The sequence below is a fragment of the Hyaena hyaena genome, unplaced genomic scaffold, assembly GCF_003009895.1.
Source record: "Hyaena hyaena isolate Hyena2069 unplaced genomic scaffold, ASM300989v1 scaffold_168, whole genome shotgun sequence".
In the NCBI taxonomy this organism is placed as follows: Eukaryota; Metazoa; Chordata; class Mammalia; order Carnivora; family Hyaenidae; genus Hyaena; species Hyaena hyaena.
The window spans coordinates 2,560,755-2,681,999 of record NW_024080800.1 but is presented as its reverse complement, the minus strand read 5'-3'; the positions used below and the strand labels follow the sequence as shown (position 1 = coordinate 2,681,999).

General features: G+C 44.9%; 2 protein-coding genes and 1 non-coding gene across 3 annotated transcripts in view; 2 read left to right on the top strand and 1 right to left on the bottom strand.

Moving 5' to 3' along the window:
• Window positions 1-3,238, top strand: part of LOC120237012 (methylcytosine dioxygenase TET3-like) — a 19,746-nt gene extending 16,508 nt beyond the window's left edge. Inside the window, exon 4 of the mRNA XM_039240139.1 lies at window positions 3,221-3,238. Within this exon, the coding sequence (XP_039096070.1) occupies window positions 3,221-3,238 (18 nt within the window). The remainder of the gene's footprint in view (window positions 1-3,220) is intronic.
• A 21,542-nt stretch (window positions 3,239-24,780) lies between these two features.
• Window positions 24,781-24,883, bottom strand: LOC120237040. Its single transcript, XR_005529834.1, has one exon. It is a non-coding gene; the product is annotated as a U6 spliceosomal RNA (small nuclear RNA).
• An 11,525-nt stretch (window positions 24,884-36,408) lies between these two features.
• On the top strand, window positions 36,409-90,009 carry TET3 (tet methylcytosine dioxygenase 3). Its single transcript, XM_039240111.1, has 9 exons — window positions 36,409-38,538; window positions 58,033-58,123; window positions 64,537-64,630; window positions 71,077-71,285; window positions 73,278-73,428; window positions 76,094-76,183; window positions 76,694-76,831; window positions 81,285-81,621; window positions 82,209-90,009. Exons 1-9 carry the CDS (start codon window positions 36,450-36,452, stop codon window positions 83,984-83,986), a joined length of 4,977 nt encoding a protein of 1,658 aa, XP_039096042.1. The 5' UTR covers window positions 36,409-36,449; the 3' UTR covers window positions 83,987-90,009.
• The last annotated feature ends 31,236 nt before the right edge of the window (window positions 90,010-121,245 follow it).

Sequence of the window (121,245 nt, the reverse complement as noted above, 5' to 3'; positions counted from 1 at the left end):
GGGGGGGGGGGGGGTGTCAGGGGGAGGGGGGATTGTGTTCCTGTGTCTGAAGCTGATAGGGTGTCATTAGTCATGCTGCTGTCACCATGGAGATGGCTGGAGAGGAGAGGAGGTGGTGGGGGTGAGGATATTTTGGGTAGGGTGGGGGCTGATGCAACATCATGACTGGGAATCCAGCGGGCGGCTGTTACTCTGTGCAGATTGGTGTCTGGGGGACTGGGAAGGGAATGTTACCAGGTGCGTGGGAAGCAGAGAAGGGGGCACTGAGCTTCTCCATGTGATCACCTGAGGGCCAGGACTGGGGTATTTGGGACCGGGACGAATCTGGTGGGGTATCAGCCATTACTAGGGAGTATAGCTGTTCCTCTCAGATTGGCAAGGACCGGGATCAGTGGGTTTCCTTGGGCTTTGCCCCTCTTTTCAGAGCCAGGGACCCGCTGAGTGTTTGGGATTACTCAGCAGTATCCTCTGCTGGCCCAGGGTGGAGGAAACTGAGCGGGAGGCAGCTTCATGTGGCTGCCTCTCAAGTCCAGAGCAGAGAGGCTGGGGAAGGAGTGTTGGGCAGGGGCAGGATGGAGGGGACTTCTCCTGGGAAGGAGGGAGCCCGTCCCTGCCCCTGGCTCAGCCCTACTTTCTCCCTTGGCTTGTGGAGCCTGTGGGGAGCTGGGGGAATCAGCTTGCTTGGGTAGCAGGTAGGCGAGCTGCTCAAGTCCCTGGACGCTTTTAGACTTTGGTCCCTGGAAATCCTCCTCCTCCTTCCTGGGAAAGCTGTGGGAAGCTCTGTGGAGGTGCTGGAAGTGGCACCCTGCCGCCTCACTGCCTGGGTGGGGACACTGGCAGGGAGGGGTGCTGCTTCCCCACGTGGGATAGGGGCTCCTCGGTGAGGCTGCCAGGTGGATCAGGAGCCAAGGTGGTTCCCTGGCCTCCTCCCAAGGAACTTGAGGCAAGGAAGTGCTTAGAGGAGGGCATACCGTTTGCTTCTAAAGCCCATTCTGGGGGAAGAAGAAGAGCCAGGTGGTATTAGCTCCCCTGGGGAGCTGGGCATGTCTCAGTGAGGCTGAGAGTAGTGGGCGGCCCCTGAGGCAAGCCGAGGGTGGTTGATACTGGCGGTGCTGTGGGTGGGGAGGAGAGAGCTGTGAGCTCACTCGCTCTCTTCTCCGGAGCAGAACCCCCGGTTCCACCTCCACTTCCTTCCCTGGCCTCCCACTGCTGATGGGGGGAGCTGTAATCACCATCACCGTGTGTGCTGTTGAGGGCTGTGGGCACGGAGATCACGGAGTGCACCTGTTCTGCCCCCCACCCTGGGGAAAACAGGACAAGGGGATGAGGACAGATGGACTCAGGGCGGGGGCAGGTCCCTCCTTCCTCTGTGTCTCCGGCCTTGTCAGCCAGAGCTTCCCTCTCTGCTGGGAGGAAGGACTGCTGGCAGGTTTGTTTACTCCCCAAAGCACCCCCCCCCCCCCCCCCGTCCGCCTAGTGATGGCTTCTCTTCAGCTCTTTCCAAGTGTGCTCTCCATTTCTCCCTGCCTGCGCTCTGCTGGCCCTGCAGCGCTGCTGGAAGCTCCCAGCCGAATCCCTCAACTTTTGGTGTTGTGGGCACGCGGCAGAGGCTGCTTGAAAAAGCAGAGAAAGCCTTTCAAACACGTCTTTCTCCTTCCCTCTTCTCTGAGCAGGGCCTGAGCTGGCTTCGTTTTCAAAAGTTCTGAGATTGTGTCTGTGCTTGTTTTTATTGTTGAGTTGTCTGAGAATCGTAGCCTCCTCTTGTCCTGGCTTGGGCATTGCCAGAAGACACTCAGATCTGACCCACACCCCTCCCCCCCAGCCCCTTTCCTGGTGCCACCTTTCCCCCACATGGAGTTTTCTTAGGTGGCCAGCTGGGTGTGGTCCCACATACTCAGATGAGGCAGTTTTATCAGATCCTCGTCCCTCAGCAGGTCGTGCCGTCGGAAGATGTGTCTGGTGCATGAGTTCATTCTGAGATCAGCCCAAGACTCTGGGACATGGGACAAGGGGGTGTCACATGTTAGAATCTGTATTCCCACAGCATGGGTGCAAGATGGGTAAATCTCATGGGTGAATGGTATGCAGCAGGCGGTGGGAGTATGCTCATCTGCTGTGTGCTGAATCCTGCCAGAGAGTTTCAGGAATATCCGTGATGTAGGGTGTGCGTAATGCCTAGCACTGGTACAGAATTGAGCTTGATAAATGCAGTTTGTCACTTAAGTGGCTAGTGTGTTATGTGTCTACCCATGCTATCCCAAGGAACATGTCATAGCACACACTGTTGCCACCACCTCCTTCTTGGCAGCCTGGACAGGAGTGAGTGCCCAGTGCCGAGAGCTCCAGGCCACCCTGCTTTCGGGCTCCCACGCTGCTCCCACGCTCTGCCCCATGGGAATCCTCAACTGGCTGAGGATGTCTGGAAACTATTTTGGGACTGTGCCTGGGATCTCTGCCTTCTGTCTCTCCTTTGGACCACTGCAGAAATCCCCCTTTGTTGAGGATCTGTGATCCACACACCATGGGTGACTCGTACTAGTTCTTTCTTGTCTGCTCTTCCTATTCTCCAGCCACTTGTGGGCATCTAGCAGAAACTCTTTTTTGTCTGAGGTAAGTGTACAAGCAGTAGTGAACTTGGGAAGATACAGAAGTAGGGGAGCACAGAAAGCGAACGGAGCAGGGAAGACTTGAGAGCAGAGTTTGAGCATGGAGGGAGAGAGGGCTTCCCCCACGCATGATAAGGACTGCAGTTAGAGTCTTGGAGCCCCACCTCCTTAGTGACCCCAACCACTTTTACATGTCCTGTGGGCGGGGGTGGGGTGAAGGGGTGGATGGGGGTGGGAGACAGTGCAGGGTAGATATGTGAGTGAGCGGGAGGGAGAGCCTTGCTGCCTACAGGGGTGGAGAGCTGCGCAGGGATCACAGTGAGGGCTGCAGTGGCCCTCTTACTGGGCTTGCTGAGGAGGGGCCTGGGCTCCGGGCTCGCTTCAGCTGCTAGAACGGTCTTTGTGGTCCTGCCAAGTCCCCTCCCAGGCTATAGCAAGGGGTTTGGCTAGCTGGAGGTTGGGGGCAGGGAGCATGGGGAGGGGCTTTGGTTTGGCTCAGCTTCCGGGTCTCCCGGTTCTCTCTTTCCCACCCTGACCTCTTTTGGGCTTTTGGCCTCATTTCCTCTCACACTCGAGCATCTGGCAGTCAGCTGAGGACTCCCCCTTGTTCCCAGCATGCGTGCAGCTTCTGAGAAGGAGGTGGCTTCCTTGGGGGTTAGTTTAGGAAGCCTTTGGACAAATAGGGGACTGGGATGGCTCAGAGGGTGAGAATCTATTGATTATCATGCTATCCAGGAAGGGCTATGACCCCACTCACTCTTATCACCCTTTTCTCTTCTCTTTGTCAAAGTTTGTGAGCATTTACCATGTTCTAGGTGCAATACTAGATCCTGAAAAAAAAAGAAATCACTATTTGATCTTCACAATACCACTGTAAGCAAGAGACATTGATTAAATTGCCAAAAATCATAACTCAGGGAGGAAACCTGCTGGTTTTGTGTGGTTTTTGTTTTGTTTTGTTTTTATGTAGGGAAGGCTTTTGATCTTTGTGTTTGGGCTGTAAACTTGCACGTGGTCGACCAAACCCTTCACCCCTAGCTGTGCCTAGCTCCTAGCTCTTTATGTTTGCTTTCATCACTGGCTCAGTGGACCTCAAGGGACTGTGCAGGAAGAAATCACATGCCAGCCTTGCTTTCAGTAAGTTAGTGTTTCCGGGATCTGGTGCTTACAGATTATTAAGGTAGTGGGGTCAGGAATTGAAGAGCTGGGAAGAAAGCTCTGTTTTGAAAGGAAAGTGTTGGTTATAGATGTGTTGGGTTTGAGATTTAGGTAAAGCAGAATTGAAATACTGTGTCTGCACATTCTGCCTTGAACCCTGAATTCCTCCCACTCAGTGGGAGTATGTGGGTCCTGCAGCCTTTCCTGCATTGGGGTTCCCATGGAGACCACCGGCTGCGAAGGGGAAGCTGAGAAGTGCAGTTGTCTGGTTTCTTCTCTCTGTTCCCGATGCTGCTCCAGTGCCTGGGTGCTGTCATTCAGCTTGGGGACATTTAGTGTCCTTGGACTTCAGTTTTCTTTACAAAATGAAGGGGTTACCTAAAGTTAGTTTTTCTCAAACTTAATGTGGTGCAAAGTGCCAGTTTTCTTTTTTTCTTAATACCCAAAATGTTGCAAACAGAAACACAGTCCTACTTTGCACAGGAGTTTGCAGCTTGCTCCAGGCACAGCTCACCTTGGGAGTTTGGCACCGCTCAGACTGGTCTGTGAGCCACTGGATGGGTGTGTCTGTTGGACATGCTCTAGCGTGTTGCGGCAGGTTCACATCGCTGTGGTGCCTTTAGGAGTTGTGGTGGACTGGTGGTAAATAGTTTACAGGCCATACCCTGAACTCCCTGCGCTACTTCTCAGCTTTGCTTCTGAAAGAGCAGAGTCTCTGTTTCGACCCCCTCACCCCACTCTTTTCTGGACATGACTTCCCCTCTATTCTGTACTGTCCATCTGGAGGATTCTTGGAAGAGAAAATAACTTGCTGTCCCAGAGATTCTTCCCAAGCACTTCGAAAGATTTACTTGCCTTTCAGCTTCTGTAGATAAGGATGCTTCCTGTTTGCCCTTTCTTTTCTGCAAGTCTCCGATTCTGATGGAGAAGTGTCAGAACCTGTGGAGCTTCCTGAAGGGACAAGCGTGCGTGCGTGTGTGTGTGTGTGTACTCCATGCCTTGGAGGAAGAGAACAGTTAAGGGGAGGTCAGGTCTCCTGTAGATGCCAGAGCTGACTCGTGCCCTGTGAGACAGTAAATAAAGCTCCGTCGCTTTTGAGCTTTTTCCATGTGGTGGCTCCCAGTCATCCAGAAGTGGAGCCCTTTTCATCTGAGGGATGATCACAAACTCTGCCCTGATTCCTGTAAGGACAGACATCCCAGTATTTTTGATTGCAAGAGTTTGGACCTCCTACTTTATCCCATCTTCCCCCTACATGCTCCTCCAAATTTGTTGTACTTCTCTGCTGAGGTTATTTGGCCTCTTCACTTAGGATGCTAAAGGCTAGAAAAAAAAAATCAATTTCCTACTGCCCTGGCTGCCTCATCCTAGAGGAGAGTGGGGGCAGGGGCTAAGGTATAGGGAACACTGTCTTGCCACAAAAATATTCCTTAAGAGATAAACATCCAAGGACAGTAAGATTAGGGTCTGAGCAAATCCTGGTTACCTCTGTGGCCTGGAACTCTTATGCCCTTGGTGCTTAAGTAATTGGATTTCTCAACCCCGCCTCCAAGCATTTTTCACATGTAATCCTAACCTCATGGGCTTTGCCAGGGGAACAAAGACATTGAAAGGGTTTGCAACTTGTCCCTGACAGTGAGCTCCTAAACTCCCTGCCCTGTTGACTGAGTTTTCCTGCTTTGCATCTTCTTCAGCAGGCACCCACGTCCCCTCCCCCTCAAAGTTCTCCTCCCCCAGAGTCTGCTCTTTTAGCCTGCGGGCCTTGGTTCCCAGCCCTGCTAGACAGATGGAGCTTACAGAAGGCGCTATTTCTGCCCATCCCCTGTCCTATACCTTAGGAAGTTTCCATCCCCGAATCCTACTGGTTTCTCTGCATAAAGTGGAAGAACTAGGGAGGCTAGTGACTCTGGGAGAGGCAGAGACCCTGGAATGGTGCTGGGCTGAGAGTTTTGTGTGCATCCCCAGACAGACTTTCTCTGCTCCACCTTCTTCCTTGAATGTGGGCCAAATCATTTCTCTGCTGATTTGAGCAAGTTCAGGCTGGGGAGTGCCCTCTGACCACCAGGCTCTGCTGGACCCAGAGAGGAGAGACCACCTTCCCAAGTGAAATCTTTGTTGCCCTCCACCCTGAGGTCTCATGGGCACACAGAGATGGATTTTCAGTGGGGGAGTGGGGGAGGCTGTGCCCCAGAGATGCCCATTCTGTTCTTCCTGGTGCAGTACGGATGTACTGTCTCTTCCCCTTCTGTGTTCTCCATCCAAGAGCATTGTTCATGGCTTCAGCCCATCTCCACTCTTGCTCTTTTTGCTTTGAGCTCAGCCCTAAGATCTAGACTGAGCAGAGCGGGTCTTTGAGGGGGCTACTTGGTGGGGTATGGGCCAGGGACTCCTTGTGTCTTAGTTGTCTAGGAGCTTATAAAATGCTGTAGGTCTGCTGGGCCAAGATAGCTGTCTGCTAGGGTCAGACCTGTGTGTTCGTCTCACACATTTAGGTAAAGTGGATGAAACTTGAGGGTGATATGGGGACCCCAGAGATTAGTGTCGGAAACTCTAGGCAGGTTGGCCCTATGGCGTCCCCTCCTCATTGGCCTTGCCACTTGTCCCTGAGCCAGGTCCTATGTGATGGTTGAGCTATATGCTGACCTCTGCCCTGTGGCCTTTCTTCTCATTGTTATTTTTCCTCGGTTTCCTGTTTTCCAGCTGTGGGTTCCCAATGGTGTTATTTGGACCCTGAGTAGTAGTTAGGGCTTAGCTCTGGGGTTGTGTGGTTGGAGTGGTACATGTCTTGGGGCTGTATTGGCAAGTGGTCCAGAGCACTCTGAACACTCGGCTAGGGGCCAGAACCCAGGGTTCTGTGTCCAACCCTTGGGAAGCTCCTCCCCCACCCTTCTAGAAGCTGCCTCCTTCATTTGGGGGCATCGTTCCCCACTGGTCTCTGTCTGAGGTCTGGGGGAGTGGGACCTGGAGGAGGACCTGGGAGGGTGCTGGGGCACTTCAGCCCTAAACACGTGCTCCCACTCCCCGCATAGCCTCCACCAGGACAAACAGGCCATGCTAAACTTGCTGAGACAGTGTCCGGTGGCCAGTGCCTCTGGTTCAGCTAGTTTAGTGGTTCTCAGTACTACTGCATATTAGAATCATCTGGGGAACTTAAAAAAAAGGAAATATCAATGACTGAGCCCCAGCCTCTGAGAGTCTGCTGTGATTAGTGTAGAGTAGAGCCCAGACACCAGCATTTTCCAAGACTCCTCAGGTGATTCAAATGTGTACCCAGGGGTGAAAGCCACTACCCTCCCCTGTTTGGCTTTTCTTGTGTCTTCCATACTGCCTCGGAATTTTTTCTTGTTTGTTGTTAATTTTAGTAGTAATCAATAGAGTCTGGAGAAATTAAGACAACGAGACATGTCAGACAAAATACTGGATTGAATGTTCTGTTCCATGAAACTGATCCATGAGTTCATATTTATTAAAACCAGAATTTAAGAGACTCCGTGGCAGATGACCGAGTATTCTCCTCTCAGGTTTTAATTTGTTTTTTTTTTTTTAAGTTTTTATTGATGTATAGCATACACACAAAAGGGTACACACTGTATGCAGCTTGGTGAATTTTCACAAGGTCAACACACCTGTGTAACCAGCATCTGGCTCAAGAAAGGAGTACTTTCACCCCATTCCCACCATCTAGAATTCCTGTGTCACTGCTCAAAGTCAGGTCAGCATATGAATGGTACAGTACTGTGCGCTGGCCTTGGGCCTGCAGGGCTTCAGCTCGTCCTCTGCCAGGAGCACCGTTACATGCCTGTGTGGGTGCTCCTGAAACGGAGCGGGTTTCCTGGTGACAGGACCCAGGGAGAGGAAGCCTGCAAGCCCCTCCCCTGTGTTCCTCGCTCCCCTATCACCTTTCGTTCCTTTTCGACCTTTGCTTCTAGGCTTGCCAGTCCTTAATCTTGGCTAAATCCAAAAATCTGTTACCATTGCTTGGCCTTTTATTCTCTTTTTTTATTTTACAGGGAACACATATTCTTTGGGGAAATTAGAAAATAAAAATAGACATGGGACACCTGGGTGGTTCAGTTGGTTAAGCGATTCTTGATTTCAGCTCAGATCATAATCTCCTTGGGCATGGGATCAAGCCCTGCCTCAGGCTCTGCACGGAGCGTGGAGCCTGCTTGGGATTCTCTCCCACTCTCTCTCTCTGTCCCTCCCCAACTCATGGGCACGTGTGTGCACGTGTGTTCTCTTTCAAAATAAACATTAAATAGACAGGAGAGGAGTTTTCCCATAATTTCATAACCCAGTTAACCACTGTTAACTAGTATTCCTCCAGATTTTGTGCATATGTTTGACCCTTGAACAAGATGGGTTTGAACTGTGTGGGTCCACTTACACGTGCATTTCCCCCCCAATACAGCATGGTACTGTAAATGTGTTTTCCTTATGATTCTCTTTTTTTTAATGTTTGTTTTTGAGAGGGCGCGTGTGAGTGGGGGAGGGGCAGCGAGAGGGGGACAGAGGATCCCAAGTGCTGTCAGCACAGAGCCCAATGTGAGACTCAAACTCATGAACCATGAAATCATGACCTGAGCCAAATTCAGAAGCTTAACTGACTGAGCCACCAGTGGCCCCTCCTTACGATTTTCTTAATAACGCTTTCTTCAGCTTTATTATAAGCATATGGTATATCACATATATAACATATAAACTATGTGGTAATCAACTGTTTACATTATGGGTAAGGCTTCCTGTCCACAGTAGGCTATTAGTTCACTTTTGGGGGAGTCAGAGGCTGTATGCAGATTTAACTACATGGGGGTCAGTGCCCCCAACCTCACATTGTTCAAGAGTGAACTACTTGTTTTGTGTTGTTTGTAAAAATGGAATCCTGCTGCATTATAGCCCACTTTACCCTACTGCAGTGACTAGCTGTGATGCTGTCGAGTGTTTATCATGTGTGTAGTGCATGGGGCAAAGTTGTCATAGTTCTTGGGACAACTCGGAGGCTGGTGGTAGTAGCCCCACCTTTCAGATAAGAAAACTGAGATTCAGGCCAGTAGTGTGACCCAGGACTGATGTTTTCCGAGGGGGGTGGAGCTGGAATTGAGGTCAGGGATGTCTGACTTCAGAGCTGATCCCATTGTCAGTAGACTACTGCCTTTCTCCTAAGCCTGTTCTTCCATATTAAATTCATTTGGCAAATATTTAGTGGAGCAGAGACCCTTGTGATCCTTAGTGATTTTTTCCCCTTTTCACTCTAATGTGAAGGTCTGTAGTACGTTACCCATAAGGCATGGTGGCACTGATTGTTGGAGGTCTTTATGTCATGTTAGGGAACTCTCTCTCATTCCATTTTATTAAGTTTTCCCCTGTTTGTAGTGGATGTTTCATTTTGTCACATCTATTGAACATGGTTTGAAGGTGAACTATTTCTTTGCCTGTTAATAGGATGAATTGTGTTAACGCATTTCTTAATATTGCACTATCTTTACACTCCTTGAATAGTCCATTCTTGGTAATGGGGTATTTATTTTTAGCATGCTGTTTGACTTGATTTATCAGTCAAACAGTTTTGGATTTGTTTTTGTGAATGAGCTTGACCTATAATTTACCTTTTGTGCTTTCATTGTCAGATGGTGTTAGAGTAATAGCAATGTCATATAATGGATTTTGAAACTTTTTCTTTGTGCTCTAGAACCATTTAAATAATACAGTTTAATCTCATTCCTTAAGGATTTGATGAAACCATCTGAGCCTGGTACCTTTCTAGAAGGGTGGGTCTTTGCAGATTTCCGACCCCCACCCCCTGCCATGGCTATTGTTATAAAACGTTCACTTTGTGTTTTCCATGAAAGTGAATTATTATCAAGTTTAATAGCATAATGTATATGCAGTTGTTGCTTATCAGTTCCCCCAGTGTGATTTTTTTTTTTGCTTTCTTAATTTCTAACATATTTTTTTCTCTTTTTCTTTCTTAGCTTTGTAAGAGTTGTATGTAATTTAAAAGCACTAGATCTGTCAGTTATGCTTTCTGGTTTTCTAAAGGATGACTTTCTGCTTTGGTCTTTATTGTCTTCTTTTCTTTAGGTTTATTTGGTATGTGCTTTTTCTAGATTCTCCTTTGGATCTGTAAGACACTCTATTTCATCTACCTTTTTTTTTTTTTTTTTTATCACAGACACATTTAAAAATGACTTTTTCTCTAAGTTCTGGCCTCTTCTGTAGGTTTTGATATTTCATGTCTGCTAGGGGAGATGGTGATGGCACCCCCAGTGTAAGAAAATCAAGTCCTGATGCAGCCTGGCTCCCTTTCCTTCCAACAAGGGAGAATCACTATATGTGAAACAATGGCAGGGCCAATCAAGTAATGCACTTGATCACTTTCAGGGTCTTTGTCTCCAAACCCCTGGGCACCTAGGAATAATAGTTTACCAGCTTAGCAGCCAGACCTGTAGAAAAAAAATTTTTTTAACCTAAGCAAAATCAGTTTGAATTTATTGCCTGGGACCAGGCCCATATAGAAGTTTTAGTAGTATTTAGAAAAACCTCTTGCATTAGCTTCTGAGGAAATGAAGCTGGAAGCTAAGGACAGTGAAGGGGTAGGGGGTGAAGGAAGATAGAAATTTGACCTGAACTCATGGCCTAGCTGAGCTGGTCTAGGCTGCATGTTCAAGTCTTGCTCTGTGCCTCCTTCATGCACTTCTGGAAGATATGGCCAAGTTAGTGTCCCGAGGCTGTGAAGAAGGCACTAGGTTGGAGAGAACAGTGGGGTATGAGAGAGGGATTCATAGTGCCAGGAAAAACAGCATCTCTTGATGACACTCTCCAGTGCTCCACGGCAACTCCATTTTTATACCCCTGCCCCCCCCATTACCCCTCTAGCTCAGGGTGTAGGGCAACAGTGATCCCAACCGGGAAGGCATCTCCCCTCTCCATGCTCAGCAGGGTCTGCTGTGGTGGGGAGCCCTCTGTACCTCAGCCTGAACTTGTTGAAGCTGGCAGAGAAATGATCTGGCCCAGGGACCACAGTCAAGGGAGATGGTACAACACCTCGGAGGGTAGATTTCCTTACCCTTTATCTTGACTCCATTGAGAACAATAAAGGCCAGGGAATAGAGAAGAGATGGGGTTCTACCTAGAAACCAGTAGTTGTTATTATTATTTTTTTTCCAAATGGAAAATAAACTTTTAATACATGCCCATTTAATGAACTCAAATAATATAAAAGTATATAAATTAGAAACTGAAAACTGCTTTTTCTTTTCCATCCTATTATAATCTCTATTAACAATTACATATCTTTCTAGACTCTAAAATGAGTACCTGAGCTTACTACTTAACCATGGAAGGATGTCCTTCCAGGTCAGTATGTCTAGTTTAGCCTTTTAAAAGGCTGTGGAGTCTTTCATTTTACATGTTTGTCGTAATTAAATTGATCTTGATGGACGTGTACAGTTCCATTTGTTTGCAATTATAAATGATGTAATTTACATATTTGTACATATTTTTTTGGTTAGTTGTTCAATATTTATTTTGGTATATGATTTAAGATAGGGATTGAATTTTTCTCAAATAGAAAGCCTATTATCTCCAGTCCATTCATTGAATATTTATAGTTTCCCAAATGGTTTATAATTCTACCTTAAGCATTTTATAAATACTCACATATTCATGGGCATTCTATAGCCTCTCTTCAGTTCCATTGAAGTATTTGTCTGATTCTATGTCAGTATTTTATTGTTTTAATTACTGCAGTTTTTATATAACAGTTGGGTTAAAAAACCCAAAACTCATTTTTTCCACTTTTTTTTTTGGCTTTTCTCTTGTATTTCCTTTTCCAAATAAGCTTATAAACAATGTGTCAAGTTCTGTGAAAAATGTGATTTTTCAGTTGGAATCACATGGAATTTATAGATTATTTGGGGGGAGAATGGAGAGCTTTACAATGAATCTTTGTATCTAGGAAATGGGAAATATATCTTTCCATCTATTCTAAGTCTTTTTGTGTGTCCACCCGAGTTTTAAAGTTTTGGCTCTTACACATTTCTCATTAGATTCATTTTTAGGATGTTGTAGTCTTGTTATTGCTGTACTGAATGAGACTTTTTCTATTACACTCTTTAAAATTTTTTTTTATTTAGTTAAGTAATCTCTACTCCCAGCATGGGGCTTGTACTCCCATCCCCCAGATCAAGAGTCACATGCCCCTCCGACTGAGCCAGCCAAGTGCCCCTGTGTTAACACTTTGTAACCTATACATGCAGGTATAGTGGAAATGCTCTGGTTTTTGTCTCCTGCTCTGTGATGCGGTCCCTAACACTCCCACTCCCTGTGCAGCAGCACCCCTTCAGTCCCCATGCATGAAGTCAGTACCTCTGCAACAGCGCTTTAGTGGCTGGTATGAGTTTCTGCGGTGAGGTGCTCCTCTGTTTCATTTCCCAGTATCTGGCGCAAAGCCTGACATGCAGTAAATCCTTTTAATGAATGCTGTAGAATCACATTGATGAGAGAGGCAATGAGCTTCACCTCCTCAAAGTGTGACAACCTAGGCCAGTCTGAGGAGCAGAATCTAAAGCAGCCCTGGCTACAAGCCTAGAGGCTGTGAGCTGGATAACAGAGCTGGGGCACCTGCCGTATCCCCATGGCAAAAAGAAGGTCCTGGGCTGTTTTCCCACAGACAGACATTAGGGAGGAGCCTTGTGAATCCACACCTTATAATTATCTTGAGACCAACAGCCCACTTGTCATTAACTTTCATTAGTACTAACTAGTAGGGAGACTTGCCTCCTCGGTTCCCAGACACCTGAAGGTAGCATGAAACACAGACTTACCTGAAGCTGCTCTTTGGGGATGGAGATTCATGTAGGCTGGAAGCAGAGCTTATAAAGACCACTGGTGAAATTGGCTCCAGTTCGGTGTGCCTGGTCTCCTTTCTTGAGGTACCTGCCATCTTTGTTCTACTGTTCTCCAGGGTCTAAGACTTCCACCAAGTGTCTTCTAGGTAAAGCCTATCAGTGTGCTAATCTTCCCCACCGTGTTTGCATTTTAAGCTTCTACTTGTAATTGGGGAACGAGAGGCACTAGGTTTTTTTTTTTAATGTTTATTTTTGAGAGAGAGAGCACACGCAAGTGTGCATGAGAGTGGAGGAGGGGCGGAGAGTGAGAGGGAGCGAAAGAATCTCAAGCAGGCTCTGCGCTGTCAGTGTAGCTCCCATGTGGGGCTTGATCGCCCAGAGTGTGAGATCATGACCTGAGCCAAAAACCAAGAGTCGGACAGTTAGCTGACAGAGCCACCCAGGTGCCCCTAGAGAGGCACTAGTTCTTGATGGAACTAGTCCTTCCCCCCCATGCCACTTGACCCAAATGAGCTGGTTCCTGATTTCTGCTGCCCCAAGAGCAAGCATGGAGATGGAGCTGTTTGCCTGTTTGCCTGCCGAGGAAGGCTGTGTCTACCGGGACCTATGAATCCCTTCCTGGAGGCACCTGGCTACAGACTGGGAGGCATGGGAATCCTTGCTCTGTCAGATTCCTGCCTCTTGCCCTGCCTAAAAAGAAGGCGGGGGGAGGGCTCAACTTGGCTTATGCGTGTAAAAGAAACACCAGTTAGAGGTGGGTTGTGAACTGCTTCCCAATCTCTGTAACATCGTAGCGCATCTGGTTCGGTGTGTCACCAGGCTGTGTTTGACTGCAGCAGCGGCAAACGGTCCTCATTTAGCCGGTGGTCTGCGCTCAGTCTCCTCTTTCATGTTCAGGTGGCATCGCTGATAGCAGTGCTTTCTCTGCCTCCTTTGCTTTCACTACCTCCTTTGCTAGAGTCCCCTGGGAAGCAGTGGAACCAAGGGATACCTAAGAGGTCAAGGAGGGGGAGGGGATGTACTTCCCTGAACCCCTCCCCCACCCGTGCCTTACTCCCTCTCCTGCCCACCTGGGGCAGGGGAGCAGCCTCAGGGCTGAAGGAGGTCACCACCGTGGGCCCCACCAATGCCATGCCAGGTCCTCGGGTCCCTGGTGGCAGCCACGCTGTGTCCCTGCCAGCTCTGGGGGAGCCGCCTTTTAGGGGTGCTGAGCAGAAACTCTGACAGATGGACCGCCGTGAACCCATGGAGCTGTTCCACATGCCTCCTCCTGGAGCAGAGCGCCTTCTGGCAAGGAGGCTGCGACACAGGGCTGCTCAGGGCTTCAGCTCCCCTGTTGGAGAAAGCCTTTTCCTGTCCCTCCCTGCCCACTTGTTGCCCTCTTTAAAGAGCAGAAGCACTGACTGGTCAAGCCTGCATGTGCATGTGGCAAGGGGGTGGGGTGGAGAGAGACCCCTGTCCCCTGACAACCCATAAGACCCTCACTCGGTTCAGCCAATTTCTAAACTAGTTGAGACTTTCCCCCTTTTTTGCACTTAGCCTCGCCTAGGGTTGTTGGCAGGGCAGGAAGTTTCTCAAAAGGTAGTTGGGGGACCACCCGTGTCTCTATCCCCTCTATGGACATACAGGGTTGATCTCTAAGGGTAGGGACTGGGGGTCTGCACCTGCAGCAAGCTTACTACAGGTGATTCCTAGGCCCACTGGAGTTTGAGAACTGCCAGGGTGTGGAGTAATGTAAAAGGGCTCTGTTTATTTGGAGTTCCAGGTCTTGATGATTGAGAGGACGTGCCTTTGAGACTGTGATTTGTGAAGAGGCCAAATATTCTGCAAGGGCTTGTGAAAATGCAAGAGAGACTAAGTGTAAAAGCTGTTAAATATCAGAATAAGTTTAGACTCTAGGAAACAGGTAAAACGTTTTTGTTGTAGTCTGTTATGAAGAATGCAGATTCATTGCAGAAAAACTAGGAATTTCAGATAAACAAATGGAGAAAATAAAACATCTATAATTTTACCACTTAGACCTCCTATTAATATTTTGATCTTTCCAGAACAATCATATATACATTTTTTTAAATTTTAAATGTCTTTATTGATTTCCCCCTGATTATCAACAAAATAATACATGTTTATTATAAAACCTTTATTTTTTAATTGGTATACACATTGACATAACATTTGAAGTCTCTTATTGCTGTGTTTAGTGGGATCAGCACTTCTATGTGAATATATATTGATTTCCTTTGCCCATTTTTTGTGTTTTGTTATGGGTTAGAATTTCATCTAGTAGTGGTATTAAGTCTTTATCAGACCTTGATAAATATTACACATTTCTTTTAATTTTTTAATGTTTTATTTTGCCACACTTTTTTGTACATGGTTATGTGATCAATCTAGTTCCAGTCATTTATCAGTTTGTTTATTTATTGGTTGTGCTACCCAGAACAGGCACTGTTTTTTGCAAATTTTAAAAGGAATTGAAGGAGATTGGGGGATGGATATAGGACAGACCAGTGCTTCTCACATTTTAACGTTCATCCAGATCACCCGGGAATCTCTTTACAATGCATTTTCTAATGCAGCAGATCTGGGGTGGGGCCTGAGAGTCTGCATTTCTTTCTTCTTTTTTTTTTAATGTTTATTTTGAGAGAGAGAGAGAGTGCACAGGGTGGGAGGGAGCAGAGAGAGGGAGAGATTCTGCATTTCTTTCTATCTTTTTTATTTTTATTTTTTTTTAATTTTTTAATGTTTTATTTATTTCTAGGAGAGAGAGAGAGACAGCGTGAGCAGGGGAGGGTCAGAGAGAGAGGGAGTGACAGACTCCGAAACAGGCTCCAGGCTCTGAGCTGGCAGTCAGCACAGAGCCCGACGCGGGGCTCAAACCCATGAACCACGAGATCATGACCTAAGCGAAAGTCGGACGCTTAACCAACTAAGCCACCCAGGCACCCCAATTTCTATCTTTCTTTTTTAAATGTTTATTTTGAGAGAGAGAGTGTGTGCATGGTGGGGGACAGAGGAGAGTCTGTATTTCTAACAAGCTTTCAGGTGGTGCTAATGCTGCTGTTTGTTGGACCACGCTCTAAGTAGCAAGGGCCCAGAAGTTTCTAATCCTGGCTGATCATAGAGGTGCTTGAGCATTTTGGAACACAGAATTTTCTGGGCCTTACCCCAGAAATGTCAGGCTGTGGGACTGAGTCCCAGGTTGGCCACGTGTGGCTCAGTGACTTAGAGACAATGCTTTAGCCTCTCTGAGCCGTTTGGATTCCTTGTCTGTGAGACAGAGAGAGTGCTTACTGCATAGGGATCTGGGAGGATTAAATGAAAGAATAAAAGAGATCACCATTTTTATGAGCTAGAAAAATAATGTAATATACAACTACTGGGCCTGGTGCCCTTTTTGGGGGAGGCAGTTCTTTGATACATTTCTACTTGTCCAGTGATTGATATTTTCAATATTTCTACCTCTTCTTAGAAAATTATTCTTTCATTAATATTTTCAAAGTTTTTAGTAATGCATTTCATGTCTTATTTGCTGATAATAGTTACATTCCTTTTCACATTTCTAACAGTTTATATACTTAAAAAAAATTTTTTTTGATGTTATTTTTGAGAGAGACAGACAGACAGACAGACAGACCTGGTGGGGAAGGGTCAGAAAGAGAGAAGGAGACACAAAATCCCAAGCAGGCTCCAGGCTCTGTGCTGTCAGCACAGAGCCCAACGCACGGCTTGAACCCATGGACTATGAGATCATGACCTAAGCCAAAGTCGGACACTTAACCAACTGAGCCCCCAGGCAACTCAGCCCTGTTTATTTATATTTTTATTTTTCAAATGATCAGCCTTGCCAGAAGCTTGTTTATTTTAATGGCCTTCTGGAGAGCCATCTTTTAGATTCCATTTATAAATACCGCTACGTTTTGTTTTCTGATCAACTATTTGTCTACTGATTCCTTTTTCCTATATTTTTATTTATTTTTTAAAGTTTTATGTAAGTAATCTCTACACCCCATGTGAGGCTCGATCCCCCTACCCCGACATCAAAAATCACATGTTCCTCTGAGCCAGCCAGGTACCCCTTTCCTACATTTTTAAAGTTTTTATTTTCTAGCTTCGTTGGATGGAGCCTAAATTTATTTCCTTCATATTTAACAAAAGCTATTTATAGAAGCAGTTTTAGAAGGATATAGAAGAATTTTCCCTGTTAATAGCTATTGTTTTCATTTACCTTAATCTTCTCATCTGTAATTGTGACTTTTTTCCACAGAAACCACTTTTTCTATACCCAAGTCAGTTTACATACTAATGATATTAAATGTACATACTTACCATGACACATACAGGTAACATAAATAGTAAATCAATGTAACCGTGATTTTTATTTCTTCCCTCTCCCCCCCCGACCCTAGATTTATTTAGGAGACTGACTTAGGATTTCCAGATGTTGTGTTATTTTGGTAAGAAAGGGCTGAGGGCTGTTCTGCGTATCTGTCCAGGCTGTGTTCTGGTGGAGTTTGTGCACTTGTGTTGCTGCAGCTTCTGGTTAGCCTGTGGGCTGTGCATGAGAGGAACGGTCTGTGCCCTGTGCATGTGGAGGGAAGGGATCTTGGGAGGAGAGCAGGGTGGTCTGTTTTCTGAAGCTTTCCTCTTCTCCTGACAGCCTCCCAGACGTTGTCCATGTGGCCCCTTTCTTAACTGCCTTGTGCTCTGAGGTTCTTGACCAGTATCTGGGGTGGTGTCTGGGGCTTATTGTCCCTTGCTGGTTGGAAGATCTGGATGCTGGGTGGAAGGAGGACTTGAGTCAGAGACTCTAGTTCTAGAGCCTTCCTGCTGCTGAGCAGCTGACCTCTTCCTGTTTCCTCTTCCTTGTCTGTAAAATGTGGAGAATGTTACCTTTTTACAGAAACTAGAAGAGTCTTAGCAATCATCTAGTAACAGAATTCTTTTTAAAACTATTTTAATTTTGGCACACTTTCAAAAAGTTGCAAGGATCGTACAAAGAATTCTCTGCACTCAGATTTCCAAATGTTAACATTTTACTACATTTCTTTTGTTTTCTTTTTCTCTGTAATTTTTATTTGAACCATTTGAAAGTAAGTAGCAGACATGATGCCTTTCACTTCTAACTACTTGAGTGTGGATTTTCTTTTTTTAATGTTTGTTTGTTTGTTTTTGAGAGCAAGAGCACACATGCAGGCAGGGGAAGGGCAGAGAGACAGGGAGATGGAGAATCCCAAGCAGGCTTTGTGCCCTCAGTGCAGAGCCCAGTTCGGGGCTTGAACTCACAAACCATTAGATAATGACCTGAGCCGAGATCAGGAATCTGATGCTTAACCAACTAAGCTACCAGGTACCCCTTCTTTCTTTCTTTCTTTTTTCTTAAAGATTTTATTTTTTTAAGTAATCTCTACACCCAACATGGGGCTTGAATTTACAACCCCAAGATCAACAGTCACATGTTCTACCTACTGATCCAGCCAGGTGCCCCAAATGTGAATTTTCTAAGATCACATAAATAACTACAGTGCCATGATCAAACTCAGGAAATTAACAGAGGTACACTACTGCTACAGACCTGATCTACAGACTTTATGAACACTGACATCATTAACATTCATAAATGAATCTACAGGCTTTATTCAAATTTTCCCTATTGTCACAACCTTTTGTAGGAAGAAAAAAAATTCCAGGTCACATATATTCAGCGTGCTCAGGTTTCTTAGTCTCCCTTAATCCAGAGCAGATCCTCAGATTTTCCTGATATTTGTAAGGAATTTTTTAAAAGCAGACGAGCAATTTGAGGCCCAGAGAGATAAAAATGACTTGTCCAGGGCTTATATAGGATAGTCTTAGAAAAGCTGGAGCTGGTCTCTGCTGAAGTGCTGTCCTGCTCACGTGCCCCCAGCTCCAGGCCCCTGTCATCAGCCACCTGCCTTCCCCTGCCTTTGCCCTTGCCCCTCTGTCTTTGCAGTGCCAGGCCATAGCACCCCACCCCCACCCCTTTCCTGGCTGATTTGCTTTGGCTAGAGATCAAGGCCACAGCTGGGAGACAGAGGGACTTTAAAACTGGTCTAGCCTTTCCCTTGAGAACGAGCTGAGGAACAAGGATCGTGGCCTTGGGTGGGGCACAGCCACTGCTTTCTGAGGAGTGACACCCTCAGGTTGGGGATGTGATTTTTAATCTCCCTCCCCTGGCAGTTTTGGGGTGAGTGGCTAGGACTTGTTCATCTCCAGCTGAAGTGGGAGCTTGGGATATATCTCCAAGCTGGGCCTGAGCACCTAAGTCACCTCGCCTGCCCCAAGTCACCTCGTGGAGGTTCTGGAGCGGTCGTTCACATGACAGGGAGCGCTTGGCAGGTAGCTGACTTCAGGTATCTGGCAGTGGCAGTACCTTCTTGTATCATGGATGTCAACAACGTGACTCATTTCTCAACAAAACGGTTTGCATTACACTTTTTAAGGGCATGCTAATTGCTTAATATATGTTCTTTGTCTTCCTTGCTTTTATTTTACTCAACCTCTAGCAGACCCCCTTCCCCAATTTTTCTTCTTCTCATTCTTGTTCTCCTCCTTCAGTAAGGACCTTTCATGACTGTTACCTATGACTGCTCAGCTGATCAGTGGAGTTTGTGTCAGTGGCTCTTGGTTTGGGGAGCTCTTGCCTATGCATCTCCAGAGCCCATCTCTTTCTTTCTTAGCACACAGCTCGTGGCCACATCAGCCTGCTTTCCGCTCCTCGTAGGAGGTACCATGCCCCTGCTGTCCTGAGGAGCTCATCCCTTCTAAGTGTGGTGGAGGAGTGGAAGGTGGTCTTCCCCTCCCGACCGCCAGCACTCACCCGGAGTTAAGACCTCTCTTGTTTTCATTTTCACTGTGACCCCATGGGGAAATAAAGGAGGAGTCAGATCCTTGTGAAGGAGTTACAAAGAAGAGTTTCTAATAAGGTTCCTGAGATTCCTCTGTCCCTTACCCTTCACCTTTGGAGTGGGCTCACCAGCTCAGCCCTCTTCTCTTGAGCACATGTTGTTTCTGGTTTTGTCCTGAAGCTTCTTATGGAAATGGAGATGTAGGTCTTCTCGAAAGGATTTTTTTTTAAATTACAGTTTTATTGCGATATAATTCACATATCACGTAAGGTATACAATTCAGTAGTTTTTAGTAAATTCAGAGTTGTGCAACCGTCACTACTCTTTCAGAACATTTCCATCACCTCAGAAAGAAACTACTCAGTAGCATTTACCTCATCCTTGTTCCCCCGATCCCCTCAGCCTCAGGCAACCACTAGGCTTTTTGTCTCTATGGATTTGCCTAACGGACATTTCATGTCAGTGCAGTCATACAGTATATGGCCTTTTGTGTCTGACTTCTTTCACTTAATATAATATTTTCAAGGTTGTACAGTGTACCAGGACATCATCCCTTTTTATGGCTGCATAATACTCCTCCCCAAAGGCAGATCAGAGACATAACTTGTAAACTGTCACTGGAAGGGATGCAACGCTTGTACTAATGTGAGTAAAATCCCACGTGTTGTCAGGGCTGTTACCTACAGCCTTTGGAACTGGTAGAGTCCACCCATTCAGATGACCAGAGCCCTGACTTGTTCCAACTGTCCATTCCTGTCCTCGGAGGAATCACGACCCCAAATAGAGGTAGGCAGAGAAGGAAAGAAACTACCCTAGTAGTCAGTCTGTGCCATGGGAACATAACAGAAACATAAGAGAACCTTGGCATTCACTTGAGGGGCTGTATGTATGCTCTGTGTGTGTGCTGTGTATGTACGCAGTGTGTGCGCCACAGATGTGCCAGGGAAGGCAGTGTAGCTGTCTGCAGTGAAACTCTTGAAGAAGAGTTAACACTATGCGAAAATACCTATGATACAATAAGGGAAGAAGTGAGCATTTTAAAGCTCCTAATATATTCATTGATCCCAATTTTATAAACAAAGTGCATGTTGCATAGGGAAAAAAAGGCACCAGACGTAAACCAAAGTCATCTCTGGGAAATGGGAGCTCCTTAGTTTTTACTTCTTTATTTTCCACTTTGCAGGGACAGAACCTCCTATTGCTCTGCCTCCCCCAGGATCTTCTATTGAACCTCTTCTTTACCTTTCTTATCATTCTATTCTTAGGACCTCTCTTTATTTTAGATCATCCACCAGAGTTTTCCTTGGCTCTATAATGAGTTTTAGTGTGCCTGTGATATTTTAACACAAAGGGCAGCTTAACTCAGAGATAAACTCATAATTAATATCAGTTTTCAATGCTTTCATCACCTACTCAGAGCCACAGAGCACATACCATAGATTTATGCTGCCATACACATTTTAGAGGTAGTGGTACGGGTCTGTCCTAAAGGAACTTTCCTTGTAATGAGATCTAAGACAAAGCCAAACATCTAAAAAGTCTTTCTTCATGAGGCAGGGACAGCTCATTCACTGCTGTGTCCCCAGTGCCTAAAAGTAGCATTCATGTTGTAAGTACTCAATCCACATTTGTTGGAGGGATATGTGAAAATGTGTATGTGTGCATGTATGAAAGTTGTGACTGTTATGATGTGCTGATAGCTTCAGTAGGTGAAATTTTATTCTATGGGGCCACTCTAGCTGTTTCCGCTTTTTTTAAAAAGACTGTCTTCCCTCTTTTGTCATTTGCATGGTTTTATATAGTTGTAGTCATAGCCTTCATACAGTATGGTATTCTGCTATTTTTACTGCCCATTTTAGCAAAACATATTTCCTTGATGTTCATACTTTATGGTTTTTGATGACTGTATAATATTCCATTGAGTTGTATTATAAGGTACCAAACTGTTCCCCCTCATCCAAAGTTTTCCATTTTCACTAATGTGTAGAAAACACTTTGAAGTGCAAATTTTTAAACCTGAATTCCTAGGAGCAAGATGGCAGGATCTTTATTGCCTTTGATACATGCATCTGCCTTACCTACCTACCTACTTATTTGCTTATTTTTACCACTTAAACCAAAAAGAAGTAGTCAATTATGCACACTGTCCTGGGAGTTGGGGGCCATGGGTTCAAGGTTTGGAGAGTTGAGTGTGACTCTGACTGCCTGTGCTGGGGTGAAGGTGGAGGTGGGCTGGTGCAGCTGTTCTGTGAGAGCTAAGTGAGGAGCACACGGAAAGCAGGCGCATCTGAAACACTGGAGTGGAGCAGCTGTGGCAGGACTGGGGTCTGCTTGCATACGGAGACATAAAGGGGAGGGCGAGGGCGTCAGAGGTAATGGAGCTGGGATGCCAGCAGAAGACGTTTCACGTGAATTCTTAAAAAGGAATGTTCAGAGAAGGAGTTGCTGGGAAACAGGGGACAGATGCCTAGTTAGGTTTTAAATGTGTGGGGCTTAAGCTGCCTCCAGGTGGAAATGTGTCTTGTAGCTGGAGAGCAGGCTGGGAGCTTGGGGAACAGCCCAGGAAAAAGGAAGCCTTAGGGTTATTGTAGGCTGAGCAGTGGAGCCTTGGATGGAGGGGAGGTTTCCAGGAGAGCAGAGGGTGAGGGTTTCAGAGGGTGGAGAGCAGGTCTGTTGAAAGGGGTAAAGGGGGAAATGGAGAATGGAGGCCCAGGATCCAGCAGCATCTTAGAAACTGGGAGGGAGGTGAGTGGGGGTGGGGTCCGCAGGAAAGTCCGAGGGATGAGGACTCCCCTGGCCTTCCTCATCATCCCTGACCCTCAGAGAGCAGGTCATGGATGATGGGGAAGGGCCAAAGTTTCTGAGACCTTTCCTCCAACACTGCAAACAGAACTTCCAGGTGAACATATACAAGAACCCAAATTACTGGCATCTTTCAGTTATCTGGGCTAACAGACCAGTAGTGCCTGTGGATAATGAGCTTTATACTGAGATGTGTTGTGTGATTTTTTTTTCCCCAGGGATTTAGGATAAATAGAATTATCCTAATTTCCTGTCACCAGGCTTTTCCAAATGGCAGCACCCCCTTCCCTTTCCATTGCCTAGCCCACTGTGGGAAGTCAGTCTTATGACTGATGGCTGGAGGCTCCTCGGCAAAAATTACTTTTCCTACAGATTTTTGGGTGGTGGCTTAAAGAGTCTTTTTTTTTTTTTTAATGAAAAAAAAAATGTAAGACCTCTTCATTGCTTGAGAAAGGAAGGGATAGGGGCAAACTCACTTGACCGGGGTCCGAGGGAGGCTGAAATCCATGGATTGCGAGACTCTCCAGCACATACAGGAGTTCATTCTCCAAAAGATGAGAAGCTTGGCAACTGGGAGGCCATGGCAGGCACACTCCCCTCCACTGTTAGATTGGGTTTTGCCACTCACCAGTGTTGAGCTTTCGAGTATGTTCCTCAACTGTACCTCATTTATTTGCTCATCCAGTAAAATGGATGTTGGGTTGTTGGAAGACTTGAAAAGGTTACATTTGAACATGAAAGTACTTGCTTATTCCAGGGTTTCTCATGAGGGATTCAAAACTGTTGGCTGCTCTCATCGTCAGCGTTGTCCTTTGATACACCTGAGGGGCCAGTAGGTTTTGTGGGCTTTAGGGAAAGTGCATGGGGCACGGGGCTGTTGGTTAGGGTTGGTGCTCAGCCGACTGTGGCTGTGGCGGGTTTGCTTGCTCATTTCCGCCCGTTGAGACTTGAGGGTGGGATGTGGGTGGTGAGAACCTGGTATGGGCAGTCGGGTGGGTGGAGCTGTGGGAGTGCCTGGCCTCGCTGGGGGTTGATGGGGGCTCATATGGACGTGCACTGCGTGGCTCGGCCGATGGCTCCAGCGGCTGCTGGAGGGGCGCGTGCGTGCGTGTGCGTGTGTGCATGCGTGTGTGTGTGTGTGTGTGTGTGTGTGTGTGTCTTACAGTCTGGCCAAGGAGCCGCCTCTGCGTCCTGACCTGGTTCTCGTGTGCTGGCGGCTTCGGAGGCAGCTGCTGCGCCTTTCGCCAGGCCTCAGATGTGGTCGGCTCGATTTCCTCCCCGCTGGCCCCTGGCCGGGCCGCCACCGGCTGCTCGAGGCAGGGGCTTCCGTCCGGAGAGCTGGCCGCGTTGGCCACAGATCAGGGGGCGGCGCCCGGACTTGGCTCCCCGCCCCCACCCAGCACGCATCCCGCCAGCTGCCGGGGTCGTTCCCGCGGAGGATGGCGCTGCTGGGGGGGGGGAGGGGGAAGCGGCTTCTCACGGGTGCTGGGTGGTGGGGCTTTACCTTGGACTTCGGATGAGAGCACAGTGAGCTACGGAGAAGTTTTAATGGGCAGGGAACTTCAGGCTCAGCACCCCACCTCACCCAGACCCAATTTTCCCCTTCCAGAGTGCACTCTGCCTTGTAGGATTTTTCCTACTTTGTCCCTTCGCCCTCCCTGCGTCCCTCCCTCCTTCTCTCTCTCACTCACTGTGTGTGTGTGTGTGTGTGTGTGTGTGTGTGTGTGTTGGGGAGATGGGTAACACAAACAACTTTGTAGCAACAAATAGCAAGAAGAAACTTCATCCACAAATTCCTCTTCCCGAAGCCCTCTTCCAGTCTTTGTGCATAGTGTGTGTGAAGTTTCAGGTGTGTTGTACCTACTCTATTCTTAGACTTTACCCCAAATAAAATATCTGATGCTTCAAATGAATTCTGGAGACTATGAACAAGAAAATATTCCCATTCTATACCACCACTCCATGAGCATTGTTAACATTTCTGCGTATTTTCCCTCGGTGTTTTGTGTGTGTGTGCACAAGTGTGCGTCGTGGACAGAACTGAATTCTTAAATTGGGCAATATTTTGAATCTTTCATTTTTCCACTTCAAATAGTGTATAAACACTTCCCCTAAAAACCCTCAGAAAGCATCTATGAGTACAAGTACATTCTTGTTTCTTTTTTCATTTAAGACATATCCCTGTGTTTTTAAAAAATCTTTTTTTGTGTGTGTTTGCTTATTTATTTTGAGAGAAAAAGTGCAAACGTGAGCTGGGGAGGAGCAGAGAGAGAGGGAGAAAGAGAATCCCAAGCAGGCTCTGCGCTGATAGCATAGCCCGCAACAAACGCTAGGCTGCTTGGACATCCTGGCACTGGGACTCAGGAACCCTGAGATCGTGACCTGAGCTGAAAGCAAGAACCGGTTCCTTAACCTACTGAGCCACCAAGGCACCCTAAATGTCCTATTTTTAAATATATAATTTTAGGCAGTTATACATGTACTGATGAAATAGTATGTATTGTCATTTTTCTTATATGTTATTTGGGTGTCATCCCTGGGCAGGGGCCATGTTTATCTTCTCTGTATCCAATTTTAGTATATGTGCTGCCAAACTGAGCACTCATGTATTATTTGAAATGTATACTTGACCTAGTGTTTTATGTACGTTAAACAGATAAAGCATGATAATGCACACATGTGAAGTACTTACCCAAGATAAAAACTAGAACATTGCTAACATCACTGAAACTACCTGGGTGTTTCCCCTATACTCCTTCTTTAGCTCCAGAGGTTACCACTCCCTTGAATTTTGTGTTTATCATTCTCTTGCTTAAAAAAAAGAAAAGTTTTAATTACATACATTTAATTAAATTTTCTACAATACATATAATTTTATTTTTTTGATTGAGCTTTGTAGAATTGGTAGTCTATCTATAGTGTTTTGAGACTGACTTTTTAAATTCTTGAACCTAGTATAGTTTCTGAGATTTGCTTGTGTTCCCATGGTTCATTTGTTTGCACTGCTATATAATATTCGATTGTCCCTCTGTGGTTGGTGGGCACTTAGAATTATTTCCACAGTTGGGTTTTTATGAGTAATGCTGCAGTGAGCATTTGTGTACATATCCGATGCATGTGTGCAGTTTCTCTAGGAGTGGAATTGCAAGACGATGGGGCATATGTATGTTTGACATTCAGAGAAACACAACAAACCTTTCTAAAATGGTTCTTCTGGGGCGCCTGGGTGGCTTAGTCGGTTAAGCATCCGACTTTCGCTTGGGTCATGATCTCGCGGTTCGTGGGTTCGAGCCCCGCGTCGGGCTCTGTGCTGCCAGCCCGGAGCCTGGAGCCTGTTTCCGAGTCTGTGGCTCCCTCTCTCTCTGACCCTCCCCTGCTCACGCTGTCTCTCTCTCTCTCCTAGAAATAAATAAAACATTTAAAAAAATAAATAAATAAATAAAATAAAATGGTTCTTCTGTTTTGCCCTCTACTAGTGGTGTATGAGATAAAAAAAATTCCTACTAAACCCACCAGCACTTGGTAAAGTACCCTTTCATGGTGCTTATTACATACCTGGTACTATTAAAGGTATTCTTCAGCTGTTAATTTTTTTTAGTCATGACAACCTTGTGAGGTTAGGTACCATCAGTAACCCCTGGTATACAGCCGAGGAAACAAAGGCACAGAGAAGTTCACTTTTTTTTTTTTTAAATGTTTTATTTATTTCTAGGAGAGAGAGAGAGACAGCATGAGCAGGGGAGGGTCAGAGAGAGAGGGAGACACAGACTCTGAAACAGGCTCCAGGCTCTGAGCTGGCCTTCAGCACAGAGCCCGACGCGGGGCTCGAACCCACAAACCGCGAGGTCACGACCTAAGCGAAAGTCGGACGCTTAACCGACTAAGCCACCCAGGCGCCCCCAGAGAAGTTCACTTTTAACCCCAGATTTACAGATAAAGAAATGAAACACAGGTTAACTAACTTGTGCAAGTTCACATAACTAGTAACTGGTGAGGGCAAAATATGAACTAAACAGTCTTTTTTCCTTCATTTTGAGATCTTGTTCATTTTATTAAAAGGAAGTTAGAATAAGCTAGATTCCGATTAACCAAGTTTGTACTTTAAGTGATATCTTAGCATCTTGCTGTACCTAACTTGCTGTAAACTAAAGAAGTATGTTAATACATACATGCAGTAACACTTAAGGTGAAAGAATGCATATTTATATATATTATATTCCAAGGAGAGGTTACCATGTGGAAGAAAAGGCCTGAGACAAGTATTCATAAAAGAAATAACATATTCTGTGGACATTGTATCAGTACTTATTTCAAAAATAGCCAGTAAAGGGTGTCTGGGTGGTTCATTCTGTTAAGCGTCTGTCCCACCTCGGCCCAGGTCATGATCTCGTGGTTCATGAGTTCGAGCCCCACATCGGCTGTCTCGCTTGCGCGCTCTCTCTCTCGCTCGCTCGCTCTCTCTCAAAAATAAACACTAGAAAAAACCTACTTAAAAGACAAAATATTTTTTTAAAAAAATACCCAATGAGACTAGGAACGAATGGACATTGATGATTTTTCTTTAGTGTATACCAGCAGAATTAAGCTAAACTAAATGCTATATAGTGACTATAAAATGGAGTCTCATGGTGGTCTTATTTTGTATTTCTCTGATTTGTTTATTCCCCATTTTCTTTTTGTGAAAAAGAACTAACATAATACTTTAAAACTATTCCCCTATTGTGACATTTTAGGTATTTGTAATTTTTTTTTTTTACTGTTAATGCTTCAGGGGAAATCTTTGGCACATGTAACTTTTTTTATTTCTTTGTCTTATTTTGTTCACATTTCCTGAAGTGAGATTAGGAATACTTAGTGGTTAAAAATTGCTGTACTCTTCTGGATTGCTCTGTGATCTTGGGAAACTTTAGCCACCTCACTAAAGTTCTTTAGTGTTCAGGGTCCTCATCTGTGGAGGTACATCCCTATCTTGTAGAAGTTTATGATGATTGGAGGAAATAAATGAGTGGGCAGTGATTAGCATGATACTCAGCCTGTCTAAAAGTGTTCCAGCAGAGTTTTGCAGACTTTTTCTAGTTCCTCTTCCTTTCTTCCCTAAAACCACATTGATTACTGTTGGGTCAAAGGGCATGAACAGTGACGAGCCCTGTGCTTCTGCCAGATCTGGTGAACCCAGGGAATTAGAGCTGAGGTCATCAGGTCTAATTCAGCTTTTTCCCCAACCATCATCCCAGCCATTGAGAGATCTGCTGCATCTGTATCCAATTTGTAGTGGGGGAAAAAATTAGATTTTAAAGTGTTTTATTGATATGTTCATACTAACCACAAGAGCCACTACCTCCCCCCGCCCCTCCCCCCGCCGCCACCTCACAGAGCAACAACCTTTGCTAATACATGACAGTCTCCAGAAGTTAGACGTAACCCCCCGAGATGTGCTGTTTGCAGAGAGAGCTTGGTGTGGGGAGTGCGGACAGGGGACTGGTGAGGTGTATCCACACCCACACCCGCAGGTAGGCGGATGTGCACACCTCCTGACATGGCTCCCCTAGAAGTCTCTCTCCCCACTCACAGATTTGTTTCATCAGTAAATCCCGGGGAGAGGAGAATCCTCTTAAGAGATGAATAATTGATCACCTCTAGACAGAACGTGCCATAAATACAGCCCCTGTGTTATGAGAGGGCTGGGGGAGGGGAGGAAGGGCTTGGCTGCCGACCTCTAGGACGAGGGGGAAAGGGTGGAGCTGGGAAGGCCAACCCCCTGAACAGCTGCTGGAAGGCAGGGAGCTGAGCTGCTGGCTGAGGCGGGAAAGCTGGGTGGGATCTACTGGCCAGCTGGGTGGGGAGGAGCCACCGCTATCTTGGAATCCCACAAGAATTGTTCTTGGAGTTCCCACTGTAGAGGATGCACCCCAGCCCGGTCCCGCCTCCCAGCCACTGGCCTTTGTTAACAGCAGACTTCTTCGTCCTGGCTGAATACACCTTCCCAGGCACGTTTCTTCTTACATGGTGTGTGAGTGCTGAGAGTCAGCAGAATGGCCCTCCGGACTCTGTGCCTCTTCTGCCTCCTCCTTTCCTAGAGGCCCTGAGATGGTGTGGTCAACGGAGACTTTGATCTCTCAAGATAGTAGTCTTTATCTTCCCTCCTTCCTTCTGTTTCCCTTTGATATGGGATTGCCGATTTGGTTTCAGTGTATTGATACTCTGAGAGCCAGGAAAGACTTGGAAAAATGTAGTATTTTTCTGCCGCTCTCTCTGTGTAATAGACAAAATGAAATGCTTGGGGGTGGAGTTCCACACCTCTCTGGACCCCCTCAGGTGGGGAGGGTGGGCTGTTGTGGTTGCATACCTGCAGATGTCTGGGGGACCAGCTTTGGGAAATTGGGAGCAGAGGAAGAAGTTGACTGTAAAGGGGAGAGGTGGGAGGGACCTCGGGGGTCCTGACCAGGTGCAGGGTATGGGGACCAGTCCCAATAGAGGTCCCTAGACCGCTGAAGGGAGACCTGGAGTCTCCTCAGGGTTAGAATCGTGCCGGGTTGGCAATTCTGGATGCACTTGTTGAGTCTTCATGAGGTGGGGTGAGGGACTAAATCTCTTCTTGGATCTGAGAAGGGCATTTACTCTCTCTTCTAGTAGCAAGCCCCTGTTGCCCCCCTGTTGAGGAAAGGGCACCCCCAGCTTGCACAAGGCTGAGCCTGGGATGGGTCAGAGCCTTGCTGGTCACACTGTGAGGCAGGGAATGGACAGGATAGGGTGGGGTATATGGATCCCAGTAAGGCCAAGGCAGGTTTTGTACCTGGAAAGAGGCCATAAGAAGGGGCCCACTTTTGCTGGGCCTTTCTATGGAGGGCAGGGTTGGGCCAAGCTGTTCCAAGATCAGTTGTTCAGGTTCCTAAGGCATCTATGGCAAAGGTATTCCTGATGGCACTGGCAGCCTCACAGACCTGTCTGTAGAGTGTGTGCGTCATTGACAGGTGCCTAGTAGAGGAGCAACCATCGGCTCTGCCCAGAAACTTCTCTCTCAAAGTGCAGAGGTGAAGAGGCTGCTGGCAGCCAGTTCCTGGGAGGAAGAAGCAGCAGATGTTCTTGAACATATACTGAGGATTCTCTGCCAGGTTCTGAAGGTGTGATAGAAGCTTGAGTACTGGAGCTTAGAGTGTACTTGGTCATAGTCACAGGAAGAGATCACAGAAGGTGGCCGTGCATGGTGATTGTGGGACCTGGGTAAGACCCTGTGGTGGGCGGGACTGGTAAAGGAGGACTAGATCAGGAGGCGCTTGATTCCATTTCTTGTCTTAGCCCTTACATTTAATCATTTGTTTCCATCACCGTGGTTCATCCTCCTCTCCCTACTGTTGCCTTAGTTCAGGCCCTTGTCATGGTGGCAGTAGTCTCCTATCATGTAGGCCACTGGCCTTGTAGCCTGCAGTCTGACTTCTACAGGGACATTTGATTGCCCCTCCTAAAAGGTAAATCAGCTCTGTTTTGTTTGTGCTGCAAGCCACACACCTGTCCTCACCACACGGTTGTGCTCTACAGCTTAACTTTTCCTGGGGCCTGCAGGCCTTCTCAGTATCTGTGCTTTTCATATGCTCCTCCCACCTCCTGGAATTCCTTCTCCTCCCCCTTCTCCAAAATACCTGCCTATCCCTCAGGTTACTTTGAAGTGAGATTTTTTTTTTTTTTTAAATGTAATCTCTATGCGCAACATGGGGCTCAAAACCCACAACCTCTGGATCAAGAGTCACTTGCTCTACCAAGACAGACAGCCAGGTCCCCCCAACGTGAGACCTTTCCTGACACATATGTCCACCTGCTCAGATAGAAGTGACCCCCACCCTGTATAGACTGCTTTCATGGCACTCATATGCTTTAGGGCATTTTTTTATGGTCTGTCTCTTTTCACTTCTAAATGTTTTTTTTTTTTTTTTTTAATTTTTAAATGTTTTATTTATTCTGAGAGGGCATGAGCAGGGGAGGGTCAGAGAGAGAAGACACAGAATCCAAAGTAGGCTCCAGGCTCTGAGCTAGCTGTCAGCACAGAGCCTGTCATGGGGCCCAAACCCACAACCATGAGATCATGACCTGAGCTGAAGTCGGACACCCAACCGACTGAGCCACCCAGGCACCCCCACTTATAAATGTCTTAATGTTTCTGAAATATAGTCTGGTTTTTATGCCACCCCAAAATTTAGTGGCATAAAGCAGTCATTTTATTATGCTCATGGAGCCTCTGGATTCAGAAGTCAGGGAGGATATGGCATGGGAAGCTTGGCTCTGGTCCTTGATGTTTTAGGGCCTCAGCTGGGGAGGTTCAAAAGCTGGAGGTAACTCGACCCCTGGGCTCGAATCCTTGAAGGATTCCTTCACTCACACATTTGGCAGGTGATGCAACTACTGGCTGGGACTTCTGCTCAGACTGTCAGCTCAGACACCTGTATGTAGCCTTTGCATGTGGCCTGGGCTTCCTCACAGCTTAGTGGCTGGGCCCTGACAGTGTGCTGGAAGTCTCCAGGGAAGGTGATGTATCTTTAGCAACAGAGATGGTGGCTGGGGTGTGGGCACATAGAGTTGCTTAAAGGGGCCACTGGTAGGTTGACCATTAAAAAGTGTGCACACACACCAAGGATCAAATTAGGGAGAGAGGAATGGGGTGAGAGGGGATAGAACAGAGAGGTGTTCTTGCTTAGAATTGTTTGGGTCTGGTGACTAGGTGCATTGGAAGAACATCACATTGGGGTTGGGAACATTGGCGAGTATAAGCACACTGACAAGAATAGGAAATTAGAAAAGGGGCTATTGTAGGTGGGGAGAGGAGTTCAAGTTGAGACAAGTTGAGACAAGTAGACTCTCACTGGGCTTGTAACACGTCCCAGAGATTGGAGCTAGCTAGAGGTAAGCTGAGAGGTCTAGACCAAAAGCAGACATTGGGGGTGGGGCGCCTGGGTGGCTCAGTCGGTTGGGCAGCTCAGGTCATGGTCTCATGGTTCGTGGGTTCAAACCCCGCTTCGGGCTCTGTGCTGACAGCTAGCTCAGAGCCTGGAGCCTGTTTCAGATTCCTTGTCTCCCACTCTCTCTGGCCCTCCCCTTCTCCCCTTCTCACACTCTCTCTCTCTCTCAGAAAAAAGAAAAAAATAAAAAAACATCCTTGAAGTGGTGCTTGCTGGAGCCCAGAGAAGAGCAAGGATTGAGGGAGACAGCTTGGAGGGGTTTAGAGCTGGGGCGTTTCTGAACTGAGATTTTGAAAGGGCCTCAACTAGTATCCACCCTCCAGCATTGTCCCATTGTCCTGCTTCTCTGCCAGTAATCACCTGATAACTGTTATGTTCCTTTTTCAAGTCTCCATTGATAAGGACTTGCTGCCTCCTGGTTGTTAGGGGGACAAGATTCAGTGTATTAGCATCTCTAAGTTTTTTTTTTTAATTTTCTTAATGTTTTTATTTATTTACTTATGTTTAAAACTTCCTTTTAAGCCCAAGTTCACTTCTCTAAAGCTTTACCCATTTTCTAATTCCATCCCTTAAAGTCACTCAAAACAGTCTGTTGACAGACTTCAGATGTTTAAAGACTTCAGTGAGTTTTATCTTCTTTAGAACCCAAAGGGAGCTGTTCCTCTATGATTTTGAACTGCCTTGCTTGCTCTGCTCTGTGCCTCCTCTGGCGGCCCCAAGGGACACCCTGGTTCAGGCAGGGACTGGCTGGACACAGTGGCGCCATCAGTACCTGTGCTGTGGGTCCTGTTCCAGTCAGGTCATGGCTGTGTGTGTGTCCAGCTATGGCTTGCAACCTGCTAGTGGACTATAAAATCAACTTACATGGTTGCAACCTGCAAGAAAGAAAGAGGGAGGGATTTGTGTGTCTAGTAAGGGAAAATATTCTCTTGCCAACTTATCATATACGTATATAAGCATATAACGGATCATGTTGTAAGATGTATTTCTTGCTGTGGATTGTAGTAAAGAAGTTGGAAAAAATCCTGAGTTATAAGACCTTTTGAAACTGCCAAATCATGGGGCACCTGGGTGGCTCAGCCAGTTAAGTGGCCAACCTCGGCTCAGATCATGATCTTGCAGTTCATGAGTTCAGGCCCTTTGTTGGGCTCTGTGCTGACAGCTCAAGAGCCTGGAGCCTGCTTCAGATTCTGTCTGTCTCTCTACCCCCTGCTTGTGCTCTGTCTCACTCTCTCTCTCAAAAATAAGCACTAAAAAAAAAAAAAAATTGAAGTTGCCAAGTCATTATATTGCGCGTATCATCAGCGAGTCTTTCACCTCTCCTGATTCCAAAGACAGTGTTATGTGCACTACTGCCGTCTTTGATTTTCACATACATGATTTGGGGCCTAAGGATAAGAAAGACCCTGTTTACCCTGTTAGATTTTTTTTTTCTTTCCAGCCTGTTGACCTTTTGACACCAGGTCCTGTCAGTCAACATGGCTCTATCCCTCTTATTTTCAACATCAGCCTATTTAATAAGCATTCCTTCTCTATCATTCTTGATAAATATGTTGAACAGGACAGTTCTGAGGACAGAGCCCTGCGGCAGACCACTAATGACCTTCCCCCTCCAACTGATAGACCACTTGAGTTTGAGCATGGTCATCCCGCCTGTGGTGAGCCAGCCTGTGTGGCCCTGTAATTAATTCTCTGGCCTGCAAAGGGATCATGGCAGACCCTAGGAAACTTCAGCATCTATTGCCCAAGTTGCAAGTGCAGATGCCCAGAGGGGCTTGGCAAGTAACACAAACGAATGAAGCGATCATTAATTCAGGCAATTAATAAGTAACCTGTGACCCCTGGCCTTGGTTTCAAGAAAGCAGATGGTGAGTGTGGGGGTGGCCTGGAGCCTATTGCTCATCTGCCGGGTGGAAGTGTGGACCTTCAAGATAATCTGGGTTTCATGTAAAATTGGACTTTTTTTTTAAGTGTTAGCAAGACAAACAAACAAAAAAACTGTATAGGCCAAACAAAACAGATCTGCAGCTGATTTGGCCTACAGCCCTTAAACTGCCTTGCTTGCTTGAGTTTGTGATCTGCGAGGCAGGGTCTCCCCATCCCCTGGCCCAATGACCATATGACACAAAAACAAATTCATTGAATGTTGATGGGTTGATGGCCTTTGTTGAACCTGGCTCTTTGTGGTTCGTTCCCTCAGTTGCCCATTCAGGAATCTTACTGGGGCAGCTCTCGCTCAGTGGACTAAAGTTAGAATGATCCCTGCCCTTTGCCTGCCTGAAGGCACCTTCTCCTGGTGGTGCATTTCTTCCGGGATCAGCAGGTGTTGAGGAATGGATTAGTGGGATCCGCTGGTGGAGAAACTGGAGTTTAGAGTTTCTCAAAATCTTCCCACCCATCCTGGCTTTACTTTCCCTCCTTTTTGTGTCCACTCTGCCCTTTCTTTTTTTGGTCTGAAGAGCATTTTCTTTCCCAGGAAATTGAGAGGCACAAGTGCCAGCCTAGCCCTTCCTTGTTCTTATTCACAAACCAAAAATAACTTTTTAAATCCTTTTAGTTGTCTTGACCATTTTGGGGAAGCCTCAGCTCACACAGCATTAGTCTTCCTGACACTGTTTTTGTAAATTCATGCTACTCCCTCATGTTTCTTCTGGGTTATGCATGCTCCTTCTGTCTTTTACACAGAAGCATGCAAAAATTGGCTGCTTCAGACTTTGTAGCCTTTGCTGTCATGTTAGTTTAGGTTTCTGAGAAGGAGGGAAGGGACCACTGGGTGATCAACTACATTCCTAGGGGAAAGGTTTCTTTCCTAGTTCCACATTTAGAGAGATGGTCAGGAAAAGGCAGCATAGTCCATGGCCAGTGGGGGGATGGGAAGCCTTTCCCAGGGCTGTAAGGGTGTTACTACAGCAGTTGTGGGCAGGAGGTGCAGAAGTGGTTATGATTTGGACTTTGTCTTGAAGGAGCTACCATATGGTGGAGGAGGCAGCTGCTTGAATAATGGTAGAAGTGTATTAAAAGCGCAAATAGAGGCATCTACAAGGTGCCGTGAGAGCCCAGGGGAAGGAGCTATATAGGTATGTCTGCCAACCAGGTCGGGGAGGAGGTGACATTGAGCTGGTGCTTGAAGGATAAGTCAGAGTGGCCCCACAGAGGCTGGGCAGGGCATTCCTGGCAATGAGAACTGCACGTGCAAATCTCAGAAAAGTCTGTTGGAAAAGCATGAGAGTCCTTGGTGACCAGAGTTGGGGCAATGACAAGGATGGGGTGAGCCTGTGCTCACCTCCCACGGGGGTGATCCCAAATCCCACCTTCTCATCACTGCTTTGGAGCCCAGGATGGCCACTTCTGACAGTCTGAGGACTAGTATCTTTTTAACACTCTGTTTAATACACTTTATTTTACTGTTTATAGAAAGGTTGCAAGAAAAGTACCTGGGACTCCCACATACTAAAACTGTTCACATTTCACTTTGTCATTTTCTGTATGTGTGTATATTTTTTAAATGCATATAATACTTTTCTGAACCACTTGAGATGGTTAGAGATACTCTGTTCCTTTACCCTGAATACTTCAGCGTGTGTATGTGCACGCGTGCGCACATCCTAAGGACAAAGACATTCTTTTACATAATCAGAGTAAAATAATCCAAGTCAAGAAGACTGACACAGTGTGATCTTATCCACGTCTGTATTCAAACTGCATCAAATGTCCCAATGGTGTACCTTCAAGCTGTTTTCCCCAGTCCAAGATCTAACCCACGAGCATGCATTTCATGGTCTTGTGTCTTCAGTAAGCTAAAGACGTTTGCAGAGATGTTTGTCTTTCTTGCCTTTGAAATTTTTGAAGAAGATAATCCAGGTGCTATCTTGCATGCCCTCCAGTTTGGATTTATCTGATGTTTCCTCATAATTAGATTCAGGTTGTACATTTTGGCTGGAATTCTGTGTGAGTGATGTTATAACCTTCTCAGTGTATCATATCAAGAATCTCATGACGTTGGTTGCAATATTGGTAATGATAACTTCAATCGTTTGCTTAAGGTGGTGTCTGCCAGATTTCTCTTTACTATTATAACTCAGTGATTTTTGAGGAGATACTTTGAGACCATGTATATAACCTGTGCCCCATCAGGCTTTCACCTGCTAATTGTAGCATCCACTGAGAACTTTCCAAATCCATCATTCCTCCTATTTTTTTTTGTTGGCATTCTGTTGTAAGGAAGAGCTTTCCTTACTGGAGGGATGAATTCTGCACAGTGAATTTGCATCTTTGTATTAGTTTTAAGTTGCTGGGCAGGGCCACCTGGCTCCTTCCTTTTTATGCCCTCCCCCTCCTTGTACTTAGCTGGATATCAAGTACAGTGGTGGTTCTTGGGCTTGGGAAGAGGCCTGGATCTTCATCCAAATAGCAACTTGCTTGTTACTGGCATGACCATCTCAGCAGGGGGGCTAAGCGCGCACAGTGTCCAATCATCAGTGTTTCCCTCTGGCCTGGCTGGGGCTGGGAGTGGGAATGTCATCTTGTCGCCAGCTCTCGGAGCTCAGCCAGGACTTAAGTGAGGACAGTAACCAGCAGAGGAAAAAAAAAAAAAAAAACTGTGGGTTCCTTCCCACTGAAAAGCTCTGGCTGACCCCTTGTCCAGACTGCATTTGTTTATCAGAGCTGTTTGCTCCCTCTCTGTACACACATGCACACACGCTGCACACTTATGGCATATTGCTAGTTGATGTGCTTGGTCAACTTTCTCTTGACAGAGACCAAAATCCACATGGTCCTGGTATCACTTTGGTTATTGAGAGTTAAAGATCTTCTTCGGGACTCCTTAAGAAACACTTGGTTTCTGGGGAGCCTTGTCAGTATGATTGATCTTAGGCTGTAAAAGGACCTGAGCAACATTTAGAATTCTGGATTAGGACCTTTTAAAGACCTACCTTTCATTTTTGTTGGCGCAGCTAGCTGGGAAAGGAGACCTGAAGATGAAGAAGAGTTCAGGTTCAAGCTGTATCAGAGACAGAATGTGCAAGAAAGGCAGGGTTTGGGTGTGCGTCTGAATGCTGTGAAGCAGGACAGTGCTTTTCTAATAGTGTGGCTCATCTTTTTCCTTTTCTCTCTCTCTCTCTCTCTCTCTCTCTTTCTCTCTCTCTCTCTCTCTCTCTCTCTCTCTTTCTTCAGACAGGCTCAGAGCTCAGCCCAGTTGATGGACCTGTTCCAGGTCAGATGGACTCAGGGCCAGTGTACCATGGGGACTCACGGCAGCTAAGCGCCTCAGGGGCGCCAGTCAATGGTGCTAGAGAACCTGCCGGCCCCAGTCTGCTGGGGACTGGGGGTCCTTGGCGAGTAGACCAGAAGCCCGACTGGGACCCTGCCCCGGGCTCAGCTCACACTGCTCGCCTGGAAGATGCCCACGATCTGGTGGCCTTTTCGGCTGTGGCCGAAGCTGTGTCCTCTTACGGGGCCCTCAGCACCCGGCTCTATGAAACCTTCAACCGTGAGATGAGTCGCGAGGCTGGGAACAACAACAGGGGACCCCGGTCAGGGCCCGAGGGCTGCTCCGCTGGCAGCGAAGATCTGGACACGCTACAGACAGCCCTGGCCCTCGCTCGGCATGGCATGAAGCCACCCAACTGCAACTGCGATGGCCCGGAATGCCCTGACTACCTCGAGTGGCTGGAGGGGAAAATCAAGTCTGTGGTCGTGGAGGGAGGGGAAGAGCGGCCCAGGCTCCCAGGGACTCTACCTTCTGGTGAGGCTGGCCTCCCAGCACCCAGCACCAGGCCACTCCTCAGCTCTGAGGTCCCCCAGATACCTCCCCCAGAGGGCCTGCCCCTGTCCCAGAGCGCCCTGAGCATCGCCAAGGAAAAGAACATCAGCCTGCAGACGGCCATCGCCATTGAGGCCCTCACACAGCTCTCCTCTGCCCTCCCTCAGCCTTCCCACTCCACCTCCCAGGCTTCTTGCCCCCTCCCTGAGGCCTTGTCCCCTCCTGCCCCTTTCCGGTCTCCCCAGTCCTACCTCCGGGCCCCCTCGTGGCCTGTGGTCCCCGCTGAAGAGCACGCATCCTTTGCTCCTGATAGCCCTGCCTTCCCTCCGACAACTCCTAGAACAGAGTTTCCTGAAGCCTGGGGCACTGACACCCCACCAGCAACTCCCCGGAGCTCTTGGCCCATGCCCCGCCCAAGCCCTGACCCCATGGCTGAACTGGAGCAGTTGTTGGGCAGTGCCAGTGATTACATCCAGTCAGTATTCAAGCGGCCTGAGGCCCTGCCCACCAAGCCCAAGGTCAAGGTGGAGGTGCCCTCTTCCTCCCCAGCCCCGTCCCCATCCCCCGTGCTCCAGAGGGAGGCTCCCACAGCACCTGCAGAGCCTGACACCCACCAGAAGGCCCAGACCGCCCTGCAGCAGCACCTTCACCATAAGCGCACTCTTTTCCTGGACCAGGCCCACGATGCCTCCTTCCCCCCTCCCTCAGAGCCTCCTGCTCCGGGCTGGTGGGCCCCACCAAGCTCACCTGCCCCACGGCCTCCAGATAGACCACCCAAGGAGAAGAAGAAGAAGCCCCTGGCACCAGCTGGAGGTCCCGTGGGAACTGAGAAAGCCACCCCTGGGATCAAGCCCAGTGTTCGGAAGCCCATTCAGATCAAGAAGTCCAGGCCACGGGAAGCACAGCCTCTCTTCCCGCCTCTGCGGCAAATCGTCCTGGAAGGGCTGAGGTCCCCAGCCTCTGAGGATGCGCAGGCACATCCACCTGCCCCTATCCCCGCTTCACAGGGCTCTGCTGTCCCCCTGCCCCCAGAACCTTCTCTTGCGCTATTTGCACCTAGTCCCTCCGGGGACAGCCTGCTGCCCCCTACTCAGGAAATGAGACCCCCTAGCCCGATGGTGACCCTGCAGCCAGGCTCCGCCGGCCCTCTTCCCCCTGCCGATGACAAGCTGGAAGAGCTCATCCGGCAGTTTGAAGCTGAATTTGGGGATAGCTTTGGGCTTCCTGGCCCCCCGTCTGTGCCCATTCAGGACCCCGAGAACCAGCCAACATGTCTCCCAGCCCCCGAGAGTCCTTTTTCTACCCGTTCCCCCAAGCAAATCAAGATAGAATCTTCGGGGGCTGTGACTGTGCTCTCAACCACCTGCTTCCATTCAGAGGAGGGAGGCCAGGAGGCCACACCCACCAAGGCCGAGAACCCACTTACACCCACCCTCAGTGGCTTCCTGGAGTCGCCTCTTAAGTACCTGGACACACCCACCAAGAGTCTGCTGGACACACCTGCAAAGAGAGCCCAGGCTGAGTTCCCCACGTGCGATTGTGTTGGTAAGTCCACCTGGGTATCAGGGAAAGAAGCCTGGTGGGCCTGGGTTTCTGGACTCGTTCTGTTGTCTGGCAAACATTGTGTGCCAGTCATCCTGCTGGAGGCTCATAAGCTAGAAAAGAGCTCATAAGCTAGCCGGAAAGACACTGAAAGAAACAGATAATGATGGGGCATGTCAATGGAGGTGGGCATGGGTGCTTTGTCGCACAGATGGAGGCAAAGGCATCACAGAGGCCTTCCTATGGGAGGTGGCGGTGCTTGTGTGTTGAGGCCTGAGCTTGGTGGCTATGAGGGGGTGGGGCTTTATTTGGACTGCTCTTGGTGTAGGGGGAGCAGAAGGAGAGGAGTACATGTGGGTATGAACAAAGGTGGCCTGAGATGCAGCCACGGGCCAGATCTTATACAACATAATGACCTGAGGTCAGGAGTCTGACTTGATCTCAGAGGTAATACCTTCTGAGGGTTTTAGAGCAAGTAGTGACTTGTCACCTTGTGCTTCTGAAAGACTCTTCTGGCTTGTGGTGAGGAGGAAAGCCTGCCTGGTGGGGAACCTATAAGAAAGGTGTCATGAGCCAAATAAGAAATAACAATGGCCAGATTGAGAGAGTGGGTGGGTGAAGGGCCTCTCAGGAGGAGGGCATGTGGGGAAAGGATGGCCTAGGTCTCTACCTTGGTGATGCTGGTCCCCAGAAAACCTATTTGGAGGAGGGGTGATGAGTTTGGCCAGGCAGAAAGCCTAGAGCTGAGCTGTGGGTTTGGACGTAGTTTGCATCAGGTAGTAGCCGAGGCTGTATGGGTAAGAGCACTGAGGAATTGGTCCATTTCTGAGCCTTGCCTTCCAGTAAAACCACAGCCAAGGCTGTGAGGACCGCTCCTGGGGACTTCTGTCCTGGAAGTCAGTGATGCATCAAGAAGCCCCAGGTCCATGCTAGGCTGTGGCTCTTTGCTGTTTATGAAGTGTTCTATGAAAGATGTGTTTCAGATATTGCTCAAAAAGCACATTAATGGTGGTGAGGAGCATGTTGAAATTCTTGTGATCTCATGATACACAAAACAAGTATTACAAAAAGTCTGTGTTCTCTACTTATTAAAATCAATTAGTATTAGGTCAACTGTGTCTTTAGTTGGGATGTGATTAGCTGGGGTCACACAATTATGTGATTAGTTGTCAGTAAGGAGGAGCTGGGCTGTTCTGCCCACTCTAGCTACGCCAGACTCCTGTACTCCAGACAAGGAGCTTGGGGAACAAGGAAAAGTTGGCCGCCGTGTTTCTATCTGGGAGTGAACAGAAGTAGAGGGTCCTGCCAAACGCTCACAGGCATGTTTTGGGATCATGGTTCCCATCAAGGACTAACCCTGTTCGTTCTTGGATCTTAGTAATGAGATGCCTTTGGGGGCCTCCTTATTTCTCAGCATTTTAGTGAGGCTTATTCTGATCATAGGAATTGGGCCCTTCCCTTTGTCCTTTTCTTTCTTTGCCTTGGTGTGTGTCTGTCCCATCTGCCTGATACTTAGTACATTGTTAGGTATTTCTTCCCCTTCAGAGTAAGACATAACCTTACATAATGTTTAGGCCATAGTTGGTCCTTATTAAATATTAAATATATTAAATATTTTAAGGGGCTCCTGGGTGGCTCTGTTAAGGGGCTGTCTTCAGCCTAGGTCATGATCTTGCCATTCTGAGTTCGAGCCCCATGTCTGGTGCTGACAGCTCAGAGCCTGGAACTTGTTTTGGATTCTGTGTCTCCCTCTAGCTCTCTGCCCCTCCTCCTCTCTGTGTCTCTCTCTCTCTTTCATCTCTCTCTTTCTCTCTCTTTCAAAAATAAACATTAAATATATATATATGTATATTTTAATTGTTGGGGCACCTGGTTGGGTTATTTGGTTAAGCATATGACTATGACTCACATCATAATCTCATGGTTGGTGAGTTCAAGCCCCACATCAGGCTCTATGCTGACAGCTCAGAGCATGGAGCCTGCTTCAGATTCTGTGTCCCCACCCCCTGCCCCTTCCCAGCTTCTTCATGCTCGCACTCTCTCTCTCTTCTTCTCTCTCAAAAATAAATGAAAAAAACATTACAAAAATAATAAATGTTTTAATTGTTGAATTCAATTATATGGATATGATGTTTGATCAGTTTTTTTGTGTTTTTTTGAGAGAGAGAGGGCACAAGTGAGCTAAGGGCAGAGAGAGAGACTCCCATGAAGGGTAGAGGAGAGAGAGAGAGAGAGAGAGAGAGAGAGAGGCGGGTCTCAAACTCACCTGATGCGGGACTCGAACTCACCAACCATGAGATCATGACCTGAGCTGAAGTCAGATGGTTAACTGACTGAACCACCCAGGCACCCCTGATCAAAATAGATTTTTAAATTTGAACTCTAATTCCGTCACTTCCTCATGCATAAAATGAAAAGATAATAGCATCCCCTCACCAGGGCAGTTGGAAGGTTTAAATTAGTTAAAATGTAGAAATCACTTAGAACTGTGTCTGGCACATAGTAAACACTAGAAGAGTGTTAGCTGTCACCAATCCTGTTGAGTGCAGTAAGGCAAGAGAAAGAAGTCAAAGCATACATATTACGAAGGAAGAAAAGTATTGGCTGTTACTTTATTCATCAGTCATGTATTGATTACCAGTTCTGTACTAACTACCGTTAAGAAGAAAAATTAGGAGGCATGGCTCCTCTCTGAAGGATTCTGTGGTCTGCTTGAAGAAACAACAGAAACAATAAGATATTCAGTCACCCATTCAACAGCTGTTGGCCAAGTGCCTGTGTAGTCATATGGATGTGGCTAAACTGTAAAAGCCAAGAGCCCTCTGAAACCCCAGGCTTGGTTGTCATTATGGAGGGTTCTGTTTTCTTTTGGAAACTTGTTCCAAGCCGGGTTTTGAAACCTGTAGTAATCACCGATGGGGAGAGGGGAGACGGTGGCCACTGAAGCCCCCTGTTGGGGGCAGCAGAGCAGGCTGACAGGCTGTAAGGCCGGCAGTGCAGGGATGGACCTGAACCCTCAGGGTTCCACGTTCCACCAGAGAGGATAAGTCTCAGCTTGAAGCTGGTGAGCAGAGGAGCAGGCAGGAGAGCGTCAGCATCACGGAAACCCCAGGCAGCTGCTGGACTCTCCGCCTGGAAGGTGGGGCTGTGGGCAAGAGATAAGGGGAGTGGAGAGTCCTACCACCAGTCATTTATTGTTCCCCATTTGTGTTTTATCTGTGTCTTCTCCTAAACAGAGAATTAGAACCAAACTTACCTCATGGTGGTGGTAAATGTTAAATTCTGGGGAAGTGCTTAGTCGGAAACAACCCACAGACCTAAGCAGTACATAAATGATCATCTCATCTACATAAGAAAAGGGGGGGGAGGGGGCGGCAGCTGGGTGGCTTAGTCGTTTGAGCGTTTGACTTCAGCTCAGGTCATGATCTCATGGTTCATGGGTTTGGGCCCCGCATTGGGCTCTGTGCTAACAGCTCAGAGCCTGCAGCCTGCTTCAGATTTTGTGTCTCCCACTCTCTGCCTCTCCCCTACTCACACTCTGTCTCTCTCAAAAATGAATAAAAACATTTGGGGGAAAAAAAGGAAAAATAAAAAGAATAGAAGGAAATACATCAATAGTGGTTGTCTCTGTGGTCAGACAGTGGGTGACTTTTCCTTTCTATGTTTCCTGAACCTTCTATAATGAAATGTGTATTTTATGATCAAGAAGTGTTTTGAAAGTGTATCCTAGAAGTATCTTGGAAGATATATTAGTGAAGGATAATAACTTTGTGGCAGAAAACTGGTTAGGAAGCTACTGATAATAATAATAATAATAATAATAATAATGGGAATAGTAATAATATTTATGAAACACTTGCTCTAGTCCAGGGACCATGCCAAGTACTTTACAGGTAGTCATTTTATCCTTATAACACCTATATGAGGGGGATGCTATCAGTAGTTCCATCTTAACGATGAAGGAAACAAACTCTGATTCAGTAATTTACCCAGGTCCACATCTAACACATGGTAAAAGTGAGATTTGAACCTAGGCAGTTAGACTCTTATATTGTTTGAGAAAAGAGTCCTAAGTAAAATCGTGGTATTAGGTGTGAAGAGGGGCAAATAAGAAGGGATTCACTTGGAAACAGTTTCTTGAGGTGCTGGGGTTCGTGTTCGGGAAAGCCATCTTGTTTTCCAGAACCATCTGGAGACCTTACTTCTGGACAGTTGCTTCCATCAGCTAATATGGCAGAATTGTCTCTGTGAACTCGAGCTCAGGACAAGGGATAGAAATAAAGGCTGCTCACTCTGGGGTTAATATCAGATGGGAACCGTCTCATATTCCAGAAACTCATCCCCTCCACAGTGGTAGGTAGAGAGGTGCAGATGGCAGGCCAGAATAAGGAAGAATTTTCCATGGGAAGTGACACTGAAATTTGGAGATGCCATCATGCCCTAACAACAAACAACTTTATAAAAGCACAAAAAGATTTTTTTTACAAATAGTTTATTGTCAAATTAGTTTCCATATAACACCCAGTGCTCATGTCCATCTCCCTCCTCCCCCCTCACACCTATCTGTCCTCAGTATGTTCTCAGCATTCAAGATTCTCTCATGGTTTGTCTCTCTCCCTCTCCCCCACCATTTCCCCCTCTCTTCTCCCCCATGGTCCTCCGTTAAGTTCCTCCTAATCCTCCTATACGTGCAAACATATGATATTTGTCCTTCTCTGCCTGACTTATTTCACTCAGCATAACACCCTCAAGGTCCATCCATGTTGCTACACATGGCCAGATTTCATTGTTTCTCATTGCCATGTAGTATTCCCTGGTATAGCTAAACCACATCTTCCTGATCCATTCGTCCATGGATGGACACTTAGGCTCTTTCCATGTTTTGGCTATTGTGGAGAGTGCTGCTATGAACATTGGGGTACATGTGCTCCTATGCATCAGCATTCCTATATCCCTTGGGTAAATTCCTAGCAGTGCTATTGCTGGGTCCTAGGGGAGTTCTAGTGTTAATTTTTTGAGGAACCTCCACACTGTTTTCCAGAGAGGCTGCACTAGTTTACATTCCCACCAACAGTGTAGGAGGGTTCCCGTTTCTCCACATCCTCGCCAGCATCGAGAGTTCTCTGATTTGCTCATTTTAGCCACTCTGACTGGCATGAGGTAGTATTTCAGTGTGGTTTTGATTTGTATTTCCCTGATGAGGAGCGATGCTGAGCATCGTTTCATGTGTCTGTTGGCCATCTGGATGTCCTCTTTGGAGAAGTGTCTGTTCATATCTTCTGCCCATTTCTTCACTGAGTTGTTTGTTTTTTGGGTGTGGAGTTTGGTGAGTTCCTTATAGATTAAAAGCACAAAAAGATTTTATAGCACAGCAAAAGAAACTTAATATTCAATACGGTGGTTTTTGCCAAATAGGCAATTGTTGCCAATATAGGCTTTACTGGATAGCCAAAAACCTAAACACCAAGAGCACTGTTTTTCCCTTGTATACACACCAACACACCATGAGTTTCTGAAGGTATGGATGGCATTCATATGGACCTATTCTCCAAATCTTGAAATACTAGAATTAAAGGCACCCCTTGAAGCTTCAAAGAAATACATTTAGAAGATATGAAAGGAAATGCCTTCCCCCAGAAGGTAGTATGGTATGTACAGGTTTGGGGAGTCTTAGGACAGGTTGAAGTTCTATATTGAATTATTGGAGGAAGAGAGTATTGATATATTTCTAATATTTTGGACGCACGTTTGAGATCCCCTTAACCATCCTATAATACAACTGCCAGAGACAAGATATGAGCTGCAATAACTAGGCCCTCTATGTATTTTATCTATGCTTAGAAATGGAGAGATTTACAAGAGCCAGTTTAGGACCAGGAATGAGTTCAGATGACTTTTTAGTGGGAAAGCATCCTTCGAGATCATCTGCTCATCCTTTCATAGTTAAGGAAATAGGCTTATGTTAACTTTTGAATCTTGCCCTGGTTTCTCTGAGTAGCATCCCACAGGCAGCTGGAGACATTAAACTGTAGGAAAAACAGATTAGGAGTTAGATTGTAGGAGTCGCCTTCATTGAAATGCTGTATTTTTATCCAGTTGGTCATCCTGCCCTAAAGAAGTAGCCAAAGGCCAATACAAGAAAAAGCCTCTCCTTTTGCCTAGAGCATGGTCAAAGTCTAGGCACAGGAAGGATGTTGTCCAGAAAACGTGGTTGGTAGCAGTGTCCACCGGGTAGCTTTAGTATAGACCATAGTTCTGAATGCGGGGCACAGAGAATTCCCTCTGTTCATGGGAAGTAATGGAAAGTCTACTCCCTATAGTTTTTATGAGAAGGTATCCCTGCCCCTCTGCCTCTCATTCAGTTTGAGATGAAGAGGAACTTCATGTGTTTTAAGTATTTTTTTTAGACAGTGGAATATTTGGATCCCTGCTTAAAGGTGGAGAATATGACTTTGGGTAGGAGAGTATCAGAAAGAAGTTCCTGGAGGAGGTGATGTTTGACTGAGTTTTAAAGGATAAGTGGAAGTTTAATGGATTAATAGGAGGAAGGTGGAGTGTTCCAGGCAAAGGGACCTGAAAATTATGGAGATGAAAAATACTTGAAAAACCACATGAAGATGTAGAGATGAGAAGACATGGGGAAATACAAGTAGTTCTGGTGTGACTGGTATATTGGATGAAAGATTGGGAGTGGCCGGCGCGGGAGGGGGGAGGTGTTCAGGGGAAAAGGAGATGATACCAAAAGCAGAAAAACCAGTTTGCAAGCTCAGGCGTGGTTCAGGCAAGAAAGAATCAGTGCCTGAACTCAGAGAATGACATTGAGTAGAGGGACAAAGAGGAGTGGATGGATAAGAGTAAGATTAGGAAAAAGAACTAACAGCTGGACATAAGAGTAAGGAAGAAAAAGGGCACCTGGGTGGCTCAGTCATTTGAGTGCCCAACTCTTGGTTTCAGCTCAGGTTGTGATCTCACAGTTTGTGGGTTCGAGGCCCACATCAGGCTGTGAGCTGATAGCACAGAGCCTGCTTGGGATTCAGTCTCTTCCTCTCTCTCTGCCCCTCCCCTGCTCATCCTCTCCCTCTCTCTCAAAATAAATAAACATTAAAAAAATAAAATCGTACCTGTTTAAAAAAAAAAAAAGAGAAAGAAAGAAAGAGTAGGGAAGAAGAAAGAGTCACAGGTAACTCCTGAAGTTTCTGGGTAGATGGTGGTGCCATTCACCAAGAATCAAAATACTGGGAAGGAAGGAAATTTGACATCCAGACATCCAGGTATATGTGGCCTGAAGGTGTGCATCCATGTGGTTCTGTGACTTGGAGATTCTAGAGCAAACTAATGGTAGTAGAAGTTTTCATTCTGATCATTTCACCAGGTTAAATGTATAGACTGAGAGGAGGTGTGCAAAGGGAGGATACTAGCATTTAGAGGGTCTCAAATAGGGGGCTGTGAAGGAGGTATGGAAGAGAGGTGGAAAGAAATTGAGGAGAGGGAAGGTTAAAGGACCAGCACATAGTTTGGGAAGTTGGGAGGTCTAAGAACCCAGGATTTAATACTGAATTCTTCTTTGTCTTCCATGATGTGTTGTTATATGTGCACTAGTCTCATCAGTTAAATCCAAGGTTCCTTAGGATCAGGGACTGAATTTCTAGAACATTCAGACTAGTGCTGAGCATTGTGGTAAGTGCTCTTCGTATTTTTTGGTTAACTGGTCAACCTTATTCTACTTCTATATTTAAATTCTGCAAAGATGTCAGATGGGTTTAGGTATGATCTCCTTCCCTTTAATTTTTGTCATTAGTGAGTGTACCCATGTTATAAAGGTATTTGTATCTATGACCAGCAGGCCTGGCATGCTGCCTACAGGCAGTGTGACCTGTGATTTTAGTTTAAAAAAAAAACAAAAAACCTCATCTAGCCCACCTAATACAGGGTACAGCCCAACCATCTACCTGCCCACTGTGAGGATTTCTGATTGCTAGGAAGCAATGAGCTAGTAGTTGGCTATTGACTGTCATGGAAATAAAATCTAATTAGTTATATAAGCTTAAGCTGTTCAGCTTGAAGTACACTGAAATTGATATAGGAAACTGAGGCATTTGTATAGGATTGTTTGGAAAAAGAAGACCAGTACATGAAATCTTTGTGTGATCTTGACACCTGTGCACTAATTATACCAGTTATCAGTCGTCTCTCTCAATGTCATAAAGGGAAGAAATGCCTGGGCCTGTGCTTCATGTCTATCCCTAGCCATCACATCTCCTGGGAAAGTGTGAGTGCCTTAGTCTCTGTATAGAGAGGGGTGGGGGAAGATGGGAGAGGTTCATTTAGAAATTAAGCATCCTTCTTTCTGTTAGGCAGTCATGAGTAATTTCTTGTGTTTAGTATCTCTTGTGGATAGCAGAAAGGATACATTTCATTCTCTCCCTAGCCTAGTGCAGAAGTAGAACAGAGGATGTTTTTCTATCTTAATGAGCATAAAATTAAGTGCATAGGGCGAAGAAGAGCACCTAGAGCCACATAACCAGCATTTGCTCAAAAATTGGATTTTCTTCTCTTGAGCTCTGCCCTGGAGCTTCCTACCATGTATTTTAGGGAAATTTTTCACTTCTTTCTGCTCCAGCTGCTCAAAACGAAACATAAAACAGATTTCTCTTTAAGGAGAGTTGAGCCTTTTCCCTGCTCTACCTCTGTAGAGGAGGAAGACGACCCTACTACACTGGGGACTAAAAGGAGAATCTGTGACTTAACAGCAAGGTAGCAAAATAACCCTTTCCTGAAACCTGGTGAAAGGAACAACAACAAAAACAAAAGAGGAAATTCACCAACTGAAGTTTGGAAATAGCCCCAATCTTAAACCATGAATTCCAGGAGCTGTCTGCTAGTTTAAGATCCTTTGAATTAAAATAAAAGATGCTATGGTGTATACAACCCCCAGTGTTGGGAGAAACAAAAGTGGAGTCTCAGAGGCATAGGGGCACATGGACCCCAATGTTCATAGCAGCACTCTCCACAATAGCTAAAACCTGGAAAGAGCCTAAGTGTCCATCAACAGATGAATGGATCAAGAAGATGTGGTTTATCTATACCATGGAATACTACGTGGCAATGAGAAACAATGAAATCTGGCCATGTGTAGCAACATGGATGGACCTTGAGGGTATTATGCTGAGCGAAATAAGTCAGGCAGAGAAGGACAAATATCATATGTTTGCACATATAGGAGGATTAGGAGGAACTTGACGGAGGAACAAGGGGGAGAAGAAGGGCGGAAATGGTGGGGGAAAGGGAGAGAGGCAAACCATGAGAGACTCTTGAATGCTGACAAAAACTGAGGACTGATGGATGTGGGGGGGAGGGGGGGACGGGCATGGAGGAGGACACTTGTGGGGATGAGCACTGAGTGTTATGTGGAAACTAATTTGACAATAAACTATTTGTAAAAAAAAAAAAAAAAAAGTGGAGTCTCAGAGGGACCCTGAAGCTTGGAGAGATGGGCTGGAGACCACCCGTCTAGAAGGCATTCTCTCTGGAAAGTGGGGGATGCAAACAGGCCCCTTTTCCCTTCCTATCCCAGCTTCTGATGGGGATGAGGTATGGGGTGAGGACAGTTGGCCAGAGAGACTGGGAACCATATCCTAGGAGCCAGCTTTGTAGCCGAGGGCCAGCAGCACCAAACAAAGGCCATTGTGCACAGAGAACTATTTGCTGAACCACCAAACAAAAATCCTGCAGTCTGTGGGGCTTTATTTTAACTTGATGTCTTATCTGAGTGACCAGCTCACTCCCATATGAGGAAATGAACCAAAATCCTAGCATCAGGACAGAGCATAACCCAGCCCTTAACACACACACACACACGTGCATTTTTAGAGGTGTTGGTCCCAACGAGAGAGTGCCTAGAGATGAATTTTCCTAGTTGCAACAGTCCACAGCCAGCCCTAATTCTTCCCTTCCTCCTTCAGGCTGTTGAACTTTTGAACTAATAATTGAAACCTCTTACACCATCCAGTTCTCTGGCTTAAAGTCTAAGGGAAGAATTTGAACAGTGTCCAATAAGGAGATTCTACCCATTCTATTTTGGGGCAAATGAGTAGACCAGTGAATTTCAACTAGGGGGTGTTTTTGCCGCTCTTCTCCCCAGGGGACATTTGGCAACGCACAAAGACAGGTTCGGTTGTCGCAGTAGGTATGGTACTACTGGCATCTAGTGGGTAGAGGCCAGGGATGCTGCTGAATATTCTACATTGATATGCAGGACATCACAGCACGGGCTTATCTAGTCCAAACTGTAGTGCCAAAGGGGAGAAACCCTGGAGGTGAACTTTTCCATGGAAAGATGAATTAATAAGGAACCAACGTGCAAACCCATTCAGATTCTATGGGAAAAGGAGAGGGATTACTATAACATTTAGAAGGAAAACTTATATTAGAAAAAACAAAAATTTGAAGAACTGACATATACTGTCAAGGAAGTTGAAAAAAATGTTCCCACTGAAACAGGAGGTGAAAGGTGAGGTGCTAGAATAGAGTTACAAAGAAGCCACAAGAGGTATGGATCAAATTCCAGAAGCATGCCTTTGCACAAAGCCGCACAGCTGCACTAGAAGCTGGAAAAAAACGGAATCAGAGTTACAGGAAAAGCAAATCAGTGAGGAAGAGAGACGTGGAGGTCACTCCAAAACAGGAAAAGAAAACAGGACTGATCGTAGAGTGGGGAGGTCAGGGGTATGGGAGAGCGACAAGGGGAGGGATCCTATACACAGATTCACTCTGTCAGGAATGCTGGCAAACAGTCACTGGTGAAGAGCCTAGAACAAACTGAACAAAGGCAAGAGTCAAAGAATAGAAAACTTTTCTGAAATGAAAGAAAGACTAAAAATAAATAACGATCCTGAGGAACTTCTGAATTTTAAGAATGAAAAATTGCCTACAAAGAAATTAACCGAAAAATTAAGTTAGTCACACATACTGTTTTCTTAAACTTAAAAACATACGTTTAAAAACATTCTTTTAATTGAAACACGTATAAACCTTAAGTGCACAACTCAGTAAGTGTTACAAAAGGCACATACTTGTGTAACCACATCTAGGTCAAGAAACAGGTTTTCCAGCCCCTCAGCAGCCCCACCCCCAGTCACCTGCACCTGACTCTCGAAAGCACACTGTGGCTTGCAGACCAAATCTGGCTCTTATCTGTGAGCTAAAAATGGCTTTTATGTTTTTAAATGGTCCAAAGAGTATCAAAAGAAGAAGAATATTTCTGACTCACAGAAATTATAGGAAGTCTGAATTTCAGTGTCCATAAGCTTTGATGGCACATAGCCATGCTCATTTGTTTATGTATTATCTACGGCTGCTTTTTCACTCCATCAGCAAAGATGAGCACTGGCCACAGGGACTACGTGCGCCACAGGGACTACGTGCGCCACAGTGACTACATGGCAAAGCCTTAAATGTTTGCCATCTGTCCCTTAACATAAAAAGTCTGACAACCCCTCTCCTAAGGTGGTAACTGCTCTTCTAACTTCTAAAACCACATTGCTGTTTGTCTGTTCTTGAAGTTCCTATGTATCTACCATAAACACATGTGCATGGATTGCTTTATATTCTGACTTTTTTGTTCATTATTGTGCTTGTGAGGTTCATCTGTGTGTGCGTAGAGGTACCTATAGTCTGCTTATTCTCACTGCTGCATACTACTCAGTTTTATAAATAGGCTACAGTTTATCTATCTGACCACTGAGGACGGTTTGGATTGTTTCCAATTTGGCTGTGATTGTGAATCATGCTGATACAAGATATTCTTCTGTAGGTCTCCCGGAACGTATGCATATACATTTATGTATTTCTGTTGGCTGTATACCTAATGACACTGAAATTGTGTATGTTCAGCTCTAGTTGGTACTATTTGTTTTCCAAAGTGGTTGTGACAGTTTAAACTCCTACCACTGGTGCTCCACATCCTCACCAGCAAACAGTATTAAGTCTTCCTGCCACTATGGTAGGTGTGGCAGGCGTACCTCATTGTGGCTTTAATGTGCATTTCCCTGATGACTAATGAGTTTAAGCACCTGTTCATACCTGTTCAAGCCATTTGCCTGTTTCTCTGTTGTGTTTCTCTTTTTCTTACTGATTGGTGGGGGTTCTTTATGCTGGATATCATTTTTTGTTGTATATGTGCATTGCAGTTCTCGGAATATTAAGATAAACGTTTGACCCAGGAATTCTATACCCAGTTAAGTTGCCCTTCACAGGTAAAGCTTCACTGAAACATTTCCAAATATGCAAGAACTCACATTTTTTAGAGATGAGTCTGATGAGTAACAGATTGGGAAAGTTCTGTGTTACGAAGGGGTGGGTAGTGAACACTAAATGTATTCAAATGTGACATCTAAATTTAAAGAAGTGTGATAATTTTTCACTAAAACAAAGGTGATATATTTACTTTTACTTAAAATTATTTTATATTAAGTATCTATTTTATAACCAAGAGGAAGAAATATGTTCACAAGGATACCAACAAAAAGGAGGAGACAAAATGTAGGAGGAGATGGGAGAAATTGTAAGGGTGCTAACTTCTTTCTCTGCAAAAGTACATTTAGCGTCACTAAAGACATACTGTAGAGTTTCCTAAATTACCAGGGGTATGGGGTGGGTTGTAAAAGAAAAATATAAAACAAAAGATAGGAAAGAAAGAAAACCAAGGACACAAGCATGGAAAACATAAAATGACAGAAGACCATACATAGGTTACAACACTAAATGTAAATAGGGTAAACTCACATATTGAATTTAAGATTAGAGGATTAAAGCGGCACCTGGGTGGCTTAGTCGGTTAAGCGACTGACCTCAGCTCAGGTCATAATCTCATGGTTGGTGAGTTCAAGCCCCACATTGGGCTCTGTGCAGACAGCACAGAGCCTGGAGCCTCCTTCAGGTTCTGTGTCTCCCTCTCTCTATCTCTCCCCTGCTTATTCTCTGTCTCTCTCTCCCTCAAAAATAAATGAATATTTTTTAAAAACAAGATTAGAGCATTAAACACAACAAAAAGGATAATCTTATTTTGCTACCAAAAAAAAAAAAAAAAAAAAAACCCAGAAGCATGTATTGGTCACTGATTCAGAGTATATACTGAAATCCGTAGAACATTACACCAACCTGGCAAAGTATTGTCACCTGTCCAGCACCATAACTGAGGATAAGCCCATTGCTACACAGAAGATATGTAGAGATGGATCTATTTATCTACGTATGTATATAATGAGATGTATTTTCTCATTTATATAAATGTATGTAATGAAACATATAGCCTTATGGATATATAAACATATATGTTAGGATAATTATGTTTGTAAACGTATACTAGTTTTATAGCTAAGCATACTTGTTTTTAAAAATTTAGTTTGTTGCTAGGAATTTACCCAAGGGATACAGAAATGCTGATGCATAGGAGCACATGTACCCCAATGTTCATAGCAGCACTCTCCACAATAGCTAAAACATGGAAAGAGCCTAAGTGTCCATCAACAGATGAATGGATCAAGAAGATGTGGTTTATCTATACCATGGAATACTACATGGCAGTGAGAAACAATGAAATCTGGCCATGTGTAGCAACATGGATAGACCTTGAGGGTGTTATGCTGAGCGAAATAAGTCAGGCAGAGAAGGACAAATATCATATGTTTGCACGTATAGGAGGCTTAGGAGGACCTTGACGGAGGAACAAGGGGGAGAAGAAGGGCGGAAATGGTGGGGGAAAGGGAGAGAGGCAAACCATGAGAGACTCTTGAATGCTGACAAAAACTGAGGACTGATGGATGTGGGGGGGAGGGGGGGATGGGCATGGAGGAGGGCACTTGTGGGGATGAGCACTGGTGTTATGTGGAAACTAATTTGATAATAAACTATTTGTAAAAAAAATTAATTAATTTAAAAAATTAAAAAATAAATTCAAAAAATTTAGTTTGTTTCCATAGAATATCTTCTCTCTGATACAGACATATAATCAAGGAAAGGGATCTGTTTATCTCTATATTTAAGTCTATCCGTACATATATCTTACATGTTTTTTACATATGTAAAATCAGGAAAAGGGATATAACTTAAAGAAAATGCTTCAGAAGGACTCCTTGGGCTGCCTTATGAACCCTAAAAGGGAAAGGTGATTTTGCTTTTGTTTGGTACTTGGAGCAATGTCTGCCTTTTGTGTTCTAGTGGCCTTCCCAGAGAAACCTGACCATCCAGTCTCCAGGTTGGCTTGGTTTGGGATCTTTATCTTTTTTCTAGCTGCTGGGTGGAGTTGCCAAGATTTAGTTTGTATCTTCTCCTTGAAAATCTCCTCTCTCTGCCTTTAGCTGTATAAGTTTTGAGCTTTTCTGATTTGGGGCAGAAGGTAGTCACTAAAATATACATCATGTTCTAGTTCCAGTGGAAGATCCTGCAGTCAGTCCATTACTTTGATTTTTTTCCAGACAATAGAAACTGGACTAGAGCCCAGAAGTTCTGGCATATTCTTATGTTCTACTTTTTATATACCATGTAGTCTCCTAGCGCCTATAAAGAGTTTTCAGACCACTACCTCCAACACCCACATTCTTACATTTTCTTTCCCTCCCCTTCTCTGGCATCCCCCACACCCCCACGCTCCATATGTTCCTTTCTGTAATCTTCTCTGTTTTATGGTTCAAAATAGTGTATATTCGGAGCAAGTCATTTTTAATCCTTTACTTGAAAATATTCATTCATTCATGAAACATTTAAAGCATTGATAGGTTGAGAACAGTTCTAGGTGACTACATCTCATCTAATCCTTAACAACTCTATAATGTAGGAACATTATTTTAACTGCTTTTAAGGCTCATAAGGGTTGTGTAACTTGACCACAGTCACACAGTTTGTTTGGCAGAGCCTGGACAACAGCTGCCTGTTGAGTTCATATTATGTGCCAAATACTGTATAGAGCCCTCCGAGTAGTTGAAGGCATGAATATTAGAGGCCTGGAAGGTAACTCATCACATTTGCCCAGGCCTCTCTGCAAAGTCCATGGTCGTTCTGCTGTGCCATGCTAACCGTAAAAATGTGCCATGATACATGCCTTGATATTTCCGGTGTACGCAAGGTGCTCTGGGAATCCAGAAGCAAAGCAGACCTGAGAAGTGCACTGGGGCTTCGCAGAAGAGGTGGCATTTAAACTAGACCTTAAGAGGAGAGTTCTTCTGAAGAGAGAAATAAAGGAAGGCACTGTTGTCAGTGAGAAAGCACATCAAAGGCATGGAGGAATGGTACAGTTGTGTGGCAGGAACACTGTGGGCTGTTGTAGCATCCAGGGCTGGCAGGTGTGCACAGGTGGCTCCAGAGGGGCCTTGTGGATCGTGCTCTGGAATTTGAGTTCATTCTTTTGTCTAACGCCAAGTCGTCAGTGGGAAGTGGTGTGATCAGATTTTTGTTTTGGGTGTATAAACTTGGAATTGGGTGGGATAATTGAGGCAAGAACCTGACCCAGGACACGAAGGGGAATAAGAGGGTCCACGAGTAGAAGCCTTAAGAGGTGGGCATGTCTCATCAATTCATCTGCAGGGACTGCACATACCACTGCAAACCTTTTTTGTGGTGGCAAGGGTGGAGTGGGAATCAAACCATTTTATTGAGGGGCTTCAGGGAGAGGTCAAAGGGCTAGGAGTTCAGTGAGATCTGACATCCTCAGCCTGGCCAGGATTTCCTCAGCTTCATAGTCGCTGAAAACATTCCAAACCCTTTTTGTTTGTTTTTAAAGACAAGAACACACCTGAACTCATTTTCACAAACTTGATCTTACACTTAGTGTGAGTAGTAACCCAAACACTGTTTTTACTTGCGTGTAGTGTGTATATACTAATGTATGTGTAATTGTCTGTGTATACTATGGTATGTTATTCATGCAGTATTGAAATGTGCTTTCTTTTTTCTCACCTAAAATATCTTGGAGGTCATTTTTTGTCAGTAAACCTGGAGCTGCCTGATTCCTTTTGATACTACTCAGTAGTTCACTATATGGATGTGCCAAAATGTATTTAGAATACATAATGTATCATGATGGATATATTGTCATTACACATATTTTGCCATTACAAAAGATGCAGTGAGCATTCATATGTATATATTCATATACATATATAAATTTTTGTACATAGCCAAATTTCCAGAAATAAATTCTTAGAAGATTTGAAATTCTTTGAAATTGCTGAGTCAAATGGATTCATATGCAGTTGTTATTTTAATATTTTGCTAAATTACTCCCCATAACTGCCTGCTTTCCTATACCCTCATCAACACAGGACGTTGATGATAACTCATCTGAAAGGTAAAACTGGTATATGTTTGAGCCATTTGAATTTCCCTTGTTATCCTTTTTAAATTTTTCTCTTGAATTACTGACCTTAGTTAGCTGCAAGAGCTCTTGATATATTAAGGAAATTAGCCTTTTGTCCAGTATGAATTCCAGATATTTCTCCCCAGTGTTTGTCTTTCAGCATGTTTGTCTTTCAGCATGACTTTTGTTGATTATTACTATACATTTTTTTTTTTGTTGTTAAATTTTTCAGGGTTTGGGCAGGGAACTTCAGAATTTCATGTTATTCTTGGATAAGACTTCCCTTTTCCACGATTATTTTTAAAAAACTCTCCTATTGGGGTGCCTGGGTGGCACAGGCATTTGGGCATCCGACTTTTGATCTTGGCTCAGGTCATGATCTCATGGGTTTGTGAGTTTGAGCCCCCACATCAGACTCTACCCTAAGGGTGCAGAGCCTGCTTGGGATTCTGTCTCTCCTCTCTGCCCCTCCCCAGACTTGTGTGCTCTCGCGCTCTCTCTCTCTCTCTCTCTCAAAATAAAAACTTTTCAAAAATATTAAAAAATTAAAAACTCTCCCATTGTTTTCCTTTCAGAACTTGAATCGTCTGAATTTTTTTGTATTTAAATCCTCCAACTGTTTGGAATATATTTTGGGGTAAGGCATTAAGTATGGGTCAGACTTTTTTCCCAGTTGTCTCAGTATCACGCACTAAAAAAATTCATCTTTCCTCATTGATTTAAAATGCCATTAGGTAAGTTCTTCTGTGTGGATCTGATCTATTCAGGTAGATCATAAACTCTTAAAAAGCAGCAATCACATATTATCCTATCTTGTATCCCCCATAAAGCTGAACATAATGTTCTGCATAAAATAGGTGTGACAGGTTTTTTTTGCACTAAAAAGATCCTGAGTTATAGATAGTGGAAAGTATGCAAAACATTCATATACAACTCAATGACAATGTATAGTGAATACCACTGTAACCGCAACCTCAATCCCTGTACACCTGCCCCATTCACATTCCTCTTCCATCTTCCAGAGGCAACAACTCTCTTGACTTGTGACAATTATTTTCTTGTGTTTCTTTATAAGATTGAACCATATAAAATCACCATTGTTTGTAGATAAAGAGCTGTTGGATGTCTGCAATTTCATATTTCAACCTAGTAGTTTTACCACCTTTGTGTGGGTCTTTAGTTTAGTTGAGGCTGGTTTTGGATATGATTTAAATGTAATCTTACTGCTTTTGTTCTTTGCTATGCGTCTTTCACTTACTGTGATGTTGCGGTATCCAACCATGTTGTGGAGGGTTGTGGATTCTCAGTGCTAGATAGGACCCCTTGCACATTTTAGTTATCTATTGTTGCTGGATTCTAGTTTTCCAGTTTTGACTCTTGGAAACAGTGTTGCTCTGAAAATCCTTGTACCTGTGATTTGATGCGTATAACTAAGATTTCTTCTAGGACGAATCAGTAAAGTGGGGCCCAATGCCTAGTTTTTTAATTTTTTTAAAAGCTTTTGAGATAGTTTTACCTTCAAAGAAGAGTTGCAGAATTGGTACAGAGAGTTCCTGTATACCCTTTATCTAGCTGCCCCTAATGTAAACATCTTACATAGTTATGATACATTTAAACATGACATTAATGTTGATACAGTACTATTAACTGCAGACTTTGGATTTCATCAGTGTTTCCACTAATGTCCTTTTTCTGTTCTAGGACCAATGCAGGGCACCATGCTGCATTTAGTTGTCCTATTTTCTTTAGACATAAACTTGTCAACTACAGTGTAGTATTTGTGGAAAGTTCTTTTTGTTTTTAGCCTTGTAGTAGCCAGTCATAACTGCTTTCTAAAGCTGCTATTACATAGTCGTTTGGGTCTCATTTCTTTCACTGAGAAAAATTCATTTAAAATTCATCCGTGTTGTGTGCAGCAATAATTTGTTCTTTTTAAAAATACTTGTAGTGAGCTTCACATAACCTAAAACTAACCATTTTAAAGTAAGCAGTTCTGTGGCACTTAGTATAGTTACAGTGTGCAGCCACTGCCTCTGTCCAGTCCCCAAACACATTCATCGCCCCAAAACCAAGCCCCGCACTCACTCAGCAGTTACCCACACATCCTTCCCTCCTCCCAGCCTGCGGCAGCTGTCAGTCTGCTTTCTATTTCTGTGGCTTTACCCACCCTGGATAGTTCATATGCATAGGCTCATACAGTATGTGGCGCTTCTTTCACTGAGCATAATGTTTTTGAGTTTCATCCACATTGTAGCATGTGTCAGTCCTTCATTCCTTTCTTTTTTTAAATTGTGGTGAAATATATGCAACATAAAATTTGCCATTTTTGTACACAGTTTTTGAGCATACAGTTTAGTGGCATTAACTACACTCACAATATTGTACAGCCATCACTGCTACCCATTTCCGAAACTGTCTCATTCCCCTAAACAGAGACTCGGTACCCAGTAGGCAATTAAGTCCTCCTTCTCATCCCTCCCAGCCCCTGGGTACCTCTAATCTAATTTTTATCTCTATGAATTTGCCCATTCTAGCTATCTAATATAAGTGGAATTATGCAAGAGTTGTCGTTTTGCGTCTGGCTTACTTCACCCACCACAGTGTTTTCCAGGTTCATCCATGGTATAGCGTGTATCAGAACCTCGTTCCTTTTTGTGGGTGGGTAATATTCCATCATGTAGATACTCCACATTTTGTCTGTCTATTGATGGACATTGGTGTTGTTTTCACTTTCTGACTCTTGTGAATAATGCTGCTGTGAAATTGGCATCCAAGAATATGCTTGATTCATTATTTTTTATTCTTTTGTGTCTATCCCTTATAGTAGAGTGGCTTGCCTGCCCTGGTCTAGAACACACAGAGTGGTAAACTGAATTGCAGAGCGGTTACACCACAGTCTCAACAACACTTGATTTTACCAGATTCTTCCATTTTTGCCAATATGCCCTGTGTGTTATGGTGTTTCACTGTGATTTTAATTGGTATTAATGATTCCTAATGGAGTTGAACATTTTCACATGTTTATAAGCCACTCACATTTCCTGCTTTGTAATGTGCCCATTAATTTTCCTATTGGTGGTTTGACTTGCTAAATTAATGTTGATGACCTGATGCCTCCAAGTAACGTTTCCTCTGTGTTTCTGCAGAACAAATAGTGGAGAAAGATGAAGGTCCATATTATACTCACCTGGGATCTGGCCCCACGGTAGCCTCTATCCGGGAACTCATGGAGGAGCGGTGAGTGACGCACGAATGTCCAAGGAGAGTTGGGCAGGTTGTTAGTAGAGCATGGAATTGAAGCACCTCTCATTTTCATTGCCTTGTACCAGACCACATACAGAAAGGAAGCCAGGATATCGAGACTGTGGAGGGCTGCATATAGGATTCTCACCCACAGTGCTTCCGGGTTTCTCTCTCTGTCTGCTCTCTAGATCTTCCCTCCTCCTGCTTTTCTCTCTCTCTTGAAATATTTTTTTTTTACTGATGAAGTGTGGTTAAATAACTCTGTGTCCCATGGTGATTCCTGAGGTCTGAATTTTGCTGCTGGCTTCTCTGTGCTGTTGTTTATCATGTTCTTCTGTCCTATCTGTGGCCTATAAATTCAGTCAGCGCTAAAGACTTCATGAAAGTCACACCATTTCTTCGTTCTTTTTTTCCAAAACTGCCTTATAGGTAATATTTTGTACCTCCACTAAGAGGAATATACTGTCTCATCTTTGGCCAGTAGGTGCCTATTCAGTGTTTCCTGAGTCATTCTGGTGCCATCCCAGGAGTCTGTCATAGCTTTGTCGATTCCTCATATGACCATACAATCTGGGCTCATTCATATTCTGCATTTTTCCACAAAGTCCTGGTCCTTTGTACTGAGGGAAGAAGTATTCAGAAAACAAACTCTGGTATGAGGTGTGCTCATCATTTCTAGGCCGTTTCAGTAGAAAAAGCTAAGATGTATGTGTAAGTTTTTTATTTTTGTTCTTGATTAGTGGTTAAATACATCGCAAGTTCACGTTGACACTTAGAATTCAAACTCAAGACTACAGGGGTTTTATTTAACAGCCCAGTTTTGTTTTTCTAAGCAGTTTGTATAGCTAGATAGGAGTCCTGGTGTACAGAAAGGTAAAATAGCTTGTTGATTGAGAGCATGTGGACACAGAAGTTAGACTTAAGGTCTGATCCTGGCCCTGCCACTTCCTGCTGAACCCTTGGGTAAGTTGCTCTCCTGCCCTGTGACCCGGTTTTCTTACCTGCAAAATGGAGATAATGGTAAAAGTACATGTACGTTGTAGGAGAGGTAGGAAGATAACTGAATTGATGTCTGGAAAGCACTTAGTGCTTATAGGGAAGTACCGCAGAGAGGGTGTCTTATCTCCTATAGTACGTACTATTGAAATCTTACAGCAAGCATTAGTATAGCAAAGCCAAAGACTGTGCAGACATAAACATGTTTATACTCATACATATACATCATATACATACAGATGTTTGGAAGGCAGAGTGGCTTAGAGTTTCCTCAGATCTGGGAACCATATTTTGTCTGAGCAGGGGAGCCAAATGAATCCTGTCATCAGTCTATCAGGGAACATGAATTTGAACTAAAAAATTGTATTGGCCTCCCTGAGTCAATAAATGGTAAGATGGATGGAGGACTGTGATCTCCTGTAAGGACTCTTAATTGTCCAGTACCATCTGGCAACACTTATATTCAAAGTAGCCCATCAGAAAAGCATTTGATCAAAGACTCAATCTGTAAATTCAAGCCTGCTTGAAAGTGGACCTCTGAGGCCATGAGAACGAAACACTTTGTGTGTTGCACGGGCGTGCTTTTCATGTGCCAACATGCCTGTGCATCGCGGTGCCAAGGTCGGGGCAGCCAGCATTTTGGCCAGTGACTTTCTGGTAAGAAATCTTGATGCTCTCATTTGCAGGTTGAGGGCTGCAGGGGAATCACCCATCCAAGTTGACCTGGAGCAGTTTTTGTGTTTGTTTCTTAGAAACAATTTTACAAAATTTCTAGACAGCTCTATAAATAACCTTTAGTTCTAGAAGAGTAGGTTTTGAAACAAGGATTAAGAGATAGTCATAAAGTTGAGATTTGTTCTCTCCCCCCCCCACCATTGCTTTAAAAATAACAGCCAACCGTAGAATCTTCAGAAACTGATCCAAAGGAGGAATTCTGTCAAGACCAGGAATACTTGTGTTTTTCCTCAGCAGCTGGTTTATTTTTATCTTAAGGACCTTGTAAATTATGTAACAGATTGCATTTCCATCTTTGTTAGCTGCTGGTAAGCTTAGAGCCAGATTTGTGTACCCTTATTGGGAGGAATGTTAATTCCTCATCTTTGGCCCATGGGAACCTATTCAAGTTCACTCCTGAGTCCTTTTGACAAAACCCTAAGAGTCTTCATTAGCTTCCTGATTTTTCATATGATGACGTTTTCTAGGCTCATCTCTCAAAAAGACACACAAGGAAGACCCAACTGCTTGCATTCTTCGTACCAACATCATATCCATCTTAACCCTCCCTTACTCTGATTTCATCACCTGTTTTTATCTTCATAGACATCTTTTTGTTTGTTTTCTTGTGGAATGAAGAGAGGAATGAATGATCAGTGAACATCACCAGGCTGGGGGTCTAGTTTGTGAATGGTCCAGGCTGCCTCCCCCACCCTCTCTCTGCAGGACTTCTCTACCTCCAGAAGTGGGGCACAGGCAGGAAGGGGAAACGAGCTGAAATCAAGGAGACGTTGGTGCTTTTAGCTTCTCTGGTAAAGATTTGGAAGAAGGAGGGGCGGTCAAATGCAAATTCTAAAATATTATCCCAGTTTATTTATGGATTCCACATGTGGGAATCCAGGTCCCCATTGATGTACGTACTTGTGGTCACTTTTTCAAACCCATGTCTAAGAATGGTGTGCTGCACAGAGCCCCGTGTCCTCTAACTGGGAAGGGGATTCTCCGCCGCCTAGAAGTTCATTAAATGTTTATTCTAAAACAGACAATCTACACTACTGGCAAATCCTCTGAGCTTAGGGGAACTCCTTTCTTTACTGTGTGATAAAGGTAACACCCCAAAGAAGTACAACTTTAGCGCAATGGTTCTCAAACTTGAGCATGCTTTAGGGTCTTCTGGAGGGCTCGTGAAAGTACAGTCCCTGGCCCAGCAGGGCTGGGATGAGACCTGAGAGTCTGTATTCCTCCCAAATTCCCAAGTGATGCTGGTCTCAGCACCAGCCTTTGAGAACCACTTGCTAGGATGATCAGGTTATCCTTCAAGATAAGGTTTCAGCCTGTTCTTTTAGACTTAGCTTAGGGTCTAGGAGTTCATATGTATACAGGAATGAATATTATCTAGATGTTGTAGAATATCATCTTAATGCTAGGCCAAAAAGTAAGACATTTAAGAAAAAAGAGCTAAACCCGGAGTCTGATCGGTTGTCTTAAAGCACAAAGAAAGTTCTGATTTAAAAAAAAAAAAAAAAAAAAAAAAAGATCTAGTTGATCAGACAGTGCTTGGCCCTGTTATTTGCTCTTGAATATGAAGTCCAGTGCAGGAAGTGTTTCTCTGATGGGTGGGATGGTGGGGAAGATACTGGTCAGAAAGCTCGCGTCAGTGTCCTCAGCTCACCCTCCTGAGGGGAACACGATATCCTGTCTGTTTTGGTGAGAGCAGTGTGGACACCTCAGGCTGTTCTTCCCACAGCGACCCCAGGACACACCAAGTACCCAGGCTTTGCACTTGGGGGCCACTTCCTGATAAATGTTTGTGAAATTGAAACTTTTCCAGTAACCAAACAAAAGCAGCACTATCTGGTCTTTTCCTCTTGAGCCAGGCCACACTATATAAACTCCCCGGAGTCCTGCCTCTGAACACATTCTATAAGGGACTAACGCAGCCTTAGAATTTTAATGTGCTAATTATCAGAAACACTGTTTGCCTCTTCAGTGTGCTCCATTTCACTTAAGAGCTCAGTGAACCCAAAGAAACTGTATATCAATATTTCAAAAAATGTTTTCTTTCCCCATTACCAAAATAAAACCTGTGTATAAAAGTCTTTTTTAAAAAGAGTTTAGAATAAAGCTCTCCAGCAGTTATCCAGAAGAAACCTTTTTAAAAAGTTTGATGTTTACCCTTCAGTTTTCTCTAAGCATTTATAGATGCACATATGTATATAGAAAAATTTTAAACTAAGTGGGATCAATTATAATGTACCCACTATTTGCAGCTGCTGCTTCCTCCCCGCTTAATTTCTTCCATGTTAGTACATAGAATCCTGTCAAATCCTTTTTGATGGCTACATGGCTTTCCAGCATATGGAAATTTAGCATATTTATTATAGTTTATTTAGCCAATTCTGTACTAGATATTTCTGTTGTTTGTGCAACAATGAACACCTTGTGCCTAAGTCTCGGTGTATTTGTACAGTTATTTCAGAGGTATGGAGATTCCTGGAAGTGGAGTGAATGAGAGAAAGAATACCAGGTCTCCCTCGCTACCCAAAAGTAGAACATCCCTGTGAAAACTTTCCTGAACTGAAAATGGCAATAAAGAGAAGAAGCGGTTACCATTAATTTATATGGAAAAATGTTTGAGTGTTCCTGGACCCCCCAAAATAATCTCTTTAGGCTTTTCTGATACCTTAAGATTCATCTTGCTAACAGATGCACAAAATAACAAAGCACACATGCTCACGGACACAGTTCAGATCTCTGGCGACTGGATGCTGAGATGCCAAGTGCAGTTCCTGGGCCAGGAGCTTGGTGGTGCCATTCTCGCTGCACTGCCTGTGGTGTGCACTGCCTCTGTAATGGCTCATTGCCAAAAGAACACTGAACGCTATTTTCGCTCTTTGCCTTTTTTTGTAAAAGCAAAAATTCTCTTTGGATTTCTTTCAGTTACCAAAAAACCAGGTACTGATGTAGATCTTTCATAAAAGCAAAGGCGTAACATGAGCTTCTGAAAAGTGAGGGATACCTGTATGTGTTAGTATGTGTGTGTGTAGAGAATGTTAACTGTAGTATGTATGATAAGATACCTCTCTATTAAAGTAGAGGCCTTTAAAAATAGTAGGCCATGACCAGATTGGATTCATTACAGAAATAATGATAGTTTGATTTAGATACTCTGATAAATAGCACATTCATATTAATTGATCAGAGGGGGAAGAAACATTCAATCATCTGTGTCCTTTGTTGCTCAAAGTGCTTTTTTTTTTTTTTTTTTTTTTTATTTATTTCTAGGAGAGAGAGAGAGACAGCGTGAGCAGGGGAGGGTCAGAGAGAGAGGGAGTCACAGACTCTGAAACAGGCTCCAGGCTCTGAGCTGGCAGTCAGCACAGAGCCCGACGCGGGGCTCGAACCCACGAACCGCGAGATCATGACCCAAGCGAAAGTCGGACGCTTAACCGACTAAGCCACCCAGGCGCCCCTCAAAGTGCTTTTGATAAAAAGAATCAACTCTTGATTAAAAATCCTTAGAACAGTAGACTGTTAGCCTTCAAACTAAGTCAGTCTCTGTCTCTTTCCCAAAGTCAGCTAGCTTCCTTCTCAGTGATGGATAGTTGGCAACATTGTACAGTCGAGTCAGGAAATACGCAAAGATGCCCACTAGGACTTCGGAAGCCTTGGCTGGTACAGGGAGGCCAGAGACTGAAATAGGGGCATGAAAAGTGGACAGGAGGAGGTGACAAATGACCCTGTTTTCAGATGATATGATTTTGTGCCTGAAGCTAAAAAGCTATTAAAAATACGACAGGTCAGTAAGATGACTATTTACGTTGTTAAGAATTAATATTTAGCTGGCTTTTCCCTCACACAGGAGCTTCAAAGCACTTTAAACAGTGCTCCCCTATGGATTGTCTCATTTGTTCTCCTTCCAAGCCTGGGAAGTATGGGCCCTTTTTATCTTCATGTTAGATTAGGAAACTCGATTAGGCCTCGATATTAGGCCTCAATATCTTCAGTCATCTGACTGCAGTGCTGTAGCCAGAAAGTGGCTGGGCCGGCACCCAAGCACCGCTGCCTGTGGCACCGTTGTCACGTGGCCTCGGGCATGTCAGTTCAGCTCTGGGGCCACAGTTTGATCACTTCTGAATTAGACGGCCTCGGAACCCCCGAGTGTGGGGGCCAGGGCGAGAGCGTGTGCAGTGTGTGTTTACTGCCACGGCAGTCTCAGAGCCAGCTGGTGCTTAGTAGGGTCACTTCCCCAGGCCTCAGCTCTCTGTCCTCATCGTGTTCAAGTGTCAGCTGGGGATTGTTGAAAGAAAACAAGATTTCCCCCCATTTATTTTTTTCTGTTTACTGACCATGTAAATAACAGGGTGACTCCACTAACAAGGCTGGATACAAATGCCCATGTTTAGCCTTTGGTTTGAGTACCCTCCCTAGAGGCTCAGAAAGAATAATCAGGGACACTGGGCTTGATGACTGCCTCTACCATGAGACAGAGGAGGGCAAGATGGACCAGAGGCCCCGGGGACCTGTACGTGGCCACTGGGTCTCCAATGGCTCTGAGCGCAGAATACACATTTAAACCCTTCTTCTCTGTTGACCCCCCCAGTAACTAAACCCACGCTGAGGCTCACCTTCTTACCATAAGCTGCTGTCCTCTGGGGCTTCACGGTGCTGATGGTGGCTTCTGTCTCCCTCACCAGGTATGGAGAGAAGGGGAAAGCCATCCGGATCGAGAAGGTCATCTACACTGGGAAGGAGGGGAAGAGCTCGCGCGGCTGCCCCATCGCAAAGTGGGTGAGTGTCAGCCCTCCGGCCAGGGCTGCTGCCTCACTTCCCTCACCACAGTCCAGGCCAGAGGTGTGTGTATGTGGAAACAGACATGCTTACTGTTCAGGGGAACGTGGGAGCTTGCGTCTGCGCTCAGTTAAGGTCATTTTCCCCCAGCCTGAGCTAGCTTCATTTTATCTAAACACCAGCCCCTGGTACCCTGGGCTGGCCTCAGAAATGCTCTAGTCATTATGTTCGGTTCATACTCTCTCTGTGGATTGGGAATGTGGTTGAGGGGAGGCTTAAAGATGTCATCTTACTCAAGGCTGGGCCCCACTATGCACCATTTGACTCCTCTGCCCCTCCATGTGCTGGTGGTGTTCCTGTCGCCAGTCCAGAAGAACTAGGCCTCCAGGCAGGTTGGGGACAATCTTTTATCTGCTTTACTGCTGAGGCTCCGTTCCCTCTAAGGCAACCTGAGCATCCCAGTGGGGGGGAACATCACTGACCAGAACCCTCGTTTCACCCCCACCCAGTTCTCTGACCTTGCCCTTGCAGTCCTCTAGGAGATATTTAGCATCACTACAGAAGCTTGAGAGCAGCAGCAGGGTCATTAGGTAGTTGGGAGCTCAGCACTGTGCTGGGTGCTCCGTATGGGGATTTGCCTTAAAAATGAAAGGCTCTGTCCCTGTGCTCAGTCTGCTCATGACGTAGAGACACATGAAACAAAATCACAGACTTGAGTGATCAAGGTCCACCTGTGAGAGGCAGACTCAGTGCGATAGAGTTCAGGGTCAAGGGATATGAATGGTGGGAAGAACACGAGGCTTGGTTTGTCAGGAGGGTAACGCACCTGGGGCCATGAATACAGAGCCACATTAAATGGGCTGACGAGGGGTGCTTGGGTGGCTCAGTCAGTTAAGCTTCCAACTTCGGCTCAGGTCATGATTTCATGGTTCGTGAGTTTAAGCCCTGCATCGGGCTCTGTGCTGACAGCTAGCTCAGAGCCTGGAGCCTGCTTCAGATTCTGTGTCTCCCTCTCTCTGTGACCCCCTCAAAAATAAATAAACATTAAAAAAAGATTTTTTTTTAATAAATGGCTGACCGGAGAGTAGAAGCATTTCTGGAAAAGAGAGTCATGTGAGCAAAGGTAACAGGCTGTGTGAATATACAGCTCACTGAGTGAGGGAAGGTGGGAAGATGACCTTTGTCAGCCTGTGTCCATCTGTGCACATGGCTGTTTTTATCTCATATACGCCATGCCTTTGCACCTTTGGTTTTAATGACTATGAAAGCTGTCTGTACCTGAACTATCACGTATCTTTTTAGCAAGTTTTCAGTCAGTATTGCAGAATTATCTATAATAAAATAATGGGGAGCTACTGAGAGCCTTCAGAGGTATGAAGAAATATAGTGTCCCCACCCTCCTGAAAGAGAGGTATTGCAGTGGAAGGTAGACTGTACCTGTCTGTGGCTGATCAGGGTGCAGTGTTATCCCTCAGAGAACCCGTCAGTGACATATCTGCCCCTTATTCCTGCTAATCCATGTAGTTGTTGGAGAATTCCAAAGTCTTGGATAGGAAACTGAAGATCCTCACACAGGTGGAACCTAGGGACTTTTCCCTCTTCAGAAACAGTTGGATCAAGGGCAGAAAACAGCTGGCTGTGTAGGTGATGTAGAAGAAGAGAGTGTGCATTTCCAGCCCCTGAGCTCCGGGGAGCAGCACCTGTGCGTCTCTGCTAGGGCTGAGGACGGAGGTGCCCAGGTGAGGTGGTGAGCTCAGTTCCTGGGGGCAGGGAGAGGGGAGCAGAATGATAGGGGGGGAGGAACTTGGTCTGCACACGTTGGTCCTCCAGGACCTGTGGGCAGATGCCCAGAGCAGAGCACACGAGGCACCTGATGTTTTGTCCAAAGTTTGAAATAGCTCATGGGTATCACCAAACCCTGGTAGGTGATGCCAGCTTTGAAAGAAAAGCCCAGATAGAAGGGAATGCATAGTGACCACGTTCCCAGAAGTGGGGAAATTCCTGTATCTGACGAGGGAAGAGAAAAGGAGAGAGGAGGGAGATTGTGTTTTATAGGGAAGAGCAAATGGAGGTGGGCCATTGACTATTACAGTGGTAAGAAAATGGTGGTGCTGAGTTGTGTTTTTCTTTTCTAGCTATCTCTCCTAGTGCAGTGGACTTGTTTTTTGCCTACACGGCCACCAAATACCCTATCTACCTTGGTGGTAGAGCTCATCTAAAGAGTTCTACCTCCTTGGAAGTTGGAAAAGGGCAGGTGTTCCCTTCCCTGCTTCCCTCTACCCCCCCCCCCCCACACACTGGGAAGTGACCCATAAGTGCCAAGGAGAGCAGATTGTTCTTAGTGTCAGTGTGGCATCAAGAGCCCAGGCAGTAGTCTATGGGTACGGGCAAGCGGCAGCATCCAGCTGCCTGTGGTGGACACTTCCTGTGGCTCTTCCCACCCACCGCCTGTTCTTGTCTCCTCTCTAGAGCCTGGGTTTCCATTTCCAGCCAGGTTCATGTCTTTGTCTACAGCCTGGACAGCCCAACCAGTAGGTTCGTCTAAAAGGCATGTGCCTGACAAATTCTGGACTTGCCCGGCCTGGCTCTTGGGGGACAAAGTTGAGGTACATCCTGGGTCCCCAGCAAATGTGTGTTGAGAGAAGGATCTAAGGAAGCAGTGAGATAGCCCAGGGAGTGCACTGATACTCTCCACTTTGGAGGAGGCTTGTACTAAGTATGGAAGTCGGCAAGTATGGGAGTAAGGGAATGACCAGGTAGCATTCCAGGGGTTCAGAATAAATGGAGACATGCCAGAAACAAACACTGCCGACCGCACAAATGCACTTTGGATAGAAGAATCGTGGAGATGCTGTTAGGGCCAGTCTGTGAAGATAACAGGGGTCTGAAGTCAGATATATGAAGGCCCCTTGAGGGCAGGGGTGGAACAGAACTCCTGGGGAACCCCACGGATTGGAACTAAGTACCAGGAGTAGGAAAACAGATGTGGGCTTCCTTTGGTGCTGTGCTGTTGTTGTGCAGTGAGCAGAGGATTCCTGGCCAGAATCTGGGGGCTCTGTCTGTGATCCATGGCGGTATATGAGCCACCAGTGTGGCTGCGCTCAGGTGTTGGTGTCTTCCTGCCTTACACTGGCCTTTTGATTTTTGCACTTCGTGCATTCAGTCCTGCCGGCTTCCTTCATAATAGGGGTAGGGAGCGCCACTTTATTGTTTTCTTACACTTCTTTTGAGTGTACCCATCGGCCTCTGAGGGTGTGGCCACAGAGAGCTGTCTGCTTGTGCTTATCATGTTTATGTGTTTGCCACTTGGGAAACCAAAAAGACATGGCCTCAATCTCAGCTTTGACAGGTCAGGTGTTTCCCTGTGTGCTCTAAACACATGTTGCACATGAGTGTGATTAGCCAGTGCCCTACCCTGAGCACCGAGCAGGGATTGCCAGTAGAGCCTCAGAAAGCCTGGTGACAGAGACTGCAGTCTTATCAGTACCCAGGATGTGTGTCGATGTTCACGATACGCCCGGCTCTGTCTGCGAAGGCCAGGCAGTCACACAGGGAGCCCTGATACCACATGACTTAATGACATGTTCATGTGTTACTGATCCCAAAAAACATTTTTAAAAAATAATGATGTAACCGGTGCTTCTGTGGGTTGGCCCAGAGCAGGAACTCATGGGCCAGGGATATGTTTTGTTTAACGTGTCCCTTAAAATTTTGAAGGAAATTCTGACATCTGCTACAAATGGATGAATCTTGAGGCGGTTATGCTAAGGACAAACACACTATGATTCCACATATATGAAGTATTGTGAGTAGTCAAACTACTCAGAGTCGGAAAGTAGAATGGCTGTTACCATGGGCTAGGGGCCAGAGAGAAGGGAGAGTGCAGGTAAATGGGTACAGGGTTTCTGTTTGGGAAGATAGGATGCTGTGGGGGTGGACAGAGTTCCGGTGATGGCTGCAGAGCAGGGTGAATGTACTTCTGCCTCTGGGCCATGTGCTTAATGATGGCTGCAGTGGTAAATTTTATGTCACATGTGTTTTACCATGATTTTAAAATGTTGAATTAGGTGCTCACATCTTTAAAAGGAGAGACTTCAGGTAAAAATCTAGATTTCTGTTTTCTTCTTGTTAAAATTGGAAGAGGTAGCTGCACTAGGCTGGAATTCCCACCAGGCAGTGGCTGATGGAGAGGAGGCCTGGCCTACCCATTTTGAAGGGGCAAGTGTTTTTCACTTGGCCATGATCCACACCACCCCCAGCTGTCCATCTGGCCCACTTTCCTTATTTATACTGCACGCCTGGCTGCCTCTTTGCACAGCTCCCTGATGTACTCATGACCAAGTGTGTCTCCAGCCCAGGCATCTCCTGACATCAGACCCAATGTGCTGGGGTCTAACTAGAAATAGCCACTCGAATGTTCCAAAGGACCTCAGCTCCAATGTGTAAATAACCCACAACCCACCCCACTGTCCTGTGCCACAAAAGTGGAAGTCCATTTAAGACTTTGCCCTGTCCCTCAGCCCCTAGAGTCAGATGGTCCCAAAGTCACTTTCTCCTCAATGTGTCTGAATGCATTCCTTTTCCCGTTTCATCCCCCGCTGCCCTACTTCAGCACTTGATCCCCTTTTGCTTGTGTTGTTTGTTAGTGTCTCCTTGTCACTCTCCCCTCCACCCGCCAACCACCTGCTCCCCTTCTAGAGCAGGAAGCTACTTATGAAAGCTCCTTGTGTGGACTCGTTGGTGGAGCCCCCGCCTTGAGTGCAAGCCCTTGTAGTCTGCCCTCATGCCTCATCTTATCAGGTCAGAGAATTAGTTGGAGCTCTTAGGGGAGATCAGCCACCTTGTCCCACAACTCCTCAGCCCTTTGCCGTTTCCTTATCTTTTGGGGAAGAGTTCTGGATGTGAGTTGTGTGAGGACCTGGGGACCTGGCAGCAGTGCAGAGCCCAAGGCCCTTGCTTTTTGTTTTCTTTAAGCACCTTATTGAGATATAATTCACACACCATACAATGTATCCATTCAAAGTATATAGTTCACTGGTTTGGGGTATATTATTAATTTTTTTTAATTTTTAAAAAATTTTTTTATTTTATTTTTATTTTTTATTTATTTTTCTTTTTTACACAAATAGTTTATTTTCTTTTTTATTTTTTTTTCTTTTTTATACAGTTTATTGTCTAATTTTTAAAAATTGTGTTAAAATATACATAACATAAAATTGGCCATTTTAACCATTTTTAAGTATACAGTTTAGTGGCATCAACTATATTCACTCTTTTTTTGTTTTGTATTTTTTTTAATATTAGAGCGAAGGAGGGGCAGAGGGAGGGAGAGAGAAGATCTTAAGTAGGCTCCATGCTGTCCACGCAGAGCCTGTCACAGGGCTCTATCCCATGACCCTGGGTTCATGACCTGAGTTGATATCAAGATTCGGACACTGCACTGACTGAGCCACCCAGGCGGCCCAACATTCACATTGTTTTGCAACCAGGCGGCCCAACATTCACATTGCTTTGCAACCATTGCTGATGCAACCATCAGAACACTCTAGATTTTTCAAGACTTTTTCATCATCCCATAGGGAAACTCTGTACCTGTTAAATAATAATTCCCCATTCTCTCCGCCCCAACCCTGGCAGCCACTTTCTGTCTCTGTGAACGTGACTCTTCTAGGTACTCTGTGTAAGTGGAATCATACAGTACGTATTCTTTAGTGTCTGGGTTCTTTCACTTAACATGTTCTCTAGGTTCATCTATGTTGTCGCATGAGTTAGATTTTCCTTCCTCATTAAGGTTTATGACTATTCCATTGTTTGGAGAGTCCACGTCTTATATCCATGCATCTGTTGATGGACACTTGGGTTGTTCCTGCTGTGTGGCTGCTGTGACCAGTGCTGCTCTGAACATGAGTGTGTAAACACCTGTCCCAGTCCCTGCTCCCGGTCACCTTGGGTATATTCCTAGGAATGGCATTTCCTGGTCGTATGGTAATTATATGTTTAGCTTTTCAAGAAACTATCCGAAATTGTTTTCCACAACACCAGGGCCCTTGGTTTTTCATTAAAATCATACAGATATGCAGCATTTTCTCTGCAAATATTTTAAGACTACATAAAAATCTCTGAATATATTTTGGCTTACCAATTTATCTGTGTGTTTTTAGTCCTAAGTCTGTGTAATTCATCAATAATAACTTAGGTTTTGTAGTAAATATTTTTTATTTAGCTCTTAAATTACTTTTGTGTTTATTATTCCCTAATTATTAACGGTCTCTTAGCCTGTGTGGTTGCCATTAGCAGGTTGTGATATCCCGTGGACACTGCCCTAAAGACCTGAATCCCCAGGTCTGGTCGGCAGAGGTGGGGGGGTGTATGGCGTCCCATGCAGAGGAGCGTGGTGGCGTGGCTTCCACAGTTAGCAGTGCCCTCCCCACCCCGCGCCCCTGCAGGTGATCCGCAGGCACACGCTGGAGGAGAAGCTACTGTGCCTGGTGCGGCACCGGGCGGGCCACCACTGCCAGAACGCGGTGATTGTCATCCTCATCCTGGCCTGGGAAGGCATCCCACGCAGCCTCGGAGACACCCTCTACCAAGAGCTCACCGACACCCTCCGGAAGTATGGGAACCCTACCAGCCGGAGATGTGGCCTCAATGATGAGTACGTGGGTAGGATCCCGACGTGCAAGGGTGGGGTGGCGGGGCCAGATATCCATCAGTGGGGCCTTGGGGAGCAGAGGCAGGGAGAGACCCTGGGCCCCCCTGAGGGGGGTGCTAGCCCCTCCCAGGGCCCTGTCTGTCCTGCAGTCAGGGCTGTGATGAAAGAAGTTCTCCCACAATCCTGACCTGGGTTCTTCTGGTCCCAGCAGGAGAAGGGTCTCTTGACTTAGCTCAGCTTTGCTGTTGAACCTCAGATGAACTCTGAGGTTCTAATGGTGGAATAGCTGGGAGTGCCTGAGTGCTCTGTACATCTAAGGCATCAGTGGCATTCATAAAACCTGCTCCTCTAGGGTCTTTTCCCACTTTTTATTTATTTTCTTAACATTTATTTATTTTTGAGAGACAGAGCATGAGTAGGGGAGGGTCAGTGAGAGAGGGAGACACAGAATCCAAAGCAGGCTCCAGGCCCTGAGCTGTGAGCACAAGCCCGACACAGAGCTCAAACTCACAGACTGTGAGATCATGACCTGAGCTGAAGTCGGATGCTTAACCGACTGAGCCACCCAGGCGCCCCTTCCCACTTTTTAAACTAAGGTGTTTGTTTTTAATGTTTATTTTTGAGAGAGAGAGAGGGTGTGAGTGAGTCTGGAAGGGGGAAAGAGAGAGGGAGACACAGAATCTGAAGCAGCCTCCAGGTTCTGAGCTGTCAGCACAGAGACTGATGCGGGCTCGAACCCACGGACCGCAAGATCATGACCTGAGCCCAAGTCGGATGCTTCACCGACCGAACAACCCAGCCCCTCAACCCCACTTTTTAAATTAAGGAATTTTTACTTAGGTATACAGTTGAAGAGGTTTCTTTTTAAGTTTTTTGTTTACATTCCAGTTACGTAACATACAGCATAGTATTCATTTCAGCTGTTGAAGTTTGAAGGGTTTTGACAGATGTCTACAGTCACGTAGCCGCCACGAAGATCTAGAACCTTTCCATCATCCCCTCCAGTCCCCCTGTGCTACTTTGTAAGCAGGTTTCCTTCTGCCCTTGGCAACCGCCACTCTTGCTTCTTATCCCTGTCAGTTTGCCTTTGCAAGAATGTTGTATATATAGATGGAACCATACGGGGTGTAGCCTCCTGAGTCTGGCTTCTTTTTCCCTAAGCATAGGGAAAAAGTTTCTGAGCTTCATCTGTGGAAGTGTGTATCTCATTCTTTTTTATTGCTGAGTAGTCTGCCACTGCTGGACTCTTCACAGGTCATTTATCCACTCCCCAGTTGAGGGGCATCTGGAGCATTTCCAGATTTGATTAGTTGTTGATAATGTCAGTGTTTATTTATTTAAAGGACTGTCAGCTCCTGGGCCTGAAGGAAGCAGGCGTGCTCATACCCTATAGTCCATGTCTCTTCCCTGATTGTGTCATATGTGTTAGAACGTGTCATGATATTATTGTTAAGGCAAAGTATAAACCTTACTGGGGTTTTGACTAGATTCTTCCCACTTGCCTCAAACAACCCATGAGTTTCTCCCAGCAACAGATTCTACAAATTTTCTTTTTTTTTTTTTTTAATGTTTATTTTTGAGAGAGAGAGAGTATGAGCAGAGGAAGGGCAGAGAGAGAGCGAAACACAGAATCCAAAGCAGGCTCCAAGCTCTGAGCTGTCAGCACAGAACCCGACATGGGGCTTGAACTCCTGCACCGTGAGATCATGACCTGAGCCAAAGTCATATGCTTAACCGGCTGAGCCACCCAGGCATCCCTCCCAACAGCAGATTTTTTAGACCTTTAGGCTCAGGGGTAGGAGAAGAAAGGGTTGCTCAGAGCTGACTCTCTAACACAAGGAAATTTGGGAAAGGAGTTAAACGTGGGGAGGGATGTGGTCCCAGTCACCGGGAGGCCGTGGGTGCCAGGCCTCAGCAGGCCCTCCCCATGATGTAGGAGGATGGTTTCAGAACAAAAAATGTGTCTGTATGCCTAACGTGTGACACGTGTTGCAGCCGGACCTGCGCTTGCCAAGGCAAAGACCCCAACACCTGCGGTGCCTCCTTCTCCTTTGGATGTTCCTGGAGCATGTACTTCAACGGCTGCAAATACGCTCGGAGCAAGACGCCTCGCAAGTTCCGCCTCGCAGGGGACAACCCCAAGGAGGTGAGCGGAGCTCTGGCTCTTCCCACCCCACCTCCTGTCTCTGGTAGTGCGGTGGGGGATGGGTTGGCACACCCCGACTCGTGCGCAGATCATGCAACTGGCTTTATTTTTTTAACTGACCTTATCTTGCTGTGAAGTAAGGTATGTGGGGTGTGGTGTGGAAGGGTGTGATGAGTAAAAGAATTAAACCTAATCAGTTAGGGGCACCTCATACTCTCCCAGTTTAAAACAGTCTCTTTAAGGTAAATAGTCAAGTTTCTCACCAAAATTTGACCTTCTTCATGGGTCATTTCTTCTCTTCATTCTTTCCAAGACGTGTTTGCAGGGTTGGGAGGTATAGCAGGAAGAGGAGCCTCTAGGCCCTCGGCCGCTTTCTGGGGCCAGTGCTGGGCTTCCCGAAGGGCCCCTCGTCCTGCCTGGCAGCCAGGCCCGTGTCTCTGTACGGTCGTCCATGGGTCCAGGCCCTTGCTGTCTCCTTGCTGGGAGCCTGGCCTGTCTCTTAGGCTCCGGACTAGTGTGCACAACAGCCTCCTGTCTGCAGCCTCCTGGTGAGGCCAGGCTGCCTTCCGCCCTGCCCCATCCCCTGTGCTGCTGTGCTTGTGAATGCCATCCCGGAGGTGGTCTTCACGTGGAGTTCCAAATGCAGAGAAGGTGCGGGCCTGTCTGGGCTCCCCACCATCTCCCCTCCACTTTACCACCTCCCAACTACCTGGGCTCCTGTGAGGCAGGGTACTGGGTCCCTTCGTGGGGATCTAGGCAGCGTCTTGATCCCCAGTTCTACCTTCCACTTCTCCCTGAGCTCCTGTACAAAAAGGCTGTCCTCCTTTTCTATGGGTGCAGGGACTCCCTCGGGGCACAAGTTTTTCTTCTCTGTGTGTAATAAACTTCTATGCTCTGAGTACCCAGTTCTGCTTTTCTGAAGTAAAAGGAATCATTTTCAAATGCAGAACTGTTTTTTCCTAGCAAAGCCTGGCTTTTAGACTATTGCACAAGCTAGTCTGATAGTCTGATTTGACACTGGACTTTTCTTTTTGGTGGCATCTGCCCTCCCCTGGAAGCAAGCAAATGCAGTTGTTTCAATGAAGAGAGGAGCCCCAGGGCCACAGGAACTAGGAATGACCAGGAGTGAAAAGACATTAATTTCTCACAGATACTTCCCCCGTTCCATCAGTTGCCATTTCACTGTGCTTACTTAGTGCAAGGACTCTGCCCAGCACCTCACAGTATGCATCTCCTCAGGGTCTTAACCTCGCCACACCCCGGGGTCTAGGCCCCGCTGCTACTCACCTTACAGATGGGGTGGGACAACGTGGCAGTAATGGTAAAGTCAGGCCTGGGTTTTCCCAGAGCTTACGAGCCTCGGCCCTGTGCTGTGCTGGCCTTGGGCCCTCCATGTTGGTGGCAGCCTCTGGACTGCAGCCAGAGATAGGCAGCTGGCGGTGGCTGGCAGCTCTGGCCACCCTGCTGGACAGACTGCTGAGCCATTGGTCTTGCTCTTCCATCTCTACTTCTGTAAACTTGGTTCTTTTTCTCTTCCTCCTCCTTCCTCTTTGTCGCTGAAAACTCTTCATGCCTATCTGTGTTCAAGACCTTGTAGGAACACACACGCACACCCACATGCACACACACACACACACCTGCCCCCACCGGCTCTACTTGCCACCCTCAGAGGGCCAGGGAGAGGCTGTGGATACCTGAAACCCTTGGCCAAATGTAGCTGGGGTGCTGCTGCTTTGTCTGGGGTGGCACTATCCAGTGGAACTTCTTCTGTGAGGACGGAAACGTTCTCTGCAAAAAACATGTAGCACAGGAGCCTCATGTAACCACAAAAACTTGAAATGTGGCTAGTGAAACAGACACTGGATTTTTAATTTTATTTAACTTTTTTTAGATGTTTGTTTATCATGAGAGAGAGAGAGTGAGTGGGGGAGAGGCGGAGTGGGGGAAAGAGGAGAGAATCCCAAGCGGGCTTCATGCTGTCAGCACAGAGTCCCACATGGGGCTCAATCTCACAGAGGGTGAGATCGAACCTGAGCCAAATAAAGAGTCAGACACTTAACCAACTGAGCCACCCAAGAGCCCCAATTTTATTTAATTTTAATTAAATTTAATATATATTTCAATAGCAGCACAGGGCTCATGACTAACACATGTAACGGTACAGGTCTAGAGAGTAGAGTGTCCCTGGCTCATGATAGGCTTTGGGCCTGGCTGGCTGTGGAATTCCTGACCTAGACTTTGACCTGCCCCTCTCTGCCATCATTTACCTGTCTGTAACACCAGAAGAAAAAGCCACACCTGTTGCTTTTGCTTTTCCCCGCCTGCTGCATTGCACTTCTGACCTAGGGTATTGAGCACTCAAAACCAACAACTGGTTTTATGTGTTGTGAGCGGCACTGGGCTGGAACCTGGAAGAGCCGTCGCTTAGTGGTCAGGATGACTGGACCTTCAGGCCACGGCTTTTCCTGAGCTTTTATCTCCAACATTAAAACAGACATGGTACCCTATGCCTCCCAGACAGAACCTGTAAAAACACCTGATGGCACTTTACTTCCCACCTTCCCAGCAACCCAGTGATGGTTCTAGAGTGGAGGTTAATTTCCTGTATGTAGAGTGTGCTAGATGGGGCTGCTCTGGATACGCGTGACTGCTCTTCTCTCTACAGGAAGAAGTGCTCCGGAAGAGTTTCCAGGATCTGGCTACCGAAGTTGCTCCCCTGTATAAGAGGCTGGCCCCTCAGGCCTATCAGAACCAGGTACTGAGGCTTGGGCCTTTCTCTGCCCCTGTGTCATCTGTAACTGGTCATGTTCCCTGAAGTCAGGAAATGGGAGAGTGAGCACCTTTGTGCTCCTTATGGGAAGGGCTTGGCTAGAGATAGAGCAGTAATGTAGGTCTTTGATGAGATCCTTTCTTTACACCAAGCCAACTGCATCCCAGACCATCTCTCCCCTATCCCTTACTTTCATGCTTCTCCCCATGATAATCCATCATCTCCCCTGGTCTGGCTTCTGGGGAGGCTCAGGTTTCTCTCTCCTGTCCCCCATGCATCCCACCATGCAGATGCAGTGAGGGTGACTTGAGGTTACCCAGAAGGAAGTAATTGCTATGGAAGCTTCAGCCAGAAAGCCTACCTCCTGAAGCCCCTGTGCAAGGCCTCCGTGGTCCTTAACCCCCTCCCTCTGAGACCTAGCCCCGCCTCCCCAGCACAGAATCAGGGCCACTGACCTCAGGTCACACAAGCAGTTCTCTTTGGCTATCCATGCAGGTGACCAATGAGGAAATAGCGATTGACTGCCGCCTGGGGCTGAAGGAAGGGCGGCCCTTCTCAGGGGTCACAGCCTGCATGGACTTCTGTGCCCACGCCCACAAGGACCAGCATAACCTCTACAACGGGTGCACAGTGGTAAGGAACCTGGGCCCGTCACAGAGTCCCCGCGGGATGGTCCTGGGAAAGAGACTGGTTTATGCACACAGGTGGGCTCAGAGGAGGGAGGGCCCTGGAGACAAGAGTCTCATCACTGGGAGGTGCCCTCCAGACTGGCTGCCCCTGCCCACTTCTCTGAGAAATGCATGGACTGGAATGCTTGGACGAGGCTGGTCTCGTCTCCACGTCTTAGGTGGATGCTGTAGAATGCAGGCTGTTGGGCACCTGGACTCCCTCAGTTACCTAAAGATGGTTCCAGGTCTCTGTGAACACTTGGATTTAAATCCAGACCGCTTCTGGAGTCATCCATTGAGCAAATGTTTATTGTGCCCCAGGTACTGTTCTAGATGTTGGGGAACAAAATGGACTAAGCCCTGCCCGAGTATGTGATACAGTTAATGTCTGGTAGTGCTGAAGGCTGTGAGGAAGCGATCAGCAGGGTAAGGGGTAGAGTGATAGGAGATGCTATTTGGGAAGCCATGGGCAGAGCGGCCCCTCTGAGGAGGGGTACCTGAGCTGAGGCATGAATGAAGCAAGAGAGTAAGGGACCTGAGTGTCTGAGGGTGGAGGGCTCCAGGCAGAAGGACCAGCACAGACAAGGGCTCGGGGTAGGCAGGGACCAGCTCACAGGGAGCTCAGAAGGTGGGCAGGGCTGTGGGTTGTTCTCCAAGTGTGATGGGAAGCTGGGAGTGGTAGGATCTCCTTGATAACGTTTCAAGTGCTCTCTTGGTCCTGCAGATGGAAAAGAAGTATGTGGAGAATGGGGTGAGTGGGAGACAATCAGAGGAGAAAGCCAGTTAAGAGGCTGGGACAGTGTCCGGGCTAGAGGTGACAGGGCTTGGGCAGGAGTGAGGGTAGGGAGAGAGTGATGGGACAGACTTTGGGTGATTTTGAAGATACAGCCAGCGGGGGGGGGGGGGGGGGGGGGGGGCCTGCTAATGGACAGGTGCAGGATATGAGAGGGAAAGACTAGAGAGCCCCCCCAAGGCTTTTTGCCTGAGCACCTGGGCAAGTGTCGGTGTGATAGCTGAGACGTAGAATCGCAGGAGAAGGCCAGTTTGGGGGTGAAAGTGAAGAGTTCTGCTTTGAGCTGCTGCCAGATGTCCAGGTGGACACATGGAGCAGGCAGGGGGGTGGGCTGCCTGGAGAATACGTAGTTCACAGTTTCAGCCACAGGGCTAGACGCCGTCACCAGGGGAGCAAGTGCAGATGGAGAGGAGGGGAGGTCAGGGCGTGAGTGGGGACCGCTTCGAAGAGATGGTGCCAGCTCTCTTCATGGCTTTTTAACTCGGTCCTGGCAGGCTGGGCTCCCTGGGGAATTGAGGAAGAGGCAGGGGCACTGGCAGTTCACCCGAAAGGGGACTCCCAGAGTCAGGGTGTCGCTGGGGTCTGCCACGGGGGTTGGCGGCCCAGCACGAGACTTCATTTTTCTACCTTGTCCTCCTTCCCTTATGTCCAAGGCTAGAAGTCAGGCCTCCATCCACACGGTATTTTGAGGGTTTCTAGCTGCCACACAGAGAAAGGGAGGGACGTCCAGGGTTGGAAGAGGGGCAGGGAAGGAGGAGGAGACATCGGGAGAGAGGAGCACAGTGAGGTTATTTTGATCCCAGAGCTTGTAGCATTTGGAGTGGAAGAAAAAGTAAACTTCTTCCAAAATGAACAGTGTTTTTTTTAAATCAAACTATTTATTGTCTAAAAAAGTAAACAGTTTAAGAAAGTGTAAAGTAAAAATTGCCTGAAATCTCAGAGACCTAATGAGTGTTAGTTAGCATTGTGATGACCAGCCTTCCAGGTACCTGAATATGTGTGCATGTGTGTACAGCTGTGTAAGATTTACACAGACGTGATCACACTATATGTATGTGCTGTTCCATGACCTGTTTTTCTTGAGAATACATGATGGATAGCTCTGTGTGTCACTGGATGTAGACTTACTTCAACGTGCTGTAAGGTTGTATGTGTGGCTCTGACCACTTCCCCTGTGGATGGACAGTGAGTGCCTCCAGACACCCCCTGTGTAAACCAGAGTGGGGGTCCATCCGTACTACATCTTGGTGTGGTGGGGGAATAATCCCCTTGAGATCCCGGGTAAGGACTGATATAGGCTTAGAGTGTGGTTTCTCCGGCTCACTTGGCAACGCAGGGTTTTCTCAGTTTCTTTAGTCTCTGCCCGCCTGAGGGCCAGACGTACGTCAGACTGTAGTTTTTCTTTTACGACTAGAGAGGCTGAACATCTTTTTCTCTATCTCTTACCCATTTAAATTTTGTCTTTCTGACTACCCTTTATGTCCTCTTTTTTATTTTTATTTTTTTAAACAAGGATAGCCCTGTCTGTTGACATTGGTAAGGTATCCATGTTAAGGAGAGAAACACAGCTTCTGTCCTATCTCATCCTTTGCTTTTTACTTTTGCTGTAGTGTCTATCACATTGGGTTTTAGGGAATGATGGGAAGCAGGGCCAGTGGTCAGTCCAACCCAGAAAGCCCACAGGGTCTGGTCAGAGCAGGTCAAGTCTGAAGAGCCACACATACTCTGGGAAGAAACACACTTGGTAGAGCATCACACCAGAGGGGGAGCTGTAGATAAAAGCATGAACACGCTGACCTCATAAAAATGTACAGGTTCCGTTCAGTAATAAAACAGCGTGATCAAAATTGAAAGGCCCATACAAACTGGAAAACAGTATTTGTAACAAGTGACAAAATGAATGATAACTTTCATAGATAAAGATTACTTTACATAAGTGATAAAAAGTAAATAGTCGTATAAAAATGAGCAAAAGGCATAACACTCACCAAAAAGAGAGCTGTATTAAAATATACCCAACGTTTGTTTTAATGGAGTATGATAAGACCGGAAAACACAGGATTGTCAGGAGGGCCGAACTTTATACTCACAGAGCCGAGAAGCATGTGCCCACCAGGCCACAGGGGGAGCACCAGCATTGGTTAGGAGGCAAAGGAGTGAGTGCGGAGAGGGTGGCCCGCGGCAGTTGGAGATTTGGTTGGAAGGAGTGGGCAAGGCAGAATATGGAAGCTGAGTAAGCTGAGGACTGGAGTTTGAAGAGTTTGTGGGCTGAGCCATAGGGGTGCTCCCCAGTTGTCCTCCCTAGCCCTGGGTGATGGAGGGCAGGAGGAATATTTGCTTGGTGTGTGAGAGTTTGATAAAAGGGAGAGCTGGGGGTGTGGGCCCTGGCTTGGTCAGTTTGTGTATCAGAGTGTACCTGAAGGGGGGGGTCATTTGCTATCTCTAGGAATTAACTGGTTGTGGGGGAAAGACACCCCTCCAGGGTCAACGCCCCAAATGCCAGGGCATCAAGAACACAGAAAATAAAATAGAATCAACAAAACAGTCAGAGTAAACTTGAAAGAGAAAAAAAATTTTACCCCATTAGTAATCAGGGAAATGCAGAGACCAGCAGTGAGATACATTTTGATAATGAACAGAACGTTTTTCAGAAGTTAATGGCAAAATTATAAGCAAAAGTGTAGGAAAATGGAGGCTCACCTTCAGCCAGTACAAGTGAAGAGCCTGATAAACATTTTGGAGGGCAGTTTGGCAATGTGTAGCCATTTACTTCACAGTGTTTATTCTGAGGAATTACGTGTTTTAGAAAATACAGTTTTAAGGTGCTGTAAGTACTGTTTATGACAGGAAAAAATTAGAGGCAAGTTTTAATAGTAATGGATTCATTAAATGAATTCATTGATACAATAGAATAATATTATGCAAGTTCTTAAATCACATTGGAGAATATTTAATGCATAAGAAAATATATTTGCCATGTTTAAAAAATGAAGTTATTATAAAGCTTGTATGTATAATGTGATCCTACCTCATTACCAAAAAGTGTGTGTATATGCATATATGATCAAAGTGTTTGTAGTGATTATTTCTGGATGGTGGGATTATGGAGATAATTATTATTTCCTTTCTGCTGGCCTAAATTTTCTACAACCAGGACATAGTGGTTTTTCATAAAAAGTATTTTAAGAGGAAAAGGAGGCTGAGTGTTCAGGGCAAGGAGTATAATGGTGGAAGGCCTGAGGCTCAGCAAGGTGATAAAGGACAGTGACAATACTACGGTGGTGGGAAGACCACGGCCACCAGGCCTGACCCGGCCCCTTTCCAGCCGTGCGACTTTGGGCCAATCATCTCCTCGCCTCTCAGCCACATGAGGGTCCCAGGAAACAAAGTGAATGTCTTTATCTAAAGCCCTTTGAAGCTGTAGAGCAGATTCTAAATGTTGGGGACACTGTTCCTCCATGAACCAGGACAGCTATGCTTTTAGACACTCTAGAAACCTGGATGGCTGGTGTTGGGACTGTGTGAGAAGGTTGGGGGCAGGTCTTGTGTGCAGATCCTCAGCCTCTTCCTTTGAGCACCGGGCTCCCCCAACGCCATGCACCCTCCCTCTCTCTGCCTGGGGCAGGTCTGCACCCTGACCAAGGAAGACAATCGCTGCGTGGGCAAGATTCCCGAGGATGAGCAGCTGCACGTGCTCCCCCTGTACAAGATGTCCAACACAGACGAGTTTGGCAGTGAGGAGAACCAGAATGCCAAGGTGGGCAGCGGGGCCATCCAGGTGCTCACTGCCTTCCCCCGCGAAGTCCGGCGCCTGCCTGAGCCTGCCAAGTCCTGCCGCCAGCGGCAGCTGGAAGCCAGAAAGGCGGCAGCCGAGAAGAAGAAGATTCAGAAGGAGAAGCTGAGTACTCCTGAGAAGATCAAACAGGAGGCCCTGGAGCTGGCTGGCATCTCCACTGACCCAGGTATGGAGGGAGAGGGTGCCCACCAGTGGTGGCACTGGCGGGGCAGGGTGGGGAGGGTTGTGGCCCTGGACAGCACCCTCACTGCCCCTCTTCCTGCCTCGAGATAGCACTGCAGACTAAAGACCAGGCCTCTCTCAGCCACGTGGACCACACGTGACCTTAACTGTCAGTTGGCACAGCATCCACGGCAGCTTCGGAACACCCGAGTACCTGGGGGTGGGGGAGCAGAGGGGAGGCAGAAGGGGAGCTGGCCGCCTCCAGCCGGAGTGGCTGCCGAGAATGCCTCTGCCTCAGGCACGTGGTCTGCAGTGGGGGCAGCTCTTATTTCCGCTGACCCTTGTCCCGCAGAAGCCAGCATGGGGTGGGGTGGAGGGGTTCAGCGGGGACTTGTGGGGCTTGCCAGGGAAGAGAACAAGTGCTGTGCAGGCTGTAGGCTCCGCCCCTGCTTTTCCCGGCACCTCAGTGGGGCTGGGAAACCCTTAAGGGAAGAGGGACGTTGCTTCCCCCTCCCCGGCACCCTCACCCAGGGCCTTTGCAGGCTGGGGGTCCCCCTGCCCCTTCTCTGTGTTGATTCCTGTGTTCCCCAGGCCTGGCTCTGAAGGGTGGACTGTCCCAGCAAGGCCTGAAGCCCTCCCTTAAAGTGGAGCCACAGAACCACTTCAGCTCCTTCAAGTACAGCGGCAACGCAGTGGTGGAGAGCTACTCGGTGCTGGGCAACTGCCGGCCTTCCGACCCGTACAGCATGAACAGCGTGTACTCCTACCACTCCTACTATGCACAGCCCAGCCTGACCTCCGTCAACGGCTTCCACTCCAAGTACGCTCTTCCATCATTCGGCTACTATGGCTTTCCATCCAGCAACCCTGTCTTCCCCTCGCAGTTCCTGGGTCCTAGCACCTGGGGACACAGTGGCAGCAGCAGCAGTTTTGAGAAGAAGCCAGACCTCCATGCTCTGCACAGCAGCCTGAGCCCGGCCTACGGTGGTGCTGAGTTTGCCGAGCTGCCTGGCCAGGCTGTTCCCACGGACACCCACCACCCCACTCCTCACCACCAGCAGCCTGCTTATCCAGGCCCCAAGGAGTATCTGCTTCCCAAGGCTCCCCAGATCCACCCAGCATCCAGGGACCCCTCTCCCTTTGCACAGAGTTCCAACTGCTACAACAGATCCATCAAGCAAGAGCCAGTAGACCCACTGGTCCAGGCCGAATCTCTACCCAGAGACCCTGGTAAGATGAACAAAACACCTTTGCCGGAGGCTTCTCAGAATGGGGGACCCAATCACCTATGGGGACAGTACTCAGGAGGCCCAAGCATGTCCCCCAAAAGGACTAACAGTGTGGGTGGCAGCTGGGGTGTCTTCCATCCTGGGGAGAGCCCTGCCATCATCCCCGACAAGCTCAGTTCTTTCGGGGCCGGCTGCCTGACCCCTTCCCACTTCCCAGATGGCCAGTGGGGGTTGTTCCCTGGCGAGGGGCAGCAGCCAGCCCCCCAGCCTGGAGGACGGCTCCGAGGCAAACCGTGGAGCCCCTGCAAGTTTGGGAACAACACCTCAGCCTTGGCCGGGCCCAGCCTGACTGAGAAGCCTTGGGGGGTTGGGGCCGGGGATTTCAGCTCTGCCCTGAAAGGCGGTTCTGGGTTCCAAGACAAGTTGTGGAGCCCCCTGAAGGGAGAGGAGGGAAGGATTCCAACCCCGGGGGCGAGCCAGCTGGACAAAGCCTGGCAGTCCTTTGGCATGCCCCTGGGCTCCAGCGAGAAGTTGTTCGGGTCCCTGAAGTCCGAGGAGAAGCTGTGGGATCCCTTTAGCCTGGAGGAGGGGGCTGCTGAGGACCCCCCTAATAAGGGGGTGGTGAAGGAGGAGAAGAACGGTGGGGCTGAGGAGGAGGAGGAGCTGTGGTCTGACAGCGAACACAACTTCCTGGACGAGAACATCGGCGGTGTGGCCGTGGCCCCTGCTCACGGCTCCATCCTCATCGAGTGTGCCCGGCGGGAGCTGCATGCCACCACGCCCCTCAAGAAACCCAACCGCTGCCACCCCACCCGCATCTCGCTGGTCTTCTACCAGCACAAGAACCTCAACCAGCCCAATCATGGGCTAGCCCTCTGGGAGGCCAAGATGAAGCAGCTGGCGGAGAGGGCCCGGGCACGGCAGGAGGAGGCCGCCCGACTGGGCCTGGGCCAGCAGGAGGCCAAGCTCTATGGGAAGAAGCGCAAATGGGGGGGCGCCATGGTTGCCGAGCCTCAGCATAAGGAGAAGAAGGGGACCGTCCCCACCCGGCAGGCGCTGGCCGTGCCCACAGACTCAGCAGTCACCGTGTCCTCCTACGCCTACACGAAGGTCACTGGGCCCTACAGCCGCTGGATCTAGGTGCCTGGGTGCCAGGGAGCCAGCGTACCTCAGCGTCGGGCCCGGCCCGAGCTGCCTCTGTGGTGCTTTTGCCCTCACACCTGGGGGCGGGTTGGGGGTGCAGAAGTCTTTTTATCTATATATACATATATAGATATGCATATATATGTATTTATGGTCCAAACCTCAGAACTGACCCGCCCCTCCCTTCCCCCCACTTCCCCAGCACTTTGAAGAAGAAACTACGGCTGTCGGGTGATTTTTTTCGTGATCTTAATATTTATATCTCCACGTTGGTTTCCCCCCCCTTGTTTGGGGGGGGTGGCTTTTATTTCCTCTTGTTTTTAAAACTCTATCCTTGTATATCACAATAATGGAAAGAAAGTTTATAGTGTCCTTTCACAAAGGAGTAGTTTTAAATTCCATTTAAAATGTGTATTTATTGGATTTTTTAAAAAGCGACAATAGTAATGGTAAAGGATCGGCAGGAAAGGCCAAAAGCGCTCCTTCCTGCCCAGTCTTGATGGGCCCAGCGAGCCTGGCCCTCTTGGGAGCTGACAAGGTTCTCTCAGCCATCTGCCCCTCTTGAGCCAAGTACAGATTGTAGCCACCCGGTCCATCCCTCCTGACAGATATGCCTTCCCTTCAGGGGAGGGATCCCTTGGGACAGCTTCTGTCCTCTCCAGTCGGATGGGAGAATCTGTAGAATAACATCTGGGGTCCCTTTTCCAGTCACCGGCTTGGCGTCGGGGACCAGGCAGGGGGCAGGTGCACCCCAGGCCAGGTACCTGAGATGCTGGTGTAGATTTCCCCAGAAACCAGGTTGGAAGTAGACAGCTTCAAGCTTGCTGGTCTCCACACTGAATCCTCTGTTATTTATCAAGTCACATGATGTCATGGTTCCCTAGGCAGCACCTCCTGATGGAGCTGGAGTTGAGAGGCTCTTAGGAGCCCATTTCCACCGGGGTTGACAAGCCAATGAATACTGGGCTGAAGGAATTTGTCATAGTGGCAGTTTTTTAAAAATGCCCCAAAGTCTGTGCTGATACTGAAAAAGGGCTACTGTATCTCTAAAAACAAGAAGTTGAACCCAAGCTGTGAAAAGCCAGCGTTGTGCCGTCGTTCTGTGCACAGTGCTGTGTAGAGCCTGGTGCTGTAGTCGTGTGCTGGGACTTGCTTGATCCTTCGGCAGGTCGGCACACCAGTGTAACAGCAGTTAACGCATCTCTATTCCTGGATTTCCATGTTGGACAATGGTGCAGGCCTCACACACAAGCCCACCCCCTCCGTGCTATCAGTGGTCGGGATGGGCTGACACTGATCAATTTTAAAATGCAGGAGTCAGACGTTTTCAGCAGGTAGCTATGATTTTCCGAATTGGTGCCATTTCTCCATTTGATCATTTTCTCCTTTCCTTCCTTCCCTCTCCATCCACTTTAACTCGCCTGTTCTGAAATTCTGGTGCATTCGTTCAGTTCTTTGAAATGAGAATGTGGTGCTTAATTTTTGCAACTTTGTTGAGAGAGGCTGGGCCTAACTGGCAGAAGCAACCTTTGTGGACAGCAAGTCAGACTTCCCGGAGTGTTTGTTTTTCCTGTGGTATTAGCAGAATCTCTATCAAGCTACCCATGTGGATGTGTGTGGTGAACAGGGGGCTTCATCATGACACACGGCGGGGGTTGGGGGGGATCATGGCCACACAGTGAAATGACACCAAGCCCTGAGATAAATGTCAGATATTTATTGAGCAGTTTTTTTTTTTTTCAGATGTGGGTCTTTGTAAAACAAGTTTAACAATCAGATGACGATGCTAAAGGCAAGTCCCTGAGCTTCCAGGTGCCTTGTATAAGAGCTGAGAGCCCACCCGCTGGCCGCTCGCTGTAACTGTTCAGAAGCACCGGCGGAGAGTCGCTGGAAGATGTCCTGAGCATTTATGTGGTCTGGTTTTAACTGTAAATAGTGAAAGATTTTTTTAAGCACTTTTGCCTAGATTTAAACAGCAACTTGAAAAAAAAAGTATGTTTTAACACGTAATTGTGGGAGAAATTGTAAATAGTAGCTGAATATTTAACGTGCTTTGTCTATCCTTCACTTTTACCATATTCTGTAAAGTTGCATTTATTTTACAGGACAAAAATGAAATATTATTGCTTTTGAAATAAATACCCAAGAGCTTATCAGGATTTAGAATTATTCAGAACTCAGATTTATAGGAAAACCTCTGACCTTCAGTGTGACAAGCTAAAGGAAGCAGAGTCTTTAATAAGCATGCTAATTTTCTAGTTTTGAGGAAAAGTTGGGTCCTTTAAATGCTATTTTGCTTATCGCATCCGTACTTTTATGCAGGTCTCATTTGACTCCGTGCTTAGGTAGATGCGGGGGTGCCTTGAAAACTTCATTTTAAATGATCTTAAGCAAGAAATACAATATTTTACGAAACATTTGGAGAATGTGACCGTCTGTATGACCCGGGAAAGCCCCAGGTTGGCTGTTGGTTTGGAAGGTCCCGAGTGTAACCCAGGTGATTCTGATCCTTGGCATGTGTGAATCTTCCTGATGTATGTTAAATATACTCTTCCCCTCGTCACCCTTTGATAGCAAAGCCATTAGATGAAAGGAGAAACCAATACAAGCTAAAAGCATGTGATGTCTGTCCCCGCAGCCCCAACAGCCTTTGGTTCGTAAATTCCTAGACTAGCAAACAGGCTGCTGAGAGGTGAGTCAAGAGGCAGTCTCCATTGGATGTTCCCATTCCCCTCAGAATGGTGTTTCAGAAATTAGGTGGTGCTGTGGCTATGCTCGAGCCCATGCTGATTTTTACACACTACATGTATAACCTACCTCAAATCTCAGTCATTAAAATTAGCATGCTTTAGACGTATATTTAAAAAGTAACTATGCACAGCTCTTTATCGCCCCCCTTGCTGCTGAAGGTTTCTTAAAGAGAAAAATCAAATTTTTATTTTTTACTGGCACTATCATTTTTTAAGTCCTAAAGATGATTAACAGACGTTTTTATCATGAGAAGAAAAATAAAGCCATTGCAACTAAAGAACCTAACAGCATGACCAAGGTTTAGAGTTACTATTCTAGCAATGAGAAATGATGGAGTCCCCCAGTCATCTCCCCAGTGTGCCCTGTCCAGATTCCATCCACATGCAGTGCGACTGTTTGGTTCCTCTTTGGTTTTGTCTCCCCTGCCTTTTGCATGCAAGGGAAGTGCTTGCAACATTCTGTGCTAAGAGATTTTTAAAATAAAAATCGCTTTGCGGCAGGTTCTCACAAAAATAACTGGTGCTAGCTCAAGAAACCGTTATCTAACCATCAGAGATCTTGACTCAAGTTGTTTCATGGATTTTTGAGGTTTTGTTGTTTGTGTTGTCGTAGTTTGTTTCTTGGCAGGGCCTGAGTTTCCCACACGCTGGCTTCGTGGGCCTGGCTTGCCCTCTCACCGAGGTGACCGTGGTGTGCACGGAAAGAGATCATACCCTGGCCCCCGTTCGTCCTTCCACCAGTCTCTTTTGGACACGGGAGTTTGCAGAGCAAGGGATTTTTAAAGTGCGAAAGTGCGGAAAGAAGTAGCAGAGCCTGTAAGTGCTTTGTACCGAATAGCGGTCGATGCGTGAGGATGGTTGTTAATCAGTAGGATGGTAACCTGATTTCATGGAGAGAAAGCCAGCCAGACTTTGTAACATTGAACCACCGCCCGTTCTCAAACCAAGGCAATGCTGGTGGAAAATTTAAGCAATGTCCCTGACGTGCCTCAACCAATCTCTTTCGTTTTGTTACTGAAGTGTGTTTTATGGATTAGGAAGCATTTTTATGAATTGACATAGTCTAAATAAAATGGTGCTATGGTGTTTTAATGTGACTGTCCCTGATCCTGTCCTGCTGAGGTGCTATCAAGGTTCTGAAACCACAACCAACCAAAAACAAGGTGGGCTCCAGTCTCTCTTGGCTTCCCCCCCCCCCTTTTGGTGCTGTCTCCTTAGACCTCTGTTTATCGTGCTAAAACCTGCTCTGAGCAGTTTTTCTGTTTTGTTTTATTACTCTTCCCTTGGTGGCCAAAAACTGAAAGGCAAGTCCCGAAGGCAGCCAGCTCCCTAACTGTGCGGGAAGTGGGCCTTCCTGGCTTGGCAGGTGCTCTGGTTACACAGCTGTCCTCTCAGGCCTGATGAGAAAGGAAGGGTGAGAGCCTCCCCCATCCCCACCATCTTTGAGGAAGGGGAGCCTGGGACTCCTGCCTCTTCTGAAATGGCAGGCATTCTCATAGCCAAGGACACACATCTTCCAGCTGCAGGGTGCCAGGCGGACACCACTGAGGGTCTCCAAGGCACTCGCCTACCGAGTGGACCTCCTCCTTCCCCTGGCGCTGGCCCTGCCGTGGGGGGCAGTGGGCTCGGTCCTTTGCTCTCCACAGCCCCTGCCCTGCTTCTGCCTGTCACTGGTGATGCCTCATATTCAAACTAAAGGAAGGAGATTTCTTTGCTCACTTGACGCCACTGAGGCTGCTTTTTAGTTGGTGCTATTCTAAATTTCCTCTCGGGTCCACAAAAGTTGACGTTTTGAAAACAGGAAGCTCCATTTTGTGTCATCCACTGTCACAATAATTTTTTTAAATACCTCAAAAACAGGACATTGTGACAACTTCAGTAAAGTAGATTCCTTGAGGGTCTGATACCTGCAGGTTGTCCATCTGATGACTTACTTGACCTTGAAGAATCTGGGGTCATTTTATTTTTCATTCTTCAGCAGTTAAATGGCAGAACATCTAAAGGAAGGAGTGGGGTTGACTTATTGCATTCTCTTTAAGTTTTGCTTTTGAATAAAATGTGAATCTCCTATGCCCATCTCATTGAGCTTTTTCAGGCATTGTTGTTGTCATTTGAAATGACTTCCTCAAAACCTACTTTATTAGCCAGCCGCATCTGCTGTAGGACATGGCCAACTTCGACATACCCTGGACCAAAATTGTTTATGAGGTGCATATCCCAGCATAGGTCCTGCAGCCCCACACCCACGTGTGCGTAGAGTGTTTCCACGTGAGACCCTGTCCTGGCGCTCCCAGCCCTTCCTCCCGCAGAGCTGCCAACAAGAGCAGAGCAATAGGCTTCTCCCCTGCGCAGAGGCTGCTGCACAGAAATGCAAGGTCTAAAGTTGCTTTTTGCCTAAGAATCAGTGAGCGATTTGGCCTACTTCCTCATTTGCTTCTATTCTGATATCAGGGATGCTTTTTGTAGTGGTATCATTTGCGCTCTTTTCTCATTTTGACTACCCGTCGTCATTCAGGGATAACTCATCACTATTCACATGGGGATTTAAAAAATACTATTTGGCTCCTTTGAACGTCCAAATTTTCTGGATTCCAGTGCTTTTTGGTTTTTTTGGGGGTTTTTTTGAGGGGAAAAAGGAGGAGAAAAACAGGAGTAATGTCATTTCTTTTTCACATCTTCTAATTATAAAAACAAATAAGGGCAGGTCATAATTGTGGCATATTAATGCATTAGACTTAATCTAGAACCCCTGTAGCTTTTTGATGTGTTTTATTTCTTCTCTCTTTGAATTCCTGTTTGGTTACTTGGCTTCCAATGGAGGTGAACTTAACAACCATACTTGAATATTCCGTCTTGACTTTGTAACTGTGGCTACTTGAAATGAAGTTTATCTGGGGTTGATGGATGAATGGTAGATTTTTGCAATGTCTCAAGGCAATAGGATGTGTATTATTAAACTGTAGATATTCTTAGTACAGTAAATTTATGCTGATAATTTTATTTTGTATAATTTTTACCTTTCTGTTAATATTTTTTCCTCCCACTTTATTGGTTTGCCTCCTGAGCTACCCCTCCTTACCCTCCCTTCTCCCCCAGTGTTTCAGTAAATTTAATTTAGGGTGCCTAGAAATTGCAAGTATGTATCCTTTTTTGATTTGTATTTTATTATAATTTACACAAACAACTGGGTTTGTGAACTGTATTACTCCTGGTATCTTTAAAATATTGTGGGTGTTTTAATAAATTTTATATTTATTTTTTGCACTCAAATTCAGAGTGGGTCCTTTTTTCCCTTACCTCAAACCAGGCGCAGGTTGTGGTATTGATGCACCCTATAATCTCACCCTCCCACTAGGTTGTAGATGCACCACACTAATAGGGCCTGTCCTGTCTCCTCCTGCCATCTGCATGGTGTGCAAAGGCCATGTGCTTTTAGAGCTGCTAGAAAGGGGCAAAATAGAGATGGCCTTTTTCTCATCTGTGGTTGTTTCCCCCTCACACTGATATAAATTGTTCACTTCTGATGTAATATTTGCTAAAGGGTAGCTGAATATTACTTCATTCTGATGGCCCTGAGCACCAGGTCTAGTAGAGAGGACCAAATATGGCTGTCCTTGGGAAGAAGAGCATTCACATGAGGTGCCACACCTGGAACTACCTCTTTTAATTCAGATTGCCAGTCCTGCTGCTACAAAAGTGGTTCTAAGAGGTAAGTCGATGGCAATACAGGCCTACCTCAAGAAGCCAAAAAAATCTCAAACAACCGAACCTCACACCTAAAGGAGCTAGAAAAAGAATAATAAAACTGAAAACCAGCTGAAGGAAGAAAATAATATACAAACTAAAAAAAAACAGTGGAACAGATCATTGAAACCAGGAGCTGGTTCTTTGAAAAGATGAACAAAATTGATAAACCTCTAGCCAGACTCATTAAAAAAAAAATAATAATAAAATCACTAATGAAAGTGGAAAAATAACACTACCACAGAAATACAAACTTAGGAAAACCTATATGCCAACAATTTGGACAACTTAAAAGAACTGGATAAATTCCTAGAAACATGTAACCTACCAAAACTAAAGAAGAAATAGAAAATTTGAAAAGAGCAATTACCAGCAATGAAATTGAATTAGTAATCAAAAAAACTCCCAACATACAAAAGTCCAAGGCAAGATGGTTTCATGGGAAAAGTCTACCAAACATTTAAAGAGTTGGTATCAATTCTTCTCAAACTATACCAAAAATACAAGAGGAAGGAAAACCCAAATTCATTCTGTGAGGCTAGTATCATCCCGATACCAACACTAAATAGACACCACACACATAAAAAAGAGAACAGACCAGTATCTCATGAATACAGATGTAAAAATCCTTGCCAAATATTAGCAAAACAAACCCAACAATATATTTAAAGAGTTCCACACCAAGATCAAGTGGGATTTATTCCCAGGATGCAAGGGTGGTTCAACATTTGCAAAACAATGAACTTGATATGTCAACAAGAGAAAGAATAAAAACCCTATGATCATTTCAATTGATGGAGAAAAAGCATTTGACAGTGTACATCATTCATCCAAACCCTCTGCAAAGCAGGTTCTAAAAGGAACATACAGGCCATATATGAAGAGCCCACAGCTTTCCCTGCTAAGGTTGGGAAGAAGACAAGGATGTCCACTCTCACCACTTTTATTCAACATAGTACTAGAAGTCCTAACCACAACAATTAGACAACATTAAGAAATAAAAGGCGTCCAAAAGGTTAAGGAAGAAGTAAAATCCTCACCGTTGGTAGATGACCTGATTCAGTGTATAGAAAACCCTAAAGACTCCACCAAAAAACCAGTAGAACTGATCAGTGAATTCAGTAAAGCCACAGGATACAAAACCAATTGCATGGAAGTGCAAAAGACCTGGAATAGCTGAAGCAATCTTGAAAAACAAAACTGGAGGTGTCACAATCCCAGATTTCAAGTTATGTCACAAAGCTGAAGTAATTACTGGCATAAAAATAGACACATAGGTCAATACAATAGAAAACCCAGCTATAAACCCACATTATACAGTCCATTAACCTTCAAGAGAAGAGGCAAAATATGCAATGAGGAAAAAGTCCGTCTCTTCAACAAATGGTATTGGGAAAACTGGACAGCTACATCCAAAAGAATGAAACAGGACTACTTTCTTACATCATACACAAAAAATAAACTCAAGATAGATTAAAAACCTAAATGTGAGGTCTGAAACAAAACTCCTACAAGAAAGCACAGGTAGTAATTTCTGATATCAACTGTAGCAACATGTTCCTAGAGGTGTCTCTTGAGACAAGGGAAATAAAGGCAAAAATAAACTACTGGGATTACATCAAAATAAAAAGCTTCTGCACAGTGAAGGAAGCAATCAACAAAACTAAAAGGCAACCAATGGAATGAAAGAAGATATTTGCAAATGACATTCTATAAGGGGTTAGTATCCAAACTGTATAAAGAACTGATACAACTCAACACACACACACACACACACACAATCCAATTAAAAATTTCAGAAGACATAAACAGACATTTGTCCAAAGAAGACCTACAGATGGCCAACAGACACCATGAAAGGATGCTCAACATCACTGTTAATCAGAGAAATGCAAATCAAAACCACAATGAGATGTCACATCACACCTGTCAGAATGGCTAAAATCAAGAAGAAACAGTAAGTGTTGACAAGGTTGTGAATAGAAAGGAGTCCTTGTACACTGTCTGTTGAAATGCAAACTGGTGCAGCCTCGGTATTTACCCAAGGAATACAAAAACAGTAATTTGAAAGGATATATGCACGCTACGTTTATTGCAGCATTTTTAAATAGCCAAATTATGGAAATAGCCTGTGTCCATCTACTGATGAGTGGATAAAGAAGAGGTGGTATGGTACGTACACACACACAATGGAACATTACTCAGCCATAGAAAAGAATGAAATCTTACCATTTGCAACAACATGGATGGAGCTAGAGAGTAGAATGCTAAGGGAAATAAGAGAAAGATAAATACCATATGATTTCACTCATATGTGGAATTTAAGAAAAGAAGCAAACAAACCAGCAAATGAAAAAAGACAAACCAAGAAACAGACTTTTCATTATAGAGAACAGATTGATGATTACTAAAAGGCACTTATGATGACAAGGGATAGACAATCCTGGTGGTGGCTGATCTGTGAAAAAGGGCAAACAGAATTGAAAGGAAAAGGGTCAATGGAAGAGAGTCCCCTTCTGCTTGAAACATGAAACTGAGGAGGGGAGGGGCAAGATGGCGGAAAAGTAGGGAGCTCCGTACCTGCACTCGCGCCCAGGCATCACACGGAAAAGGTCTGAAGCCATAGGAAACCGTAACACACCCAAGAGATTGGGAGAGAAAGGACGCAGATTCCACTGAGAAAGACTTCTAAGCTGAGTGCGAACCGGGGAAGTAAAAATCGGGCCTGGATTGGAGACTGGAGAGACGGACCACCCCCTCTGTGGGGAGTGAGCGGAAAAAGAGAGTCCGAAACAGAAAAACCTCCGCTCAGGGGAAAAACCTCCGCTCGGGGTGTAGAAAATCTTTGCGCACAAAATACCTGCACGTCAGGCCCCTCCACGATCCAAGTCGCCCAGGAGGGGCTGCGCACCGATTTGCTTCTTTGTGCTGGCTCCTGGCTGGCGGGGAGAGGCTGCGCGCCTGCAGCCATTATCCTTGAGGCGGGCCTGGACCCCTGAGGAGGCGCGCAGGCACCTGCGTCCGTGCTCCTAGCTGGCTGGAGCTCTAGAGGGTAGGCAAGGCGCTGAAAGCCGGCAGATGTGACCTCGAGTTCGTGTTTTGGGTGATTGAGACACAGAGGGAACTTGATTTCCTCACCCCATCGGGCTCAGCGCACTGGCAGACAAAGCCCCCCACCCCGCCCAGGCCCCCCAGCCCCACCCGGAGGAGAAAGGAGCAGAGACTTCTGGCTCCGCCCCCAGAGCTAGCCTGGCAGATTGGAATCGCCCTGAGGGGAAAGCCAGGGGATCGCCTGCGGCAATTTCAGCGGGTGCTTGGCCTAGGATTTGGAGGCTGGGACTGGCCTGGGTTGAAAAGCGCAACAAACTTTGACTGAGGCCCTGGCTCAGGAAGTTTACACGCCTATAAAAGTGAGGTGGAGCGCTGCCACTCTTCTCCCTACAACCTCCAGGCAAAACTCCCGCCTGACTCATTGGATCACACCACTGCCCATCCCTGCTTGAGAGCTGCCCTCCTCCCATTCCCTTTTTTTCTTTTGTGTGTGTGTGTGTTGTTTTTGTTTTTTGGGGGTTTTGTTGTTTGGTTTTGGGTTGTTTTTTTTCTTTTCTTTTTTTCCGCAGAACACTGACCTGATTACCTCTGGTCACCGGCGTACTTAAACAATCAAATTTAGTCCATTCTGTAGATGTAAATTCTACACCTCCTGACCTTTTCATCTCTTTCTCTCAGGAGTAATTAGTCTATATAGTTTCTCTGGATAATACCAGCATTCTTCTCTCACCTATCTAAACATATTCTACCCTTTACCTCTTTGAAAAAAGCTTCGTATCCCTTCTGCCTGTTCATTCTATTTCCAATTATGCCTCATCCCACCCGGTCTTCTCTCTCCTTCTTTATGCTCTTCAACCAGCACTGCATACACATGGCTATTTAACTGTAGCTGGGAAATCCGGTTATATGCTTTAAACCATTCTTTGTCCATTGGTTTTCTTCTTTTTTCCTTTCCTTTTCTCCTTTTTGACCCTTTTATGTATTTTATACTCCCTATTATTCGCCTTCCCTCCTCCGTCTTTTCTCTTAACTTTTTCGTTTTCCCTCTCGCTTTGCATGTTAGTTGAATTAGCCTGTGCGTTTGTGTGCTCCTGCTCCCTGTGTGTTTGTCTGTCTGTTTTCTTTTCCAGGGCTACCTCAAGAAACAAGCCAGAGTACACAAGGTGGAGAGTCCCAAATATCACTCTGAATAGGAAAATAAAATAACCAAGGTCCCAACAAGAGAGACCAAGGGATACCATTCAAAAAACACTCTCTGAAAGGATAGGCCCTGGAAAGTCAAAGAGTCTTCTTGGATATAGCAGCGCTCATAGAAACAGAGAGCATAACAGGTCTTTAAAACCAACAAGAGCCGGAAAGCTAACTAAAATGACGAAACGAAAGAGCTCTCCTCCAAAGAAACTCCAAGAAGAAATGACAGCTAATGAACTGCTCAAAACAGATATCAGCAGCATCACTGAACAAGATTTTAGAATAATAATGGTAAAATTAATAGCTGGGCTTGAAAAAAACATAGGGGACATCAAAGAAACTATGGCTACAGACAGAATGGAAAATAAAAATAGGCATGAAGAATTAAAAAATGCGATAAATGAGATCCATAATAAATTAGAGGCCTCCAATGCACGGATTGAAGAGGCAGAAAGGAGAATAAGTGATTTAGAAGACACCATTATAGAAAAACAAGAAGCTGACAAAAAAAGAGACAAACTGATCCAGGAACAGGAAAGAAGAATTCGAGAGCTCAGCGATACGGTCAAACGCAACAATATCCGTATCATAGGAATCCCAGAAGAGGAAGAGAGAGGGAAAGGTGCTGAAGGAGTCCTGGAACAAATTATAGCAGAGAACTTCCCCGACCTGGGGAAGGAAGTAAATGTGGAAGTACAAGAGGCTCAGAGGACTCCCCTCAGACGTAACCTGAATCGATCTTCTGCACGACATATCATAGTGAAAATGGCCAAATACAAGGACAAAGAGAGAATTTTGAAAGCAGCTAGGGAGAAAAGGGCCCTAACATACAAAGGGAAACCTATCAGAGTGGTGACAGACCTATCTACTGAAACTTGGCAGGCTAGAAAGGAATGGCAGGAAATCTTCAATGTGATGAACAGTAAAAATATGCAGCCAAGAATCCTCTATCCAGCAAGCCTGTCATTCAAAATAGAAGGAGAGATAAAAACCTTTCCAAATAAACAGAAATTGAAAGAATTTGTCACCACGAAGCCAGCCCTACAAGAAATCCTGAGGGGGATGCTCTGAAGGAAAGGTTGCAAGGAACAAAGATACCAGAGACACCACCACAAACATGAACCCTACAAAAGATACAAAGACTCTAAACCCACATATTTCAATAATAACACTGAATGTAAATGGGCTGAATGCTCCAATCAAAAGACATAGGGTAGCAGAATGGATTAAAAAACAAAATCCATCAATATGCTGTCTACAAGAAACTCATTTTAGACGGGAAGATACCTTCAGATTAAAAGTAAGGGGATGGAGAAATATATATCATGCTACAGGAAATCAAAAGAAAGCCGGAGTAGCGATACTTATATCAGACAAACTGGACTTTAAATTAAAGACAATCACAAGAGATGAAGAAGGGCACTACATAATAATTACAGGGTCCATCCATCAGGAAGAACTAACAATCATAAATGTCTACGCACCGAATATGGGAGCACCTAAATATCTAAAACAATTAATCACAAACAGAAACAAGCTTATAGATAAGAATGTGCTAATAGCAGGGGACTTTAATACTCCGCTTACAGCAATGGATAGGTCAACCAGACAGAAAATCACTAAAGAAATAATGGACTTGAAAGACACATTGGACCAGATGGATCTGACGGATATATTTAGAACTTTACATCCTGAGGCCAGGGAATTTACTTTCTTCTCAAGTGCGCATGGCACATTCTCCAAGATAGATCACATACTGGGACATAAAGCAGCCCTCAATAAATATAAAAGAATAGAGATCATACCATGCACACTGTCAGATCACAATGCTTTGAAACTTGAAATCAATTACAGGAAGAAGTCTGGAAAACCGCCAAAAACATGGAGGTTAAAGAACACCCTTCTAAAGAATGAATGGGCCAATCAGGCAATTAGAGAGGAAATTAAAAAATATATGGAAACAAATGAAAATGAAAACACAACAATTCAAAATCTATGGGATGCGGCCAAGGCAGTCCTAAGAGGAAAGTACATTGCTCTCCAGGCCTATTTCAAGAGATTAGAAAAAGCACAAGTCCAAAATCTAACAGCTCACCTAAAGGAGCTAGAGGCAGAGCAACAAGAACGCCCTAAACCCAGTAGAAGAAGAGAAATAGTAAAAATTAGAGCAGAAATAAACAACATAGAGACCAAAGAAACAATTGAACAGATCAATGAAACCAAGAGTTGGTTTTTTGAAAAAGTAAACAAAATTGACAAACCTCTAGCCAGGCTTATCAAAAAGAAAAGAGAGAGCACCCAAATAGACAAAATTATGAATGAAAATGGACTTATTACAACCAACCCCTCAGAAATACAAGCAATTATCAGGGAATACTATGAAAAATTATATGCCAACAAATTGGACAACTTAGAAGAAATGGACAAATTCCTAAACACACACTCACTACCAAAATTCACACGGGAAGAAATAGAAAACCTGAACAGACCCATAACGAGTGAAGAAATCGAATCAGTGATCAAAAATCTCCCAACAAATAAGAGCCCTGGACCTGATGGTTTCCCTGGGGAATTCTACCAGACATTTAAAACAGAATTAATCCCAATTCTTCTCAAGCTATTCCAAAAAATAGAAGTCGAAGGAAAACTCCCGGACTCATTTTATGAAGCCAGCATCACTCTGATTCCCAAGCCAGACAGAGATCCAGCAAAAAAAGAGAACTATAGGCCAATATCCTTGATGAATACGGATGCAAAAATTCTCAACAAGATCCTTGCAAATCGAATCCAGCAGCATATCAAAAGAATCATCCACCAAGATCAAGTGGGATTCATTCCTGGGTTACAGGGCTGGTTCAACATTCGCAAATCAATCAATGTGATCCATCATATCAATAAAAGAAAAGATAAAAACCATATGATCCTGTCAATAGATGCAGAAAAAGCATTTGACAAAATACAGCATCCCTTCTTAATAAAGACTCTCGAGAAAGTTGGGATAGAAGGAACCTACTTAAACATCATCAAAGCCATCTATGAGAAGCCTTCAGCTAACATCATCCTCAACGGGGAAAAACTGAGAGCTTTCCCCCTGAGATCAGGAACACGACAGGGATGTCCACTCTCACCACTGTTGTTTAACATAGTGCTGGAAGTCCTAGCATCAGCCATCAGACAACAAAAGGAAATCAAAGGCATCAGAATTGGCAAAGAGGAAGTCAAACTTTCACTCTTCGCAGATGACATGATACTCTACATAGAAAACCCGACAGACTCCACCAGAAGCCTACTAGAACTGATCCAAGAATTCAGCCAAGTTGCAGGGTACAAAATCAACGTACAGAAATCGGTTGCATTTTTATACACCAATAATGAAGCAACAGAAAGAGAAATCAAGAAACTGATCCCATTCACAATTGCACAAAAAACCATAAAATACCTCGGAATAAACCTAACCAAGGATACAAGAGATCTGTATGATGAAAACTATAGAAAACTTATGAAGGAAATTGAAGAAGACACAAAGAAATGGAAAAACATTCCATGCTCATGGATAGGAAGAATAAATATAGTTAAGATGTCATTACTACCTAAAGCACTCTACACATTCAATGCAATTCCAATCAAAATTGCACCAGCATACTTCTCAAAACTAGAACAAACTATCCAAAAATTTGTATGGAACCACAAAAGACCCCGAATAGCCAAAGTAATACTGAAAAATAAAACCAAAACGGGAGGTATCACCATCCCAGACTTCAGCCTCTACTACAAAGCTGTCATCCTCAAGACAGTATGGTATTGGCACAAAAACAGACACATAGACCAATGGAACAGAATTGAGAACTCAGAAGTGGACCCAAAAGTATACAGCCAACTGATCTTTGACAAAGCAGGAAAGAATATCCAATGGAAAAAAGACAGCCTTTTTAACAGATGGTGTTGGGAGAACTGGACAGCAACATGCAGAAGAATGAAACTAGATCATTTTCTCACACCATGCACAAAAATCAACTCAAAATGGATAAAGGACCTGAACGTGAGACAGGAAACTATCAACACCCTAGAGGAGAAAGCAGGAAACAACCTCCTTGACCTCCACCGCAGCAACTTCTTACTTGACACATCCCCAAAAGCAAGGGAATCAAGAGCAAAAATAAACTGTTGGGACCTCATCAAGATTAAAAGCTTCTGCACAGCCAAGGAAACAACCCAGAAAATTAATAGGCAACCAACGGAATGGGAAAAGATAGTTGCAAATGACATATCAGATAAAGGGTTAATATCCAGAATCTATAAGGAACTCACCAAACTACACGCCCGAAAAACAAACAACCCAGTGAAGAAATGGGCAGAAGACATGAACAGACACTTCTCCAAAGAGGACATCCAGATGGCCAACAGACACATGAAACGATGCTCAGCATCCCTCCTCATCAGGGAAATACAAATCAAAACCACACTGAGATACCACCTCACGCCAGTCAGAGTGGCTAAAATGAGCAAATCAGAGAACTCTAGATGCTGGCGAGGATGTGGAGAAACGGGCACCCTCCTACACTGTTGGTGGGAATGTAAACTGGTACAGCCCCTCTGGAAAACAGTGTGGAGGTTCCTCAAAAAATTAACAACAGAACTCCCCTATGACCCAGCAATAGCACTGCTAGGAATTTACCCAAGGGATACAGAAATGCTGAGGCATAGGAGCACATGTGCCCCACTGTTCATAGCAGCACTCTCAACAATAGCCAAAACATGGAAAGAGCCTAAGTGTCCATCCACGGACGAATGGATCAAGAAGATGTGGTTTATCTATACCATGGAATACTACACGGCAATGAGAAAAAATGAAATCTGGCCTTGTGTAGCAACATGGATGGACCTTGAGGGTGTTATGCTGAGCGAAATAAGTCAGGCAGACAAGGACAAATATCATATGCTTGCACGTATAGGAGGATTAGGAGGAACTTAACAGAGGACCAAGGGGGAGAAGAAGGGGGGAAATGGTGGGGGAAAGGGAAGGAGGCAAACCATGAGAGACTCTTGAATGCTGACCAAAACTGAGAACTGATGGATGTAGGGGGGAGGGAGGATGGGCATGGAGGAGGGCACTCGTGGGGATGAGCACTGGGTGTTATGTGGAAACTAATTTGACAATAAACTATTTGAATAAATAAATAAATAAATAAATAAATAAATAATAAATAAATAAAAAAGAAACATGAAACTGAAATTCAGAGTCTCAGACTGACAACCAAACCAGCAGTCCATAAAGACTTGAGCATTCTTTCTAGTGGATGCCACCATCCTGTTAGGTCACCAGATAGGAAAGCTCCTTTCCAAGGGCATCTGGCTGAAAGCCCATAATCATATCCAGCTGCCAGGTGATCGGCTCATATGGTTTTCCTCTCCGTTTGCTTTCACTTGCAAATGAACCCTCTGGAAATGCCTGGGCACACAAGGCCCTCTGGGGGTCCACATACACATTTGCATGTTTTAACAAAAGTGAGATCACCCTGTGTTTGGTTACCTGCTTCTTTCCACTTGACAGTTTGGGTTTGAAACTGTCCCCTCTCCAACCATTGTCATTACTGGCTGCATTTGTAGGGCCTGAGAGGAGGGCTGGGAGAGTCCTGCCTTAGCGCAGAGGACGGCTGACTCCAGGGTAACTATAATTATGCTCTCATCTCCTTAGACAATTCCAAGTATAGAAAAATTAGAAGACAAGTTTTTTGTTTTTTATATATATTTTTAAATGTTTATTTATTTCTGAGAGACAAAGAGAGAGCATGAGTGTGGGAGGGGCAGAGAGAGGGAGACACAGAATCCAAAGCAGGCTCCGAGCTGTCAACACAGAGCCCGACCCGGAGCGCAAACTCACAAACCGCGAGATCATGACCTGAGCCGAAGTCAGACGCTTAAATGACTGAACCACCCAGGCACCCCAGAAGACAGAAGTTTTTAAAAATTACCTGAAGTCCCACTGTAAGAGAAGCACATATTGGTTGCAAACATTTTCTGAGTGTGTAAATATAAACATATGTATACATATATTTTGATAGAACAATGCAAGAATATTATTGTAATCTTTTTTCACTTAATGTATCTTTAAGTAAGCATCAGCCGTACAGAACCACGTCATTTATAGAGTTGCTGTCAGAAGGTGGAGGAGGGTCAGTAAAGTATCCTCCCTCCTAAGAAGGCACTCAAAAAACAGGGGTGCCTGGGTGGCTCAGTCGGTTGGGCGACCGACTTTGGTTCAGGTCATGATCTCATGGTTTGTGGGTTCGAGCCCCACGTCAGGCTCTGTGCTGACAGCTGGCTCAGAGCCTGGAGGCTGCTTCAGGTTCTGTCTCTCTCTCTCTCTCTCCCTCTCTCTCTCTCTGAAATAAATAAAAACATTTTTAAAAATTAAAAAAAAAAAAAAAAGCAAGCCCTTCCATACCCTTTACACAGAGTTTATTCAGGGTAACTTACTGACAGTGGGGATCAGGCAGATGGACAATCCACACACTACCCAGCTATTCTGTGCCCCATCTGGACCTTAACACACCTTATACAAAACAAGGTCAAAGGGCAATTACCTAAAGTGGGTACTCCAAAAGGAAAGCTTCCAAATTCATTCTTTGAGGCGAGTATTACACCCTGATACCAAAACCAGAGAAAGACACTACAAAAACAAGAACTACAAAAACACAGGCCAATATTTCTAATGAACATAGATGCAAAAATCCTTAACAAAATATTGGTAAACAAAATCCAACAATATATTTTTAAAAATTGTATACCACAATCAAGTGGGATTTATTCCCAGGATGCAAGGGTGTTCAATATTTGCAAAACAATGAATGTGATATATTAATAAGAGAAGAGATAAAAACCATATGATCATTTCAATTGATGCAGAAAAGCATTCAACAGAGGCACCTGAGTGGCACAGTCGGTTGTGTCTGACTTCAGCTTAGGTCATGATCTCGTCGTTTGTGAGTTCAAGCCCCACAGCACAGAGCCAGCTTTGGATCCTCGGTCCCCCTCTCTCTGCCCCTCCCCCACTGGTGCTGTCTCAAAAATAAACATTTTTTTTTCAAAAAGCAGGATTTATGTGTGTCAAGCATTGACATGGGGATCTTAAGAAAGAAAAGAAAGAAAGAAAGCATTCAACAGTGTACACCATCCATTTGTGATTAAAAACCCTCTGCAAAGTAGGTCTAGAGGGACCATACCTCAACAAAATAAAAGCTAAATATGAAGAACCCACAGCAAACATCCTACTCAATGGTAAAAAATGAGAGCTTTCCCCCCTAATGTCAGGAACAAGACAAGGGTGTTCACTCTCACCACTTTTATTCAACATAGTACTAGAAATCCTAACCACAATAATTAGAAAACATTAAGAAATAAAAGGCATCCATATTGGTAAGGAAGAAGTAAATCTCTCACTGTTTGCAGACGACATGATCCTATGTACAGAAAACCCTAAAGACTCTACCAAAAAACTACTAGAACTGATCAGTGAATTCAGTAAAGTCATAGGATACAAAATCAATATACAGAAATCCATTGCATTTTGATATGCTTATAATGAAGCAGCAGAAAGAGAAATGAAGAAAACAATCCCATTTATAACTGAACCAAAAAAACGGTAAAATACCTAGGAATAAACTTAACCACGGAGATAAAAGACCTGTACTCTGAAAATTATAAAATGTTGATGGAAGAAACTGAAGATGATGCAAACAAATGGAAAGGCATTGCATACTCATGGTTTGGGAGAAGAGATATTGTTAAAATGTCCATACTACCCAAAGTATTTTTCAGATTTAATGCAATCCCTATCAAAATACCAACAGCATTTTTCACAAAATTAGAACAAACAGCCCTAAAATTTGTATGGAACCACAGAAAAACCCCAAATAGCCAAGGCAATCTTGAAAAAGAAAAACAAAATGAGGTGTCACAATCCCGATTCCAAGTTCTATCACAGAGCTGAAATAATCAAAACAGTATGGTACTGGTGTAAAAATAGACATGTAGAGCAATGGAATACAATAGAAAAACCCAGATATAAACCTAAAATCATATGGTCAATCTGTAACAAAGCAGGAATGAATATACAATGGGAAAAAGACAGTCTCTTCAACAAATGGTGCTGGGAAAACTGGACACTACATGCAGAAGAATGAAACTGGACCACTTTCTTACACCATACTCCACAAATAAATTCAAGATGGATTAAGAACCTAAACGTGAACTCTGAAACCATAAAAGTCCTAGAAGAGAGTACAGGTAGTAATTTCTCTGACACTGGTCATAGCAACATTTTTCTAGATAGGTCTCCTGAGGCAAGGGAAATAAAAGCAAAAATAGATTATTGGCACTACATCAAAATAAAAACCTTCTGCACAGTGAAGGAAACAATCAACAAAACTAAAAAGCAATGTACTGAATGGGACAAGATATTTGCAAATGATATATCCCATAAGGAGTTAGTATCCAAAATATATAAAGAGCTGATACAGCTCAATACCAAAAACAACAACAACAACAACAACAACAACCAATAATCCAATTTAAAAATGGGGAGAAGGGTGTCTCACTTGGGTGGCTCAATCGGTTAAGCACTGACTCTTGATTCAGCATTGTGAGTTCAAGTCCTGAACTGAGCCCCATGCTGGGTGCGAAGCCCACTTAAAAAAAAAAAAAAAAGAGCAGACTACATAAATAGACATTTGTCCAAAGAAGACATACAGATGGCCAACAGACACATGGAAAGAGGATCAACATCACTCATCATCAGGGAAATGAAAATCAAAACCACAATGAGATGTCACTTCACATCTATCGGAATGGATAAAATAATAAACACAAGAAACAACAGGCATCAGTAAGGATGTAGAGAAAAAGGAACCCTCATGCACTGTTGGTGGGAATGCAAACTGGTGTAGGCACTCTGGAAGACAGTTTGAAGGCCTCAAGAAATTAAAAATAAAATTACCATATGATCCAATAATCACACTACTAAATACAAAAATATTAATCTTAAAGGATATCTATGCACCCCTATGTTTATTGCAGCCTAACTTACAATAGCCAAATTACAGAAGTAGATTGTCCATCAATAGGAGAATGAACTAAAAAGATGTGATATATATCTGTGTATATATATATATATATACATACATACATATATGTATGTAAGTACATATATATGTGTGTGTGTGTGTGTGTGTATATATATATATATATATAGCCCATCTTTATACACACACACAGGTATATTATTCAGCCACAAAAAGGAATGAAATCTCACCCTTTGCAACAATAGGGATAGATCTACAGAGTATAATACCAAGCAAATTAAGTCAGAAAAAGACAAAACCACATGATTTCACTCATAAATGGAATTTAAGAAACAAAACAAAGGAATATAAAAGAGACAAATGAAAAAAATGGCTCTTAGCCATAAAGAACAAAGAGATGTTTACCAGAGGGGAAGTGAGTGAGGGCGGGAATGGTTGAAATAGACGAAGGGGATTAAGAGTACATTTCTCTTGATGAGCAATGAGTAACATATAGAATTGCTGAATCACTATACTGTACACCTGAAACTAATTTAGCACTGCATGTTTATTGGAATTAAAATAAACTAAAAATGTAAGATAAATAGAGACACTCCCAAGAGGATCATCTCAGTCCTTCCTATGGCCTATAGGCTTTCCTTCTGAGGCCTCATACACCCACTAGGCCTCAACTATGACCCCAATCTGATGGTTTCCAAAGCCATGTCTAGCTCTGATCTTCCTCATGAATTCAGGCTGCTGGGTAGCTCTGGGTAGCTGTTTTGCAGGACCGAAGTCTTAACACACCAAAAATTGAGTCTTGACTGCCATATTTTTCTTTGGCTGTTAATGGCCCCATCATTCTCCTGGTCATATACTGACACCTACCAAGTCTGGATTTTACCCCCTCAGTGTCCTCAATCCTGCTCCTCCTCACCAAAATTATTAGCAGCTCACACCTTGCAGCTGCACAGGGTGTGCACTGCACAAGTCTGGGGGGGGGGGGCACCATTCATATGGACTACCACGTGGGCCTTGATCATTGACATGGACTCCTCCCCACCATGGGTAAGGGTATGCTGGAAGAGGGCCACAGCAGTGCCTTCTAAAGCTGGTAGCCCAGGGCAGAGGGCCTCATAACTTGGTCTAAAAATGAGACCTTTCAGAAGATTAAGTGACTTGCCCAAGACCATCCAGCTAGGAAGTGGCAAAACCCAGACTAAAACCTACGTGCGTCTGACACCAAAGCCTGTGTCCTGTCCAACCATACCCCTGCTCCTTCTGCACCTTAGGAGCCGTGTACCCAAAGGACACACAGTGTTCTCACTGGCAGGAACCTACCTCTGAGCAGAGCTTAAGGCGTGGCCAGTAGCCTGGGGGTCTGTGGGCACAAGAGGCACAGGTTGCAACAAGGCGGCTCTGCGGGAAGACTTGCGCTCTCGCGCTTTTCAACAAGTGTTGATATTTGAAAGCCTGCTGTCCAGCCTCCATTTCAGGTCTCTGCTCAGCTCACCAAACCCAATCTTACCCAGATAATCTTCCTAAAAACCAAATCAGATGATACTATCTCCCTGTAATATTCCTCAATGCTCCCTGTTTGGTAAAGCTCTCAGGCTAAGGTGCAACATCCTGACCTTGGCACAAAGCACTGCAGAATCGGGCTCAGCTCCTATCTCTGGGCCACTATGGACCATGTGGGGTCTATTACCTCCTTATCTCCTCAGTGCCTCCCAGGGGCTCCTCAAATATGAAGGGTCTTTCAGGCTAATAATGGTAGTCCAATAATACCACCGAGAGCTCGTTCCTTTTAAAATCTATTAAAATATTTATGCAAACTATGAAACTACTCCAAATAAATTATCAATAAGAAAAAGATCAGCAAGACTTTATTCAAAGAAGTATGAATAAACAGTGAGGCAAGTTATCTGAAACCAAAGAAAAACTTTTACTGCACAAAGAACAACAAACATTAAGAATTCAGACTAGCAATGTCCTTTGCAAGCAATTTAAAAGGATAGACAGTCTATCCTTTGGTGATTGCAGTTTATTCTCAAAAAAGATTAAAAAGACTATCACAGCTACTCAACAAAATCAAGATTACTAGATAATGAACCAATAGCATCTAGGCTCTAAGCATAACTGATGTGCAGAGAACAGAATAACCACAGTAGATCAGCAAATGGCTATTTAACGGGGAGGAATACTCAGAAAGAGGCATGAGGCCATAAAAGACCATGAGAATACAGCACTGACGTGCCTCCTGGGAATACTGAGAGTTCCCCGTTAGAGGACACAGAAGAACTGGTTCTGAATCAGCAATCAAAGGTCTCTGGGAACAGAACTATTCTGAACGAGGTCAGATGAGAGCTGATACGTCCAAGGCTCATTCCACCAAGAAGGGAGAGTCCTGGAAATGAACTTCAGGAGACTCATCACCTGGAGACACATTTCTGCAAAGATGTTCTGACTCTGCGGCATGCTCGCCTTTGAAACCCAGAGCGAAAGCCTCTGCCTCACATCTCAGAGCCTCTCACTCCCCAGCTGGCACCCAGCACCTTGCTCTTGGCAGCTGCTGTGCCGGGTGCCACACACCTGTGACCAGGCCCACACAACAGGGCAGTTGTAGAGTGTATTTGAGTATTAATATTTACAGTATATTTTAACATCTAGTTGCTAGTTAACAGCTGGTGTACTCACATTGCTCTTCTTTTTCAGGAGTTTCCTAGCTGTTCTTGCATATTTATTTTTCTATACGAACTTTGGAATGAACTTGCCTAGTGCCAGGGGGGAAAAATACTTGTTGATATGTTTATTTGACTCACACTAAATTTATAAGTTTCTTAGAACTGACGTTTTTGGGGTGCCTGGGTGGCTCAGTCGGTTAAGCGATTGACGCCACCCAGGCGCCCCTGACAGGAATGTTTTAAAGAGTAGATGGAGAAAAGGCACACCAACAGGCTCAAACCCGTCACCAATGGCAGAGGACGGCAAAGCAGAATACTCATCAGTTCTCTGGGAAAGGCTACCATGAGCTGCTACTACCATCCTCATATTTCCAACATCTTGAGGAAAATACAAGAGATGGAGGCCAGAAAGATGGTGAGAACTGGACAATCGCTGAAGACGTGCAGAGGGTGATCAATGAGCAATAGCAATTGAGGGAAAGTTCTCAGAATCCTAAAGGCAGCTGAATCAGAGATCGGGAAAGTGTCACAGCTGGTAATAGCAACTGTGAGGTCAGAGTCTGAGCCTCCAGGAGACCTCCGAGGACGACACTGGGCCACAGAAGTGCACTCCGAATAGAAAAAGGAGTTCATTGCTTTACTGAATTCATGATATTCAAGTCCCAAATTCACACCTTCAAAAGCCGCAAGTTCAGGGGGTGCAACACCAGAGGATTTCAGTAAACCTCCACCTCAACAAAGAAGAAGCAATGAAAGAAAGTCAGTGAACTAAATAAAGAAATCCAGAGGGAGATGGATCAAAGAGACGGCATAACAAAGACGAAGAATGACTCCAAAGAATCAGCTAGGAGACCTAGCCAGTTTGGGTCACAAATTAACAGTCGGCCAAAAATACACAAAAACTGTGACTAAGCCCGGCTGCCTGAGGTTGAAGGCAGGCTCCCAGCACCAAGCAAATGGGCCTGACAACAGAGTAAAATGCACCAAACCCCCAAACCCTAAATCATGGTGCACGAGCCCAGGGGAACACAGGCGGCAGTGACACCCAGGAGCCAAGTCAGGAGAGGTAGGTTCTGGGTGCGGAACTTAACTATGAGTTTGATGACAAGGAACCCCTTCCCACCACAGAACCTTGTAAAGCTCTGTGCGTATGGAAGGGAGGAAGGCAGGGACCCTCACTGCAGCTGAAGCAGAAACACCGTACGTTACACACCGCACATTACAGAGGAAACTAAAGATAAATTGGCACTGGGAGAAAGAAAATGAAAAGGGCTACACTCCCATTTCCTCTGTCAAAGTCTGGACAAAAATTCCAAAGGTGCTAAGATGGATATTTACTATCACTTCTAAGACTTTGTAAACAAACAAACAAACAAACAAAAACAAAAAACTGGAATTCTTTCTCTCCACAGCTGTGATGGCTGCAGGCAGCTCTTCAGGAGATAGGGTGGTGGACGGAGCCACGGTGTATATTTTTACAGCCTCACATGGTAGACTTTTCAGCATCATACACCTGACTTTTCCTCAGCTACTTTCTCTTTCTAGTTAGACAATGATTTTATTGCTTGAACACGCGGACACATTTATGCAACCAGGGCAGAGGCTGTGGATGACTCGTATTTCCAAACGGGGGTGCGAGGGGCGGGAAGGACTCGCTTGGTCTTATAATATGGAGCCAACTAGTGATTCTCTAGGAGAATCAGTCAGAATTTAGCATTCTTACCCTTTCTGTTCCTCTCAAGATGCATTCGAACAGAAAGAGCTTTTCTTCATCAAATGGTAGAGGTCCTCAGGAAGACGAGGAGCAAGCCTTTTGGCCTTAAGAAGTCTCGAGACTTTATTGCCTGTCACAGAATGCACTTAGGCAACACCGTGTGAGTGTCTCTGGGTCACACGATTTATGAGGGAGTCAGGCCTTTCCTGGGAGCGTACACGTGACGGTCAGACAGCAGGAAAAAACTTCACTACTTTGGACTCTAATCGAGTTTCTCTTGTTAAGATGAGGTTTTACACTGAACGTTTCCAACTGCCAATTTACAATAGTGTCCGTTGAAATCTGAGAAGCCTTTTTTCTTTTGGCAGCATCCATATATGACCAGAAAAAGTTGGATTCCACCTTTTAACCATTATTTCTGAACCAAAAGCGATAGCATCGTGGGAGTACAGAAGACTTCAGCTTTCTCATTTATATATAGTGTCTACCATAAATTAGACTACGTCAGCATGTCACATTGTGCAAGGTAATAAACTGACCTATGCTAGTTTGTTCAATTCTACCATCATCCACTTAGGGGAAATCATGAACAAAATAAAATCTCACTCTTCTTGAGCAAAGAGGTAAATGAGAAAATCCTTCTACTGGTAGTAAACATTTGTATGTTTACATAAATGCAGTCAAGATCATGGTCACTTCATTGTGATTAGGCTAGCACATCTGTTTGATCCTAAATTAGCCAATTGGAATCTGGAAAAGCTTGGACAATTAATCTGTTGATTTTTACTAAAAACTGACATCACTTGACCACCTCTCTCCACCAGACTGACACGGTAGATCCGATGTTCTCTTGCTGTGTAAACACATTTATATGCAAACAGTGCTTGTCTACTTCTCAACCACCTTGATTCTGTTTCAGCTGGAGGTTTTGTGGCAAAAGTAGCCATATTCAGCCCACACTTCCCTAGGCTGGCCTATAACTAGAATACAGTGTGGCAGTAACCATAGTCACCCAGGGACATGCAGCATATTCCTTGTCAAAGGGCAAAATTTTAAATCATGGGCATCTTTAACATTTTTTTTGAGTTTATTTATTTATTTTTGAGAGAGAGAGAACAGGGGAGGGGCAGAGAAAGGAGAATGAGAATCCCAAGAGGCTCTGCGCTGAGAGCGCAGAGCACAACGCAGGGCTCGATCTCCTAAATCATGAGATCATGACTTGAGCTGAATTCAAGAGTTCAGTGCTTAACCGACAGAGCCTCCCAGGTGCCCCCAAAATCATTGGTATCTTTAAAAATTCACTTTCAAGTTGATTGGGATTTTTCTTTTTTTTTTCTTAAATAGTTTATCATCAAGTTGGTTTCCATGCAACACCCAGTGCTCATCCCCACAAGTGCCCTCCTCCATGCCCATCACCCCCCTTCCCCTCTCCCCCACTCCCATCAGCCCTCCAGTTTGTTCTCAGCATTCAAGAGTCTCTCGTGATTGGCCTCCCTCCCTCTCCCCAACTATTCTTCCCCTTCTCCTCTCCCTCTCCTTCTCCATTAAGTTCCTCCTAATCCTCCTATACGTGCAAACATATGGTAGCTGTCCTTCTCTGCCTGACTTATCTCGCCCAGCATAACACCCTCAAGCTCCATCCATGTTGCAACACATGGCCAGATTCCATTCTTCCTCATTGCCATGTAGTATTCCATGGTATAGATAAACCACAGCTTCTTGATCCATTCATCAGTTGATGGACACCTAGGCTCTTTCCATGATTTGGCTGTTGTTGAGAGTGCTGCTATGAACATTGGGGTCCATGTGCTCCTATGCATCAGCACTCCTGTATCCCTTGGGTAAATTCCTAGCAATGATATTGCTGGGTCATAGGGGAGTTCTATTGGTAGTTTCCTGAGGAACCTCCACACTTTTCCAGAGGGGCTGCACCAGTTTACATTCCCACCAACAGGGTAGGAGGGTGCCCATTTCTCCACATCCTTGCCAGCATCTATAGTCTCCTGATTTGTTCATTTTAGCCACTCTGACTGGCGTGAGGTGGTATCTCAGTGTGGTTTTGATTTGTATTTCCCTGATGAGGAGGGATACTGAGCATCGTTTCATGGGTCTATTGGCCATCTGGATGTCCTCTTTGGAGAAGGGTCTGTTCATATCTTCTGCCCATTTCTTCACTGGATTATTTGTTTTTTTGGGTGTGGAATTTAGTGAGTTCCTTATAGATTTTGGATACTAGCCCTTTATCTGATATGTCATTTGCAACTATCTTTTCCCATTCTGTCAGTTGCCTATTAGTTTTATGGATTGTTTCCTTTGCTGTGCAGAAGCTTTTTATCTTGATGAGGTCCCAATAGTTCACTTTTGTTCTTGATTCCCTTGTCTTTGGGGGATGTGTCCAGTAAGAAATTGCTGTGGTTGAGGTCAAGGAGGTTGTTTCCTGCTTTCCCTTCTAGGGTTTTGGTTTCCTGTCTCGTTCGGGTCCTTTATCCATTTTGAGTTTATTTTTATGTATGGTGTGAGAAAATGATCTAGTTTCATTCTTCTGCATGTTGCTGTCCAGTTCTCCCAGCACCAACTGTTAAAGAGGTTGTCTTTTTTCCATTGGATACTCTTTCCTGCTTTGTCAAAGATTAGTTGGCCATACATTTGTGGGTCCAATTCTGAGTTCTCTATTCTATTCCATTGGTCTATGTGCCTGTTTTTGTGCCAATAAAACATACTGTCTTGATGATGATAGCTCTGTAGTAGAGGCTAAAGTCTGGGATGGTGATGCCTCCCGTTTTGGTTTTCTTCTTCAATATTACTTTGGCTATTCGGGGTCTTTTGTGGTTCCATACAAATTTTAGGATAGTTTGTTCTAGCTTTGAGAAGAATGCTGGTGCAATTTCGTTTGGGATTGCATTCAATGTGTAGATTGCTTTGGGTAGTATTAACATTTTAACAATATTTATTCTTCCAATCCATGAGCATGGAATGTTTTTCCATTTCTTTGTATCTTTAATTTCCTTCAGAAGTTTTCTGTAGTTTTCAACATACAGATCTCCTATATCTTTGGTTAGGTTTATTCCTAGGCATTTTATGGTTTTTTTGTGCAATTGTGAATGGGATCAGTTTCTTGATTTCTCTTTCTGTTGCTTCATTATTGGTGTATAAAAATGCAACCAATTTCTGTACATTCATTTTGTACCCTGCAACTTTGCTGAATTCATGGATCAGTTCTAGTAGGCTTCTGGTGGAGTCTGTCGGGTTTTCTATGTAGAGTATCATGTCGTCTGCAAAAAGTGAAAGTTTGACTTCTTCTTGGCCAATTCAGATGCCTTTGATTTCCTTTTGTTGTCTGATGGCTGATGCTAGGACTTCCAGCACTATGTTAAACAACAGTGGTGAGAGTGGACATCTAACTGGGATTTTTCAATGGCAATAAATCCAAGGGCTCACTTGGAAAAATAATATGATTAACTTTAGCCAGAATAGAATAAAATTTTCTCACCAACTTTAAAAACCTGCCCACATAGGATTTGCATTCTTATACTGGCACTGAAGCAGGGGGACAGACAGGGAAACTAGTCATGCGCATAGACAGCTACCAGTGTTTAATCATGCTCCGTAATGAGGTCTACCGCGAGATCACATGGAATCCGCTGTCAAATGGATCAGAAGAAAGGAGTCTGGTTGAAATGTTCTTTTTTCTTACTTTTTTTAAATTTGCTTGGGGAAATATTTATTCATTTCCTTCCTACTTTTAGACAGGAAAACTAGCTTCTTATATCTACATTATGGGCTCATTTCAGAAGCTCAAATCAAAAGATGAGAAAGTGGCAGGAAGAGAGTCCTGCTTGCTGAGTAGATCATGTTTCAAGGTCCTAGCACAGTGAGTTAGCTTACATTTTTTAAATTTTTTAATGTTTATATTTATTTTTGAGAGAGAGAGAGAATGAGCAGAAGAAGAGCAGAGAGAGAGGGAGACACAGAATCTGAAGCAGGCTCCAGGCTCCACACTGTCAGCACAGAGCCCAGCGTGGGTCTCGAACCCATTAACAGCAAGATCATGACCTGAGCCAAAGTCAGACACTTCACCAACTGAGCCACCCAGGCTCTCCAGGTTATATTTTACACGGGCTGCCAAAGTGAAATGTAGTAGACTTAACTTAATGACAACCTGACTTACAACTATATAATTTTTAAATTTTGTAATTATAATCTGTTGAATTATGTCTTTACTGATAGGATATTGATAAAACCATCCATCTTGATCTAGACCTCTTCAGGGGAATTCAGTTTTCTTTTTTAGGTATTGTAGCAAGAAAATTAGCTGATCCTCAAACTATGAGGATATAGATTTTTAAGTTTATTCATTAATTTTTGAAAGAGAGAAAGCACATGAGCTGGGGAGGGGCAGAGAGAATCCCAAGAAGTGTCCCTGCTGTCAGCACAGAGCCTGATGTGGGGCTCAAACCCATGATCCATGAGATGATTACCTGGGTTGAAATCAAGTGTCAGACATTTTAATGACTGAGCCACCCAGGCACCCCACCATGAGGATTTATTTTAATGAGCCAGAAATGCTTCTCTCCTCTGCAACAATAGATTACCAGCTTCAGTACTGAAGATGTAAAAATCTGACCTTCCTATACCAGATGATGAGCTCATTACCAAACTGTTAGCTACCAAAGAAAGCAAAATAAACACTGAAAAAGCCTAAAACAGGGCAAGTCAACATTAGCTTCTAAAAAGCCTGCCCTGAAAAACATCCTGTTCTTTGAAGCTTTTTTTCTTTAGAGTTGTGCAAATTTGATTCAGAAAATAGCTTAGTTGGTTTGTACAGGGTGGGGCAGGCGGCTGTGTGCATAAATGTATGATCATTAGTTTACGTTGTATGCCTCAGCTCTGAGAACAGAGGAAGATGTGGGATGTGGACCAAAGAGTTTAAGATATTTTGTATTTTCGGTTCCGCTAGTTGATGCCTGAAGTATTAGAAAAAGTACTGAAACAATTTCAAGGCATCAGAACTTTCCACTTCCACCCAAAGTATTCTTTTTCTTCCAGTGGTTTTATGTTAAATAAGAGAAGGACAGTCTCAGCTTGTTTATAAAGTTTTCTTCCTTTGTTTCACAGGTTAAGAATAACATGCTCACAGGTTAATAGTGTATGTGGAGTAGCCTTTCCTACCTAACCTTGTTTATAAATCTACCAAACCAGGGGCACCTGGGCGGCTCAGTCAGTTGAGCTTCTGACTTCATCTCATGGTTTGTGGATCTGAGCCCTACATCGCCCACTACTGTCAGCCTGCCAGTGCAGAGCCCGCCTCATATCCTCTGTTCCCATCGCTCATCCCCTCCCCAAAATGCTTGTGCTTTTCCCCAAATGAACAAATAAATAAATAAATAAATAAATAAATAAATAATAAATAATAAATCTACCAAACCTTACCCTGGACAACATCCTCATTTAAACTCTTCCTGTCCAGGTGAAGCTGCTACTTTCTGATGCCTCTAACCCAGGGCACTTGTTTTATTTTTTAATAATGCCAGAGCATTTTTTTTTTTTTTTTGGTGCGGTGTCTAAGATGTGACTATTTAGTGTTTGCCAAAAAGTTTAGGATAGAGTAACTTTCAATTGGCCAGATGGATTGTGACTTTTGTAGTTTTGTTTTTGTTATAAAAATTGCTTTCTATAGCAAAAACCAGTGGTAGGTATACAAACAATTAAGATAAAAGAATCCAAGTATATTACTGAGAGAGAAGAGCAATAGAAGAAAGGAAAAGAGAAGAACTACAAAAACAACCATTAAACAAGAAACAAAATGGCAGGGTGCCTGGGTGGCCCAGTTGGGTAAGAGTCTGACTTCAGCTCAGGTTATGATCTCACAGTTCATAAGCTTGAGCCCTGCATCAGGCTCTGTGCTGAAAACCTGCAGACTGCTTGGGATTCTCTCTCTCTCTCCTTCTCTTTGTCTCTGTCTCTCTGCTCCACCCCTGCTCTCTCGTTCTCAAATAAGTAAACTTTAATAAATAAAATGTCAATAAATACATTCTATCAAAAATTATTTCAAATGTAAATGGACTAAACACTCCAATCAAAAGACATGGTATGACAGAATGGATAAAAAAAAGCAAGACACATCTATATGCTTGCTGCCTACCTGAGACTCATTTCAGACCTAAAGACACATGCAGACTACAAGTGAAGCAGTGGGGGGCATCTGGCTGGCTCTGTCAGTCAAGCATCCAACTTTTCTTGAGATCAGGTCATGATCTCAAGATTTGGTTCATGAAATCGAGACCCACATCACGCTTCCAGCTGTTAGTGCAAAACCCATTTAGAATCCTGTCTCCCCCTTTCTTCCCCTCTCCTGCTCATGTGGGTGCATGTGTACTTTCTCTCTCTCAAAATTAACGTTTTTTTTAATGAAAGGATAGAAAAGCATTTGTCATGCAAATGGAAGTGAAAAGAAAATCTGGATAGCAATACTTATATTGGACAAGTTAGATTTTAAAAGAAAGACTGTAACAAGGTATAAAGACACTACATAATCATAAAGGGAACAATGCAATAAGAATGTATAACAATTGTAAATATTTATGCACCCAACATGAAGGCATGCAAATACATAAACCAGTTAAAGACAAACATAAAGGAAGTAACCTATAGTAATATAATAATAGTAGGAGGGACACCTGGGTGGCTCAGTCGGTTAAGCATCCGACTCCGGCTCAGGTCACGATCTCACGGTTAGTGGGTTCGAGCCTCACGTCGGGCTCTATGCTGACTGCCAGCTCAGAGCCTGGAGTCTGTTTCAGATTCTGTGTCTCCCTCTCTCTCTGACCCTCCCCTGAGCTCTCTCTCTCTCTGAAATAAATAAAACATTAAAAAAATTTTAAAAATAATGATAATAAGATACTTTAACAACTCTTATTATATAGATATATTCTTCCTTACTTTTCTCCTTATCTCTTCCCTCCTCTAGTCTGGTTTCTCTGGTTGTTGATTTGTTTAAGCAGGCATATTTAATCCATTCTCTTGGAATATGTTCCACACCTCCTTCTTTGTTTTTCTTTCTGTCTCTCTGGATTAAGCCATATAGTTTCTCTGTCTGGTCAATTTTTATATTTTCTTTTTCCTCACCCCTGTCATTTCTCTCTTTGTATGGGATAAGGCCTCTTGCAATGGCACTGCCTCCATCCTGTTGTTTACTTGTAGCTGGTGTTTTTGGTTTTCTGTTTTTGGGTTTTTTTGTTTGTGTGTTTGCATGTTTTTGTTTGTTTTTTGTTTGTTTTCCTTCCCAGGGCTACTTCAATGAACAAATCAAACCACACTTAGTGGAGGGTTCAAAGCATCACTACAGTAGGGAGGTAAAGTAACCGAAGTCACAACAACAGAGAGCAAGTAACACTCTCCATAAAACACCTCCTGAAGGGCCAGGCCCGGGACAGTGTACTACCCTTCTTTAATATAGTAGTGCTCTCAGGTGCAGGGCACATAACAAGCTTTTAAAACACATAAGGGACAGAAAACTAGCCAAAATGAGGAAATGGAAGAATTCTCCTCAAAAGAAATTCAGGAAGAAACGACAGCTAAAGAATTGCTCAAAACATATATAAACAATATAACTGAACAAGAATTTATAATAATAGTCATAAGATTAATCACTAGACTTGAAAAAAAGCATACCAAACAGCAGAGAATCTATTGCTGCAGAGATCAAGGAACTAAAAAATAACCATGATGAATTACAAAATGTTGTAAATGAGGTGCAAAATAAACTAGAAGTAGTGGCAGCAAGAACTGAACAGGCAGAAAGGAGAGAATATATGAAATAGAAGATAAAGTTATGGAAAAAGATGAAGTTGAGAAAAGAGAGAAAAAAATGTGGATCATGAAGGGAGACAGAGAGAACTAAGTGATTCAATTAAATGGAATAATATATGTATCATAGGAGCTCTAGAAGAAGAAGAGAAAGAAAGGGCTGAAGGTGTGATTGAACAAATCATAGCTGAGAACGTCCCCAACCTGGGGAAGGAAAAAGATATTGAAATCCAGGGGGCACAGAGAACTCTCTTCAGATGTAACTTGAATCAATCTTCTGCACGACATATCATAGCGAAACTGGCAAAATACAAAGATAAAGAGAATTCTGAAAGCAGCTAAGGATAAACGGGCCTTAACCTACAAGTGTAGACACATAAATGTAGTAGCAGACCTACTGAAATTTGGCAGGCCAGAAAGAAGTGGCAGGAAATTTTCAATGTGACGAATAGGAAAAATATGCAGCCAAGAATTCTTTATCCATCAAGCCTATCATTCAGAAGAGAAGGAGAGATAAAAGTTTTGACAAATAAAACTGAAGGAATTCATCACCACTAAACCATCCCTACAAGAGATTCTAAGGGGGACTCTGAGTGTTGCAAAGACCACAAAGGACCAGAGACATCACTACAAGCATGAAACTTACAGATAAGCAATGACTCTAAACCCGTATCTTTTGGGGCACCTGGGTGGCTCAGTCGATTAAGTGTCCGACTTTGGCTCAGGTCATGATCTCATGGTTCATGGGTTCAAGCCCCGCATCAAGCTCTGTGCTGACAGCTAGCTCAGAGCCTGGAGCCTGTTTCAGATTCTGTATCTTCCTCTCTCTCTGACTCTCCCCTGCTCACGCTGTCTCTCTTTCTCTCTCGGAAATAAACAAAGCATTAAAAAAAAATAAACCCATATCTTTCAATAATAACACTGAATGTAAATGGACTAAATGCTCCAATCAAAAGACATAGGTATCAGAATGGATTAAAAAAAAAAAAAAACCTATTTGCTGTGTACATGGAACCCATTTTAGACCTAAGGACACCTTCAGATTGTAAGTGAGAGGATGGAGAACCATCTATCATGCTACTGGAAGTCAAACAAAAGCTGAAGTCAGACAAACTAGATTTTAAACTAAAGATGGTAACAAGATATAAAGAAGGGCATTATAGGCAGCAGCGCAGGGCCTAGGCGGCTACATTCCATGCATGCACGTGGGGCCTGGAGGCCTTGGATCCCAGGTTGTATCGCTGCTTGACCCCGGTGGATCTGAGGCTGCGACACTTCCCCCAACCCCCACTCAACTCCCAGCAGCAGGGAAGCAGCGACCTGCGGGACAGTTTCGGGTGGTATAAAAAAAGCCCGCAGACTGCGACCTGGAAAGGAGGCAGGGCGTGGGGCATAGAACTCAGCCCACCTTGGCTACCTCCTCAGCACAGAGAGATTGGACCCAAAGGAGTGATTTGCAACACTTGGTTAAGAAGGCTCTGGGGCAAAGCCATTTTTTCCCCTACAACCACCAAGGTTGGGCCCCAGGGAGTAGCCAGCAGGACACAGTGGAGGCGAGATCTGCCTACACCAAACCACGTCCAACCCCATGAGAGAGCTGTTTTGTTGTTGTTGTTGTTGTTTTTACCTGAGCCTGGGTTTGCATATTTATTGGTTTAGTATGTGCGTTTGTGTACCTTTGTTCCCTGTTGTGGTTGTCTGCTTTCTTTTTCCAGGATTACCTCAAGAAACAAGCCAAAGTACACATGGTGGAGAGTCCCAAATACCACTACAAGTAGGGAAGCAAAATAACGAAACTCTCAACAAGAGAAACCAAGAGACACAATTCAAAGAACACTTCTTGAACAGACAGGCCCTGAACAGTCAAAGAGCCCTCTTTAATACAGCAGAACTTGAAGAGGCAGAGTGTACAACAAGCTTTTAAAATTAACAAGATAGAAAACTAACCAAAATGACGAAACAAAGAACTCTCCCCAAAGAAATTCCAGGAACAACTGACAGCTAAAGAACTGCTCAAAACAGATAAAGCAGCATAACTCAACAAGAATTTAGAACAATAATCATAAAATAATCGCTGGGCTTGAAAAAAGCATGGAAGACGTCAGAGAAACTATTGCTACAGACACTATGGAGCTCAAAAATAGTTATGATGAATTTTAAAATGCTATAAATGAGATACATAATAAAATGGAGGCGTCCAATGCACGGATTGATGAGGCAGAAAGGAGAATAAATAATTTAGAAGACACAATTATAGAAAAAGAGGAAGCTGAGAAAAAGAGATAAACTGATCCAGGAACATGAAAGAAGAGTTTGAGAGCTCAGTGATACAATCAAACGGAACAATATCTGTATCATAGGCATTCCAGAAGAGGAAGAGAGAGGGAAAGGTGCTGAAGGATTCCTTGAGCAAATTAGAGGAGAGAACTTCCCCAACCTGGGGAGGAAAGTAAATGTTGAAATTCAAGAGGCACAGAGAACTCCCCTCAGACGTAAATTGAGTCATTCTTCTGCATGACATATCATAGTGAAACTGGCAAAATATAAGGACAAAGAGAATTTTGAAAGCAGCTAGGGAGAAAAGGGCCCTAACATACAAAGGGAAACCTATCAGAGTGGTGACAGATCTACCTACTGAAACTTGGCAGGCCAGAAAGGAATGGCAGGAGATCTTCAATGTGATGAACAGAAAAAATATACAGCCAAGAATCCTCTATCCAGCAAGCCTGTCATTCAGAATAGAAGGAGAGATAAAAGTCTTTCCAAATAAACAAAAATTTAAAGAATTTGTCACCACTAAACCAGCCCTACAAGAAATCCTGAGTGGGACTCTCTGAGGTAAATGTTGCAAGGAACGCAAGATACTAGATACACCACCACAAGCATGAATCCCACATACGACACAATGACTCTAAACCCATATATTTCAATAATAACACTGAATGTAAATGGGCTGAATGCTCCAATCAAAAGACATAGCGTAGCAGAATGGACAAAAAACCCAAAATCCATCTATTTGCTATCTACAAGAAACCCATTTTAGACTGGAGGACACCTTCAGATTAAAAGTAAGGGGATGGAGAAATATATATTATGCTACTAGAAGTCAAAAGAAAGCTGGAGTAGCTATACTTATATCAGACAAACTGGACTTTAAATTAAAGACAGTAACAAGGGATAAAGAAGGGCATTATATAATAATTGCAGGGTCTATCCATCAGGAAGAACTAACAATTATCAATGTCTACACACCAAATATGGGAGCACCCAAATACATAAAACAATCACAAACAGAAACAATCTTATGGACAAGAATGTGCTAATAGCAGGGGACTTTAATACTCCACTTAGAGCAATGGATAGATCAACTAGACAGAAAATCGCTAAAGAAACAAAGGAGTTGAATGACACATTGGACCAGATGGATTTGACAGATATATTTAGAACTCTACATCCTGAGGCCATGGAATTCACTTTCTTTTCAAGTGTGCATGGCATATTCTCCAAGATAGATCACATACTGGGACATAAAGCAGCCCTCAATAAATATAGAAGAATTGAGATCATACCATGCACACTTTCAGATCACAATGCTATGAAACTTGAAATCAATCACAGGAAGAAGTCTGGAAAACCTCCAAAAACATGGAGGTTAAAGAACACCCTACTAAAGAATGAATGGGCCAATCAGGCAATTAGAGAAGAAATTTAAAAATATCTGGAAACAAATGAAAATGAAAATACAACAATCCAAACTCTATGGGATGTGGCAAAAGCAGTCCTAAGAGGAAAGTACATTGCACTCCAGGCCTATTTCAAGACATTAGAAAAAGCGCAAGTGCAAAATCTAACAGCTCACCTAAAGGAACTAGAGGGAGAGCAATAAGAGATCCCAAACCCAGTAGGAAAAGAGAAATAATAAAAACCAGAGCATAAATAAACAATATAGTAACCAAAGAAACAATTGAACAGATCAATGAAACCAAGAGTTGGTGTTTTGAAAAAATAAACAAAATTGACAAACCTCTAGCCAGGCATCTGAAAAAGAAAAGAGAGAGCACTCATATAGACAAAATCATGAATGAAAATGGACTTATTACCACCAACGCCTCAGAAATACAAGCAATTATCAGGGAATATATGAAAAACTATATGCAACAAATTGGATAACTTAGAAGAAATGGACAAATTCCTAAACGCACACTCACTACCAAAATTCACACAGGAAGAGATAGAAATCTGAACAGACCCATAACTAGTAAAGAAATTGAATCAGTTATCAAAAATCTCCCAACAAATAAGAGCCCTGGGCCAGCTGGCTTCCCTGGGGAATTCTACCAGACGTTTAAAACAGAATTAATATCCATTCTTCTCAACCTATTCCAAAAAATAGAAATTGAAGGGAAACTTCCGACTCATTTTATGAAGCCAGCATCATTCTGATTCCCAAGCCAAAGAGATACCCAGCAAAAAAAGAGAACTACAGACCAACATCCTTGATGAATACAGATGCAAGACTCCTCAACAAGATATTTGCAAATCGAATCCAACAGCACATAAATAGAATTATCCACCAAGATCAAGTGGGATTCATTCCCAGATTACAGGGCTGGTTCAATATTCGCAAATCAATCAATGTGATACATCGCATCAACAAAAGAAAAGATAAAAACAATATGATCCTGTCGATAGATGCAGAAAAAGCATTTGACAAAATACAGCATCCCTTCTTAATAAAGACCCTCGAGAAAGTCGGGGTAGAAGAAACTTACTTAAACATCATAAAAGTCATCTATGAGAAGCCCTCAGCTAACATCATCCTCAACGAGGCAAAACTGAATGCTTTCCCACGGAGATCAGGAACGTAATACAGATGTCCACTCTCACCACTGTTGTTTTAACATAGTGCTGGAAGTCCTAGCATCAGCAATCAGACATCAGGAAAAAAAGGCATCAGAATTGGCAAAGAAGCCAAAGTTTCACTCTTCGCAGACATGATACTCTACATAGAAAACCCGACAGACTCCACCAGAAGCCTACTAGAACAGATCCATGAATTCAGCAAAGTTGCAGGGTACAAAATCAATGTACAGAAATCGGTTGCATTTTTATACACCAACAGTGAAGCCACAGAAAAGGAAATCAAGAAACTGATCCCATTCACAAAAAACCATAAAATACCTAGGAATAAACCTAACCAAAGACAAGAGATCTGTATGGTGAAAACTACAGAAAACTTATGAAGGAAATAGAAGAA

Excerpts from the sequence above, each read along its gene's own strand:
- TET3 (XM_039240111.1), top strand. The coding sequence starts at position 36,450 with ATGGACTCAGGGCCAGTGTACCATGGGGACTCACGGCAGCTAAGCGCC. Across the intron at positions 58,124-64,536 it reads CGGGAACTCATGGAGGAGCG|GTATGGAGAGAAGGGGAAAG; the intron begins GTGAGTGACGCA and ends CTCCCTCACCAG. Across the intron at positions 64,631-71,076 it reads GCTGCCCCATCGCAAAGTGG|GTGATCCGCAGGCACACGCT; the intron begins GTGAGTGTCAGC and ends GCGCCCCTGCAG.